The sequence below is a fragment of the Varroa destructor genome, unplaced genomic scaffold (genome assembly GCF_002443255.2).
Source record: "Varroa destructor unplaced genomic scaffold, Vdes_3.0 BEIS01000006.1, whole genome shotgun sequence".
NCBI classification, from domain to species: Eukaryota; Metazoa; Arthropoda; class Arachnida; order Mesostigmata; family Varroidae; genus Varroa; species Varroa destructor.
Genome location: NW_019211459.1, coordinates 21,072,759 through 21,216,937, shown reverse-complemented (window position 1 = coordinate 21,216,937; position 144,179 = coordinate 21,072,759). Strand labels below are relative to the sequence as shown.

At 39.8% G+C, this 144,179-nt stretch overlaps 4 protein-coding genes and 1 long non-coding RNA gene across 9 annotated transcripts; all 5 read right to left on the bottom strand.

Annotated features, from left to right (window-relative positions):
- Window positions 1–19,275: 19,275 nt before the first annotated feature.
- LOC147754983 (uncharacterized) lies at window positions 19,276–26,309 on the bottom strand. Its single transcript, XR_015330201.1, has 3 exons — window positions 25,213–26,309; window positions 20,050–20,172; window positions 19,276–19,526 (listed from the first exon to the last, which is right to left on the bottom strand). It is a non-coding gene; the product is annotated as an uncharacterized LOC147754983 (long non-coding RNA).
- Window positions 26,310–26,462: 153 nt separating this feature from the next.
- Window positions 26,463–30,584, bottom strand: LOC111252758 (RNA-binding protein 47-like). Of its 2 annotated transcripts, none has more exons than XM_022811140.2 (4): window positions 30,261–30,584; window positions 27,642–28,406; window positions 27,197–27,328; window positions 26,463–26,992 (listed from the first exon to the last, which is right to left on the bottom strand). In XM_022811140.2, exons 1-4 carry the CDS (start codon window positions 30,426–30,428, stop codon window positions 26,771–26,773), a joined length of 1,287 nt encoding a protein of 428 aa, XP_022666875.1. In that variant the 5' UTR covers window positions 30,429–30,584; the 3' UTR covers window positions 26,463–26,770. The 2 variants fall into 2 exon arrangements, with proteins under 2 accessions (XP_022666875.1, XP_086848980.1); XM_086992854.1 differs by lacking the exon at window positions 30,261–30,584 and adding an exon at window positions 29,530–29,668.
- An 18,404-nt stretch (window positions 30,585–48,988) lies between these two features.
- LOC111253398 (neuropeptide SIFamide receptor-like) lies at window positions 48,989–107,194 on the bottom strand. 2 transcript variants are annotated; one of them, XM_086992751.1, is made up of 8 exons: window positions 106,765–107,194; window positions 106,348–106,500; window positions 78,366–78,465; window positions 66,854–67,040; window positions 63,280–63,474; window positions 61,598–61,708; window positions 61,140–61,237; window positions 48,989–52,107 (listed from the first exon to the last, which is right to left on the bottom strand). In XM_086992751.1, exons 2-8 carry the CDS (start codon window positions 106,448–106,450, stop codon window positions 51,927–51,929), a joined length of 975 nt encoding a protein of 324 aa, XP_086848877.1. In that variant the 5' UTR covers window positions 106,451–106,500; window positions 106,765–107,194; the 3' UTR covers window positions 48,989–51,926. The 2 variants fall into 2 exon arrangements, with proteins under 2 accessions (XP_086848877.1, XP_022668461.1); XM_022812726.2 differs by having other exon boundaries at window positions 106,348–107,194.
- An 8,095-nt stretch (window positions 107,195–115,289) lies between these two features.
- LOC111253143 (carboxypeptidase B-like) lies at window positions 115,290–129,176 on the bottom strand. Its single transcript, XM_022812143.2, has 9 exons — window positions 128,343–129,176; window positions 126,320–126,556; window positions 124,079–124,178; window positions 123,096–123,197; window positions 122,238–122,450; window positions 121,991–122,087; window positions 120,842–120,987; window positions 119,728–119,869; window positions 115,290–115,827 (listed from the first exon to the last, which is right to left on the bottom strand). Exons 1-9 carry the CDS (start codon window positions 128,567–128,569, stop codon window positions 115,601–115,603), a joined length of 1,491 nt encoding a protein of 496 aa, XP_022667878.1. The 5' UTR covers window positions 128,570–129,176; the 3' UTR covers window positions 115,290–115,600.
- Window positions 129,177–130,438: 1,262 nt separating this feature from the next.
- LOC111252465 (uncharacterized) lies at window positions 130,439–137,792 on the bottom strand. Of its 3 annotated transcripts, none has more exons than XM_022810404.2 (5): window positions 137,367–137,792; window positions 135,679–135,844; window positions 134,782–134,875; window positions 130,947–131,105; window positions 130,439–130,763 (listed from the first exon to the last, which is right to left on the bottom strand). In XM_022810404.2, exons 1-5 carry the CDS (start codon window positions 137,597–137,599, stop codon window positions 130,720–130,722), a joined length of 696 nt encoding a protein of 231 aa, XP_022666139.1. In that variant the 5' UTR covers window positions 137,600–137,792; the 3' UTR covers window positions 130,439–130,719. The 3 variants fall into 3 exon arrangements, with proteins under 3 accessions (XP_022666139.1, XP_022666142.1, XP_022666140.1); XM_022810407.2 differs by lacking the exon at window positions 137,367–137,792 and adding an exon at window positions 137,226–137,269; XM_022810405.2 differs by lacking the exon at window positions 130,439–130,763 and adding an exon at window positions 133,130–133,253 and having other exon boundaries at window positions 130,968–131,105; window positions 137,367–137,790.
- Window positions 137,793–144,179: the final 6,387 nt, after the last annotated feature.

The window sequence follows — 144,179 nt, the reverse complement described above, 5'->3', positions numbered from 1 at the left end:
AACCACGACTTTGAAATTATTTGAGGGTGTTTCCAGTTCACATAGTTTATTTAATATTATTATTATAGATTTATTCGAGGCGTCCTTCGTTTTTGAATATTGCAATCAGTTAGCAAATTGCCCAGCCGCTTATGGTACTGCCTATGAAATCTACGAATTGCTGCATGTCTATTTTTGAAACCACTATTAAAATTCTACCTCCCCTTTTGTTTTCAACTTTTTCTGGCTTCTTCGACAGGCCACTGGATCACAATGGGTGCAAATCTTCGACGGAGCCTTCCCAGTTATGGAGAAGTAACTTTAAATGTTGCCTTCTTTAAGTTATGTGAGAGAAGGATTCATTCTTGCACCCGGGCGGTCCAGGCAGTTCTTGACGTCCTGGACAAAGTTCCGACGAAGTTTCCGGCCAGGATTGCTCCTTGACAGTTACCACTGAAGCCTTACAACCTTACTACAAATTGCCAGTGTAAATCGATTCTGTGTAAAACGTTTGACTAGCGTTTGTCAGTTAAATTTCATTTGGTATTAAGAAAGAACGCTTAGTTTTTCCTTAGTTACGCTTATCGATGAATCTATTACATTAGCTTTATTAGCACTAAAAGCTAAATATGTACTAATTACGATAGTAAACAATTCGCGCAGAACTTCCCTTTTCGACACAAACAACTAATTACATTGAAGATACATGCAATACGTTAGAGCCTAATTGTTCGGTTCAATCGTGCACCAGGTTGTGCACTAGGCATCGAAGCTAGTGGCTGAACCATGTTCCAAGGACACAAAACATAATAGCGCGATGATTTTCAGGATTTGTTCATTTTCCGAAGACGCTTGCCTCTGTGTTGCTGGTTATTTGAGTGTTTGGTGGAGATCTATGTGTGGACTGATGTCAATCCAGGTCAAGAAGTATAGCGTGTCCCCGAAGTGCCTCCCTTGATAACCCCTAGAAGAATGGTCTGAAGTTGCGCTCTATTATCACGTGGTAAAGCAAATGGAACGCTTCAAGCTAATTAACGAATCGAAATGATTCTTTTAGAATTCTTGCGTATCTATTCTATCTAAAGGAAATAAGCACACATAAGTAAGTTCCTATACTATCAGAAATTTAGGTCGATCAGTAGAAGGCGGACAATAATCCAATTTATTTGTTCATTTTTATTGATAGTAGTCCGAAGTATCATATACACAAATCAAAAACATAATAGCTTAATATCACAGAGAGTATACAGAGTAGTTTAAAGTATTTTACGTCATATGAATTATGCGGGTCTTGCTGAATTTGTAACATTTTAAAAAGATCCGCGAGATACCGTGAAGATAATACCAGACGACAACGTGTGGCATAATATTTCAGTCTCCTCTGCATTTAGATCATTTACATGTATGCACAGGCTCGTCGAAACCTGGTTTCCTGTAGAGTCTGTGGTAGAAACCATGTACGGCTACACAAGTGACAACGTACCTGCTTTGTCTGCTCATTCCTTTTAACTCGTTATTCATCACGACATTCCAAGCAGAAAAAACCCCGTCAACCTGCAAGAATTTTCCCTCCCAATTTTCAACGTTGACCTTTCCGTTGCTGGGAATTCAAAACGACTGTGTAGGTCCTCGAAAGGGAAACAGTAACGAGCCGGATCACAATGTGTAGTACTAGTACTCTTTTGAAAAGGAAACTTTAACGCAATTTGATTGTTCGAGCTTCTTCACTGTGAGATCTTCTCTCCTGATGCCTATCTCATACGTTGCGATCGGTACTTCCTTAAGATCGGTCGAGCGGTTGCGAAAAAAGCGATTAATCGTTCATGCAACTAACATTGCCTTCCCGCTTTTTTCGGTGACGTGCGCAGCGAAACAAACCTCTGCCCTTCGCGTAGAAGAGCAACTCCAAGTACGGAAACCGGTTTGCATAGGTAAGAAGCGACCTGGCAAGACACAAGATGCCGGTAGCTGCCCTACTTCTTTTTTTTAAAATTTATTTCCTTTGCCTGGGTCGAATCTACTTTCAACCCTAAATCTGTGACTGCCTTGAAGTCAAAGACCATCGCGAACAGCGCATTCCGCGAAACCGTTAGTGCTCTCGCAATATCAGCCATAGGGACCCAGAAGGTGCAGGATCATCGATGCTTGTTGCAGACCTTACGTAGACTGGCGGCTGTCTTCTTAGCGCAGGCTCTCAAGACCTTGCATTAGACCCTCCACTGTGAAGCTTGATAAAAGGGTATAGCGTTGTACTGAGATTCCCTTCCCCCACGTTGCGATGAAAAAGGATACCGCGCCTGGTATCGTATCCCTTGACGCGAGCATCTCCGAAACGTGATTTATGGGTGCCGAGAAGCTAATCGATCAAGCCTCTCGGCTGCTGTGGTGCGCTGGCCACTTGTATAGTTGGCGTTTTCTGTCGACGATCAAACGGGTCTCCAGCCGTTCGCACACGTTTTTCGAGAGATCGTCATACAAACGGGGGCTTAAACGTAGTATGCGGGCTGTATGCCATCCATAAATCTAAAGGTTATCTGAGCTGTCCGTGCAGGGCTGTAAGTATACTTAAACCACAGTCCATGCTCTTAAAAGAACAAAAAAATTGTACTATCGACTAAAGAATTTCAACCAGATGCACCACATAATTCCCTACATTCACTACATCAGGTACAAGAAGAGCTTCGAGTATGTGTTTCGGGAGTTTCTCTACATCAAGGGATCGCGAGGGAGCTACACGTTACCGGAGGTATTTCTAAACAATCTGTTGGCATCGTATGGCTTCTTCGCTAATGAAACAGAGGATTCATTTAGAAAGCACTTTTAGATGATCTTGATTAATTTTGGCGTCCGCAATGCTTTTTCTTTATAATAGATTTTCTGTTTTCTTCTTTTTCTTTTTCTTTTCTTGCCGGCTTTTCTTGCACTGGCATACTTGTTTGCGACGCGACACACTCTTAGCTCTAGCAGTTTATATTCTCGCTGACGCTTCGCTTAGCACATAAAGATGGCATAATGCTGACGGCAACGACGCACTTTTGTTAGCCAAGAGGAATTTGCTCTTGTCTAACACAAAAGTAGTGCATGACCGCATTCTACAAACTGCCAAAGTTTTCCTTAATTTAAGCGCGACGCTATATACCTAAGACCACACCAAAAGTAGATTTCAGACCTTGCAACAAAGGGAAAAATATCTATTTGACCGCAGTTTCTAGCAAGCAAACCGTCCGGTGACTGTATAATCTGTTTCTGGGCCTCTATGTCGTAACTGTTCACAGAATGTCTGTTCATTAACAATTAATTAAAGTAAAAACCCTTCTAAGAGCGTGCGAATACTTTGTTACTAGTTTAAAGTAGACCATTTGGCGCTTCTTTTGAAAACTGTAACAGACCGTAACTAAAACTGGCAGCACGTAGATGAATGTGATCAGTGTCTTGGAAGCAAAAGTTCTCACACTGACTCTAGCGAAACCGACGCTTGGCAGAGGTTTAACGAATTAAATCTGGCAATAATGGCCAAAGAGCGCACATTACCTTCACACATAAACAATTCGTTCGCAGTGTTGACGGGTTCAGCATACGCATATGATGTCGTGGCTGATGCAAAGCGCTTCTTTGATTATCCGAAGCAGATGGTTGACCTAAGGTTTTCTGCACGACGACCTAACGTATCCTGTACAGGAGAAAATTCCTGTTCATTTATTACGATGCCTGCCGAGTTGATACTTTTGCCTCTTTACGCTCATCGTTTTTGAGGCATCTGACAATTCACTCGCTACGCTGAAAAATCAGGATTCAAGTCGCTTAACAAATTGCAAAACTTACTTGGGACCTGGGGTAGAGCAAAGTCTAGCCATTTAAGACATAAAAAAGCGAATCTTTTTCGGCATGATAATCAACAATGAGATACTAGACACTTATTCTGCGATGTGTAAGATACTTATTCATTAAATTACAAGATACTTAAGTCGTAGAAGAGAAATTGTTAACTATATTCCGGCAGTGATAGAGAAGGTTTGAGAGAATCCTGTACAAGGCTATTTCTAGCTTCTCCCTCCTCCTCCTCCTCCTCCTAAAGGTTGCTTTCTATCTCTGAAGAAGAGGAAAAGAATATAGGTGACCTAAGTAACGCAGCTTTTCAAATAAATGCTGACTACATATGTTTATAGTTATATCTTGAGCTTTTTTTGGTCGAGAAATTTGTTATCATCGTGTGAAGGCGATTTGCCGGCATCCAAGATCGCTCTCGATCATTCACTAACGGCCTTTTTATGGTAGATACTGTGACCGTCTCACATGTTAAATATATTTCAATCGAAATGTATATGATTCTTCGACAAAATAATATTAGAAGGTCGAACTAGCATGCTAATTCAAATGCCTGAGTATGACCTGAGGCGAACTCTAAGGATAACTGTGCAGGATAGAAATGTGAAGATTGCGTGTTAGAAATAAGGTTAGCACAGAAGGTCAGCCATAAGAAAGAGCTCCTTGAACTTAAAGCTTTAACCATTTAACAGGATATTATCTAATAAGTGTATTGCCACCATTCAAGTAAATATTCAGCTGGAAAGAATGAATTAGATGTTATATACGAATAGAATATGTTTTGACCACAGTGACAATTGACCCTATTGTCGTCGTCTCCTGCTTTCCTTTTTGCTTTAAAATTAAAAATTCTTTCTGTAATAATAAAAGCTGACACATGTCTCCCGATGCATAACTAATCATAAAGAGAAAGTGGAATAAATTAGCGAAAAAGTAGGGAATCGAGTTCCATATTAATTAAAAACTGTATGTAACGCGGTTCTATTTATGGATTTACACAAAGTTGGACAGCGGATCTTTAGGTATTTATTGGCGCCTTTGTTTAAAAGACAGTTATTTTCTATGAACTTCCTGTAAGAGCTATCTACGTAAGGCGCATAACCTCGCACCAAATATCTATCCATTAATGTATTACTGTAAATATGAAAAAATAAGCTTTATGGTTTTATTACTCACGTTTTTTAAATGTGTGCCATTTTTATCAGACTGTGCTCCTACTTGAACAAGTATATGATGACGCCGTATTGCTAGAATTCTCGGTCACCGCTTATTCAGGTCGCTAAGTAAACGATGCCGAAGAATTAAGGATTCTGTCCAGGCAATCTTTTCCCTTAAATTTCGCGTTTGTTTCAATGACAAAAAGTAGTCCAATCGCAAATGTTATTACGGTACGGGGCCATTGTTCTGAATTCAGTCTGTCGATGTTATCAGCCCAATTTGGCTTTGGTAAACGAGTGAGCCACAAACTTGCTTGCAACCTGAATTATGTCAGTGTCCGACATCAAATTGTTAAGCTCGAAACATTTGCGGCAATGACGTTAGTGCAATTCCTGCAAGAAAATACCATTGGAAGCATTCATTTTTCGACTTGTAGAAAACTCATCTAAAGACGAAAACGTTACCAGCAACCTGGAAGTCCACGTACCCGCACTAATTCCAATACGTGCATACATAGTGCAGCCAAGCACATAATTTTCCGCTTTGAAAAAGTTTTCCACCAAACAAACAGCCAGGTCTGTCAATTCCCCCATCTCAAGGAAGCATAGATCTCGATGGCCGAAATAGGCCGACAGGTGCGTCCACAGGCTTTCGAGTATAACCTAAAATCTGTAACCCTTTCGTGTACCATGCCATTTAACACAGCAATCCAGTTCACACTACGTGTATGCACGACGACCTGCACGGAACAATTTTTGAACAATATGTGCGAAGCCGCAATAGTAATTCTGCTTAAAACGATACGTTTGTCGAGTCAGCATTACATATATATATACATACGTGATTGATTTTAGTGAGTCTTAGTCCATATTATATTCAGTCAACGTATGGAACTACCCGTGTGCGTGCGTCAAATAGCTCAATGTCTTACGCTAAACGCCAGATCGACTCAATCTCCGATAGCAAAATACTAACAAGCGAATAATGTGAGACGAGTAGAACTGAATATCCCTATGAACCGGGCGCATCTTGTTAAAAAACCGTGTCTATACAAATTACGCCAGACAAATAGCGATCGAATGAGACAGTGCAGGGCTGGATTAATTGTCAAGTATTTCCCCTAATGATTCACCGTCCGAGCTAAATAAGCCGGTTGTCAATCAAACTTACTGGTGTTGTCATTTCTTTCCTCGGTATGCACGAAAACTACATTTTCGTTATTTCTTTCTTTGCCTTTTTTTTATAGTATTGTAAATGTATATGTGAGACACGCTGAAGAACTTCAAGGCTTTTGAAAAAATTCATTTCTGTGCTTGGCATCGGAGACCTATGAGGCTCAAGATTTAGGTCAAATCGATTTCTTATTTTTATCGTCGCTCACTACATTGCACGAAACGTGAATTAAAGTGGTCGCAAAGGCGTTAAAAAGACGTTCCTTCGCTAAGTTTCTAGCAAAAAATTTAACGAATTTTTACTTTTTTTTTTTTTTTTTTTAAAAAAGACGTTCGCCAGTTTACGTTTAAAAACCATTGATATCCTCGTCTTGAGAAAGGGAATCTAGGTCAATCAGTCATCAGGCCGGCACATGTAGCCTAAACGTTCCGTTAACAAGCAACATGCGATGGTGACATTAGGCGGATAAGAAAAGCTCCGGTTTTATGGCCTATTTATTTCGTAATAGTATGTCTGTCAAAAGCATATGTGTTAATGAACTAAGCAGTGTCACTCCACAATACCTACCCGCTAGCCATAGTCTGCGCCTCGTATACGCTGATTATCTGATACAGTTTTCTACTTCTAGCTGTATGAGGCTATAGAAACATTGTCGTAATGGCCACCCCACGATGCCCATATGCTGTACGCTATCGTGTCAATGATAAGTAAAAATATACAACCCATCTGTTCAGTCTACAGGCTTAAGTTGTGAATGCCTTTACGTAGTACGTCTAGCCCCTACCTATATTGTATGGGAGTATCTTCTTGCTAAACCCGGGTATGATAGGACTAAAGTTTTATGCTCGTAGGCGTGCTCTGGTTTATTTTGTGCATCATTTTACGTTAAAAAGGTTCTTTTTCGGACGATAGGTGCCACAACAGGCGAGGTAAATTAGAGTTAATTACGAACTATATAGGCCCGTTAAGGCGATACGCTTCTATAACATAGAACATTTTATTGTTGTAATAAGCGCTACTTCGTAGATCTACTTTAAATATCAGCATTAATATCCGATTAGAGAGCGAACCAAGATATAGAATACATATGAGGTACCTTTTCGTCTGAGATATTTTTCGTGTTTTCATCCTAAGTCATCCCAAAATTCTGCGATGTATATCCATTTGCTTAGATAAGCGTCAAGGATCCATCAGGCTCCTGTGAAGACAGGGTACGATAACATAATGGACAACGTATCCGAACACGCGTCATTCTAGGCGGCCCTATTCGTGTGTAATGTGTTTCTCAAAGGCAAAAAGAAGCTGCCTGACGTAAAGCTGCATCAATAACAGTCCTCGATGCTTCACCTTCTATCCTTAAGCGCCTTTCCCTTTTCAAAAATGCATCGCGTAGGCTAGCCAAGTCCGAGAGCAATCGCGGATTTATCACCGGAGTCCAAGAAGGTCTGTATGTCGTTGCCTTCCCCACAGCGGGAACATATATATATGCATTCCGGTCGCTACCCAGTGATCTCACCAACGTTATAGTTGTGTCCGATAATGTTTATCTAATAGCATTAGATGAATACGGTGCTTCAGATGCGTCAGGTCCGCTACAGGTGACGGGGACGCGCATCGATCAGATCACTGTCAGAAGAATTCCTTATCCCGTTTGTCACCAGGCACGATCCTAGCTAAATGATGGCTGCGTATTTGTCACCTATAATGACAGTGTAAAAAGGGGAGTAATATTTACATCGGCATTACAGGTGGGGAGAAATCTGTTCGATTTACCAGGTGAGGTAAGGCCAATGTCCGTACAGCATTACGCAGTGTAGATGAAATTTGATTGGTCGATCAACAAGGCCATGATTCATCGCTGTGACTAACGTCCGTATCTTCAACTACAACTATAATATAGCATATATTTTATGCAAAAATGAATCTCGTTTTCGTAGACTATATTCGACGTGTATATGCGAGCGGATATTACATACAGGTGGCGCTGTGTCGAGATACACTCTCAGCAAATGTAATTAAAACATGACTAGTGCGAGGATAAACCGAGCAGGACTAACGAAGGTGCGGATCGTCCACTGATTAACCAAGGCACATGCGCAGCGAGTTCTACAACGTTGCATGCAAAAGGTTCTAATAAAATGATTTCGGACAATCCGACCATTTGACCGCGTACGGAGCGCCACCTCCGTGCTTTTACGTACAAACTACTTGTCAGGTCTTACAATAATGCACCTCGCTTCTAATACGCCGAAGAAAAAAAAAGCCACGCTTCGAGGACGTTTTTCCGTTAAAACACTCAGTTCATTATAACAGGGATGGCGACGCGCCAAGGAACAACATCAGACACTTTTTGACGCATAAATGGAGAGCTAACAAGTGCAAATCGTTCTACTCACAATCTAAATTATTGCTGTCGCTTTCTGATATTCGCTATATGTGAGTGAAGCGCATATATCAAGACTGCCATTGTATAGTAAGAAGCTTCGACAAAGTTCATAAACTCCCAGCCACCCCAATTACCGCCCTGCGCCCGCATCGGCAATCTCCTGTCTGTAGTGTATATGGTTGTAACGGACGCCTTTTCTGTTATTTCGTTTTCTTGCTATTTTCAGAAGTTCTACCTTGTTGACCGAAAGTGGTTCTTTTACAGCTTTCCATATGCGTAAACAAAAGAAACAGGTAAACTGCTACAACGAGTCAGGGTCAAGGACATTTGTTAATGATTTTCCGTAGTTTTTCGCGGCCTCCAAAGCTCATAACAATCATTTTGCGGCAAGAAGTGGCGTTGGGTAGTACTAATCTCTAATTAAGTGGCATTTAAGCACCGTGTTTTTGGTCCATATTGGCCGGAGATGTATGCGATAAACTTTGTGACGTACGGTGCCTCAATCGTCATTCTTTATTTGTCTATCTAACAAGCGTATTTCTGTTCAGCAATTTCTTTGAATAGGACCTAGTTTATTTTGCTTACTTGTAATGATAGTGATAACATTATATAAGAGACAAGATGTATTATCTAGGCATATATTTTGCTAACACACATCTTCAGGTAAAAGCTTGAAGGACTAAGTAGTAAGTGGTTGAGCAACGTTTTATTGTAACAAAAAACATTGTACGAAACAATTCTTCAGGTTAATTTGCCATTAGCAGTAAGAGTTTGGTAAACGTAATGCTACGATAAGGATATATCGACCCTCATCGGTAAACGAAAAATAACTCTATACTATTAAATTTTCAAAGCTGGCATCTTATTCATAGTACGCGAAACTGAGTACGGGCGTATACAGTTAATATATGAATCTAGTACTATGAGTTATTAGCTAACTTGTTTTATAGTTTCAGTTTGATTCACCTAGATTATGCCAAAGGATAACTTACAAGGATAAGGTTTTGGCATGGACTACATGGCCGGAAATGATTTACCTTGAGTACTTAAAATACTGCCTATGAGATCAAGGAGAGCACAGTTCTCCCGAGCCCATATGAAGATGCTTAAATATTATTTGCAACTTAAACTCGAGCTACTGCTTTGGGCCAAAACAAAAATTTGTTTCCATACTACGAAGGTATTTGTCCGAGATTTGCCATTGGATTTTTCGCAAGTGTGCATACAGTTTTCTGCTGCAGTGGCCGGCCAAATACAGGTTGTCTCCTATGAGTGCATTTTTTCGGATGGGTTGCCCCCACCGAGAAACAGTACGGCAGCCTCAATAAAGCGACCCATATTCATAAACGAGTACGATTTTTATGACAAAGCAGTTAACAGTGCAGTCTCCCAAGGTTTTTGTAGATTTCGTTAGTTATGTGTTAAAAACGAAAGTGAATTATCTCTTGAGTGTTTTGGAATAGCAGCTGCGAGAAGCTTAATACTATCAATTTCGTAGTTGTCAAGACGACTCATATTCGTCATTCGTCATATTCTTTCAGGGCACTGCTCAGCAGTGCCGTCCTCAGCACATTTACGGCGTTCTCTGCACACGATTATTCAAAGTCGAACTATGCATACTCAGACGATAGGCATTTAGATGCTTTGCACCCTTTGCTAGGTATTTTTTATGTTATGCTGTATAAGTGAAGATAGTGTATAATAATTTTGCCAGCACCTGCCACTCCCATTAGATGCTGGTTCGTATCATTCATTACATCGTCAGTCTAAGCAGTGGACGATTCGCTTTTGCAGGACTTGTGAGTTTTTTTTTTTACAGGGAATTCGAAGGGAAGGTATGGCTTGAGCTATGAATAGTTACTCTCAAGTATCTGATCGAACTTTTATCTTGTATGAGTGAGGACATTTACAAAGCGAAAGCCATCGTTCAGTTCCTTCTCTCTCGGCATTATGGCTTCAAGGAGGCTTGCTTAAAGGCCCGCATCCCAGTGCTATTTGCATTCGATCATAGCTCACAGACCTTCACTATAAGCTTCACTCGGATTATTCTAGAAGCCAGCGCAAAGCATACTACGTTAATAGATAGATAGCGCCTCTGTTGCACGACCCTCACATGCATCGTAAATCAATTCGGCAACTCGTGCTCTCTCGAAATGACCAAGGAACTAAAATAGTGGAGAAGAGTTTTGCAATTCCATGCAAGAAATGGAAAGCACAGAGAACCAATATCCTATAACTAAGCTGTAATTCAGTTGTACTATATTGAACAGTGGGCTAAGCTAGCTTTCAGGTACGTGTGGTTCAGAATGTTTCCAATTAAGTCTTATTAATGGGTTGGGTAGTTTTTAGGACATTTTTTTACTTTTTTTTTTTTTTTTCGAATAAGTGCTTTTATGCATTTTCTATTCCATAACTTTTGGATTAGTAGCTGACGTTCCGAATCCGCAGTATCGTGATGAGTGCGGGTAGCTGGAAATATTTTCCTGCACAACTACGTTCGTGCGATTAGTTCGTGCCTACCGTCCAGCGCTCCAGCCGTTAGGTATTTTGTCAGACGTCTGGCTACCAGTACGAAACGAAAAATGCTTATTGTTGGGTTCAAATCTAGACCACCCTTAAGATGAGCTAGGCAACAGCTTACCCAATACGCCATCCGCGGACATGGAAGTAATTAAAGACCAGGGTTAACTGATTGTGGATGTCGGTGGTAGACATCAGTCTGTAGTCTGACAGAAGAGATGCAGATGGCTTCTATTTCGGCGAAGCTCTTTCTGTAATGCATCGATATCAGTCACTTCATCCTCATTGGTTTAGATAACTCGATTTTTCTTGATTTTTTTAAATGTGAAGAAATTTGATATAGGTGTCCTCTGCACCCCATATGAGCTCGACAAGACATTGTATAAATTCTTTATACTCAGCAAGTATTAATTAACATACGGAATGAACATATGGAAACGGATCGTCTAGCTTTCTAGATGTTACGAATAATTCAATGGCTGTTTTATAATAGAAAATAACAACTATATATGGATTATAACTGACATTAGTATATCTTATAATGTACTAAATCTCGTTTCAAGCTAAATAAAAGGTCAGTTCTCTAAACAGTAACAACGAACTACGCCTTGACCCCATCAACGCTAGCTTTAAAAGAAGTTGCTACTCTTTGTTTGCACTTCCGATACCTGGTGTGCCAGGATTCGTTGTCCGAAGCCATTCCCTTCCTGAAATAACTCATTTTGGCTGGATGCGATTGGATAATATTTCATCATAAATGCATTATTTTTTTTATGATTTTCTCCAATAAGCTTTATGATTAAATCTGGACCTTTTCGGTTTGCGTTAGGCTTCACCCTTTCGAATAATAGAAATAAAAGGGCAGCAATTATCTTCGACCTCTGTTGTGGGTCGAGTTTATGGCAGGATGATAATTAATAAGCAGCATTTTACAAGTATTACTTTAAAAGTTAGAAGTTAAATGTATTGATGAGTCACCTTTAACATAGACGTTGTAGATCGCCTTAGGCTTTATTTGACCACACCTGCTCTGTATTATACGTGACTAGATAGACTCTTTTACATGCTTCCTTTCTAAAAATATCCACGGAACTGAAAGAAAATGAAACAAGGGTTTCATTTGTCCCTTAGTTCCGTGGATGAAGCCACTCATGTTTTTTAAAATAATTATTGCTGTTGGTTATCAAAAACTCAGAGAATTTTTTTCAATACTAAAAATTTTACCTTTAATACGTTTGTTTCCACAAGAAATCTTGAGCTGTTGCAAAAACCTCAGTTTAGAAGCATAACAATAAAAAATTTGCGACATAAACTCTGACAAAAATGTGTAACGCTCGAGTCTTTCGTCACAGAAGCCAATCGAAACTTAGAGGTAGAAGGTTGTGCAGTATGTAACTTACTGTGTTGAGATACGCTGTGGATTCATTTTTATATATATTTAGAGTTTTACTTCATAAAAAAAAAACAATTATTAAAATCAGTGTAGTTTGGTAGGATGCATCCGGCGACCGCAAGGCAAAACCTGTGGACAAACCTATCATGGTATAAAATGTAAAATATATACAAATAAAGTAATGACAAGGCCATAATTATAATACGGCGCCGTCTTCGTTAGCAGAAATAATTCAACAACAACGGGGAAAAAAGCGAATGTACATTGGAGACAATGATGCAAATACTAACAAGGCTTTAACATATTTTTATTCTATGCTAACATCCTTCTTAATCAAATACCTTGTCGTTGGTTGCGAGGTCTTTCAATTTGTACATCTAAAGTAAGCACTCTAAAGGCCTGGATTTGCGATGACCATCCGAACGCCTTGGACAGAAAAAATAAAAGTAATTTAGCCGCTTAAAAATAATACTGTTCTATTTATCATTTGTGCGCTCTGCCTTTTTTGTAATACACATAGCTGTTTCGCTCTAACTATCATTTCCGCTCTTACCTATCACGATACCCCATCTTCTTTTCTTTGCCTTTTAAATGCGTTCTCAACTGCCGTTTCTTCTCACCCAGTTTACTTACAAAATTCTACACTTGCTTTGTATATATATATATATACATATATATATATATATATATATGTACACACAGCAGCCCATGAAAGGTAAAGTATCCCTATAGATGCGATGTGCAAACTACGAAAACACTGCTACCTGTTGGGCCCACTAGCCCAAGTAAGAAACAAGATCCGAACGGTCTTCGCATTGTTAACAGGTAATGAATTATTTTTGCCATTACTATGTTATACTTCCAGCGCAGAACTACCCTCTGGTCGATCGGCAACCCCTATATGTTTTGGCTGCGAGCCTCCCTGCCAACCCTACAGCTGCATCAGATGACGGCTAGACACTCAGAGCCCGCCTGCTTCGTTTAGCTTTTTCCCTGTTGGTGATCAACGACAAAGGCCCTGCCTCGTAAGAGGTAATCTGATCCAGAATCTTTTCATCCCCGACCACTATCATTACAACTATCTAGATCCAATTCGTTCGAATGTTCGGTAGGGGACGCGGGAAAAGCCAGCGGCACGACGCCATTGCAAAAACTGCACGAGGCTTACGCCGTTGAAAGCACTGACGACGTATGTAAGTCAGACGCACTAAGGTCGCGAAAACAATCGCCCCGATCTAGGATTGTCCTCGTAGCAAAACAACAAAGATCAGACAAGCTAAGAGCATAACCATTCGAAACAGCGCGTTGCTAGAACAGCTGTGAAACGAATGAAGTTAGGACGAAGGGACAGCGTTCAAGTAAATGTTAGCTTGATATGTGCATTTTCTTAGCTGCTAGCAATAAGTCGTGATGTTGACGATAATAGCTAAGAGTTTAATGGAGTAGTTACTTCAATACCCTTTACTCAAACGTAGGACATATCGTGGAGAGACACTGTATTTACACAAAGAACTAATGAAAAACTATAGAGTATCATAAAAATTATAATATGTCGATTTTTCAGATGTGTCAGAGCAGATCCTAGCTATATAATGTGTCACGCCCCTGATATTGTTTGATCGGTTGTGTAGATTGATCTGTCCTTCAGAGGTGCTGTTGTTCTAAGCTAATAAAAGGTTACGCTCAGTGATCGATCAATAATAATTTATATTCATATATAGGATGGCTTGGTACAGTATAATAAAAAACCCAGCACAAACATTATGCATTTACAGCATAGTTATATAAACGTATCATTTAATTTTCATGATTAAATGATAGAAAAACTTTTTTTCTTTATATTGAAACGAACACTATACCGGACGCGAATTCTTAGGAAACATCGAGATTTTTTGCTACATAAACGTGCCAATCGAGATATTTTCAGAAATGTTTCTTACTTAAAAATATGCACATATATATATTTCTTAATCATCCATCATTGCTCTGTTGGATCTTTTAGTTCGCCATTACGAAACAGAATTGTCCGGCGCTAGGCCAGGATGTCGGGCTCAACTTAGACGCTGTCTAAGAACGTCTACTAGCCGCATGGTAGCGAAGGTCATGTGCGAAATATAATTGGAAAGTTGGCTTGAGGTGGTGGGAAGCTTCCAGTCCTTAAGCGTCAGCCGTATTTATATAGCCGCTGACGAAAACACTCTTAGCTAAACTCCGAAAACAATTTCGTGTTTCAGCATGCGAATTTGTACACGCTATCAACATCGTAGTAGGAGCTAAGCTTAAGCTAAACACATACTGGAATTGAAGTTGTAGGGCAAGATTTCTGAAGATCAACCATAGAAGATAAACTTCGTTTATACATATCTAGGGCAATCAAGACTATGCAGTTTCGTTCGGGAGGGGGCTAAATCAATTAAAAAATAGAAATATTGACGTAATGATTGAGGATGCGTGAACTGCTTAAATGTATTTTTAAAAAATAAGCCCCATATTATCTGTATAACCGCGCTATTAAGTAACGCCTGACAAACAACTGACGGGGCTGTTACGAAACGAACAACCAGATATTCACCCATCCTGAGAAATATAAGGAGCTTACGTGCAAGCGGTTTAACTTTGAGATCCGCAGGCAAAACATAGCAACGATATCGTCGACGTGGACAGCTTTGGTGACACATAAATGATAGTTTTCTGTTTACAATCTTGAAGAAAGGTAATTTTCCGCAACAAGGTTTTCCTTTACAAGCTTCATACATTTTCCTGCACACAGATAAAGGAAAACATTTTTTTTTCTGTCGGCAAACCTAATTTAATGGTGATCACAAAAGCTGAAAAAAAAATATCGTCCTGCTTGCACAGCTTTTACTTTTCAATTGTGTAACGTTTAATTAAGTCTAAATCGTAAATTCAAATGCCTCCATAGTTGACAGTCCTAGTAAAGCTTACGATGGCTATGTTTTAGACATGTTTTAAAGGACAGATGTAGAATAATTATCTATGATTTTTCAAAATTTATAAAATCATTCAGTTAAAGTTTAGTTGGATCAAACGCGTTCGACCTTTAAATATCTAGGTTTCAGGTAGATACAATTTGAGCGGCTAACCGAGACTTCTCAACACCAATATCCCGATGAAACAGCAACTCTATCTGGCAAACATGAATGCTCCGACCAATATAGTCTCTCACAGATTGACGGGGCTATAGTCTCCCACGTTATGGGTCTTTTGATGTAAAACTTACCATGGCAGAACACTGCAATATCTACGGATAGTTTGAAAATTAGCTATACGATGATAGCAGTTACGAAGATAATTGGGCAATAGATTAATTTTTTTTTAGAACATTTTAAATCTTCTAGAAATAATCATGTAATTAACGACTGTATCTTCTAGCTGAATAGGAAGAGTGTAAAAATAAGAAACTATCGAAAGCATGCAAGCAAATTATCTATTAATGACTGCAGAATAATGCGTAATAATCGTGGGGTGTCGATGTTGATTCTAAATACCGTTTGTGCTATTGAATCACAGCAGTCAGAACATACCGTAAGACATACACGACTTAAAAAGGATGAACGCAAACGGCCCCAAAATAAAAGTATGCAATGTTTTACTGCTATGAGAGTTGCTTGACTTCTGGTTCGCTCTACCCCCAATTATTTGTCCGGGGTTATGAGGAAGGACTACTAGAATTCCGGAATTGGCTATTGGTCATAAATCTTGTCTCTGCCTCCTCACAAACTATCGTCCTTTTATGTATTCTGGTTTGCTTTACGAATGAATGGCTCGCCGTCTACATGACAACGTACTGACAACAACAACATTCTGGCATTAAGCTAGCCTTACCGTGCTTTAATTGTATACAGTACCACGTGCATAGCTTGTTAGATACTGACAACTGTAGCGGGCGCGCCTTGGCTTATATAATAGACCTGCTACGACGTTACCATGGTAACACAGGACAGGGGTTCTTCTTTAAGGAGAAATGTCTACAGAACTGTAACGTCACCAGAATCGCCACGCACGATAGTAACTGCTTGACTTCCTTCTCTCTTACTTTCAAAAACCCTACGTAACCATATGTCTAAAAGGCGTGTATTATGGCCAGGCGATAATGCTTATGGAGTCTTTTTGGTTCTAGGCAATTTCAGAAACTGTACACGGTATACGTTATATATACTTTGCAGGAAAGTTCTTAACGAACGATAAGAAGCTGGTGTCGGCTGAAATAAGCTGAAACAGAACACAAACATGTTCAGAAGGTGAATGTGTAGTGTGTGTGGTAGGCGGCCATGTTTAAATTATTGTTTTCGTAAAAAAAAAAAATGCGTTTTTCTCTTTCAAACAGTCCATCGAGATCAATTTTGCACTACTTAAATTGACTTCGTACCTCATGCTTCCCGTTAAGATAATTCCGCGTTGAGAGGAAGTCGTATGATGTTAATAATTATTTCATAGGCTGTATAGATGCTCTGCTTTCCATGAGAGATTCAAGCCCGGAATATAAACGCGGTCCCAAAGTCCTTTGCGAAGCAGGTTTAATTTATTATGGTCATTCAGTTATCAATATAGTCCCTTTGCGGAGTCACGGTTCTATCAATGTAGATAGTTTCGATTGACGGGCCTGACCGGTTCATATATTTGCCTGCAGCACATCTGGACAGCCCTAACGTGTGACGAAACTACTAGAAAAAAATTATGAACAGCTTAATAATATTAACAGCTTTATAGTCCTGATGAAACATTATGCACGATAAAGCATTCTCATCTAAATAGAAGAGACTACAGGCAGAAACATGACAGAGGACTTGTATATCTGTAAACGGAAGTGCGCCTATACCTTGTGTCATATATGCCTATATTGGCCTGTTCTTGAGGAACATGTTAACATCGCATGGATATTGCAGGACCCGATGTCGATAATGCAATCCTGTTGCATTATCTAAAACGAGTAAAGTTTGCTTGTCTATGTATACATGTGCCGACCATCTTGAAAGCAGCTCGAACCACTCATAAGAGTGGTTTTTTTTAGTTCTTAATCCATAATGCACCTGGGAAAGAATAATTTCTTTTGGCTACGATACAGGCAAGGATCTAGATTTTGGCGAGCATCTAATCGTCAAAAGTGTTCGCTTTTTCAGCCTCTAAACAACGGGAGCGGTAGTACCTAATTGATTTGTTATCGTTTCGACACAACACCGAACATCAGGTCTCCTGGAAAGAAGAACGGTTTCGTCGATTGATAAAAAAAATTGATGATATCAACTCCAAGCGTTTACCTGTCTACCTTTCGGCGGTCTCAGATATGCATTGCAATATTGAATTTTGCAATATTGAAGGTCAGTTTTATTAATAGGAGTTTCTCATTTTTATTTTTAAAGTACGTCGCTACAAATTACTAGAAAAATAACTTACCTTGATAATGAACTTGCCATGACCTACCTACCTACCATGACCGACAAGTGAACAAAACATGTACCAATAAGTTCATCATCTTTTAAAGTGATTCTCACTTTTTCTCTCTCTCTAACGGCGATAGTTGTTTAGCTCATAGGCCTCAAAAAAGCATTCTTATTGTATGGTACCTCCTGTGTCCACTGCACGAGACACTGCATTTCTGTGCAGTCTTGCGAGCACACGCCACAGCCCTACCGTCAACTGTAAGAGCATAAGACTGCTTCGCATCGTCAGTAAATTGTAAAGTAGTAGAACTTCGGCTTTGTGGGCCATCACTTGTCATATGGGTCGGCCTGAGAAGCTTAAATCCTAGCCAGGTAGCCCATTTCGCTCCAGCTAACGAACCGCGCAACGTTAATTAACTGCTTCGTTAATCCTCGCCTCAACTAACATGGAACTGATTCTAGGTACTTATAAATGGACGAAGATGCGCGGTCCTTTATTGAATGAAGAAAAAAGGATGGTAATAGAAAAGGCATTTATTGTAACCGTTGCTCTGTTCTGAGCAACAGTTACGAGGATATTTAAAGTCAAAATTGTCCAAAGCTAGATGATACGGATGTACTATGATGTCCCGGTATCCTAAGTGAATTTCATTGTACTAAAAAATAAAACAGATAAAGCGGGATCTCGCTTTGCTTCTATGCTAATCACTTGGATTGTCTCTGTAAAACAATATCGGCTATATAGCCTCGTAAGGCCTGCTGATACATAACAACGAGTTAAAAATCAGCAAGCGACAGACATCAAGCGTGACGCTCACGAAAAGCTCTCATTTTGCACAGACATTGCTTTCTGTTTGTAGGCTCTTGGGCACGTTAAAGGTAATTCTCGAGTAAGTTGCATCTTGAACTGACTATAGTCAGCATTTACATACAACATCTGAGGCCTCGATAAGTGCTTTTTCGAACGTTCCAAGACGTTCTTCAATGTTACTTACCTTACATCATCTTCTATCTTAAGAGGAGCTGCTTCTAAGAATACTATCCACTTTGCCATCCTGGACCACCTTATGGTGAGAACGAAATTGTACGCACGTACTTTTCATTACTAAAGTATCTTTGACAGAGCATTCGCACTTGAAACAAATACACAGAGAGATCTAGGACACTTTGAAATGATACTGAATAGCAATATTAGTATAATTATTTAAAGCGAGGCTATATCCATTGACAGAAACGTTTGTTCAAATATTATATCACCTTGCCAAAGGGGCGATTTCAATATCATGCAATGTATATTCAGTGTAGTATACATGTATATGTGTATATATATATATATATAATATATATATATCTAGTCAAAATCATCCAGCTAGAACCAATGAGCTCGATTTACATTTTCATTAAATATAAATTGTTTTATTTAAATATTATACAGAGTGATATACACATGCCATTCGGGTGTGTACTATGACAACAGGCACCAACAATAGGTTGTATAAACTGTAGGCTTGTTTGGAATCAATGAACAGGCCCAGTAGTTTCCTGGCAAGTAACTACTCCTGAATCCCGAATGCCGGATATACACATGACATCTTCAACAATGTTAACATATATAGGACATAGTCCGATGATGATCCTTTGCGGTCAGATCAGTGACTAATTAGAAGCTGTTGTCGAACGGGTTCCTTACCTAAAGACGCATAGCGGTTCACTTAAGTGTATTATTCAGCAATAAGATTTAAGGCATGCTTAAATTCTGCTGAAAAATTTAGAATGATTATAGCTAGGATGATAAGTTTATTTATACATCTGTCATTTATAGAAACTTATATACTTCAACAGAGCTATCAAGAGCAGCAAAAACGATGATAATGCATAACGTTGTTACATACCATACATACACCTACCTAACTTGTCTATGCAACAGTCGCCTAACAATAGCGTGAAATCGTATTTTTTTCAGACCAAATATTTTACTGGAAATACTATTTCAGGGACTAAATATAAGCGAAAATAAATGATGGCTAAAATCATATGCGCGCTGGCCAGATGGAACTGCCGAATAAACAAGTAGTAGGGCCTTAATCGATTTCGCTATGTGTCCCCTGATCCTTTATTAAATTTCGATACTGAGGAAAAGGTTACCTAGGGAATGCCAGAAACCAGACCCTGGACCTCGTTTGAGGACTTCGTCACGCATCATAAGTACTCACTTTTCGTGGAACGCTTGGACTGAGATAAGGACATTGAGTGTTAACGCTTGGCTGTCCATGGCTGCAGCTTATACTAACAGGTTCTAACGGAGGCAACAGTGAATTATTACGGAGCCAAATAACCTAAAGGTAACAAAAAAAAAAAACTACATCGGACTAAACTAAGAAATCGCCATTTTCACATAAATTTACATTTTTGATGCATAACATTGCACTCTAGGACGATGCTAGGAAACCATATTAAGCTATTGATTGTTTGAAACGCGGGCTAATGGTTCGAACGACTATAGATCATCGTATTTACTGTATACCCCACCAGAGACCTGATAACAATTAATCAATCATTAGGTAGAACAAGGCGCAAATTACACACGAATGGCGTTTGCGGCCTGACATAAACAGTGCATCGCAGAAGCAGGATCACAACATTTTCCCTTTGATTGCTTGCGCACACAGACTTTGCAGCTAACAATATGCGCTGATATGTAGAGGGATGAGGTGGGTGGGAAGGAACCAGTTTTGAATTTATCATGAAAACGAAATGTAAATGACACTGTTAGATACGTTTAATTATACATAAGGGGATTCATTATTCCTTTTATGTGCCGCTGAATAAAGGGCGCATGTCCGGTTTATAATGAATTAAGTTATACCAATAGTAACCGTACATTTATTGGTTTCCCACGTCCAGAATAACAGTTGACCTCTGTTTGCTTCTTTCGCTAGGAAAAGCAAACACGTTACACAGATCCACCTACGTCGTTCTATTATCGGACTTTGTAATAGTAACGCCGATAGAAGGGCAATAAAAAAGGGGCTACAAGAAGATTGCACAAGATCTAATATGTAGTGAGGCTGAGTACTACTGCAAATTTAAGACCTACAGAGTAAACTTTACTCTACGTAACAACGACGCCAACAACAGTGGTAAATGATTCAAAAATTAGATAAACCAACAGATTTAAAAAAGGCTGCTAACTAACATTTTTGCATTCTCTGGGTGTTAGACGAACGGACATTCACTGGCATATTGGCGTCTTCCACTATCGGCGCATCCACAACCGGCCTGCTTATTTACCCAGTCGTGCACCTTGAACCAAAGAAGCTCTTACGCGTAGGGACTATGGCTATAAAAAAAAAACCGCGGTTACGCGCATCTCTCTACATAGCAGTCCTAAAATTGAACAGGTTTTGTAAGATACGAAGTAATATCATTGGAAAGCACTTCACTGAACTTCATATATATAGATATGAAGTTCAGCATATATATATATAGCAAGCCCAGATGGCTGCCCGTTTATTGGCATTAATTTATCTAGGGACCTTTTCCGTTTCTGAATAATAAGATTAGAATCTTATTTTAATAGTTTTTCAATCTTGTCCTATTTTCATTATTCTACGAAGATAGTGTAAAAAGGTCTACTAAACTAAGCAAAGAAAGCATACCGATACGGACGAAGTTGCTCTATTATTTACAGCGGAATAACATATTTGTAGATGGCTACAGCAGTCTGAATCTTCCTATCTCATCAGGCCATGTTTTTCTACTCATTTTCAGTAGATGTACGCTTTCAAGCACACTGCGCCTAGAGCGCCATTATCGTCTAGTGTGGCTTGGGACCAGCAGAAAAACCATATGAGAGCTGCTATAGCCACCGACGTCTCACTCGTTGAGATTGCAGGAAACGCTTTACCCACTCAGGCCCAACCGAACTTGCCGAAGGGATTGGCTAGAAAGAGTTACCTCTTCGTTTATGCTGAACTCGTTGATTTGGTAAACCATCGAGCGAACGAAACAGAAGCACATTAATAAAATGACTGGCAGGTTGAGGTGGACTATTTCCACCAGCTGACAGTAGCGGTTTAGAGCGATCACTACTGCCTTTTGTTTTTTTATTTTTCCTGAATGATCTCTCAATTAGCACAGTCATGCGCCAAGTTTGTGAGAGGAGATGCTTTGGTATACGGCAGCGTTCTCGCAATCCGCGGGACAAGTCGCTTCAACGGAGGTTCAACGGAGACTGACCTGCCTTTCATAGTGAGTAACGGAAGCCAGCTTAGAAAAAGATCAGGGCTATGAAGTTTCGACAGGGAAGGTAGCAAATGATTCTTTGGTTGTACCTAGACTATGTAAGTGTTTGTGTCAATCGGGCTTGTTTTTACTTCCTAACATTTGCTACACTAGCATGCAATAGATAAAACGCTAGAAATGAACAGTAAAACAAAAACAGAAAAGTAAAGGAAAAAAAACACTTTCTCTTCTTAAGTATGGCGACATGCCTCTATGTCATGCTTGCACAAATGGCCCCATGTGGCATTAACTCATCGGGGATTCTCAGCACATCTCAGTTGTGACGGCGCTATGGTAGGCGGAGCATAAAACAAAAACTGGAACGTGATGGTCCAATATATAATTTCACAATGTCTGTCCTAATGAATTCCATCATAATTCAAAAAGCTTGAATGAGCTGTCATAATTCGCAGGCAAGGCCGCTATAAGGCGTGCGCATGTCAACGAACTGGTTTTAAATACCGTAGCGCATAGACGAACACTACGGTTGTACCACTCGGTACTGTGACTTTATTTAATGAAGACTAAAATAATTCATTGTTTGTGTACAAGGAGTCCTACAAATTTGATATAAATTACAGAGTAAATTGTCCTTTTTACTGGAATATTTTAAGATAATGACGTTAGGATGTATTCGAGTACCGGATCTTTGCTTTTAGCTATTTCATTCTTAATGTTTCGTGGCTAAGAAGCACTGTACTATGGCTAGTCACTATGATTCCTGTTGAGAAGAAAGCCGCATAAAGCCTTACGCCATAAAGCTTATAAAGGCTGTCAGTGGTGCGAACGTCAGAAACGTATTATACAGGTCTGAGGAGAAAGGAATAACTGTCTCAATTGTTCTTCGTACGAAGCTAACAATTGTACGAGCTCAAAAATGCCGTCCTGAAGGGCTGAGGCATTGTTAGTGTGGACCCCCCAGCAAATTCGTAACGTCAATGGCGCTTCAAGGATAAGCGCTCTTTAATGACGCTGAAATAAACTGACCTCAAAGATCAGGACTTAGTACTGGCCTTTTCGACAAAGACAAGGAAATCAGCTTTGACGCCTTCCCGCTAGCTATGTAGGGGAAATATTTCTATACCTTATATCGTTTTATGCGAAAGAAGGTATATTATTTCCTTTCATAACTAATCCTTGTATTAGGACTGTAAACGAAGCAGCTTTTAACGTTGGGGTTATTTTTTCGCCTGTATGGCTACACATTAAGAACTAGTTCACATAAGATTTGCTCGAGACCCCTAAACTCCAAAGTAAACATTTCGGGGTCTCGAGCAAATCGGAAGTGACGTACGTGTAGGAAAATGAAAATGCTTCGAACCAATGTACCGTAAATAACCATAGTTGTCTCGTTACGGAGCTCAAACGGCTTTTCGGCTACGTCTCTTTGATCATACTTATTTATATGTCGATTATTACAATCGAGTCGTCCGATTAAACCTCAACCACTCCTCTTGACGGAATGGCCACGGAGGTCTGTAAAGCCAGCCGAGACTATCAACTCAGCGAAATTTATGTCTGTGAGCAGATTTGATTAAATAGGCTGGCACAAGTGGGCCTGGGCATACGGTCACAGCAGTCATCTCGCAAAAAAACTGTCTGCGACATTAGCGGGCCAGGTTCGACTTTCGTGGATCGATTTCTTTACAAAGAAGACACCGCGTCTTATGTTCGCTGACTTTTATGATTAGGTAGTGAAAGAAACAGGAGAGTCAAGGCGTTAGAAAGCATACGCTTTGGCGCTGAGGAATTCGGGTCGCGCGGGGAGAAGCGCATAAAAATCGACGAAAGTGAACATGTTCGTGACATCGTTGAAGGATAGCAAGGTCCAATGCACGTTTTGCTAAGTTCTGGACGAAGTTACCGTTATGGATAAAATCACTGCAAATATCACTGCGCCCGCCCCAGAAGACATACACAAAAAATGTACGTTTGAAAACCCATACGTGCAATCTCGGTGTTTTGCCAAATTATATTTGCTTACGATGGTGAATTTGCGTGAAATCAGCCAATTATTTTTTAGCAGCAGGATAGAATTTTCATATCGATACGCGGTCACCAAACATAACACACCGCATTGGTGCTACCCACCAATTTGACCTACGTGGTGTCCTTTCCCTGCCGTACGCTGGCTACTAGAAACGTATCTATGACAAACCATCACCGATCGTGCGCCGTAATTGCTCGGTTTCAACCATGAGTTTGCTCTTTTCTTCCGCTATACCTTGCACGCATTACGGTCTATCGAAGCAAATACAACGTTGTTTTCAACAGGTTGGTAGGGTTAGCCTAGGAGCTTGGGATCGCTCAGGATTTGTTCTTAGTGGTTGTAAATCGCATTTGGTCAGCCGTAATGGTAAGTCACGATAAAATGTTCGTAGAGGCTACCAAATTTCGGACAGCAGGGAATATTAAATATTTACAGCAGAGATCAGCCTTGTAAAATCATGCTGGTACATAACGCATCATTTAAGTGCGGTTTCTTAAGGGTCCTAAATGGAAGAGACTACAGTACAAGATGTACTTGTTTATAAGGGGTATATATTTATGGTAGAGCCTATTTAACTAAACTTGTTAAGAATTTGTTTTTTTTTTGACCATCGACACACCGGAAGATCCTGTCTGGTTTTTTTCGAAGCTTAATTTTTTATGGGATTTTCTTCAATATTCGAGCTATCACACAGCATAAATATTCAGCTTGTGCAATTAGGTCGTTATTTGATGACGAATCGCATATTAGGACTGTAATAAACATGCAAGCGTGATGCCTATCTATAGCCTTAAGCTGTAAGTTATCCTATTGTAGCTCTAGCATCGTGAAGGTAGACACAATAAGTACGAGAATGCTTCTGTGACAAGTACACAGATGTAATCTACTTATCTTTCTGTGAAATATACGCACCAATAGAAGGTCGTCTTTATTGTGTGCCTGAACTTTCTAAAAACGTTTCTATCTTGCTCCGACGAAAATGACCTTTCGTGTTAGCTGAGTTTCGTTAGCGTCTACTTGTTAAAATAACGGTATCTATAGTAAGATGCGAGTGTTTTCCGTAAACAAGTAAAGGGACAATGCAGGAACAAGTTTAACTTACGTTCATAGCCATGCCTCCCCTCTGGAAAGCCGGATGCATGTTGGATAGTTGATCCATATTTGTTGAACATGTATTATTCTTGTATCCTCGTTTCCAATGACGTTAGCTTGTGAAAGACAGAGCGTAGGAACTTGTTTCATATCCATATAGGTTTCAATATACCAATCTGAATTATACTCGTAACAAAAGATGATCATTTCAAGCTTGTGCCGTTTGATGCCACGTTGTTGCACTTTTCTTTGTCCGATATTCTTGATTTTACCGATCAATGAGTTCCCTTTACATGAACGTTTATGAGACATATATAAATGATTAAAATATGATTATTCTTTTCAAACAGGGTAGGAACGTCCGGAAAGGATTTGTGTAACTACAGACACAGCAAGATAGCTGAGTTGTCCACGGTCCTCATTAATACTTTGGTAACTTGCTAATTACTGTCAGAACATGAATGCAATTTTTAGTACAGTTTCTCGCTCATGCCAGGTAACAAGCAACATGCCGCACCATGTAGTTAAATAGTGTATATATATATATATATATATATATATATATATATATATACTATTCGGTATTTGGTACTCCGATACTCGTGTTTCCATTACTGCCGTGTATGGAGGATACGATATAAATTCCAGCTGCTAGCCCAAGAGCTAATATCTTCAAGCTATTTATAATACTAACTAATAATAACTATAAGCTTATCACTATATTGAATAATTTTTTTTAAAGTTACAGGAAGTGCTTTATATATATATATATATATACAAAACACATGAAATATAGCATTGTTCATATACATATGAACAATGCTAGGCTTACAGTTTTCTTGGAAATGCCTTGATAAGTTCTCGGGTTAGCAGCTGGCTTTTATAGCGATCCTTTTATATCCTGATAGTAATGGAGACATTTCTTCTATGACATGACCATCCGAGGAGCACTTCGAGTACAACACGAAGCACCGCATGCGCCGTTTGTCTAGGGCATAATGTCCGCTATATGTAGTATTTGTGTTCAAACTTCTAACACATTACTCCATCGACTCGTTTTAGACGTCTCCGTTACGAGCCAGCCTTTCTTTCCTAGCCATGTTTTATCTACTGACTAGACGACTTAAGAGCTCAAACTACCTCAAAATCAATCCGACACTACCTTATATGAAATCAATCAGAGTTCGATACTGTCGGATGTTCGTTTCCTAGGAACACTAGCTTCCGGCCGCCTAACAATTGACAGACTCCAATACAGTCTTCCAGCCGTTACACTATACAAAATTGTTTATTTCTAACGAAATGCGGGTGTTTTCGCCAGCCAAACAGAGCACCCTGGCGTCTTTTGTTGTGTCTTTTCAATTAAATCCTGAACCCTGAAATATATCCCTTTTTGTAGATATTGGCAGTTGAGCAAAGATGTTTCTCCTAGAAGAATCTACCCCAAAGTTTTGGCTGTTAAAGGATAAACGTTCCCCTCCCATTTATCGCAATGATTAACTGCCATATTTCTAAGACTGGTTACGCCTGTTGGCCATTGCGTCATTATTGGGCAGGGTCGTAGGTTTTCAGTAGTCGCCGCGTCCACGGTTACCACTGCATCCAGTGAAACGACAGGAAGGCGCATCTAATTGGTAGCCACTTGTATGCAGGTGTTCGGGAGCGAATAAGGGATTCTGACTGCAACAGCCGTCACCGCGGGCTGCTTGGAAACACCACATCCGTCGCTCGCGGTTTCGCAAAACTTCCTCGCGCATGTGTTTGTCTGGTGGCGGCTTTGCCCAACAAACCTAAACGAGTCAATGACCAAATTATTATTAAAAAAAGAAAATATTAAATTAACGCGAAGGCATTGATACAGCTTTATTTCAATATTTAATTGCAAAGGCAGGGCCATCTCTTTCGTACTATATATATATATATATCAGGTATACATGGAATATCAATCAAATCAATAAGCCTACAATATATTGAGGGTAATAGATTATACATACTTGTAGTCGTTGTCCATGAAGCACGAGATCTTTGCAGACCTCCAGAGCGGCTTCGGCACGTCCACGCGTTATAAAGTGTACGAATCCAAAATCGCGAATTACCTTTACGCGTTCGACCTGAACACCTCGCATCTAAGAACCAAGTCATAAAGTTAGTCCCAAATCAAGGCCACCATGTAAATTCTTATAGAATCTTTAATCATAGCGTTTGTTGAAATATTTGTATTACATTCGTGTTGTGATTTTTGTTGATATATACCCGCCAGATTCTACACGAACTCCAATGATTTCAGAAATGGTTCCTGTCCGCTTGGTAGCACACGTAACTTTTTAATTGGTTTTCAGTTTTAAACTGCCCTGAAGCACCCTGGATCTTCAGATTACATCATCGAGCACTTTCTATAAATGGTCGAGCACACCCCGGATTAAATTATTGATCACGTACCTCGATTGCTCTGCGTATATCGTTCTCGGTAGTGGTAGCCGCAATGTTCTTCAAATAAAGTACCTTCACGTTCTTCATTACTTCCTCATCCGGTTCATACTCAGGATCGGCCCAGTCAGCGACGACGTTACAGCCCCACGGTCTGGAGGCAACGATTGCCTCCTTAGCGATCATTGCGCACTTCACTGAGCTAAATTCAACGAAGCAAAAACCGCGACTCCGTTCTGATCCTGGATACGCGTAAAGAATGACGTCAGTGACGCCTAGGAAGCACCTCTGAAAGTACTCTAGAATTTCGGGCTGGGTCTTACTTTTGGGAATGTTGGCAACGTAGAGACGTCTACTCATTTCAGGGGGATGCGGAGTTTCTCTTTTGTCAATCTCGTCCTTTACACTCTTCGGGCAATAGACGCCCTCGAATACCTTCCGGTAACCTTCGAAGCTACGCACCGGCCAACTTCCAGTTCCGGGTCGATTTTCACCGGAGCCCCCTCTCGCCGATAACGATGATTGCCCGTGACTTACCCGACGAATCTTTAAAGCTTTCGCTCCGTCGTCTCGGAGTGTTAAACCGCTTAGCTCTAATTCGGCATTGATGGCGTCTGTCTTGCTTCCATACATTGCAATTGCTTCACCACTGGAGGAACCTTTTGAGTCCACTTGTAAAGTAAGACATAACAGTGACTCTGAGCTTTCGTCTGGTCCTAGGAACAAAAGCGCCAGCTGACCCAACGATGTACCGTTCGATATTCCAGAGATATGCAACTGTTTAAAAAGGATGTCACAAAACATCACGAAAACAACTATAAGTGGGCAGGTCAATAAGTGAAAGTTCTTTGCTTTTGTAATTGGACGTCTCGGACCGAGTTGATATAAGACCTCTAAATTAATGCTCCGTTTCAGGCTATTTGAAATGCCTGTATCGGCATTACACTCGATTGCATTGATTTATCATTCAATAATTCATCAACGTGTCAATTTGTTTATATACTCAAAAAGATTTTCTATATGAAATAGTTAGGTGTGATCATGCTCGTCTATCTACCCTGCACACTACCAGCAAATAACGGCGTTAACGATAGCTACATATTGTTGCCGTTACTAGTCATAGTGCATTGTATTTGAGGAACCGGAGAGCTGGAGCCTCAGAATAGGCTGCGATCTCAGCGATGATAGCTTGACTACAATCGTAGCACCTAAAATAATTTGAAAACCTTCCCGTAGCCATATATGTTTTAACATGTTAATGTAACGATGTGTCGATTACGTCTTCGGTTACTGTTTATTTACATGTACGTAATTTTTGGAGGACTAGGCAGTACTGCCGGACACAGGCCGATACACATCTTTATTCAAAGACTTTTCTAGTAATTACATTCAATTGCGGCTGGAAAATTGTTACTGATGATGTTTGACGTTGTTTGTGTTAGCGTCGTAAAAGAGCGTACTCCGACATGTTGTAGCCTGCTCAACATCGAGGCCAGTTAGTTCCAAATTTAACGTCATAAAATGGCTTCCCCACTCCATTTTAACTGTTACACACTTCAGGGCTATTTGAGATTTTACCGCCTTCAGCTACGGTTTTTGTCGAAACACGTCCACAGAAGAAACACGTCCACGGAGTCTACCGTCGTGGATCTTCCAAGAATGATCTGACGTTTCTCCTATACAATGGCGAGGTAATTATTTGCCGAAACGCAAACTTAATTTCTCCCTAAACGCTTTTCCTCATAAATAACATATTTTGAAAGCTTGGAATACTCCGAATGTCAACATTCGGTTTCCTTGACACACAAAATTTGTCAACATTCGGTTTCCTTCACACACAAAATTTGTATTTGATCGTTCATGCAGAGTAACCTTTATTCATTGGCCTTTGCATGCCTACCAGTAGTGGTGCTTCTAACATCCAATTAACGATCGATTATTTTTGCAGTTGGTCTCAGCCCTCGACTATCAACGCCATGGCGATATTGGCGCCAATATATTTCCAGCATCAGTAAAGCCAAATGACGGTTTCGATCATAACTGATAAACTAATCAGCTGGGTTTGTTTACATATTTCCTTTACAAAGTAGTCGAACAGTTGCTGTTGAGCAGAACGCCTATACAACCATTAGTCTTTAAAGTAATCTATGGATGAATAAATCTGCGTCTCACTACCCGCATAGATTTCCGACAAAAACATTATGTTACACGTGATGGCAAGTAAACATAAACCTGGTTTTTATTGGATATCCTGCAAATAACACTGGGTTTCGTTTAAAAACGTGCGTCTTGCCACAATGGAGATGGTATATCACGTGAAAGTAATTATATAACCCGTAACATTTGATGCACGTTTCTACAGGGGTGAGGCTTTCCACGCTTCCAAAGAAAACCCATACACACTGATCCATAGTGCCACAAACCGGTTCTCCTGGACCTATGCAACTACTCGCTGAACCCAAATGAGTTCACAGATGGAATACACTTAGTAATAGATTAGCTGAAAGATTAATAGTGACTACTGCCAGTTCTAATTTATCCAAAGCCTTTTGTAATAGATTAATTTTCATTGCCGTTCCTGAAGTTATCCTAGAGCCTAAACCGTTTTCTATATCTTCGTGCAGTACTGACCTCGCATGCGCCATCCAAATTGGCCTCAACAATGCCTCGAAGTCTGAAAGTTACCGCAGATACATCAAGGACAACCTCAAACTGCGGGAACTCCTTAAGGACAGCTCGTACCTCCTCAAATCCTTGCAGAGACCGCACCTCCGGTCGACTTGGATCGGTGGCTGCCATATCCGGCAACAGACTATCCAGCTTCGTTATGCCAATCGCACCGACAAACAGCGGCTTGTACCAATACTCCCTTGAATAGTAACTGCTGGCTGTATGGATGCGTTCGTGTTGTAACCGATCCTTGCTAAAATTCTGCTATCAACATATCGCAGGTGAGCGCGATTATATTTGCCTTAGCGCGTAGTTTTTAAAAGAAATAAGCATATCTGATTTTTCAGTTAGACATTTATTTTACTGTATCAAAATAGACATTAAATAGATGAGATGAAGTAAATTTCCAGCCGATCTTCTTGTACATTTCTCATTTTTTTCGAGCGTTTCCTTCTCTAAATCTTTCGATTAATAGCACAAAAAGTAAGAACACGATAAAAGCCTTTTAATAAAAATCACTTTGTTTTGTGTATTTTTGACAGTTACGTTACTACAGCGGCATTTCTTGCCTGACGTCCAAGAAGCACGAACAATTATTAAGCAGACGGTTCGGTCGTACTCTTTAAGCTTGTTTCAGTCACGTCAGGAATAAATTAACAGGGTAAAAAGTGCAGTTTAGTTAGATTCATTTACTAGCTTTTATTGACGCACCACAGACTTTTCTCGAAAGGTCCGTGTTCAGAAATTGAAGTATGAAGTCGAGAACAACTTAGATCATCTTCGCAGATTTTTGGACAGGGCTATTTTAGCATCTACCTCGACTGCACCTGCTTATTACCTCGCATGAGAAAGTCACCATTCGTCAATACACAGGTATTGAAAAGGCGGTTATTTACAGTCGTGTTTATATGTGTAGAGCGCAGCGCCACTCTATGCCAGTCAGCGCCATCTAATGGCCAGTATTGTCTTTTCTGCCGATCGTAGCGGCCTTACGCTCTATCTATCTAACTTTATTCTCTTTGTTGCGGCTATCGAGACTGTCACATACAAATTGGCTATTGAACCTTTGGTTTACTGGGTCAAAGGTTATGTTAGTGGAAAAGGAGCAGATCAAGATAAAGATAGTGGCGTTGGTAGTGAATGCGGTTCAGGGGACAGTAGTTGTGGAGGCTCTAATGATTCTTTGGATAGTGGTTTGGGTGGTGAATTTCATGAAAATCTGGATACTCTTGTGCATCAGGCAAATAGAGAAAACTATACTATATATGATGTTGCTCATATTGCAAGAGTTAAATATGGGTATTCAGAGGATTCTGCAGACGGTATATTTTTCTGTATTCTTGGCAACCTAGAAACTTTGAATGTCGACCAGGTGTACACTATAGCAACAGAAGCTATCTATATTCAATCCAAACAGTTTAATTATTATCGCTAGAAAAATCAGACAGTTATTTTTATAGCGTTGAGATTTCATTAAAATATAATACAAAAACGATATACTCGATGTAACATCGCACGTCAGATTTGAGCAAATATAAAATTATATACATTTTTCCAAGATACTGCTTACCTACTTATTGAGTCTATGCCGCTAGATATATATATATATATATATATATATATATATATATATATATATATTTAATGTATCAGTAAGCAGATCTAACTATACAGAAAAATCGGTACGTAGGCTTACAAAAATGGTGATGCCTTTGAAATTGTAGTTTTGTGAAGACCACGGTGGAAAGCATACCTTACAAAAAGCACTTTTTATTCTGCGTCGGGCAACCTGACGGTGGAATTGTTCCTAAGTTCTCGGTCCATATTCTCTATTAAGACGTCCTTGACCGTTATCCGAGTTTCTTTAGCTTATATCTTTTCGCATCAGTGAATATCTACTCTGGCGTTTTTCCAAGATTTTCTTCTTTTTTGTTTAAAGTCTTATGTCGCATGAGGCTTTAACTTGCCTGTAGGCAGCCTCATTTCCTGGGTTGAGAATTCACAGGATGAATTTGCGGCAAACCTAAACTATTGACAACTTTAAGTAGTTTATTTTTTGTTATCTTCAAGCAAAGCAGCGCACCGTTAAATCTGATCTATTAAGTAATTGGCATACTAAAACGATAATCTATCGGTATATGCTCACTGCACCAGAGTTGTGAGAATTTACGCCAGAAACGCTCACGGCTTCGTTGGCGACGGATTGAAGACATGGCAATTTAGCTGCGACTTACAGGAACGATGTTCGTTGAAAAAATTTAGGGAGACAATTCGTCGCAAACAGAGGCGCACGCTGAACATAAGAAGATCTGTTATCTGTAGTTGTGCATTTGACAACTGAATGAAAAATCCTTTAGCTGAATGCGGCTCGAGGATCGCACATAGATTGAGCAAACATAATAGATTCATGAGGCGGAACAGGCGTACCTTACCCGTCACAGCGTAGTCACTAACTGTACAAGAGGCACAAAAGAAGCGTAACCTTTGTCCTTCAAAAAAATTAAGTGGGCCAGATCTCTCCGGCCATTCATAACCGTCGATAAAGTAAGTGCAAACAAAAACGATATCAAAGAAACGTTGATCCTCGAGGTTGTCGGGAATGATGGTGCGAAAATTCATTTCTAGCATATTGCCTAACTGGACAATTGCATGAACTATCAGAAGTATTTCAAACAACGCTGTACATAATTAGCCTAGTAAAAAGATTTCGCCAATTCCAAATCTTATTTTATTATTATATTATATTTATATATATAATATAATTTTTTATAAATATTATAAATTAACTTATCTGAAGTTAATCAACGATTATCAAGCGATTGAAGATGTTCGTCACCGTGTCATCAAACGTAGCTGAGCAAATCATGTACGCTTAAGAAAAATACGTTTGAATATATGGGCTACACCTAGGCTTATTTCACGCTCGATACACCTCTCGTCAACTACAGAGGTGCTAGATCTTTGGTATCCTTTGATGTTTGCGCCAACGTTTCTAGGTTGCACAGTTAGTGGTTTTCTACGGCACAATTTACCCAAAATGATCCAGTTTGGGCTCGAAATTACCTGATCGATAGAAAAGACAAATCTAACTGAATATGAATTTGAATAAATGGCTTCCATTGAAAATATATGTAGATATATTTTTCAAAAAAGCAATTTAGTCCACAGAGAAAGCTGGATTTTTCCCCGAGTCTTTTTTCATAAATGATTAGGAGAGCGTCAAGAATATAACTAGTTGCCTGCTGTTTGTACTGCGCAAATTTGTCAGCAGTGTAATGAATATTTTTAACAAAAAATATTATGGCTCCGACCGAGCATGGCCAACCTCTGCACAACGGACAAAGAGCAGATAACTCATACTGTATCATCTGTAATTTCAAGGGCATTTGATGATATTTGCGAATATCATAATAATAAGCCATATCTGCGACACAAAAAATATGACATAGACTAAAAGTATACTTATTAAAAATAATATTTTCAACACTCTGCTTCGTAGTCAAGGTAATTTTGAGAACTGGTATCAATTGTAAAATCCCGTGACAAGGTTACTAGGTCAACTTTTGAATAACAACGCTTATAAGTGTAATTATAAACCTGCATAACGGTACGTTTAGCTGCAAAGACCGGTTTACACAAACTAAGAGTTTATGTCCTTCAGCCCACAAATGTTCCCTGGGAATCTAGCGAATATGTTGGTCTTATCTGTAGCTGTTCTAGCCATAGAAAAAGAACAGGACGGAAATGTCACCAGAATGTATAGTATAGACGAACAATAATGGCATTGGACGCTTTTTTCAGACTCAATGAGTTTTCAGTTCTCCGGGTTACCGCTTCTGATAAACTAAAATGAGATGGAGCAACAAGTTGGTACCTTTAAGTATAAAATGCCCAATCTCTGCATGTATGATGAGAGTGGAACAAACCGATGCCGGAACGAGGACGTCCTCGTACGACGATTGCAGATCAAAGTGATGGAATTCAGATTTTGAATCTGAGGAAGATAGCATACAATATAACGATTCCAGTTAGGTTTTTCAGTGGTACTACACACACAATTTCATTAATATAGCATGCACCCTTCGTTCGGAATCATTAATCGAACTCGTCCAGCCAAATTATTGTAGCTGCATATATTCAAGTTTGATAATATATAAAACAGTGAAATTTAACTACTGTGTAGCCGCAGTTATGCTCAGGGAGCGTATTTGTCTCATCAATCAACACTTGCCAAAATTTTGCTCAATGGCCTTCTGAAGAATACAGATAGTGGACAGGTTTCCATGGAAACACGGAAAAATTTCATGCCGGTTAAGGTAAGAAACACCGATCGAAGGCAATGTATTTCGTAATGGAGCCATAATGCGGAACACACAAACCTTTAAAAAGCATATCTAATTACTGTGTTTCTATAAGAAATTTCGTTTAAACCAAATTCCCTGCTTAACTCTGAGGGAAAATACATTGTTGAAGCTGTTTAGGTAGAACTAAGCAGTTACTAAGTTCAATTGAAGACGCTTGATCATCAAGTACATAAGAACTGTGTCGGCTTAGGAACGTGCGATCAGCGATCTTCTATGCAGGCGATGAGAAGTCGACGTTGAGCGAAAACGGCAGGAATGCATAACATGCATGCGCCCAGATATCATAAGCGTTTAGTAATTAAAGGGCGAACAAAAATCTTTGACAATCGCTCAACTTTTGGGCATTGTTTGAGTTCCATTCCCAGAGCACTTCGTAGCGGAACCTGACGTACCCTTCATCCTATATTGAGCTCCGACTCATGATAAGCAGTCTACTGTTACTAGTCGCTGTAAATTCCGGATCCTGAAGTCAAGGCATTATTAAGTTGAAAAGCTCAACCCTGCACAATTTAAAACTGGTGTCCACTGTACGCTACGGCCCAGTAACTTATGTCAATGACCGTAAATTTATGTCAGTATGTGTTGCGTCTAGCTTGTGGTTTTTGTGACTTGACTTTTGTCTGCCTGATCCATGCCATTGTGCGTGAATAAGTGTACAGCATATAGCATAGAACACGTACTTCCCATAGTACAGTGATTGTATCTATTTGATTGTCACTAGCTAGAAAATCACTTGTCCTTACAAGTTAAAAGAGCTATTTGGAACTATTAAGATATATAATGACGTATAATTTTAGCTAAACGCTTGACAGGCAAACCGACAATTAAACTCTCTTATAGAAGCTTTAAGGTCAATTGATGGTTTCTTCAATCACCAGGAACTAATAACCTAAAACTTGGACTAATACCAGTTTGGTCATTACCCAAGCTGGGTCATCCTCGATCGACATTGCAATATCACTCGTAATTCGAATCAATAGGACCAATTCATTTTCTACCCAACAGACCCAAATAAACGACTCTGTTCCAACGGATAACCCGCTGATCAAGTCTAAGCGCATAGACTGAAAACAGAGCCCATTGCAGAAAAAATAAATATTGGTGGTTAAAACGTGTATGTTAGATAGAATGACTCCCGTATACTTGAGCGCGTTTTCAATTGGCGGCATTTCCCCTTTCCTCTAATTTATTCAATTTCTGCTAAATTAGATCTAGGTGTCTCATATAGGCTCTACCCTTAAAGGCTTTCAGTATGTCTTTTTCTCTTCAGTGGCGCAACATCAAGCGAGCAACAAGAGCTGTACACAAAGGGCGGAGTCGCTCTTCCCGATAGCGTTGACAAAGCATTATGCCACTACCTTATTGATATGCTTGTCCTGTTGTTCCGCTCTGCTTATTCTTTTTGCCAAATCGGTCCTGCCATTGATCCGAACTTCCAGTCAGTTTTAGCTTGTCAACTGTTGTCGTCCTTGACCCGTATCGCAACTAATTACTGCTGTTTTATTGTGTCTGCTACGCTTCGTCACCGTATTTCCACTTATTTTCATCCTTCGCCGTCACTACTCACACATGTCTGCCACTGATAGTTATACCCATTGTTGTCTTTTTTTTTATCGCCTTTTAGCAGTGATTTGCTCATTAGGCTCAAGGGAAATCTTCGCAGCGTCTATGAAAATGCGTCTTACCCTTTCCGTCATCAATGCCATTATTCATTATTGCGGCAATCTAAAATCAGGTATTGCGAACGAAGTCTCGAAATCGGTCAAACGAAATAACAGAACTGCTGAGAGTTAACAAAACAACCTTTTACTGCTGTTTTGCTTTGTTTGTTTGTTTGTTTGTTTGTTATTAAATAAACCGACTGACCTCTCAGCAGATGTGGAGAGTGAGCCGGAATCGCCAGGTCCAACTGAACGTGCTTCTTTTAAATTGGCTAGGATTGATGACCGGCCTAAACGCTCCGTTGTTAATAGGAAGTAGTCAATCAGCCATATATTTCTTCTACATGTATATATAGCTGATGTTAAATTCCGCGTTGGCAAAATATTTCCAGTTAGGTTCACAGCCCAGTCTTGTTCGAACTGGAGAACAACAATATGGAGGTGTCAAAAATCGACGAAGGCCGATGCAGAAATGGTTTTCAGTGTTTGCCAAAAAACACTCGGCAAAAGCGACTTACCAAAAATTTTGTCGGAGTGAGCATTAGGCATCGGCTACAAGCCATTACGGGTGTATGCACCCTATACAAATGATTAAATGCAATCTCTTACTATTCTTATAAATTACAATGGGCTTTTGGAATTTTTTTTTGATGAAACAGTAGGTAAAAGGGCATTTCGTGTGTGGGCAACGATGCCGATTCGAAATTCGTGGACGACGGAGTATTTGTTAACATGATATACAATACGTTAATGTATTGCTAAATTACAGAGTGAGCTTGATATTCTACGAACACAAATGTCCAATACAAACTGTTACATGGCAATTGAATATGCACTATGAAAAAAAATTAAAAAAATTAAAAAAAAACATCCTTTCTCAGAAAGTGTCGAAATTGCTTGCGACAATTCAAATAAGCCTATGTTAGCGACAGTCGAAATACTATTACTATTATTTTTTTTTACTATATATGCAATTTCATACAGTATTATATAGATTTCCTAAATTTCCTTGATAAAATTAGCAACCTGAAAAAACATCCGGGGCAAATATGTTGCGCATACACTGCGATGGTTGACCATGAGAAAACGAATATCGGCAAAGATAAGAGGATGGATATAACATGCAAGTGTTTAGGCACCTGCTGTCAATAGTATTATACAAAGATTAGGGCGGGAGGGCCTGTACGCATATTCATAAGACCTTTCTACACTGAACCTTCTGACGCTTCTTATTTACCTATTCGTATCATTCCCGGTCAAAAACAAATCTTCAAAAACTTATGGTTTTTATAACTAAACATATGACGTTTTGATGGCGAGATAACGTAAATTTTAAGGAAATTTCGAAAATTTAAGGAAAAATTAAGGAAATTGATCGGTAGTTAAATTAATATAAATATATGCAATTTTTATACCCAAAATGTAATATATCGTGAATCGAGCTGATCTAAGCGACATTGTCTCTATTTTTGTTGGGTTGTACTCTGTGCTACAAGATGCTTTCTTTATTCAAATTTACGCAAATTGCAACATCGCATAGTTGCCATCTAGAGAGATAAGAGAGTCTATCTAAGTTACTTTTTGCATTTTATGCGCAAAATGCATTATTGCGTGCCTCTATTTTGAACATAGAACTTTAGGAAGAAAGTCTTCAAATATAAGTTAATTGGTTTTGAGGGCAGTTTTAGGTACAATAGCAATTTTTGTGATGTCGAAGACCTTTTTTTCATGGGGAACAGCCCCTGCCCGGAAACGAGTAAAAGGCCCCGAAATTTTAGCCCAGAAAAACGCACGTCATAGGCGATATTTTATGGTTACCGTTTGTAACGTTGTAGTATTATTATCATTAAGATACGTTTCATTTGGACTTTTATGTGTCACGGTAACGTATCGCCGACTGTTATCACTTCCGAACAGCATAGAAACCATTGTTTGTTTTTAAAGTATACTAGAGAACCTATCCGTTTGTAATGTGTTCGAGTGCGTCGCTAGCGGCTCTCGACTTTCTATAGGTGTAATTAAGGCCTGCCATCGTTATAAGCTTCCACAGCCCGTCACACATTCAAGTGTCTATTTTTCCAGACCTAAAAGGTGACCATTCAGGTCTTACAAAATCGATTATATTCATGAAATGACAATTCCCAACGTCATGCAGTTAATGAATGAATAAACCGGGCATACATAAAATTAACCGATCAAGGAAAAGTGAAAGATAGATGCATATAGCGAAGCGCTTCGAGAGCCTTAGGTCAGATATAACGGATATCTTAGCGTCAATTGCAGGCATGTTAGTAGAACCCGGAATTCCCGTATTCAAGTGAGAAAACGATTCCAAAACGGTTAAACAGTACTGTAATGGCCTATAAACAATTAAAATACCATATGAGAAATAAATGAGTTAGTACTAGGACCAGCGTAATCCCTTGTATGACGTCGAATACTTGCCCTACTTAAACTTAGCTTGGACTCAGTAACTGACACTGAATTAGGCAGAAAAAGAAAGGACACTGCTACTGCTGCTGCCACAGAAAATCAATTACGAAGTTAATACATAATAGGATTTCGGCGCCTTTTCTGTAACATGAAAATCGGTAGAGATTACAATGACAGTGAGATTAAAGTCCTATTACGGTAGGAATCCGTCTATTTGAACTTATGTGAACGAATATTGCAAACTAGCGCATCTATTCCTCTATTTACACACTTGAAATTCGATGGGTTCCTAAATAACAGATAATAACAACGCAATGCCGGTAATGGTGCATCTTTCAGTCTCTCCGCGATAGTGCAGTAGCATTGTGATTGCTTCCTAAATTTAAAAACATGTGAAGTATCCAAGGCTTAAGCCCGAGCGTAGCCATATTGTGTTTCGTAGTAGCAATGTATAACATTTAGCTCAATTGTTACGGCAGGCGACGCCCAACAAAAACAAACTGCGAATATGACTTAAATCGTTATTACTACTGGCCTAGTTTATTTTACTATACATTAATCGTACTTGTTATATATTTTAGGTTATATTTTTTTTCATTAGTTATTTTTATGCTTGGTGTTATTACAAAAATATTTTCCATTAGTAACAGGAGGAAAGCCAAGATCATAAACCCGAATCGGGAATGAGAAGATAACTTCACTTTCATTCGTTTTCGAAAGTATCCGTGGATCTGGTCCTTTTCTAGCTCATATTAGTACAAGATATACTTAACAAGCTATAAACTACTGCTCCACTGCACGACGATCCTTGGCACAACCTAACAAAAACTTCCCGAAGAGACGAACCAAAAATCACGAGTATCGTTGAATGCACAAAGAAGATATGTTATGACATAATTTAGCTGCTAGAAACTGGTTTTAATGCAATTTGGAGGGTTCTTTGCTATCTTTCGCTAATTCCAATATATCCTATCATATGGTAAGGAATGGGAATCAGTTAAATGTTGTTTTTGTATTATCACAGGTATAATCGCACATACGGCAAACGGCCCTTAGCGGAGGTAACTTGTCAATGCGAACAACTGTCCCATTGCGTTCGTTGATAAAGGCTAAAGTTTTTTTTTAGTTGTAGCGCAAAAGCATTTCGTTCCGGTCATTTTCTTGTTTTTGTTTCAGATATCGACAACATAGATTATTATAGAAACCGGTCGGCTATGATATGTAATAGTTATTTTAAATTTTACATTCTCCCTTTAGCCTTATCACTCAAGATACTACTTTGAAAATTTTCCAATTTATGGGTCACTGCCCGGTTTGTGAGCGCCATAATCAAAAAAAAAATGTATGTAAAAATCATTGCTGCGACCTCTGAGTTTACAATACGCAAATACTTCGCTGGATTCAACGAAAATCGATTGCGTACATAACAGGCCCTTGGATCCCTATTTACACGTTGAAAACTTAGTTTTCGATCGATGATTGAGCAATTTCGGATCATGATATTACTCACAATTACTGGCTGAGGACACCTTAAAGTTTTAGAGATACTGCTGATCGAATACTAAAGAAGCCACTCGTTATACCGATTGCACTTTCCATTGTTTCTGTGCTACTGCAAAAGGACAAAACCAATTGAAATCATTACAAACTTCTAAACTTAGAGACCATTAATTTGCGACTTCATCCCCATTTTCATCCGAGTAATGGCGCCTGCACCGAACACTCAGGTACAGTGGACCATTTTAATGCCGTCGAATGAAGGTTCATCTATGGATAGGTCGAATTAGCGGTCATTTGTTCAATAAATAGATACCGTTGAGGAATGTAGATGATTTTAGTCGGAACACCTACAACGAGTGAGGATACATTGACAATAGGTACTTAAACAGATCCTCTCAATGCAAGTTAAAGAAGTATTTCATTACGTAGTGCATTGACCTTTCCACACGTTCTATTATCACAGGCTACTGCAAAGCGCTTGCTTGGTGATACTTGAAGGAGCGATTTGTGACCCTTTTCGACCAAAAGCTTCTCCGCCCTAACAACGGCGCCGATTTTAATCTCCATATACAAATAAAGGCAAACCTTAGCTCCTATGACGATATCTGTAGCCTTTCAGCACCTACGGGCAAAACCCTCCAAATTAACTCAATTGATTACTTGAAGTTAACTTGGAGAACTTTGCCGATAAGTTATCTACAATTTTCAATACGTGTTTTACATGTCAGTGGAATTCTCATAAATCAAAAATGCATTGAATATAAAAAATGCGTTATAATTTTGCTTGCTGATATTCTGCACACGTATGATAGGCATGTTATGCCCAATACGAGTTCCACAACTAAGATGACCAACTCTGTGTAGAGTGTACTTATTTATAGGATATTCGGTGTACATCTTTCCTTCGTTAAAGCGCTCGGCACGGTCAAATTGCACTGCACGGGATAAATAGGATGGTACACATCGTACTTAACATTATTAGATATAATTTTGCAAGTGAATAGACAGCCATTGGTGGCATTGAAAAGACAGATTTTCAACATTCCGCTGCTCCTATAATACTGCATAGCTGGGTCATTTACTTCCCTGAGTCGAAAACTATTGGCTAGTTATTCTTTTAGTCGCATCATCTCTATCGGGGAGAATAGCTATGAAAGGTTCGGCATACAGACCTGAGGGCCAAAATTGGTTAGATAAACTTCAGCAACATTAAAATAGCAAAGGACAGTGGGTCACAGCAGTAAAACATGCGAATAGATAGAGAAACTCATGCCTAACCAGCTCAGGCTCAAGGGCTCAGCGCTGAAGTGTTTTAGATTTGCAGAAATTAATAACACAAGTAAAGAGAGATAACGTCTTGAAGTAACACATCCTCAAATAGACAAAAGGTACCTCGCAATATAATAAATTTGCCTGTGTTTCATGGTGTACTTAAGTCTCCAGCTTTTTGACAGGAAAGAGATCATCTCCAATAGGCATATAGCCATAAAATCTCAAATTTATCCTCATAGAGCCCAACTACCGCCAACTCAAAATCTATGCTGGAAACTAGGCCAAAGACATGCGCGATTGCACTCTAACTCTTGCTTCGTTATGAACTCACTAAGGGTTATTATATTTGTGTTTGTTCACAATTCGGCCGCGAGCCAAGAGCTGTTTGCACCACAATAATCCATTTTAAAAAGAAATCAGTGAGACATACGTGCGGAGCTTTAAAAGGTCAATCTCTCTCGACCTTCTTAAGGTCATGACCAGGAACGAGACTTTTTTTCTGACACGACCCCTGATTGCCACTATACGAAAATAGATTTGTAGGCCTTTATCTATTGTAAAGGTTTATTGCTGAGAGACAACAAACTAGTTCCGCATTTCGATACCGAAGGCTAACTTTACAGTGTGGTCTCTCAACCGATATACGTATATATATGAACTGAGAAGGCTGAACCAGGCGAAGTAAAAGTACGCTTACGGTTGACAAATCTGAACGTCTACAGAAGGGAAAGCATGTAGATTTTCAGGTCATATGGGTATTTCTTCAAGTGCGAGCCTATTTTTCCACACTATATATATATACACACCATTGTTACGTAGAACATGTGTATGCAATGTAACTTGCTACGGTCGTCAATGCGGCAGTCGTGTACTGTCTACACAATGTACTACCGTTTAGTCTTGAAAATGTAAATAGGACAGTCATATCGAATAAGACGTTGAGCTGTTCGTAATAATAATTAAAAGGATATTTTCTATAGAAGGTACCGACAAAATATCTCACATGGGATTTTCGCTGTGCCTTATCCTCGCAACGTGCATATATTTCCATATAACGCAGTTGTTCTAACCCTAGCCGCCCCATTAGCTATGGACGCTTTTGTGATTCTCTCATCTTACGACGGTGTTAGAAAATCTCGCATCCTGGCAGCTGTTACCAGATTCGACGTAATCTATACAGCAATATATATATATATATATATATCTGGACAAGAGTAATTCAGGCCGTAGCTATGCAGGAGAGGTCATGTACGTCCTTGCTGATCTTATTGTACGTCGTAATGGATGGTAACCGACTTCAATCTAGTAAGCTTCGGCCTTATAGTGTAGTTAGAGGCGCTCATTACGATCTACATATATCGTGAGGTAAGGTTTCTTCAGGTACAGTGATCACTGCAAAGCGATTCGGAGTCAACGGACAGGGAAATTTGGTGAAACAAGCTGGCTGTCCACTCTTCTTATGGTAATGGTATGTAGCCTAACTAACCAATAGTGGATGTTCTGTATATGGCTATACTATTATGCCTGACTTGTACATCCCCTATGGATGTTTTTGCGCGTCAGTCGTCTCTTGCTTGCGGCCTAAGATTGACAAGAGCAGACAGACGGACATTGTGTTTACATTGTTATAAGCTTTGTATTACTGTTTGCCTTGTTATGAATTAATTGCCAGCACGATATGTAGCTGGCTTTTAGCAATAGTTGCTGTGCCGGAAGATAAGGAGGAAGGAGACTCCGGTAAGGTCTTCACGCCCGCAGACGTTGGCTACTGTGACATGGACGTCAAAAACGCAACAGCAATTCAGCAAGCAAAATGGCTCTTTTGCTGATACTAGCATCACCGAGGTGTGCTATCACATGCGAACACTGTTATAACCCGCCCAAAGTATAAAACAAAAATACGGAATAATGATTGAGCTGGCTATAGACCTCTAGCGCAATTTAAAGATTTTCTTATGAAAATAATGCGTTAACTAAGGGCATACGGTACAATACGATCAGAAGTTCACATTACTAGACTGTTAATTAACTATTTATGAAACTCACTAGTCCGGCAGACCATTTTTTCAAGTAAACTTTTTCAGGATACTGTGCCTCCTAATAGGACGCTGTTTACAGGTGACATTAGATCAGTGTTCACTGCTATTAGCGTTCATCGATACTGGGGGACGTGCGAAGCTGATTAACAATTCAAAATGCTATCGGACTTCCTAGGCGGAGCTGCTAGTAAATGGGTACCGTCTTGCACTTCTCTCATTTACTGTATCATTGTTATGTTGTCCTCATGTGAAATAACGTTATTGGATATTTCTCGAAACTTTATTACCGAAATTAATTATTTTTCGCAGCACATAATGACCTCCCTAATGCTGTTCTTGCAGTTTTTACCCATGCGGCTAAAAATTGGACATATCAATGTTGCAAGCGTTTCAGCTCATTTTTTATTTTTAATTTAATTTGACTGCTGTTCAATATCCGTCTTTTTTGATGTCCATTGTTCATAACAAAGGCATACTGGGCCTTAGCATGGCACGGGAGAACTTTGTAATGTTCGTCTAACTTTACAATATAGGGTTCTAGTATCATTGCGTCTTGCATAGCCATGTAGATCAATAGCGATAAGTAGAACGAGAAGCACCCTATTGATAATTAGAATTGGAAACGAAAAGCCCTCAACAATCGATATTGGTATCTTTGGTAGCTCTTCAATGACTACCAGCTTTGAAAATGTCCATGCCAGGGTACCTGGTATTGTGTCTACCACCTGAGATGCTGATATTGACCACTCTTTAACTATCCATACCGTCTGGTTAGCTGTGAATGTCCTCAGAAGCCCGCCGAGTGGCGAACTTATTCACTAACTCTTAAAAATAAAATCGTCATTACATTAAGTTTGCCCAGATAACTTCATGTCCACTACCCGCTTGCCTAAGGCGCACATGTCATTCTCACTAAGCTTATGTGTATAACTGCAGTCGCCAGAAACCTCAGCTATAAATGAACGCCAATTTGATCATGTATTACTAGAAATACGCGACAGACAATGCTAAAACAGGCGTATCGTCAAACAAACTCTGCCCTGTCCTCATTACAATGTGAATCCATATACTCGGTTGATATTATCGCACTCTATACTAACACAATTACGCGTTTTTATAGAAACACACACATTCACGGATATATACGCTCACTCAGAATCGGTCACTGAAAATTTCGTCAGCTCACATAAGTTGAAACAAAGACAGAATTGAGAACCGACAGAAAATTCCAGAATATTTATGTGGCCCCAATCTATGGTGAGTGGCACTTCAATTAAAAACAATCAAAAGACAGAAACAAAATAATGGATAGCAATTCAGGGTGGCAATGATATTTTCTCGAAAATCTTGCCTTTAACTGAAAGAATTAATTGAGAAGTTAGGTGACGATTACTCCTTTCATTACTCAAACTCGTTTTGAATATTAGATCGTTTTATGAACAACAGTCTGTATTGTAAACTCGTGTTGCTAAAAGGGTTTTCAACGTGAGTATAGCATCGATTATTCCTTGAAGCCGACAAAGCTCATGTAAGGCATACCACATTAATGAATGCTTGCAAAAATTTGCTTTAGGTGAAATCATTAGACCTTGAGCAGCGAAAAAAAAAGAGGGGCAGTACTTAGAGAAATTCGCTTGTAATAATTTCGTATACCCATTTGATGTTTTACCGTATCTGCCCCTTCGTGCAATTCGAAGGAAATGTAAGTGTGCGGGACTCGCTATTATTGTCAACTAAATAACGGAAACATATACCTTGATATTTTGCAGAATCGCATTTTGATGTTTACCATGAAAGAACTCTATTAAATGAGTTATTTTCTATCACTAATATGTTACTGTTTAATGGCTTCCTATACATATTGAAATCGCGCTCAGAGCTGGCATTGATAGTTTCTGTTCAAGTCACCCAACCTTGGTGTGATAAAAGCGTACATACGTGTTCCTAGCGTCTTTTGAGTAGAAAAGGACAAAAGTAGCAGGACACAATACGATAATATTTCATATTAAAATCAGGGGTCCATTTAATATTTTGTTGGCCTTACTTTACGCATTATTCCCGTTCATAACCAGTGTTTTGTAACAGCTGTTATGGTCTGATCCAAATGGAGCCAATACAAACTTTCGCCAGTCATTTGCCGTTGCAGGCTGTGCAAGGAGCGCTTGTTGAAGATACAAAATCGATCTGTTAAAAACACTTAGAATTCTGACTAACATAGAGCATTCATGACAAAAACATTATCCAGGCTACGCTCGATCAATCCACCGTTTGTCTATGCTTTATAGCGAAAGCATATACCCAGGAGTTGACCCAGGGAACGGATTCTATAAGAGCAATTATTTTTTCGACATTTCCGGATAAAATTTTCCAGCAAGCACATTCAGCTTGAGCGTCGACTTACGACAATTCGTCAAACTATCTCGCATTCTGCTTTTCCTGCATGCATTTCCTTCCATGCAATTTGACCACGAATGGTTTCCTGAGATTTGTAGGAACTTCTGACAATACCTTGACAGTTGACTGGGAGTTTGCCTATGAAGAGAGCAACTCACAATATTGTTGGTTGGTCGGTCATTCGTTGTGGTTAATGAAAGTCAAAGAGAATGATCTTACCAGATAAGGACGTCCGGTTCATGTTGCATAGTAAAATCTCAAGTACGGTTTGCGAATGTGCCCATATTTACAGTTGACAACGGAAGTACCACGCAAGCGCAATTCGATTCTCTCTATCCAAGTTACAAAGGCTTTTGAGAATTTAAAATGCAAGATATGAACAGCTTATGATGAGCGTCTCATCCAACGATCCCATCAATCTTTTTCTAACGAAAAAAAATAACGGTTTTATTAACCATTTGTTTTAATGCGGATAGAAGTTACCTTAAATGTTTTATCACAGCCGGTATCATCAGTTAGTACGTCCTCTTCCCTTCGCATGCAATTCTTCAAGTAGACGTCGTTGTCTTTATAACTTGCCAGTTCCACTTTAGCTTGTGACTCCTTATTTGAACACGTAATTACTCAAGTTTGCGTTTCGGTCGCCAAATAAATTTTCTTTGTTAGGATGGCTTTAACGAATCTTATATCCCAAAACTTACTGACATAGCCGTATACAAAATGGCACTCTCACCTCAAAGTCCTGCTTTTGTAGTCGAAGTTATAGCAAGCGACGTTAATATTGCTGTCCGCTACTTCAAGAAGTTTGCAGGTCATGCGGTTCAACCGGCTGCTCTATACTTTCTAATTCTTCTTGACGCCCTTTGGTCCTATCTATTTAAGGAGTTCTAAGGAATATTTCTTATAGTCTCTTGCCAATTCATTTCATCATCAAGTAAAAATTATCCGCTATCTATGTATATATATATATATATATACGTACATACAGAACCTAAAACTCCGAAAAAAAATCGAACACGTACGGAATTTCAAAAAATGAAGCAAAGCTTTGAAAGCTTATGGGATTCTTTACGAAAAACCTTATAAAACAGACAGTGAGATAAAAAAAAAAACATGTCTTTTACCTAAAAGAGAACATGGCATAAATACTAATATTTAGAATTATTATTAATACTAATAATATTTCTAATTAAACATAAAAAGAGCTTTCTCGTGTAAGTGGAGCATCGGTTGTATAGTCAGTACAGTTGCAAGGTCAACTGTAAAGTTTAAGCAAAAAAATTACCCGAAATATGTCGAACATGTTGGCATAAGTATAAATAACGAAATAGTACCAAATAAAGGGTCCTATCACATGAATAAGGTATTTCCTAAATAAACTACAATCTAGCGTCAATTTTTTCAACACATTTCGTAGATTTTCAACACAAATCGATAAACGATTTCACGTATTGAATTTAATTGCATAATGAACGCCTAAGCTGATCATATTTTACGTATAATAAGATATTGCATATTTTTCATATTTAAGGCTTAATAAACATTGAATTGATAGTAAACCCATTCTAATATAATGCCTACGTTTTATTATTCACAAGTCAATTGGGTTCTCTGTGTGGTAACCGTAATAATTTCCTCCGCTGATATGTACGTAACGGATTCTAGATTTCGTTCTTTGTTTTTGACAACTGCGATGAGGCCTGCATCAAAGACATTGTATGTTCTAACGGGTATTAATAATGTAATATATATCTGTCCATAACATCCTTTGCTCTCCATGCCAAGCTGATGTCTCTAATTTTCCAAATCTGTCAAATAGTAAGTGTAAAGGATGCTTATAGTTTGAAACCAATGAAACTACACGGAAGCATTTCCGGCGTTAACCTTTGACATGTTTGAACCTTTGACACGGAGCACATCTTTGGCCTGAAGTAGTACGAAACAGACTTCGAGTTGATTCGTGACTATGAACTAAATAGCTAAATATCTCCCATTCAATAATCTTAGCAATATGCCATTCTTACTGACCTTTACCTTCTGCAATGAGTGTAAGAGTCATTCTTTGTTGATCTAAAATAGCGATCCTGCCAGTTTTTAAATCTTGCAGAATTGCATGAAAAGAAGGATAAAGCCCGGTTTTACAAGTGTCCGTCACCATAAAAGTAGATAGGGTTCTTTAAAAGTTTTTTTGTATGAAATCAAACATAAATATCAACAGTTTATTCATATCTTAGAAAATTATGTTTTTATGTCTGTTAGTCACTGCGAAGGAGATAAAGCCTAGAGCTTTTGAAGGACGGATTGGTCATTTTTTTTCTTTAGTCATTACGTAACTGATACACCCTCAACAACCCTGTATCGCCCGAAACTGCGAACGCATGCAGAATCACTCATACGCCAATCGTATGCTTAAGTCCTATTATCTCAATTTTTTTTTCTGTTTAATTTTTGTTTGGTTAGCCGAATCTAGTTAAATGAGATCATATTTAGGTTGAGGATGGATGCGTTGGAAACCAATGCAAACTTTCAGTTCAGCAGTCGTGGCACTTACCAGCAGGCGAAACGATACCGTAATCCATCTTATTAGTCGACATCTGCTACAATTTTGCAACAGATGAGGTGAAATACTACAGAATATCGGTCTCTTTTTCCTTTGTCGCTTGCTGGCAATTTCTTCAGTCGGGGCAAGGATCTTAAATCAATCTTTCCTGCATGTGCAACGTTTCTTACCTAGGCATCATCCCCCATGTAATTTCCACTATCAGGACCGTTGCGACGTAAAGTAAAGCAGGAAGTACGAAGTTCCCTAATTTTTAAAATTTGCTGAAAGATCTTTAAAGCAGTAGCCACGAAAAACAATCGCAACAAGCATGAAGCGACTCTTTGTTCTGGGATTTTCGCTCATGTGTATGGATAGAGACTACTATGATAACAATGCCAGACAAAGAAGCACCTAAGACTGCATTTGACACGAAACGTTTAAGCCTTTACGGGTATAGCTTATATTATGAATTACAAATAGACAGTGTCTTCAAAACAGGAAGGTTTATTGCTCCTTATAGTTTATACTGCTAAATATAATCTCAAGGACACTCGTAATCAACAGCACACCCTAAAACGCACCTTAAATACCACCATGAGCAATAGTCAATTAAAAAAAAAAGAGAATCTTCTTCAGGGATCTATACTCTATTTTAGAAATTGGATTTACAGGTCAGTCCCGCTTGTCTCACACAAAGAACGACGCAGCAGTGTTCAGCAGTGATTGACTTTTCTGTACGTCATTTAGGAACACTCATGTAGAACAATTCAAATCTACAGGATGCATCAGCTAAACGCAAAGCAGTCGACGCGCAAATAATTCACACAATCATATATTTCATTCTAAATGAGAAGTGCCTACAGTTTCGTTTATTATTCCAGCAGACCCATTCGATGCAGCCATAGCTAGCCTAATAATAGTATTGGTTCTTCACTGAAACCGCGCGTAAAAGCTTTGTTTATAATCGCTTTTTTAGATTAGCAAAAAAGACACATCTTGATTACGGCCATAAGCGGGTGGAGCACGTTGGCGTCTAGTTTGGGCACGTACCTCTTGTTTAATTTTGACCCCTGGATACTACATCCCTTGTCCTTAGAAAAATAATGTATATATATATATATATATATATATATATAAGTAATGAGAAAGTGAGATGTTAAGTGAATGGCTTTTTCGAACCATTTTTCTTGGAAAGCATGCGATTTTCCTGCGATACAGCGTTGGTCCACGATCTCGCAACTAGATTGAATTAAGCGGACGAATCAACAGCTGTTCATTTGACTGACTTCTGCATTAACTTCAGCGATTTTTTTCTCTGGAAGGCCGAACGTTTGACACTTACCAATGCTTAAAAAAACATAGTAACAAAGGGTCCTTTACCTCAAGATTATCAAAAGGCATCTGTTAAATTTAGATGATATTAGGCATGTGTCTGAGGTCGACATTAACTGAACAACATTCTAGTTTCTACGAATCGCGGAGGAATTGAACTCCAAATCTAAATATCAACATAACATAATCAGGTAAGCTCTTTTATGCCTTTTTCGCACATTTTTTTGGATCGTCTCTTAAATCGTCATTTTTGTTTAGTAGATTTTTCAGCTTGTGCATAACAAACCTCCTCGGATTCTAAACGGGTATGCGAGCAAGTGGCAGCCTCGTAGGTCGTGGATTTCGCACGACAGAAAGCTTTTATGATTTTACCTACGATGCTTCTTTCGCAAGGGTTTCCAATAAAACTATACTTTTAGCCCGTTAATCGAATAGGACTCTCCTACCAAGCTATAACAACTGTGTGGATTAATTCTAGAAAGGTTTGGCTCTCTCTAATATAGAGATTGCTATTTGGGCCATTATACATAGAGGAAATTCAGATTAAAAAAGTATCCAGATTTATCTGACGCTTTCCGCAGACGTTTGATGAAGTTAAAACTTACATGTATACAAGGAGTATTTGAGGAGTTTAATAACAGAAGTTATAATACATTCTTGTCATTTCTAGATGTCCATTAGTTAACTCATAGTTAAAGGCGCTACCGAACATAAAGCTCAAAATGCCCATTTAGTTAATTTATAAGCTGTGCACCACGAATTACGCCTAGTGGTGATGATTACAATCCTCTAACTAATTGTACATTAACTAGAAATTTCTTCAGTGCGCTTGCGCTTCATTTTTCAGAACCCTGTGTAATGTTTCCTTATTAATACTTCTAATATCCATTGTAGATGTATACCTTTTTTCTTACTTCTCATCACTCAGATAAACTTGTTATGAAAAATGAATGAGTTTACAAAGTTTTCACATGTCAGTTAACACTTACTTCCAATACCAAAGTACTTTACTAATAACCGATGCATGCACGAAGTGACACAGACAACTTTTGCAGATATGTGCACCCAACAATGGCAGAAGTTATAAGCTATAATCTTGAAAACGCATTATTGCCAGTTCTAACTTTAATGCATCATGATAATCATATACTAGCGACCTCTAAGTATCACGCCGTAGTTAAGTTTCGGTGGATTACCAGGTCCGATCATATTTACCTTTACCAACATTGGTTTACAAGTTCCTTTACGATGCAGTTCTAAACATTGTTTCTATCGAGAACATACGTATTATTTAACTAAGATGCCGGTCTCCAAAAATATGTAGGATGCACGAAATCTAGCGGACCCCCAAGGACCGCGCTACATTAACCGTTAGATAATAGAATCATTCTGTGAAGTTGCAACACGTCAAATTATGCTGTCTGCGGTGCTCCGATCCTTCAGGTCATTAGGTTAGTAAATCTTTCTGTGCCACTCAGAGATGAGTGAAATTTTGTCACGTTTGTTCAATAACGTCCGATTTGTATCGCCCCCTAAACAAATCAGAAAGTCGTACTTCCGCTTTACATTTACCATATATAACACTCTATGCAACTCAATGAACAATGAAAGACGCAATGCTCTGACAAAAAAGGAAGTATCATCGCGGCCAGCGCATATAATTCGCATTTCCCAAAAACATAATCGTTGCTTCTATGCTTACCTGACATACTACGCAACCGAGATCTATCGGCGGTGTGCTGTTATATAACAATAATATTATAGACTCATTAATAAACAGCAATTGGATTGGCTCATCAAGACATCATTAGATTATCGTTAGGTGAGCAGATGCTCAGCGTAAACTGCACCTGTTCCACTTAGTGCAGTATTACTCAAAATATCGTAGATCGCCGTTTGTTTCGCCAATTCGTTATTTCCGCATAGTCAACGTTGCCCATAGTTGGCTCCATGTCGCACCAAAGGTGTCTGTCGCGCCACGACCATCGTATGATTGTTGTGATGAGCAGATGACGAGTCGCCGCCACTATCGTCTGCTATAATCGTACCCCGCCTAGCCCAAGCGGGTTCCGTAAGCTTCTACCATTGTTTTAGAAGCTTGTCTCAATTCGTATCGCTACAAGGTCCGGATTAATCAACTCATCATCGTCGCCAGGTACGGCTGCATGCGAAGCGTTTGGCATTGTCCATTTATGCTGCCGGGTCCGCTGATCTCGAAAACCTTGGGAACGGTCTCTCCGTCCAAGGATAACGGCAAAACCATGTCGAAACCTGTAATCATGACGATAAAGAAATGCATACGTAAGATTTGTGTGTATGCACAGCTTTTCTATTTAACAGCCTTAATCACTCTAGCGTGCTCCTAACCGTTGCAGTCAAAAACATTTACTTTGAACGAAAACTAATACCACCTGCGTATCTTTAATAAAACTAAACTTTTCTTTCGATAACGCATAAAGTTTGGCATCATTAAAATTTACCTCATGTCAACACTATTACAAACGACGATAGATTATACGTCAGTATAAAAAGGTTAGTGCAAAGCCATGTCGACCTTACATAAACGTATTTTATACATAAACATTCAATTGGTTTAAATAGTAAATAATTGAACGGAATGCAATGATCAATTAAATGAAGTGAAGATTTAAATTCTGGGGGTAAAGGCTAAAATTATATTTGCTAAACAATTGGCTATCTTATTGGCTAATTAATTTGGAAAACTTTATCCCCGCCAGGGGCATCCGCTACAAAGATCTTTTCTAAAATATTTCACTTACAAATTTTAATTTTTCTGACACTTTTCATTGTCGATTGCTTCTATAAGTAAATGATATATTCACGGATTTGATTTACGGTTGTCGAAGGCTAGCTTATGTTGAAGCTCTTACCGCAGTTCCTATACTTTTTGTTGGAGTATCATCAAAATTAGGTACCGCATTCATTCTTAGGACTAACTAAAGGATAAATGAATAAAAATTAATGAGGATCAGCTAACGTACGTAAGTCAGTTCGCTAAGGTAAAACTACGTTGATATATTTTAAGCTAAAGCTTGACGATATAATACCATTACGTTCGAAATTAAAGGCAATGCGATATCTCTGCGTGACCTGATAACATCAGTAGCCACGCAGCGGCCCTGGAAGCTCGTAACATAGTATATTCTCAGAGATACGGACGAACTGGATTCCTTCCCTAACATGACAACAGCGAATATCACGGCAGAAACGAGCCAATCAAGACACTTCGATACATCTCCATCGGCTCGCTGTCACGTACCCGATACAAACGGCTTACTTCGTCGATGAATTACCAAGAAGCCATTACTGTCTCGTGGACATGTTACACTATAGAGCTTTCTGTATCTCTTACGAAAAATTGCTAGATATTTTCGTATAGAAATAGTTTATGCATAACAACCCATCCTAACGCATGTGCGAATTATGCGTATTACTCTACATCGAGCATGTTCCTTGATTCTTTCCTTCTCGTTCTTTGTAACTAAAGTACCTTGACAAACAAGTGCTTTTTCATACGTAAATACAAAACCTGTTTACTGATACAACGTCAAGGCCCTCGTCGTCGTCGTAAATGTCGGGGCTAGAAGGCCTCAACGTTAGCGAAATAGCCCCAGTTAGATATGAGATTTGGCAAGCTGCGCTGGCAAGAACAATGAGTACCCCGTAATCTTTTAAATCAAGCTGAATGTTAACGAACATATTTTCAAAGAAATGTTGCATTTTCTGCCTATCGAACTCAAAATACTTATTTTAGTTTCAGTAATTGCCATTGATTATAATCGTCGTACATATTTCTGGCCTAAACCTAAGACTGCGTTTCGAGTGTGTTAGAGGTCCATAGCATCGTCTATCTTCGACTTTCGATTTTTAAACTACGACCTATTTTCGCAAAGGTTTTAACAGTTCTTCGTTGACCCTGAATAGTTTTTTTACGGTAAAAAATAATGGTTGAATTCACTAGTCAGTTTGAGGGCAGGAACAGATCGGAATAGCTTTTCCACGATTGACGACTGCTGATCGTGCGACATATGTTAAAATCTCGCATCGCCAAACATCATAATGGCCAGCTTTTTAAGTTGCGAGAAAAAAAAAGAGCCGCCCAAGCCTCTAGCAACGCCATTGCCAAGCCCTATCCATTGAATTAGACAAACACATATAATCAAATCAAAGATCGGTCTAGTCTCTTCTCCTATAAGTATTTTTTACTCCCCCAATTTATTTATTCGTTATGGATGTCGATCTAAACTACGTGGTTATGAACTACTACTACTACTACTACAGACATTTTTATACGTTGATAAATTATATGAACATTAATTCAAACGCAACTCAATCATTTGCGTCGTGTTTACAATTATTTATCTCCATTCCCCTAGTTCTTCTCGATGTCACCCTTTCGAGGTTAGCGTTACAAAGGACATTTTTTCTGATCTCTTCAAAGGTAATTTTTTGTGCAGTTTTTCTTTGCTGATTGTTTTCCAGTCCGGTTTGGCCTGTGCGGCATCTTGGGCCATACTTGGTTGCTATCAGACTACGACCTTCTCTTACTACTACCCTCTCGAGCGCTACAAGCTTCATCCATGTTGTCCCGCACTACAGGTTCGAATATTTTAAGTTAAAACACAATGTTTTATTAAATCGCCCAAAGCCGAACCGAAGAGAACCTTTTCAAGGGCTTCGTAAATAACGCAGCCTTTTATGACACTTGCCCGCGAAATGATGAAAAAGAGCTCGACGACGCTTCAATTGTTGAGTTGTTTTGTTTTCGTATTGTTTGGTGAAGTGCCCTGGACAAGGCTTCTGCCCGACAGTGACATCCTTTGGCCCGGGTTGTTGAGTGAGTCTGGACAGAAACACCGGGCGATTATTGTAGGTCCTTAAGAATGTCGAGTACTTCACGCCCGTCGTCTGTCGCTGCAACGTTTCTCAAGGTGTTCACTCCCACCTTTACCACTGCTAGTTGTTGTTAACAGCTACTGTAAATACCAGCATCCCACTGGGTAAGCTGCACTACGTGCCGCACAATACAGACATTGTGCACAATGGCCGTTGCGCTGTCAAAGCGTTACGCCAATTACTCCACTGTGTTTCACTGTGTGTCAAGCAAAGTATGCGAAAGTAAAGTATTTGGACGCGGTCGGCTAGCGTCGCCGCTAGTAAGCGGTGAAAGTCGCCCGTCAACGACTTTCAAGGCCGGCAAGAACTAGTCCCGTTCGTGACCGACAGGTGCGATTTCATTTGTCTGATGAAAGCGGAAAGCGTTAGGCAAAACGGGAGCGAACGTGCGGGCCAACGAAACGAAAATGCTATTTTGTTCGTCCCGCTGTCGCGTTTAAGCGAGCCTTCGAAGAAATCAAGTTGGGGCAGTGAATCCATCTGGCCTGAGTGGAGGCAAGGCCTCAGCGAGCCTAGCGTTATCCCTCTGGTTTGGCTAATGCTGACCTATTTTCCTTGGGCCGCCTTAGCTCGTGCCCGTAGCAGCCATACTTCTACAAGTGGTAATGGTCTCTAGGTTGTGTTTAGGGCATGCAGACATTAGAGCGGGTGTTTTTTTTCCAGTCGGGATAGATTTGATTCATTCACCAACTAGAACTTGCTCGTCAAGGAGGCGTTAGGGCAAATTACTGTTATTCATCGTATCGAGGCGGCACATTTAAGCAAAAAACGCTAGCCAACAACCGATCAAAAGTAAGTTTTAGTAGGGAACTTTTATGCTATTGCTTGACCCGGATCGTGGTCCGCATAGGCAGCTCGTCGGCTGAACCAACGCCCTAAGGATTCCTCGACATTCGCATAGCGTGGTTACGCTGGTGTGTCTTCTGTTAAGCTTCTCTCATTAGACACACAAGCATGCTGTTCAAACGAAGTCGACGAATCAATCATGAAACGTTGAAAGTGGTTTATCGCTGTTGATTCTCTAATTGCCTTTATTATGATAGGGGCTTTTGTCGTTTCATTGTGTAACCACTAAAACGTTTGTACGCCTTTCTCAGCGTATCAGCAGTAAAATAGACCTCAGATGTTCAAGTGGACGAATCGATGAGGCGTAATCTAATTTTGAAGTGGTTACGAAAACGGTACGGCTTGCAAACGCAGTTTGGGAGGAGACACTTACAGAGCTTCATTGATTCTTCAGTAGTAGTAGAGTATTACGGATACATATAGAGAAAGCGTGTGCGATAGAATCTCAGACATGCTTCGTTCCCGTATTCAGTTTCAAAAGGCCAACATATGAATGGAATAATTTATATTTACGTCCTAATAAGTCGTATGTGATTGGTTTTTTGTCGTTCATATAATAAATTAGCTGTACAGCGGCGTATGTAAGACGTTCAGCGTTTCGTACCGCTGGATAAGCTGTTTTGTTTTTAAATATGTTCTCTAAACTCAAACGTCATCATATTCATTTTTATCTTCTTGCGTATCTTTCAATATCATATATGTAAAAGTTCTCTGCCAGCAACTGTCCATGTATCTTTACGAATATGCAGTACACTATGAATTTATAATCTAACTATAATAACTTATAAAATGATTCAGTCCACGTCTTGGTTTTCTTTCCATCAATGAAACTTTTACTGGAACTAAATCAAAAGCAAAAAATAAGACGATACATTCATTCACGTACACGCTAAATCTCATTAAGAAGCCCTGTGCAATTGATTTCTAAATGACTCGAAACGTTCTTAATTTCAGTGATTTTTTTACGTGAGACATATAGAAATGTTGTTACTCGTTAGGCGTTATTGTTGGGTGTGTGGTGATTTTTGAACTTGTTTATAAGAATTCCATTAAATGACCATTTTATTCTAATCGCCCAGTTGGCATTGTTATTAGGCTATCGTATGAAGGTGTGTATAATGTATCGAATTAGTTCATGAATGAGCAGATTTACACTTTATTGGCATTTACGAAAAAAGAAAAAAAATTATGAGCGAGCTAAGTTGTGAAAGAGCTAACTACGTTCACCCTTTTTTTATCCGGAACTGCAGGGCAAGGCCATTCCAATGTTTGCCAGTCATTAAATATTGATACAGTTATAAACCACTAACGTCTAGTTTATACACATTTCAGTGCTATTTTTCGAACTTTCTTAAATGCTTTATGAAAAAAAAATTAGAAACTTAGAAAAAAGTTTGAGAAAAAAAAAATAGAAATTAACATGATTACTATTATTACTGTAAAAAGCGTGATAATGTTGTAGTAACGTGTTAGCTCACATGGTGGTTTAGATTAAAACCTCGGCATACTTTTCATTTTGTGCCGACAGCCGGCCGTCTGACTCAACGCTTAACGACGAGCGCAAAACTCAAAAAATCGATTTTATCACGGCTAACAGCGTTGTGTTAGTAACGGGATACGTGTCTATAGGATCAAAGATCCATTTATGCCTTGAACGAATAACTCCATGCGCTGAATTTTACATTTAAAAAGGCATTCCATGTTTAATTTCGCTTTGAGCTTTGTTGTCAAGAACCAGAAGGTCTCATGTACTATATACTTGTGTGATAAGCTTGTTTGAAGCATCCCTTGGAAAACCTCTTCTTTTTACCTTTATGATGCTCTAAAAGCTTAGGGTAACCCGCTACTAGCCAAAGAATGAGGCGTGTGCCGTAATGGCTTCTAGAGTTTCCATCCTCGTCATTGATCACTTGAATTGTTTTGGTTATGTGTAGAGAACAGGACTACAAAAAGCGAACAACAGGCAATCATGGTCAGCTAACCTCCAGGAGTGGAATCTATACGATTTAGCGGTGCAGTACGTCTTGCCCCTGGGGCAAATTTCAAAGGCCGTTCGACCGAGCCTTAAATGAATCTTGGTGCACGTGCCCATTCTAACCAAGTACCAAAAGCCACATCAGATATTTCGCCAAACTGCGTGGATACACTAAGACTGTGTATTATCAACCCACTTTTAGGAACAGACCCTCTCGGTTCAGCTAGTAAGTTTGGATGTAGAGAGGGGCTAGTAGAAGGTAAGCTAATTCGGAACAAATCATGTTGTAACAGTCTTTTTCGAACAACGCCGGAGTGGGGTTAACCCAAGGGTGTTAATTAAGACTAACGTCCGTGCAGGAGCTGACAATTTTAGATACGCATTTCATTCATATTTCGATATGTGTAGTATGTGTATCATTATAATCTTACTGATGCCGAGTAACAACTGGAAAAGATCGGTTTCGAATCGTACACGCAATCGTTTCGTTTACTAGCCTTTATGCGGTGTAGAAATGGGCGTAAGTTCCTTGAAGGATCAAAGATGTAGTGTCAACGCAAAAGGTTTATTAGCTATTAAAAACTTTCAGTTAGTAAAGATGATAAATAACCATCGAACTTTTTGATGGGCAACAACTTAAACCGGCTTGTTGGTCCTGCCGAGCAGGTGCGACTGCAACTTAGGATGGGAATAGCCGGCTTAGGCCAAAACCGTACGACCCTATACCAGAGGAGGGCCAAAAACGAGCTTTTTCAGTCTGGGTCGATTTCGTTATTCACCTAGCGGCTCGAAGAAGTACGCCACCTTACTATGATTGCCTTTTCAACCGCTTCAAAAATTACGGGCGCACTTATACATGCGAAAGGTCCGAGCCCCCGCCCTCAGACTCTACGACGTTGACTGTGGAATCATTAAAACAAATAACGTTAATGTAAGTATATATGTACTTAGTCGAGGACGTTGCGTTTGAGATAAGAACGCATTGCGCTGTCTAACTATGGGAAAATCGGCCAATCGAAATTAGCTCAAAAAGCAGTAACAGTACGCCAGACGAAGGGATACAGCTTATTTAAGTATCATGAATCAGGCTGAAAATTTCGATATTTTGTGTAACGTCCTGCTCAGCGAAGCTATTAAAGTTGGATGATCCTTCAAGAATATCTCATGAAGATGAATTTCAAGAATATCTAATGATAAGGCTCAATAGGAAGTAGAATGTAGCAAGTGTATCGTCATAGAAAAATGCACCTTAGTGCCTTTCGGTGTAGAGGTCTTTTCAAGTATGGGAATGTAGGCGTGGTCTTTTTTTGCTGTTTCATTATAGAAGACTTTTTTCTTGAAACTTCTGTCCAAATGACAGGAAACTTTTGTCAAAGTTACGCCACTAGTACGAAAGTTATATCGATTCAGTGGAAAGATCTCGGGACAATTTCGTGATACCAAATTAGTTTCGGACAAAATGTACAAAAATGGTAACTCTGCTCTAATGGGGATGCAAATATTGAAGCTATAAGATGTTAGCTTCCTCTTAGCGGAAACCTTGTATAGCAGCCTGTGCGTGTTCCGAGCCTAGAAGATAACCCGATAGAACTTTAACAAATCTAAGTATGGACAATAGCTATGAACCTTACTATAAACTCAAATGCTATTTTCGTTCAATATGCCACCATCACGCAGAAGGTCATCGCAGATATACGTACATATTTTGAATACACACAAAAATCTACGGCTGCCGCCATGGTTGCAATCAAATAAGTAAACGTCGCGCCGGCTTTTCGTTGACAATGACAAATGCTGGTATATTTGGCATCACAAGCAGACAGATGACAAGCAGACGCCTCGATTCTATTGCCTTTCATGTCAAACATCGTACCAGTCCGCGTCTATCGATACCCGAAGGATACTGAAGGCAAACGCTTCGCTGGAAAACTAAAATTACTTTAAAGCAGCGTCGCGATTTTAGTTCTTAATAGTAGAAAACAGTTTTGATGATTTATCTTTCCGACATATTTTACATCGTCAAATGGTAATGCTATAAGTATTGCTGTAAGACTTAGAGAACGTTTTTCTAAAGAGTTACGAACGTGGGTATTTTTACAGATACCTAACATTTCGAAGCGGTTTTATATAATTGACTGTACGTGTCGCAATGTCGTAGAAGTCTTTCCCTTTACAATAAAAGGTTTGAATCGTGATTGTTCTTCAAACCCCACCATTATTCCAATGCAGCTATTTATTCCATATATGTGACGTATAATACTCGTTGATCAAATTCATTTTCTTCGTTTATAGATATTCTTGTATGTATCGTTGCATATATCTGCCTCCGTATGTACATTAACTGGGAACTTGAGTACAAACGCAGGTTTGCCTTTCGAATTTTTTGTGCGCCCACTACAATGCATGATGCACACCCGCCATTCGCGAGTGCAATAATAATATGCTCAGAGTTCGATCAGCTTATTAGCAACTTTGTACGGTCTCTCGACAATTTCCTTACATGTAAACTCCGGACCTGTTTCGATAATGCCACACACGATCCTTATTCAAGCACATACGTACCATAGAAGCCAGCCAGCGGAATTTCCGCCATGTAGGGGCAACGACACCGTCTTCCTGACCGTGCACACGTGGGTCTTATCATACTACACCCTACAAAATTGTTGCCCCATTCGCAGTAGCAATAATTTATTTTGAGAGAATAATCTGCTTGAGAAGACTCAGCCTCGGGCGATAGGCTTCTCTGTGGGGTTTGTTGGCCAAGCCCTTTTTTCGTAGCGGTCAGAGACTGCTCTATAATAATAATAATAATAATAAATATGGCAAAAGCATACGAATTGCCCCAACCGGAATCCACGGAAATTCGCCGTAGAAAAATATTTGAAGAGAAAAAGTTGAAGACGTAAAAACTGCAACAAGGACAGGTTGACAGATTGATTAAATAGGTTACGTTATCAAACGGATCTCGGAAACAGATAACATAAACAATAAAACTAGAGATACCAACTCAAGATTCGAAAGCCGTATGGGAGGGTTAGAAAAAAGGGTCGAATAAGTATTATGCAAAAAGCAATAGTGCTGTGATGATTAGGCAATAGGAATACGAGTTTAGTCAAGATTCTAGCATACAATAGAGTTATTATTAAGTAAAATTATCGAAGATACGCAGTGTAAAGCAAAGAAATAAAAAATTATAGTTTTACGCATTTCTTAAGCCCGTCAACTGGTGTCAACGTTCGAGTCGACTGATCTCTAAAATCCGCTTCGGCGCTCTGACACATTATGACCCGGCGATCCCGTTTTATCAAAACGACTTCATCCTCGGCTAAACGCAGCCAAGCTTCAGGCTGGTCTGATTCATCTTACCAGGGAATTTGCCTCAGGCGGGTGCAATACGTCGTTGGACTGACGTTTGTGTGGTGTAGGTATACGAATGATTGCATTAAGCCTACCTAGTTACAACTCCATTTCTCGTAGAATATCTACTGCGTCGGCAAGTCCTAGTCGATATTAATTGTAAACGATTTAAGTACCAACTGTTACCAAAATATTGATTCTACTATACCTTTGATTGAAATACGCGTAAAATATTGGGTTGATACAAGAGTTAGTCATCCCCAACCACTGTGAGATCGGAAGCACCAATTGTAGAAAGGCGGCCATCTGTAAATACAAGCGTAATGAAATACATATTTTGCAATATGTCTAAGATAACCTGCTTATGTAAACATTTTATGATGTATTTTTGTGAACTTCCTTCCTCAGGACACAGATTTGAACTAGTTCATAAGTAAATTTCTTTTAAATCTGTTATTAACACGATTCAGTCGGAAGGAGCTCTGATCCATGACATGGTGGTGTAAGGGGATGACTTTGAGGCAAATAGCCTGCATCTGTTTGTGCGTATCAATGATATTAGCCATGGATAATTTTCACTTTAAACTTAAATAGTCCGGATACCATAGACCGTGTCTAAGTATTACGCAACATATGTTTACGCTGTTGAATAGAATTCGAGTATACCTGTTCATTATTTTCAGGATAACCATAGAAAAGGATGTAGCCATGAACCAGGTAGAGCGGAGCCCAGGAAACAAAAAATGTCGACACAACACATACCATCATCTTGACCACCTATAATTGTATGTAACATGCGAAATAAAAAAACACTTATTTAATAGAAGAACTTAATAATGCCGCAGTTACTGCGCGCCCACCTCCCTTTCGAGTGAACACTGAACAGCGGTCCATAGCGTCTATTTTGTAGCCAGCCTGTCAATGGTTTGATGAAGCTATTGAGCACTGGCGTTAAACGACAGGTTCGGACCCACTTTTAAATCGAGTCTTTTTCGGACATCCGCACAGACCCATGCGTCGTCCGTTTGTTTATACTGTTTGCTAGCTACACAACGAATTGCGTACACTGTCTTATTTTTTAGGTTATAACAGTCCAAGGTACTTTGGACAACTAAAGGGTATTTTTTATGAAATACCGTTAAATAGCTTTTAAGAGTAGTTGGCTTTTAAATAGCACTGCCGGTTCAAAGATTCGAAACAGCGACCATTGTCGTTGGCTGTGTCCAAGCGACAAGGCGTCGCGTTGGGATTGACGACAATGTTCCTTACGTAAATATAGGCTGATTGATGGAGTCTACAGTAGCCGCGATTTTTAGTCGGTGGATTGAGTGCACTGTAAGACGCTTGCTTTAATGGTAATGATATATTAAGGCCACAATTAAGTTGTTTCGTTGCACTATGTTCTAAAAAGACAGTAAGCATTTACCTTGTACAATCCTCAAAGCAGCTATGGGGATAGCCTCTGGTTCTCATTACTATGCATAATGACTTTTACGTTGAAGCTGGGCAGATTATGATTTTCCAGTCGTGCAGAGCGACCTCTCGGATACCCTGCTTTTTAATATCTACTTATTTTTTATTAATCTCTTTCTTCTTTCATAGGTATTCGTTGAATATTTTTGCTGGCCTTGCAGGCCTGTTTCGATAATAACGAATGTCATACGGGCAACGATTTCTCTAACATCAATGTGTGTCATAATGTGATTCATCTTTTGTGAATGAAATATCAAGTATGATTGACTCTTTCCTCAGCCTTCACCAATATGAAGCATTTTCTATACGACCTTGATCCAAGATCCTAGCTGGAAATCTGCCCGGCGTGATTATAGTTGCTTCTTTTGAATACGCCTCTGAACCAACTGCTGTGTTGAACCCCGTATCGTTTGGGCGTTTGACGCCATTAGTCTAAGGTGAGCGTCCGTCGTTCACATTTAAACCCGCTAAGGTTGCCATTGTAGGGGATGACCTTCATAAAACAATTTAGATGTATACATACATGCGTATATGTCTGGTGGTAGACCAAACTAAATAGAATAACTTATAGAACGTAGCGAGCGTTACAACTATCATAATAATATGGGCGATTTTCATCATTATCTCTCACGTACGTACATGTAATGGTCTGGCTCCGATCACGGCTCGATTCTCCTTCTACTATTATATCCAGGCGCACAGAGCCACGGTACAACCTCTTATGAAATTTAGCTGGCCCGCCTGCAGTACATTGTGAATCTATATTAAACACTATGGCATAAACATACCTAGAGCTACGATAAATAACTAGGCTTGTCGTCCTTTGTCTCGCTAGTAATAAGGTACTTGTCTGTCTTTTCAGGCATCGTATAAACCTTGAGCTTCGAGCGCTGAGCCATCGTCCGGTTGCCACCGTACTGCGCTGTATATGTCTTGTTGAGGCACTCCCCAGGTATTGAGCGCTTCCACACAGTAACAAATATTAGGATGTATGTTCCTGTAATAACAACAAGTGGAACGACGTAACAACACGCAAATAACGCTACGGTGTTGAACACTACTCGAAATTTCTGCAAAAAACATCAAAAAGAAAAACCAAACAGGTAATCATTATAAACAAAAACTAATGATTCTTTCATATCACACATTTATAGGTTATATTGTCAGACTATATTATCATTGTCTTTCATTATTATCATTGTATTTATTATTATTATATTGCAATGCGCCGATTGTAGCTTTGTCTGTTTTCTCCGACTACGCCGTAAATGCTGGAAGACCATTTATTGTGATGAAGTATTTATATTGGTCCGTTTCACTCAACCAGTGCCATCGCTATCGGGCGGGATCCGCTCACCCCGCAATTGCAATCGTGGGATCTGGGCATAAGCCAGATAGATAAACAGACCGAGTATTTCGATAGATCCTATTCAAATGAATTATGTAGAAGCTACATATATAGCCGGCGATGCTTTTATTGGATAGTTTCTCGTGCTTCGATGCAAACCGACTGGGTACTCTATATTGTGGGAGCTTTTGCATACAGGATTCACATTCACCTTGTAGTGACTGATAGCTGATTCCAGAAGTATTCTAAGCGAAAGCATTCGTTCACGAGTTTGCCCTAAGCTCGACGCCAGACTGCCCCCTCCGTTTAATAATTCGCTTTCCATATGCGTTGTGGCGTTTAGAAGATCTTTGCCGGGGCTTAAATACACCAGCAATTCGACGTGCCGTACGAGTACCGGATGCAACCCTTACCCTCTAAAGTAACAAATACGTGCCCTTGATACTTTTGAATCGGTCACCTTCACAACCTTCCTTGATTACGCTTACTACCGGCGACCATTGAGAACTCGTAGCCGCCGCCGCAGTGGCTTACAAATGAAGATTCCCGGTTCACTAATAAGTCACACTAGAAGGTAGACTTCCTAGTCGGATGATGCCTACACCCCACCGGGCTGGGCTTCTTATCGAAGCTAACAACGACAATCGAAAGTCGTTTCCACTGCGTTCCAAGATGCCATTCTCGAAAGCCTCCGCACTTCCCAAAAGTTACACTTCGTTAGTATGGGGTCTTTTCAGCAAATAATCTCGGACTAAACAAACTAATTTTACGTACGAACTGATCTGGGCCGCTGTGACTGAGTCAGAGAAACAAATGGATTTTCCCGCCCACACAATTGGTCTTGAGGACATTGTTCTTCGGCTATAGGATTTCCTATCTCCATGATCTACGTTTTTTTTGCTTTGCTGGCATCAAAATCAAGGCTGTACGTCCCGTTTGTCCGCGCTTTACGGCCTCCAAGAAATCGCGTGTGATTTCGTCCACTCCACGACGCGGCCACCAAGTTGTAACGCGCTAATTATGGCTTCATCTAAATAATCGGCCCTAAATAAAATTTACGCATTAGTCCGTTTTATATATACATATAATGTTTCGATTACTTTTTTTTAAAGCTTTGGGCAATTCTTACTGTGCGAAGAGGTTCTCGGAATCACCTCTTTGGCGTAGTCTGTAGGGCTTTGCCTTTACTAGAGGGTCATGAAGATTGTTGGCCTAATTTGGGGTTTCTCCAATAAACCTAAGAAACGGCGTAGTGACAATTTTTTCTAGGCTGAGATTTGGCCACCAATGGCCGCTTGTTTATAGCAACGCACTCAAGAATGTATTTTGATACTGTTGTTACATTATTACTGTATATACGAAGCTTGCTATTATCCACGTTTGCGCTACTACATTGAGGGTGGTGTTCTTTCAGTGCATCTTACACCAGTCAATTTACCTGCTATCTTATTACGCACGCGTTTCTACCGACACGAATGCGGCCTCTTTTTCTTTCGTTCGTTCGTCCAATTCTCTCTCACTTCCTTCTCTTATCCTCACTGCGTTTACAGTTATGTTTTGTCCATCGGTGCTTAATAAGCACGACACGCATACAATAATAAAAATGCAATGAATCAATGCTGACACAAGTCATCACGATGCCTACGTCAGTGACGTAGGCAATAACAGTGATGATCAGCCAGCCGTACCTGAGAGGCAGAGATAGGCTGCCACTGTTGCTGCTGCCTCGTCTACGGGTCAGCGGGTCACCGATCCGCGATAAGCAAATGATGCTAATGGTAAGATACAAACGGCGAAGTTACACGTACGGAACGCTTATGCAGTGCCCGGCTAGTATGACGTATTGAAATACGGCAAGGGCGCTCTGTAGTGTCCACATGGGGTGTATTCCGAAACGACAACGGGAGAAAAAAGGAACCACGAAAGGTTGGCTGCGTTTGTTTTTCGGCGCAGATAATTTACTAGTTTAAAAGCTAACAAGCTCATACAGCCATGGGGATCGAAGTAGATCCTCTTTAGGAAGAGAAAATTATCCATTCGCGTGGATTACGCTACAGGAAGAATATTGCCAAAGATAGCGATAACAATAGCAACTGCCGAAGCCCTGCTTTAGCTATGGCACACAATGATGTGTACATAAGCAAACTAATTTGCCCCATTCTTCAAGCGATAATGGGTGGGTTTAGCTAAGCTAAAGATATAGCTGTACCAAAAAGGTAAACATCCGAATGCGTGAGGATAGCATATTGAATTTTCACTGTCTAAGTGTGAGGATGTGACACTGAACACTGATTAGAGAAGGTGTCGCTCGGAAAGCCCATATAACCTAATTAATGTACCAAGGCCACGTTACAAGCCGTGTTTATCCATATGACCAATGCATTGTCTAGCCTCTTTGGAAAAATCTGAAAGTTCAAACATCTACAGATCTTACATTTCAGTAATAAGAAACGAATTCAACTGTAAAATGTTGCAATAACGTAGTATCCAGTGAACATTAATTTTCTTTCTAAAGAGAAAAATTGTTACTTTTCCATGTACAGTTCTGTGATTGCAATTAAAATTGAAATGTGGATCCGAAGAACATTTCAGTCCTGATGTACTTCAACGGGGAAGTTTGTTGACCACCCCACGAATCCTAAAGATACTTACGGCTAGATCTACAGAGTGATTCATTTTACCTTTATTTCGGGTTTATTTGCTCATAATGAACAAATATAGGTAGGTTAAACTAGGTGCGATTCGTAATTTACGTAGAGAGCCTTGCAAGCTTTGCTGGCTCGAGCGGGGCCGTTGAGTTAATAGCGAAAATCTGTACTAGGATTCGTCATCAACTTCTAAGTCAAATTAAATTAATTAGCCAAATCAAAATGGCCGGCTCTTGTTTACACGCGCTTTATTCAATAGTTTTGGTCCTTCCGATTGTGTTCGGATAGTTCGACTGCATGTGATCGATCTGTGGTTCCCTCGTGGAAACGAAACAATAATACAAGACCGAGGCTCTTACCAAGCCCGACATGCGATCTGCGGGAAAACAAGACGATGAATCGGTCTATATATATATACAGTATATATGTACATCATGCCTAAATGGTGCTCGCCTGTGTTGGATAATTGTCCACGCAGTTGTGCCAGGGGACATCTGGGGTAGCTTGCACTAGATCCTGGTAAATGGCGATCGGACTCATAAGCAGTAATGAAAATGTCCATATGAGTGTGATCACGCTGCGAACTCGATATTGCGCAATGATCTGCTGTGACAACGACGTCGAGCAGATGGCAACACAGCTGGAAGACAAATCACAACGAAGATTCGATAAATGGGTTACATTAGAGACAAAACATAAATTATTCAATGTATATATTATCTCACAGCTTTGAAACGGGTCCTGTCGACAGTTCTCAATCGATGGCTATAGCTAATTTTAGATGCTGTTGAAGTAAACATTAAGTATTTAACCGCAAGTAAAATCTCTTGGGCCCCTACGACGACTGCTGTCTAATAAGATTTAAAAGCTTCTTGCCGTTTGAAAATGTGTACGCATTTGCGTGTCGAAGGCCTCTCTCTACGACACGTTACGAGATTTCCTTCGCTTAACTTTCCATATAGCCCATCGCTCATTTGGACACCCTAATTGACATCTGTTACTATTATGGCGGTGTATATGTCCTAACTAAGACATTCAACATGAACCACACGCAATAGGCAGTCATCATATGACTAGAATGGTGCAACGACTCGTTTAGACCATTAGATAAGCATGCCCAAGTCGACTAATTGCATAATGTTCGTTGTTACGTCTATCCAATAACTAGCCGCGCACATAAATGAAAGTCGTTAGCGGTCTTCACAACAACTTCCCCGACGAAAAGATGATCAGTCACTATGCTTCGCTTAACACCGCGCAGACATGACGCACCCCTAGATGGGCAACCTGTGAAAAGTGGAAACTTCTGTAAACCCTATTTTGCTGTCCTTTTCCGTTAGATTTTTGCTAATTTTTCCCTTTAGTCATTGTCGGATGGACTGCGCAACGATTGCCTGGTTTACTCTGATTCGGTTTAGGAGAATAAAACTATATTGTTTCCTGCGCCGTTTCCTAACAGCCTTTTACAGCGATCTTTTTCTTACTGTACAAATCAACTGCATAAAGCACTTTTTTTCGAGAAATTAGTGTGCCACCATTGCCCTGTCCCTGCTCCATTGTGTTGCTTTAATTTAGAAATGTTTATCGCAAAATACGATATTCTGCATAAGCGTATAGGAAGGGTAAGTTGAGCCAGTGCGGAAACCCGAGGCCCACATCGGTAGAAAGCAATTGATATCCCATAGGAATAAGCGAGCGGATAAAAACTTTAAGGCAGGCAGGCAAGAAGCCATGTGAGAAAATAAGAGAAAATGGAAGAAATTTTTCTCCTCCACTCGTATCAATTCTTTTTCCTGTCTTGAACCAAGGCAATCTATGTACATAGCTGGGGAAAGGATTGTTCAGGGTCTCCAAGGAGTGTCGAATGATACCAGAAAGCGATTCGGCAGCGGTCCCTCGCAAATAGAGTATATGCTAGGACAAATTTTGCGCTTACCATTTCCGCACCCGCATGGATTATCTGGCCTTGTGCAGATGTGATTGCACAAGCAGGAGGCGCTAGCGGCCACCGTCTTCGAGTCCAGTTAGGGCTTCTAATTTGTAGTCGTTCCAGATTCCGAGGAGACTTGCCCCCCCACCCCCCCCCACCCCACCCCACCCCCTTCAAGCTACGGCAATAAGCAATGTTCTAGATTTAGTGTATCTACAATTCCAAGTCATGTTATCATCTAGTTTATGCTAGCATAGCTAAATTCCTAAAAAAATCCCTAAAAAATAGCTAAATAAGATAAATAATTATTATCATGAAAAAGCGACTCTTAAGTCAACAGTGAAACAACGAACGCTGCTCCCGCAAGAAAGTGAGGCTGACGCCCACAAATGCTCGACCCTTCATCGGTTGATGCAAGCACGTTCCTTTCAGTATATACCATTCTACGATATATGTACAGACGAAATGCAGTAGCGCACGCCAAGGAAGCACCACGTTGGGCCATAGTCCGCGTCGTATGCTCTGACCGCTTTTCGGGCCGGAGCGGTGCCTTATGTTCAAATCTGTCTGGGAAATTAATTGAACGACTCCGCAGGCATCCGCTCACGAGACAGACTTTATGTCACTTGTATAACTCGACTGACCAATCTACCATGCCTTCCACGAAGTTGTCAACAGTTCGTATAGTATCTTGACTGACTGGAAAGCTATCTTTGGAAGGCTCATTGGTGTACCGTAAGGCATGCAGAAACAAAACCCTTGGTGATGTTCAGACGCATTACTATCCATACTATTACATACGTTTACTTGGTCGTAAGTTGAGCGAAGATCAGCTACTGTCCATCCCGTATGCGCTAGGCAGATTACCTTCGAGATTATGGGCTTCTTGGGTTAACTCAAATCCTCCCAAAGTGTCCTGCAGCACAAAGGAGTATAAGCCCCCGCAGAAAAAACCGATATAGGTCCCCGCGCAGGACAACGGAAACCCCACGATGAAGAAACAGTGAAAACTTTAAAGTTAATTTTTGCCATCAGAAGATAGGTTGGCTGCTCAAGGATACAAGCAAATTTTTCTGGGATGAGTGCACATGGCCACAAAAAGGCCAGGATTTAAACCTATTGGATCACTGTGTATGGAGCGTTATTGAAGGAGAACCCGCTTATTCCTGTCATCAAGAAGGCATTTGCAGGGAAGCATTTCGAAACAAGCCTGTAAGCGACTTAAGGCCCAACTTGGAGTTGCAATCGCGGTTTTATTAGATAACCATTACTGTAAGGATAAGCTAAGTTTTAAAAACAGAAGATGTCCTACCGAGTTTATCCACTGATCCGCCCTCTGGTCAGGGGAGGTCGGCATGATACTTAGTATCAAATAAACATAGCGCCATTAAAGCTAACAGCTCTTTTTAGTTGTCGTCAGCTTGTGGACTTCGTACACACATGTTTTATCGATAAAATCTATTTCTACCTATTTTCTAACTAAGAATAGGTCTATTTTAAGTTGTAATCTGCATTTTTCCTCTCTCATTAGTACAACTAAATAGGCAGATGTCTATATAACCGAGCTCCGCGTTTACCCTTCTCCGAGGCTACTTTATTTTGTTGTTGGCGTTTAACATTTGTGTGTATATAGTTGTGTTTATCTTTTCATATGTTTTTTGCCCTGGTCGATTTAATTGGGAATGCCGAGCCGGTTAAGCAAAGATCGGCGTAAACATGAAAAAACACCGCATGGACTCATGGCGTTTGGACATATACCAAGAGCCCCGCAGATCCCGGCAGTCCGCCAATCGACTGCCAACGAAATAGATCAAATAGCAAGTCTCACATGTCTGCCAATCGTGGACACTACCGTTACCTGATCGTTGACGCTAGATGGGGCAAATGTTGGAAACAAAGGAGACAATTGCTGCTACAGGCTTTTCTATTTCTGTTTTATGAGAATGAGGTGGCAAGTCACTCCTGTTTTTCTCATTACCGTTTAGCACCACGTCCCAATAGATGTGATAGCAACGAACTTGTGCGAACATTCTTGATTCTAAATGAGAAAAGGGTACGAACTTTTATGTAATTGTTTTATTGGAGGGTTAAGCCGGATACTGATAGCAGTTATAGCCTTGTTTAGTGTGGGCAACTATGAATATGAACGATGGAAAAGGGGTAACCTTCCGACGATTTACAGTGTCTACGTATTGCCGTGCATTATAGACGCGTACCCAGATAGCTAACGTAGGTTAACGTTCTCTGAAAAGTGGCTTTTAGAGTTACAGCAGAAAAGGCATAGATATATTAGTTGATGTGTCTGTGCAAATAATAAACGAATTGATTTACATCTAGGTAAAAAAGATCCTTAATGCAATGGCTTGTACCGCACTGTAGAAGTACGTGAACGCTTAGAATGTGTACTAGTTCAATAGCAAAAGAATATCTGGGAAAGGCCTAGGTATACTAATGACGAAAATTGAAAAAATATGAAATGGCGTTTTGTAGGCGAATTGTGTAGCAGTATGGCGTTGTGAAACCGATTCTATTCTTCACGAACTTCACACTTTATGAGGTCTAGCGCGAACTTTTTCTATCGGAACTACTTTGTGCTGATGCATATCGCATCGACGCTTTACTGATGCTGGTACTGGCACAGACATGATTTATTCACTTTATGCCTTATCCTTATATATAGCATAGTCACATAAATAGCTAGACCTTAATAAATTTGGTAGTCGCCTTAACATTCGACTCTGCGACCCAGGTACGTGTTCCATCATACAGTCTGGGTACATCCGCGGTCGGGACTAATTCTAGCTTCACTATATCAGACCTCTAAGCCTATAGTGATAATCCCCTGAAGAGCTTGCCAAGGTTTGTTGAAAGTATCTGATCACATACAGCTTTTCTGTATTATATTTGAAACTTTTTAGCGTCCTTTCGATATGCTTAAACCGAATCTTTTTTCCTCTGCTGATTTTACCGTCGTTCAGCTTTACGCATACGCGTTTGGGCAACCAATGTAACTGTGGATCTCGTCGATGTACGTGCGTTTGGCCCCCTACATTTTGAACTAAGGCTACACGCGGGACCAATGTGGAAGCATCTTAGCGGTTTTTTGAAGGCCTGCATGTTCACATATTTTCGCCGAATAGCGGAGCATAATTGCGGTTTCAGACTGGGCTTGCGCAATCTGCAGCAGCGCGATGCTCCCTTTGAGTCGGCACAGGGGCCCGTTGACGAGTACATACCCAGAAACATCTACGCTTGCGTCGAATCTAGCTGTAATCTTGTCCAGACGAGAATCTACCAGATGCATTTTTCTGACATCGGGCATCTTACGACCTCCCAATTCCATAGTGGGCACCATAAAGAATTCTGCGTTTGACACGGGTTTTTTGTTCCGTGATACGCGAAGGCACCGGACCTGGCTGTTGTTAACACTAGAAAGGTTAGTTTGGAAGCGACATGGAAGCCTGACCTAGCACGCGGGCTAGAGACGACTTGGCTTCAGCGATATGTCTATGCATTTGGTATGTTATATTCATATACCGGAAGCAGCTGGCTTGCTTGTCAGTTTTTCCTAAAATAATACTTAATACATGACCGCTTTGTGCATATGTAAATAAATGTTTCGAGTTTTACGTCCGGAATCGCGTTACCATTAAATCAGAATCGTGCGCATACGTAAACGAGATTCGCTCTGCGCGTCCCTACTAGGTTATGTACGCTCACTGACGTACGTGAACGACATACACCCATCCAGACGTTACCCGTTCACCCTTCTGAAAATTTTTCATTGCTAAGTGTGTCTTCAAACGCTTGCGTCGTCATCGTTGGGCATTTGTTCACAAAGATGACGACGCCACTGCGAATGATTCTTGATAGTATTGATGGTGAAAGTTGAAATTATCCGTGGAAACAAGACTATAAACGTAGCAGCGTTGTGTTATGGCGTTGAGGTTTTCCTCTTTCAGTTCTGTTATTTCGGAGCTCTATTTCTTTGGGACACGGTACAAACCATCGCATCAGAGGCGTAAGTTCCCAGTTACTCCTATTTCAATAATAATGATAGCCAATTAATGACAACTATAGCAAGTATTGATTACTCAACTAATACGTACTCGCGTAAGTCACTAATGGCTGTCGCATAAGTATATTTCGACGATATATATTTTTCGACATGGTTTACCTATGTTTTCATTTTCTCTAACGGATTACGTGTAGCTAAACTAGAAAACTAAAAACATATAGTAAAAGCGAGACTAGTACGTGAGACGACAGACAGGTACATGATATTTTGGAAGCACAGATCGACACAAACAGACAAACACGGCCCGGTATCTTCGTCTGGCTGTGTCGATCTGTGCTTCCAAAATATCAGCCGATCTAATCTAAGTGTAGGCAATTCTACTCGCTAGAAAGTTTTGTTTCTAGTTTAATTCAGAAGGCAAAGATGTATCGTAGCTAGATTAGATCCTGCATCAGTTACCGCACGATAAATTTTTTCTGGTGCGGCCGAAAATTATGCAACTGTTGCAACCAGTGAACGTTGTCACTGATAATAAAGTTTACATGTTAAAGGATTTAGCCTCTAGTTCCACTGCTTCTTCTACCTGTGTGAAATCTACTCTTCTAAAGTTGTGATACTTTTCTTGGTCAGCTCTAGGCCCCCTCCATTAAGTACGTGAAGTTACTCTCTTCTGTCCCGCCCGCCCGCCTGTACATTCTAACAGCACGCGAAAACGATGAAGAAAGAAGATGTGCATAGCTTAAAAACAATCTACCAACGAATTAAGGCAATGTATATGTAACATTAGCGTATTTTACTGTATTGTTATTTCAGTAATCTGCCTTTCCTACCTGCTGCACTGACCTATAGGGAGATGCCTAGAAAGATCCTCTAAATAAAGAATTAATATATTGTTTATGATTACACATTTAAGGTCAGCTGATGGCTCGTCGAATTGATATATATATATATATATACTTCCACTACCGACTGTATTTTTCGAACCTAGTCAGTTATTTAAATGTCACAGATGGACATAAGTTCGAAACAGCATAATCCGTCTGGCTTAACCAGACTTCTCGTAGTGTTGCCAGGAGACTCCTCTGGAAGGCTACATGGATCTAAAGGTCATATGTCCTATAAATGCGCTTTTGTCAAATATACTCCGTCCTCGTATTTATATTCGGTAGTTCAAAGCACGCTCGTTCGGGTAAGCGGAGCAACAGTTTTCGGAGCGTTATGACGATTGAAAATCGATACGGTTTGTTACACTTCATTTCGGCCCTCGATAACAACACAGAAGGGTGTGGCTCCAGCTTTTACTCGGCATCTTCCAGCTCGTTTTCGCTGGGCGTGGATGGAAGATAATTGCATGTCAGTGATGCGTTTTCCATGAGATCCAACTAATAAAATAATTAGGGCCAACATCACATTATCCTCACTGTCTTCATCATCACAAAGCACGGGCCTGGCAGCCATTGACGAAGTAGTACAGGGGCGGCTAACGGTAACTGTTGTACTTTTTTGTTAGTATCGTAGCCACCATTGACATGACTTGTATGTAAAACATGGTAAAGCACTCATCTACATATCTTGTAATGTTATCGTATTACTATGAGACATTCTGTGGTATAGTAATATTAGGACAGGGCGAAAAGGAAGGCACAATTCGTTCGTTTTAATTTCATTTAAGGAAGCGTGTGAAAAATGTTTACGTTATTTACCTAAAGCTTATTGTGGGTCCATTGGTCAACGTCCTCTGACAGCGTAGTGGGTAATGTATTTACCTGTCACTTAGCAAAGGACATTGGTCTAGGTTCGAATCCGGGCATAGAAACACACGTCGTTCAAGCAAGTCGACCGATAGAACGGCTTACGGCGATACCGGACGTAAAACTCGAAACATAACGAAACCTCGTCGAAACACCTACGTGCACCGTTATTGCTATCGTAAACACACCCTAATATGTATATTAGACCTTTCACTAATCGATCAAATTAACGGTTGATTTTTCTGTCCTGGATGTGGCTAATGTATCGTATGTAAAAATCATATCGCTCTGAAATCGCGATCAACTCCCGTAGTGAGCCCAGTTACCTGCAGAGGTACACATTCGATCTTGTTTTGTTGCCGGTAATAACTGTCGAGAGTTTATAAGCAGACCGTGCGTGTTAATAGAAAGAGCACCGCGAATACTCGTAGCGAACTAGTTAAGGACTAATTGCTGTTGGTGGGGTACAAGGATCCTTGCGCTCGTAACGACAACATCCTTAGTGTCGCTGGCATACCACGTGATACATACGGGAAACTTAGATCAATTACAGTAAGATAAAAACTGCTATATTTTGTGATTGCTACACAAAAAAATATCATTTTTCCTTATCCACCGTTAAAAAATGCCCACCAATAATACCACGGTTCTGGTTGCCATCAAGTCTATATCGGTCTAATGAGGTTTCGCCCATATTCGTAGGCAGCTAAGAAGTCGGCTTCCGCACCGTAAACCAATAAACGTATAATTAAAGTAGCATGAAATTACTTAAAGTGTCTCCAAGGGGACAACGTATTTAAACAAATCGATATGCGACTTTACTCGTATTAGGAGAGGCAAGTTTTCCCCTTGGTTCACCCGCTCGGTCCAGTGTTCTTCTATACACTGGAGGTGGCATGTCTAGTTAAAATAGCAGTACAATAGTAGTTTAATAAAAAAGACGGCTTAGAAAGAAACAAAAGAGCATCTGCAGCAAGATCTGAAATCCCCAAGAGGGGATTTCAGATCTTGCTGCAGTACTCGTACAGATTAAAAATTGGAAATGGATCATTCAATGCTATGTACCACGCATCGCATGGTTGTTGAAGGTCGACAGATTATCACCATTCGGGTGTATCTCGTACGAGTGCTACATCTTTCAAGGTAAATATGTAATTAGCGAATCATAATGTAGAAGTAGCATATCGTATTGGTAAACGTATTTGGCTCTGATAGTTTCCCTTATGAAAATTACGGCTTTGTAGTATACTTAATCTATTCCTCGCTATTGAAAACTGTCTTAAAATAGGTTTCGTTTTAATTTACTTACGATTTTGGTCAATTCTTAAGGGACTTTAGTAAACTTTTTTAACGACATAATAACGTTTTCCTTCTAAATAGGCTTAGCCGCTTGCGTCGAACTTCCAGCTGTTACGCGAGCTGTTATTGGTTAAAATAGACTTATTGAATTTGGTATGAGGTCATATTAAAGTTGAATATCCTCCTTTTACACGAGAAATGCGTGCGACAAAGGTCAGTTTAGGCCAATAAATAAATTGGAGGTCCCGTAAAATATACAAATCTTCTTACAAAATTGTTCTATCACCGTCTTTGACCATTCATCGAATTCGATATAGTCTGCCAGTGTTACGAAGCACCATTTGGTCACCCGATCAGTAAGAGGAGAGAAGTTTCTGAACCGAAGTCCATTTAACCTAATATATCTTGAAAGGCAAAGTAGAATACAGTGGAACGGTGCCAGCGTTAAAGCTTTTAAAGTTATGCTTCAACCATTTGAACCCTCACCAACTGATAGATCGCTGTCGACGCAGTATTCTTCGAAAGGGAGTAAGAAAGAGATCCGCTAAAAAGTACAGTCGGTTTCCCAACAGTAAATCGCAGACTCGTTCATTACACAAGTTTGAGGATATTCCGCGCAGAGTTGATGGAGACCCATGGCAAGTGCAGTTCACCCCCAAGATCAAAGTCCCTTTATTTTGTCGCTGATGGCAGGTACGGCCCGAAAGAAGCTACAGGAGTTGGCCCACATAGATACGATACGACACATGCGTTTATTGTCTGCCCTGCTCTTCTCAAGACCGAATCCCCCGAACACAGAGATAACAACATAACGTGCCGCTCGCAATAACACCCGTAGCACATGTAGCATAGCAATGCAATGGTATATCGAGTCGTTGCAACAAGTTCGTGAATAGTCCCTTCCTTTATACTGGACCCTTCTTCTTTGGACCTATTTTGTGTTGTCTCATAAAAGCAGATTGTAGTAAGAGCTAGACTACGGCTAGATGGCATCTAGCCTTGTCGACCTGTAGCAATAACTGTGATTATATGGCAAACGGAGACGAGCGAGTAGACGGTAACATTGTGTATTGAAGTGAACGCAAATGGGTCTGTTTTCCATGTATTTATTGCATTTTATTAGAATAGCCTGAGTGGCGGTGTATGTCTCATAGCTAAATGTTACGCCATTTTTTCTACATTTTTTACGACATTTTTCCGTCGGATGGCTTTAAGTTCTTCTGCACTTTCTGTTGGGAGGGTCTATCGTGTTGATAAATCGTTCAGTGCATATCGAACGCTCATAGGCCGTATCCAGGGGTGCCTAGTACTTGCTTGCACGGCGATTGCAGGTATTCTTAAAGGAATATGTCTCCTTCCTATTAGCAATGGGCCAGTTATGGTCACAAGTAATTGTGTGTTAGACGCTTAGCCATCATGGCGCTTCATTTGTTATTATCATTATACGGATGCATGCTTTTACGTTGTTTGTAGAGTTGTCGGCTACCCTAGCGTTGCGTCTGATACGGTTTTTCCTGAAAACTATGGAAGTCGTCCACGTAGGTGCCGTAAATAGATCGACAATTATTACTGATATGATGAGCGTATTTTTTAGAAATTCAATCTTTGTAAAAACTAAACACATTCAGAAAATGACCGGCGACATGCATATAGCATGTAAGCAATTTAATCAATAACCAATGGATAGCTTAGAAAAAAAAGTAAGCTATTTTGTTTTGTAAATTTAGGACTATCGTTAAACAACGGCATATTATTGATGTCCGTAATCGACCTTAGAATGCGAGCTGTAGCTTAACTGGCCATGTCCATATGGCCTAAGTTTCTCGTCGCTTATCATCTGCCATTTGACTTGTCTTCGTTTGCCATACACGCATCATTGGGTGTCTGCGTAGTTGGAGCCCCAGACGGACGGATGACGAGCCCCGTCAATCTTTGTCAATTTAATGCGGCAGCTCCCCCAAGTCGTTGGCGTTATTGATTCGTTTCTTCTCTTGAAAAGTTTCGCTAGTCAGTAGTTGCGTTATTGATTCCTTTCCTCGGGCTTAGCATGATCCATGTACCATGGATCCCTCTCTCAGCCCTTACCCTGTCTCTTGCTCTGTTGCGGGCTCCCGCCCATTGAAGTAGGCCCAAACTGGCGGCAACGTTATTGCTGGGACAACCTGCTCTCCAAGCCAATAAGCTAGCTGCATATTATCTTTTCATCGTTCGAAGGGGTTTCTTTGCCGTTGCACAATACTTGATGTTGAAGTCATACGACAATAAAAAAAAAAGGTTGGGATATACGGCAAGAAGGAGCAGACTCGATGCGTAATCGAGGCAGTATTTTGTTTTTTCGCCCCGTAAGACTTTTCATTGGTTCTGCGATATCCTTTGATGAAGGTCTTTTTGTTTTTTTTGTCCCTCTTATTGTCTCTTAGTTTCAGCACGACAGTCATGATCGCCAGCACCCTATCTATACCGATGTCCCTGCAGATGTGCTCTGTTCTGCTTAGCTACTCGAGTTTGACGCACTGAGATAGTAGTCATTTTGGGCGGTATCGTCGTCGTCGTCCCCCATTTTGTCAGTAGCAATTTGCCGGTCATTCCGGTCTTGCTTTCGAAACAGCAGCGGCTCGACAGCGTCGCTTCCCTCCTTTGTCCTTTAGTCTGATAGGTATACGGTAGTTGGCATGACATCTTAGAAATACCCGATCATTAATATCATGAGCACGCAAAGTACGTAGATTCGAGTTCTTATGGCTTATGGCTAAGGTAATATGGTGAGCTGGTAGAATAGTGTACCACACCGTAGAAATACGCAATTTTCTCTAAATCGCTTACTTCATATTTGTCCATTTGTTAGATTCCATATAGGTGCATGCCTCTATACATACGCACATGACCTGTAACGTCAGGAGCAGTTTTGTACGATGACTATAGTGCTAGCTCAATAGTTAACGATGATTAACGACACGCTCAACTTACCGATCAACAGATATAATGACAAGCGTCTGTATCGACGCTGAAACTGTGACAGCTTGCAAGAACGACGTCAACTTGCACATAGCGACACCAAGCACCCATGCTGTAACAAAAGAGAAAAACTTAACTATTAACGTTTATGTGACATTTCAACAGAGGACGCCGAACTAAAAGTTTAAGACCGGCGCCGTAGGTGCACCTTATTAGGAAAACTAAAGTGTAACTATCCCTCAAGTTTTCGGATAAGAAGCTACTTAAACTAGTCTTTAAGGGCCGTTCAGCGAAGTAAAAGTCCTAAACACCTTTAGAGGTTTTATTTGTGTCCTGAAAAATGTCACCTTTAATCCAATTTTGTCTACGATGACTCACCCATGGGTATATATCAGATTAGGAGTTTTGAAAGAGAAGAAATTTGATTAGACGGCCTTCAGCTCAAGATTTTTACAGTTTGCCCGCTGAATGGAACAATAGGACGTGCTTTCGATAAAAAATTAATGATACTAAGTGTACGCGGTTAACTCTTCGAAGGGCGAAAAGCTAATTGCAATAGGTATTTTGTAATTATTCTTTAGCCGTTTCGCTGCGCATGACACGTACAACCTGAATACGGGCTTCCGAGAGTAGAAAGTAGTGTCAGTATCATGTTCATGGAGGACCTGAAGGTTCATAAATGACGGGCGACAGTCGATTTTTTCGATAGTATCGCATTCGTTGGCAACTTTATAAGCTATCGCTAACACGAGGGCCTTCGCAAATTCATCAATGTCCTGTCATTCATTCGGCCGAAACTAGTAATTGTAATCCGTGTTTTTTGCGTCTTTACATTTTCTGATCTAGATCGTCGGCCTAAGCTATGACAGTCGATGCTACCTTGACAAAACCATGAGTAGGTTAAACGCCATATTATGCATTCTTAAGCAATTCCAAAAGCCGTTTGGTACAAGTTAAATAGTCACATTTATATTTTTATATGAATGAACATTTTTCTTTTTATTTTATATATTGTATGCGGGTGTATTTTATATACGTATAGCTCTATAAACAAATTTACGGATACAGTTTTATTCCGACCGACATAAAGCCAAGATTAACTGATATTCTCATATCATTACCTAGTTTACATAGTACATAGCTGAGCTCTATTGTAATTTGAAAAATGATTTCGTGATTCAGCAGGAGTATGCGCTTGTCGGCCCATTTTTATTGAGGAGCGGCTATATTTTTTTGTTGAGAATAGAATATCTGAGAACAAAATGGATTAATCATTGTATGCCACGTAAACGCACCTAGTCGGCCACCGTCACAGGTGGGCCATGGGCCTGCCATATCAATAACGTAACATCGTGATATTTCAATATCGAGTTGCCTGCCATTGTATTTCGTCCACTGGTTTGTTTATATGAAAACTTAATGGAGCGTACGACTTCCGCCGTATATATGTGCAACCGATATAGACGTCTCCACCAGCACGGCCTTGAAGGGAGATCGTTGCGATTCCTGCAAGGTCCTACGTCGTCTCGCATCACGAAATCTTAACCGTATGTTTCACAGCTTGAAAAGAGTAAACGGTTGGATATATTTATGCTTGTTCATTCGTATAAAAATATAAATGTGACTATCTAGCTTGTACCAAAAGAAACAGGACGACCGAGAGGGATAAAAAGCCAGGGGTTGGAAAGGGGGCAGAAAACGACATGTATACGAAACAGAAGAAAAATTTTGTATACTTCTTCTATATGTCATACGCGACGTAACAGGTTAAATTAGTCATTGTTGCAAACGTAAATCACAAATTGATTTGACTAGCGTAGTACGTAGTCCAATTGCGACCGTCATCAATGGCCTTAGTGTATCCCCTATTTGGTCGCTTTATTTATAATCTGTGACTTTAGCTATTGCATCCAAGCCAATTGTCTTACATAGCAATGTTTTACTAGCATGATTAAAGTTGTCCTAAATTGATGACCTGAACTAAACATCAAAGGGTAATTAGAGATTAATTTTAGCTTTTTTTTTTTGTTGAGCCACCGTTGGCTAGTCCATAGCCGCCAGATACTGCGCGAAAAACAGCACCTTGAAGGAGCTAAAACCACGCAGTCCAGTAATTGTATTCTGCGCCTTAAGCCGTGGTGGGATCTAATACAAAGCAGTATAGTTCAACCTAGGTAATGATTGGATAACTATAATTAAGGAGTTCTAAAACAACTTCGTCTGCGATACAATAAAGTTCCCGTATCAGCACACTCGATGAGCAATGACTCAAGGACCTTAGCTTAGATTCTAATTGAAAAACAATGTAACAAATGTAAACAAACATCTGCGTTCAATGGCGTATGGTAGCGAACTAGGTCGCACGCAAACTAAGTCACCATCGGCTTTACGTTTATAGGTGTTCAAAAAATGTCCTCGCTTGTCTTTCGTCTGGAAATATTCGGTCGAATCGGGCAAAAAGGCCATCTACGTTATCTTTTAATTCCTGTGCCTTACCAGTTAAATACCAGGAGCATTTTCAGTTTTTGAAAGCTTATTTGTTGAATCGAGCAAATCGAAGTTTTGTTACATGATTGATCATTCGAAACAAAAGGTTGTTTCTGCAACAAATCGGGCCCAGTTATTGTGTGCTTTATTTTCCAAAGCCCCCGACTGATGCAGCTCGCTTTGATGGCGTGTTCCTGAGAGAAATCCATCGATAAGAACTTTCGCTAGCTTTACAAAAGCTGCTTGCCCCATTGCTTATGTATATTACATACACGTTGGAAAATGTTTACCTTCACGAACGATGTTCACTACGTTCATGTAAACAGTGACCACACGTATGTCCGTCCCCAAACCTTAGGCCATGGCAATAAAACGACCTACAACCAAAAAATTGTGCGCAATACTTTTTAATGCAATTATAAAATTATAGCATTAGCTAAACATCTGTTTTTATCGTCCTCTGAATCCGAAAGGTAGACCCGAGCTAGCCGTTGAGCGCGTTTACGAAAATCCATCTCGTGCGTTCCTGCTATGGTATAAAATAGTTGTCGCATTGCTACGATGAAATCCTAGTAGTAATACCTCGAATATGAATGAAAACAGTAGGGGCATCCCAAACAAGATAACGCCCCGCCTCTAATTTTATATGGAGGGTGAAACGAAGCATGCAAAGCCACTGCTGTTGTCATTGTCGTTACGGCTGTTGCGTGAGGCTAAATATGAGTAGACGCATCACAAAAGAAGAAATTGGTTGGAAAAAAAAATCGTGTATGGCTTCGATGTAGCTGCATGCCAGCAGCAGCTACATCGAAGACATAAAAGGCCACCCAGTGGCCCGTTTCTACGTATGAGTATGTGTAAGTCTTACGTTCATCGATCAAGTCAATACCTAAGCGTTTTTGTATAAAGGTATCCTAAGGAGGTAAACTCATTAAAGCTATTGTAAGAGAGCAGAGAGGGAGGGATCTATTATAGCCAAGTTACCAGAGATATTGTTTGCCTTAAGAAAATGAAGGAACAAACACATACTGTGTCGGCCTAAATTGTGCCAACCCGCGCCAAAGGCAAAAAGCGTCATTGAAGCGGTAACTACTGAGCCTCCTTTTTCAGGGGGTCTCAGTCAAGAATCGGCGAAGTGATAGTCGCAGTTATCCTCAGCAGATTTTTGCGCTACGTAATGTTGACGATCAACCCCTTTGTAAGCATGGCTTGTCTCGCCTTCTTTCGATAGTGAAGTCGAATTTAGGAAATAACTGGGATATTCTTTGCCATAGCTCCCTGCCGAACACCAACAAAAATAGAAAAAGCAGCTCAGGCGTCATCATGAACTCGGGTAACAACTCAATAACGAGTACTGCTATTGACACTTGCATAAAGTAAAGGCTTCGATAAAAAAAAAAACGCAACAAAACACCTATTGCGTATTTTAATAGTTCCAATCAAAGTTTCGTGAAAAACAGAGAAACAAGTAAATCAGATCTCAATGTTATTTATGTTCTGGTCATTGGCGGTCCGACACATCACTTGCGGGTGCATAGAGTAGCAGTTTGCTAGCTTTGTTCCTTAACTCGGGAATTCATTTTTTTCCCCGCACATAGGTTTGTAGGCTAGATAACAACGTCTTGTGATATACTGAATACTAGTGGTGCATTCTCGAAAAAAAACAAAAGAGAAAACGTTTTTGCATGCAGTCAATAACAAAATTCAACGTAACTTTCGTTTTTTTCCAAAGCCGGTTTTTAATACCATTCACGCTTACAACTTTTCGCTAAGCGCAAATCTTCCTGAACAGTACTGCGGGCCGAAAAGAGAGTATCAATTGGCTCAATCAATCTGAGATCACCCTAGAGATTTCCCAGATCCCCTGAAGCGCTACGCGTCATCTGCGGCTCTATCATGCGCGCCAAATCTAGCTCGAGTTCGACATTTCTTAGCTCGTGGTACTGCGTGTGAAGTCCACAAATTGTTGTATGCCTTATCTCGGAACGACTGGAGAGATTCGGCCTCTCAAGTCGCAATGTCTGTGCAAAAGCAATCTTTTGTGCTTTTACCTTGCTTTACGCTGTGCTTCGGACTTTTCAAGTGCCGGACAAACCAGTAAAGTGTGGGCTAGGTCGTCGTTTGCCCCAGGTCATAATGAACATAAGTCTCTGATTTCGAAGAGATGACTTTGAAAATCGCGGCTTGAAGAAGTGGTTGATTAGTTCCATCCGAGAGGTTTAGCCACTTCTTGTTGTCCGAAACGATGTCCTTAACCAGTGATCTAGTATTTCCTTTAAAGATTCTCACTGCCATTTTTCCGTACTGTTATTTCGTTTTGCATGTACTGTTTCTGTCAGTCGATCGCCTCTATGTCACAGGCGCGATTTACGAGTGCTGTGTCAGATTCGCTAAAGCTCACAAGCTCGTCCATAAACCAATCGTCGGAATGTACTTAAGTATAGGCGAATTTAAAACACGCAGTGTTTTGCTGAGAAAAAAACTTAGTCGCACAGAATTGTCCAATATACATGTTTGGAATGGTCTCTATAATCGCTCATAATCGCTAAAGAGGTTGAAATCATGAAAAATTCATAAACAAATTCACAGGATTAGCATAAAAGCTTTCGATCCTGATCTGTGTGTGCATCGATTTATTTCCAGCGTTTCACTCAAGCTCTAGAAACTTGTCGGCTTCTAATCTCTACTACCTGTGCTGACACTTAGAGGAGCTTCCTATTTCTTGGTAAATCCCTCGGTAAGAGCTACAGTTCACGATAAATCCATGGGATCTAAATACTAAATGCTGCTATACATTCTCCAACATACGGACTGTACGTCCTACTGTGACTTCTCTATTATTATATTAGTATGAACTAGCACAATTCAGCGCGACTTCTAAGAACAGAGTAAAAAGCGTTACAGGCTCAATGATCATCGTCCTAAATCGGTATTTGTCTTTTGCGTACTTTTGTTTCTGTCTTTCTTGTACCGTTAAGGTAAAGTTCTCCGGAGTGTTGGCAAGTACTCTTTGATTACTATCTATTGATCGCAAGTAACCGCTAACACTCGCATCTTAAGTGTGCCCGAAGCAGAAAAATCGACTTTCAAAGCATCACTATTCTTTTTAAGATTTATTACATTTACTGCAAATGAGTATTTTGCTAAAACATCACTCGAGCAAAATATTTAATAGGATATTAATTGCTGCTCTGATTATAAGGCGCCAATGTAAATCCACTTTTATACGTCGAATCAATCGTTTTAAAAATGAGCAATAATGTCTGTTAATTTCACAGCAATTTTCATCGATGCTGGAAGTTTCTCTTGCGTTGTTAATTGTCAACGCGCGCAGTTCAGTATAGCCGTGGGGGTCCGGCTCGACCCGAGCTAATTTCGCAAGTCTATCGACCGGTCGTGGTTGTGCTAAGCTAGCCGGGGCAGCTATATATTTGATGACGAATGATTCTGCACGAGTTTGGCCGTTACTCGAAACATACGGGATGACTGATATTCATCGTATCCTGGATAATACGATAAACCTGATTGACACGCATTATTTCATAAGCTATCCCAGTCTTTTCCCTCATTTCAGTGGATCGCCAGTAACAGTTCTGATCCTCATGCGTCCGTTTTGATTGTAAGCTTTTCGCAATTTTCGCCCGTACGATGCAAAGTCCTTAGTCATCTTTGTATCACCAACAGTAACGCCAGCTGTCCTCTGTTTAATCGTGATTTGAACTCGTTTCATTTCTGAGCGAAATGGGGTTGGGGTGACTTGTTCTGCACGCAGCTCAGTTCGTTCCTATGAAAGCGAAACAGCAGGTCCTCCTTTTACGCTTCTTTTAGGCCACGTGGCCTAAGCAGATGCTTACGTCTTCTCTTACTACAGATACGCTACGTAGTCGACAACGTCTCTTTGAGTTCTTGGACCGTGGCGGAGAACGTCACTTTTCTTCGAACAATATGACATTGCCCAAACGTTCCGCCACCATCCGATCGGGTAGTAGCAAAGAGTATGCACAGAAAAAGAAGAACGTTACTTTGAAGCTATAAAAAAGGCTTGTCTCTAAGCAGTTATCAATAATGTTCATTTTGAATCAGCCAAATAGACTAAAAGTTGAGCATATGCCCATGTAATCGTCGTTGCGTTTGTAGTTACTAAACTTTGGTATGCCAAAAATATATAATGGCATCCGATGTTCTTTTCAAGTAAATTATAGGCTTCACAAGGGCACAGGTGTCCACCCTGAATTTATTGCCACGATCGCGTGGATAGGGCGGAGGGTTCGCAATTATGAGGTCCCGGGTTAACATACCAGTGGACGCCTAGCGGTTCTATTAAATTGTCTGGGTTATTGATACCGGCATATAAAACCACTACGTTTCATCAGCATGAACTGCGTGGCTCGCTATCGTGCTACGGGTAATAGGTTTTTAACAAGAATATTGCTAGTGGCGTTTCGTTCCATGCAAAAAACTTCTAGGTTAGTTGGAGTCAATAGTTACAGCAAGGAAGATTGCGACGAAAGAAGCTCGCGGTGCTCTTTATGGCTACAACACGGACGTCAGCACGATATACTGCGGTGGAGCGTCAGTTTTCGACGATCGGAGCGTTCGAGGCGAAAACGCTAAGCCAAACGAGCTCATGTGTTCCAAGGATTATACAGACTCACGCGATTGTTTGGCATCATATGCTCTATGTTAGAAACGAATTACTGTTGTCATATGATAAGCTATGGGTCTTTCATATCGACCGATTGAGGTCGGTGGTTTCGAACGCCATCAACACGGTGTTTGATTTCGCCGATAGAGAGCTCAGCCATTCTACATAAATCGCTTTTACGGAGGCGTTAATCGAATTATTTGAAATGAACCTTAAGCATTAACTGTCGCAGTAAATCAGCTACTCTGTTTAAGCTATCAGCTAGCTATATTGGAACCAATAACTAAAAAGCGAAACAAATCTAGAAGCTAACGCGATGACAGAGAACGGCTGGTGAAGATCGAGTTCGATGCGCGACTATAGGGTATCACTATGTAATGTTGTGTAATCCTCAAATAAGCTTTCGTAGTTTTCAAATGAATACATTTTTCGCGCCTATTTTAGATTAATTTTGTAAACCGTTTAACCGTAGGCACTTTCTAATAGCTAAAGCTTATGTGCAATTTCTGGAGCCGAAAGCTACTTGTCACGCCAAGTTAAGGGTCGGCCAAAGGCCGAAAACCTATGGCGCTGTTGTAAAATATTCAAGGTTTTTTACTTGAAGTTCGAATGAACGAATGTCAACAGATGTTGGTTCACACTAGCTAGCTTATACTAACATGATGATATTGCACATTGAAAAAGAAGGTGAGTTAATCTTAGAATTTTTAGTTAGACTTCCCGGCTCGTGCAACGAAGTTCATGTGAATGAAGGCATTTCGTATGAGAGACAAAATGCGTGGATAATAGACAAATAACGAGGTCCATATTAGAAATTGCTGCTTTTTTCGCGCGTCAAACTTCGCCTGTGTCGGTATTAAAAATTACATTAGAAAAAAAGACTGTTTTAGAGTTTTCCGTAACGAATAGGCGCGTTCTGTTTTGTAAAACTTTAAAAGTATAAGTTATAAAGTATAAGCACTAGACAGCCATAATTAGACGAAGGACAAATGTGCCTAAGAATATTTGAAGTGGTATAATTGAGTATGACGATTGTAGATTTACAAAGCTACAGTGACTCTTTAGATTTTAGCTATACCACAGTCAATATTACGTACATACCCCCGTTGATAGATTTAACAGAGCGGGTGGTCGGAGGTAAGATTCAGCTTTGAATTTGAACAGACTCTAATTTTAGCAAATTAGAGAGTTAACCGCATGCTGATTCTTTACCTGCCCTAACTGGTTGCCTAAATTAGCACTAAAAAGCACGACAACGGCTATCCATGACAGGTGTATTTATTTCTGTTGTCTCGGAAAAAATCTTTCAAAAACTTCAAGTCCGTCCACAAATGAAAGAAACGTACGAGGGAAATTATATAACTTTATCTATTGATTATGTGTCGGTAATTACTAACGGCATAATAATTGTGTCGAACCATTCGATTAAATCTACTCGTTAGTTAACTTGATTTCATATAGAAGGACCTTTCATTTTAGATATAAAAGATACTGTAGCGGCGCGCGAATTGAGGCTTGCCCGTAAAGCTAACATACTAATTCACTTACTTATAGCAGAAGCGTCTCTTTGGCGTCCGCTTTGGTTTAAGAGACGTTCGATTTTGACGTACCTCTGTATGGACAAACGTGCACAATAGTCCCTTTTGCATACGATGATATCTTGTCGAGTCGATATCGGTCGAGTTGGACCGATTATTTGATATCGCCTGTTTCGCCTTAAACGCGTAACATCCAAGCGCCGTACCCTTACGGTTCCATAGGGGCATGAGAAGGCAAAAGGGAAGCATGGGATTTTTATTCAAGTCAGAACGTCGGCAAGCACATGCGCGGGCAGTAGCTGGTAGATTTAAAAAAGTCACAAACGTAGATTTAGTAAAGAGGTTATTTTCGAGTTCCCGTCTAGCCTATTGCAGAAATAAGCAAAGCGAGAGGGCCATATGCTCGAAGGGAATCGCAGACGAAACCGCGTAGCTGAATGTCACCGAAAGCGCGCACGCTTCCTAGGTAATGGAGCCATATCATGCCGTAGCCTCAGCGGTATAGTCGTACGACCCACAAATTCTGAACCACAGACTTAGGTTAGTGTTATGATTCTTATTGGAGCTGTAATATGGTTGGAAAAAACGGAGGACCTCTGGAAAAGATTTGCGACGCCAGGTGAATATTACGCGAAGGGGGTTAGGGACGATGAACATAACACTGTTCTCGCAAAATAAACTTCTATACATATATAGTAACAATTACCACAAGGCCGTGTCCTCCAACCTTTACGTTTTCTAATCTTACGTTTGATACTGCCGTTGTGCATTGTTTCAGACGCCTGGTTACCAGCACGAAAGCCTATGTTGTTACGTCCGGCTCGAAACTTAGACCGGCAGGCATCCGAACATATTACAAGCTTTATTTAAAAACACGCCTGTAAAAAATCGCTTCTTATACGCCTTCATAGGTATGTTCTGTGGGTGAAATCGTCTTTGACTAGGCTCAGAGTCAAAAAAACGTATTATCGTAAACTCGTCTGGTTTAGAGTTTAGGTAATTTATCATCAGTCATATCATTGGTAACAGAATAAAGTTGCCGTTAACTCTACAATGTGGGAAAGTAAATCAATAAAAAAAAAAACTGCTACGTCAAGCTGGCCAATTAATAAGAAGATGCTTTTCACAAATATATAAAGTTACTGAGCGTTTTCAATTGGGTGCTACTTGAGATGACTCTTATATTCCGGTCAACTAATATAATATATAAAGTATATTATTGTAAAGCTGCCTATAGTTTTAAGGTTATCTGAGCCAATTTATTATTATGTATATATAATATCTGTTGGAAACAATAGATAATTATCCCCCTTTCAGTCTCACTGAAAGCATAAACGAATCTTTTTTTTTTTTTGGTCCTACATATGCTAGAACAAATAGATAACAGTCTCATTCTGTTCGCTATGTTTCTGATGAATGTCAGGTGGCAATCCTTTTCGGCCTTACGCATACCAAAAAATGATTTACTTTAGCCTTATATTAACCGGAAGAAGCAAACGACATATTATATTCACGAGGAATAAATTGGACAAGCTACATAAAAGTCCTTATCGGAGTTTGGAATTTTGTTAAGCTAGTTTTTCTATAATTAACATATCCTCTATACGACAAGCTTAATACAATTTAAAAACGTTTCTTTAATCACCGCTAGTTGTAGACACTAAAACATTTTTGGCTATCCAATCAAAGCAGTCGCGGGTATCTATAGATAAAAATATCGAATCGTGCTTATCCTATAGTATTCCTCCGCCAAGCGCATCTATAACTTGTAATACCATCAGAAAATGCACGCCATCTCGTGGCGGCATTTCGTCGTTGCATCATTACCCAAACGCCTCCCTTCCGACTACTCCGAGACCTGTCAAGCTACAGGCTTTTTCGCCCTTTGTTGATGATACACTTACAGTCTATCATGGCTTACGCCGTACCCAAACTGAGCTATCGTCTACAGATCGGCTCTGCGGAAGCATTCATTTTCCGTCATCTCTTTCTAATCGCGAAACAAATTATTTAGATGAAAAATGGCGGCATAAATTAACAAATTTTTCCGTATCGCAACCGTTGATTGTTCAACAGCTATTCAACCTTACTTTTAAGCAGTAGTTCTAATTGGCAAACGAGACACAACCCTTTGCTTTACAAATGTCCGTAGGTTTCTTAGGTTGGCCGTTAGTTATGTTCCTTTTAACAGGATTCGTTTACGGTTTTGTGAATCAGAAATTTCAGACGCTTCAGAAGGCAGTTCGAAACATCGCAATTTAGCTTAAGGTCATGCATCTTATAAAGGAAACAGAAACGTCTACTACCTATTCGTTGCTTCACTGTTCAGATCATTGAATTTACAAGTGTTTCTAGCCTGCAAAATCTTTTTTGTGGTAAACGATGATTTGTCAGACACTAAAGCAATGTAGGCTTTTCTCAAGACGCCCATTTTCTAGAGAGGTCCTGCTACATTTTTACAAAGCGGTAGAACTTTTTCATTAACAAACCCATCACGCTGAGGGCGTTCTCTCACCTAGATCGTTACACAAAGTAAAATAACGGCGATCTTTTCAAATCAATTCCAACATTAGAATAGTTTATCCAACGTCTTTTGGCCGACAAAAATGAGCAAAGACGATAGCTATAACAACTTTCCTTCCTGTAGGACTTCCTATTCTAACATTGGAAATTTTGTTTCTTTCCCTTATATATGTATTTAGAAATGGTCTTAAAGCACAGCTGCAATATCTTTACTCTTCGTAGGACAGCTCAAAAATCTTAGATCCTATATTTTTTTGTTTCATGAAAACTATAGTCGGAAAGGGCTTTACGTCCGGCACTGCTTCGGAGCGCTAGTCCAGACGATTGGCTCGTTAGAGCACAAAATGTGTTCCACTTAGAATCTAGACAGGTCACTTGTTCCTATATTTGGTTAGCACTCCGCCATCACCGGAGTGACCTTGTTAATGGATTTACCATCCCAAAGGTCACCGTAGATGTTTTTCTTTTGCTGCGATATAATGTGAGAAGCGTGATGTCTGACAGAATACCTTGCCTCGTTCGGTACACGCCTGAGTCGTTCAGAGCCAACCCGTGCTTATGCAGCTAGTAAGCAGACATTAACCCCTTCTGGAAAAATATTAACCGTATGTAGAAAATCTAGCTCTGCACTTTTGCTAATCCTTCTTGAACGCTCCACACAAACGTATGGTTTGACCTAGATCATTCCAACTGCTGGTCTTACTTGTTTCTGATTCACCACGTAGACTGTGTTCTCTCAAGATCGTAGCAATCTGCACCTAAGACACGTGGAAGCCTTAACTCAAATCATAGACGTCGGCTTTTTATTTCAGATAAGGAACTAAATCCTCGCGCCAGAAGGTACATCAGGATATACCATTTATATCTCGCGCTAAAAAAAATTTAAAAACGATGGGGAGAGTTCGACGTCAAAATAATCACAGGTTAAGGTAACTCTAATTGTTCTGGAATGATCCTGCTCGTGGTGTATACTGACTCGTCTCTGTAACTATTTAACATGCAATCCATATTTAGAGAAAAACCTCAAAAGAAAGCTTCGTTTGTATGTTCAAAAGCCTTTTCGCGTGCTATTTGTCCGGATCGCTTAGTATGTCATATCTCTCGACTGAGCCTCTAAACGACAAGACTAAGAAGATACGTCGGATTCGGTCTACTCCAAAATTTTATGCTCAGGTAGCATATTCAGATTGAAAATGGAAAACATTACGCATAAAAAATATCAGAACATTATTATACACAATAAACGTTTTCCGACAATCACCTCGTTCATGGGCCATCTTTTTCGTTGAAGGACTGGGATCGAACGAATAACACTATAGCTTTTCTATTCGATCGCCAGCCTGACCGTTCGTAGACAGCTCAAACATTGTCACTTTGGTAGATTAGAAACTGGCTTAGTTGTTTGATATGATATGCAGGTCTATATACATCACCAACTCTCGCATTTACGCAGCTTATGCTAGTTTAAATAAGCTGCTAGCTGAGGTCGCCATTTTCCTCCTTTTCCCTACTCAGAACAGTAACCAGCATTAAAGTCCTATTAGAAAGTTAAAAAAAACCTAGGGACGAGCGTATACTAAAATAATTTGCTATTATACTGTTTTTTGTCAAGTCGCGATCAAAATGAGCCGACTGCACAATAACCGTACTTCTTGAGTGGGCTTTCTTTCAAGAAGCGTGAAAATTAGAAAACCGGCGAAAGACCCGTCACCCCTTTGTGCTACTTCTGCCTCTATTCACCTTACGGGTGCGTCATTACAATAACTTAATCCCCTCTTTTTTTAGCCTTTTTTTAGGCCTTTTGGCTAGCTGCAATAATTTTTACTGGGCAAACAGCTATTTTAGTTAGCGATTGATTTCCGCCATTGTCACAGTGCCTCATGAAGAGGTTACAACACTACGCGCTCAAGTAGCCGTCGGACCGAGTGTATACAATGCCGTATTGCCCTCTGTTTTATTTTGCTCTGTTCTGTTTCTCGCTGACCGAACGTCATAAGAGAAGAATATGCAGATGTGCGCGATTTTCTATAGGAAATGACAGGGAAAATGCTTTCTTCGACAGAAAAGACAAAAGACACGTTGACTAGGTTGACAAGTCTGATGAGAAGGCCCAATTCATAATAACCTGGCGAATGGAAACAAGTGTGGTTGGTCTTTTCGCAACGTGCTCTCGCCTGCATCAGATCATTCGCATCCAGCCGTATCGTTCATTACTTGATCACCAAGGCAAGTTTGCCAAAGACTGAACAAAGGCAAAGAACGTCCTACTTTAGAATCCATCTTCATCATTGAAGGAGCTTAAATTCGCCAACTAATCGAAAATATTTTATCAACGCGGACATAACCATGCTCACCGACTGCCCGAAAAACTAAAACCCCACTATACATACACCGTTTTTACGTCATTGGCATGTTATACATGTCAGACATTGCGTATATTGTAGGGACCACGTTTAACTGTAATACTTTCAGTGTAGCTAAGTTGGACTCGTTCATTCACGATAATAGCGACAGAGTGATCAAAATAAGTTTCATAGATGCCCTACGCCTACGGATACTTTCGTTATGATGCTTTTCAGTTACGTTTAAACGCAGAACATTGGCCCGTGTACTAACTTTTTTTTCATACATGCCATGTCTATCTCTGGGTTAATTTGTGACACACGTACCGAAACAGTAGAGAAATATTAACACCTTAAGAAAGATTATTTCAGGGTAAGAGTTGTTTAGAAGTCTCCTTCCATACGGGATCTGAAAAAGTTGGCCAGATCTGAGTTCAGGATCATTAGCTCAGTAGGTAACAACCGGCCCAGACGATGATGTTTGCCTTTGGATCAGAATCACACCATAGGAAAAGCGTGGGCCTATTTGGTTATGTTATGTCTACGGACAGACACGCGAACGGAAAGGGTTGTTTGCACGGAAGTTATCGACACGCACGTACTACTTTAAAACTGCGACATATATCGACCATTCACCGCTGTACCAATAAGTACATTTCGGTTCAATTCCAAATGAAGCTTTTTACATTATTCTCTGACCGCCGTAGGAACTCGTACCACATTGGTTGAATCCAATGTGCTCCGCACTGGCAGGGCAAAGTGCAATTCTACTCGAGACTGCCTCGTAATACTTAAGCCAGAATTCGGTCATTTGTAGTTTCTCGAAACCAGAAGGAACAATCAGGTCTCCGCACTGCCTATTCGCAGCTTCCGGTAAGCAATATGCGGCTTATTGCAAAACGTATCAGGACAGAGCGCTGTTTGTGACAATGGAGTGCGTCGCTGTCCAGCAGTTTACACGATCATTTTATAGGTATTACGTATTGCTACACAGACATTTGAATAGGTGTCCGATGAAATGTCTTGATATAAACTTTACTCTACATTAATTCTGCCTCTTTGTATGTGTCCCGTAAACTCAGAATCGCGCAAGGTACTTACTCTAGGATCGAAACTGGCAGTTAAAGCGGAAACACGTTTCGTTTCGTGTTAAAGGCCAGCCCGTCAGACGCATCGCTTAAGGGCAGAACTGGACTCTGAGTGTTGGTTAAGCTTATGTGTATACTCCATATTGACCTTCTTCTAGGTTTGGCAATTTGGTTTTCAGATCTGGATGGTGAAACGTGAATCGAACGGCTTTATTGGACCGTCGTCATGGCCAGCCTTCCAACTTCTTGCGAGTTGCGCGCCGTATTATCTAACAAATGTAAACAAACAGTTTACCAATATTTTTAGTCAAGCTATTCCTGGCTAACTCAAAAAGCACGTTGATTCATAACTGATTAAGTACGTACAATTATTTCAATCGTTTGAAACGTTTACGGCGTTTCGGCTTTTAAACTGAGTATTTCTCATAAGTCGTATCAAACTATATGAATTTTTTATTATTCTTATACCCATAATGACAGTGTTTCAATCATGAAACTAAAGAACTATGTGCATTTTGCTATCGTTTTTCTTTGTTTTCGGTAGAGACGCTGCTCTCAGCACGCAGCTTCGACCCACCCAGTTCCGTACAGCCCAGCTCGTATAGAGCATAGAAGTTGCCCTTAGCTTTCAGAAAGAGAGGTACCAAAAGATAAACCATTTTACTAGGTGCGTAACCCGGCTTTTTTTTTGCATGCTGTAAAAACCAAAGGCCAGGGACGTAAACGTGTCTACGAACGATAGAAGTCCGCCTTCTACGGCCTTACCGCACGCACTTATAGGAGCTCACTTTGAAGTAGAGAAAGTAGAAAGGTAGTAGTTTGACCAATGAAAAAAACTCGACTCTCTAGCCCATATCCTTGTCTCCCTGATATGATCCGCCAGCATGTAGGCAAGGATTCGAAATACTTCGATATATAGTTGGAATTTAATAACGACTGGGGATTAATTGGGTCGTGCGCCGAGACATGCGTTTTTGATCGATTTGTTTCGATGATGATAATAAGTCATTTGCTGCTTTCCTACTTATGCCCTCGGGGCAAAAGGCCATCACGACTTTCACAAAATATACTCGTCGAGTTGGTGTCCGCTGATAATGATAATAGTGATAACGGCTTGATGATTATTTCGATCGAATTAACTGCTATGGAGAAAAGACACGATTGCCTCGTTTACTCGACCCGACTTCTTCGGTCAACTATCATAATTAGTGTACGATACGAAAATTCAAAGGGCAAATAAATTCACTTAGGGCAGACAGAGAAGGACAAAGTCCACTTTCAATACCGTTCAATAATCATCATTTCAATTTCGAAACAAACATTAGCTTTGTTTCAATAGCTTTAGCGCAGATGAAATTTGAAGACAAACCTCGAAGACCCATGAAGACTGCACATTTCTCTATTACAAATAAAACATAAGATCGAGCGATATCAAAGCATGATAATTTCAATCTCTTTTCAAAACGAAGTGTCATCCAATCCCCTCTCGATATGCTTTGTTTGGTACGATAATTGTGATAATGAACTTGCAGTAAAATGGAAACTTCGAATGATGGTGCATGACGTTGTTCTACGGGTAAGTTGAAATAAAAGCACTTCTAAACCATTCGAAAATCTATTGGAAATGATCTCGTTAAAAAAGAAATACAAAATATTCCATCTTCTCATTTGCTTTTCTCCAGATGGGTTAATTCACTGTCTTGTCTGTTTCTAACTTATTTTCCGTAGATTTGGCTAGGCTTTCACACGAAACGCCTATGTCATTGTGTTTGTCAAAGCGCTCCTCAGTTATGCGTCTTAGATCTCGTATGACATTATGTGGCAGGCTCAAGCAGAAAGCCTGTCATGCCATTAAGACACGTTGCAGAGAGGATCAATGGCCATCTTGCGACGGACGAACGATTGCGCCTTTTAGAAATTTAGATTATGTAAGCCCAGTGAAACTACCGACTCCTACAGCCTGAACAAAATTTCGGCTGCACTTTGCCAACAGTCTTGCCTATATAAAATGAATATTTCGTCAACTACTTCTCACCAATAATACCAGGACCTTGTTTCGGAAAATTTCCTGGATACGTCAGTAGCATCTGCAGGTTTTCAATCCGGCCACAGCTAAGTAGCTAACTAGGCTGATCCAACGCATCTGAAAGCTTCGTCCTTTTACGGTTCGTGCGCACACGGCCACGTACAGCCGTCAACGATCCACGTTGCAAGTGCATGAGACAGCTACGAAGCTTAGCGTTAATGGTCTTTGCGTTTTGAAATCTAGAACCGGATAAAAATGAAGCCGTTTCGTCTGGCCTTTTTGCCACCAACAAAAGGCTAAGCGAAGTCACTGTCGCTTGGCCGACCAAATAGTTCCTTCTCTCTGGCATACTGAATGGACGCACGCCGATGAACAATTCGGTAAGTTGTTTACATCGGACTTGGCTCCAATTTGGTAGAAGTCAATCAGGCAGCTGTGTGTCCTCCGAAATCTAGTTCGAATCTAGTTGGACCAATGCGGCTAGTATTGTGCGTGGATCATTTTGCCGACGGTTTTAGACGCCGCAAGAACTGACGTTTCAATATTCGGTCACGGTGTAATGCCACTGTGACTTTATTGCTTGTTGAAGCTTTCATAGGGCGTTTCGGTAGCCTAGAAATTCCGTTTATATAAAGAAAGCTGTTTTCGAATTCAATTGTATGACTACTTTCGATTGATTTGGCGGCCTCGGAAATTGGCAGAGCATACAGTTATTGTCAGTTAATTAATTTCGCCATGATTCATATAGATTAAGGTAACTATATCTTCATACATTATTCCATAATATAAGTTGATTTTAGTCGGATTTGCGGTTTTCGGAAACGTTCTCTTTTCTAATAAAGGCGGTTTCTTGATATAATGAATAATAATAACCGCTGCATTTAGTAGCAGCTAAACGACAACGTCGTCAGGCAATAGACGTTCTACAATACGTTCAACGGTCTCCCAGCATCCTAACATGGGATAACTTTATCCTTGCCTTGTCCTTAATAAGGTCCGACTGCATCCTGGTCAATGTGAGGGTGACGTTCTAAACGTCAACCAAAAAGGATCATATGCTTGATAAAATTTAAAGAACACAATAGTACTGATATATAAGTACATAGTTCAAGTGCCCCAGCGGTCGTCTCCAATTTGATGGGTCGAAACGTTCCCACACTCGCCTACTGAACTACGCTGTGAGACGGCTTCCATTTCTATCGATATTTGTTTTTCCATATTCGCTTTCGTGTACTTAGTTGGGTCGCTTATCGGGTACATCGTTCCCCTGACATCTGCTCAAGTCTGTGTTTTTGGGATAAGATCAATAAAATCACCGTGTAACGAGTTGCCTCTTGGCCTATTGGTAGGATGTTAAAAGATGCCACCACAGGGGACAGCGCAACCAGATGGGGCCTAGAAATGCTGACATAGAAACCGAACAATCTAAAGTACCGCTATTGAAAAATGGGTTATTTACTGGAGGAATTGTTTGCAATGTGTTGATTGTTAATGTAAATCTTAATCAGAACGTTACCGTGAATAATATTTATGGCGCGCCGAAAAAGAGAACTTATTTAGTTCCTCCTGTTTGAAAACGAAGTCGATTTGTTAGATTTACATCAAACATCACCATTAAAAAAAACGCATCCGTTGAAGCTTTTTCGGTAATAACCAGTGACCATCTCGTTTAACTAAACCCCATTTGGGTTTACGTTCGCGAATTTAAACTTTTCTGTTTTTTCCACAGATCGTCTTCCACTGCAAATACATCACAGAGTCATATTATTTCGGTATTTTTTAATGTCCTTCGTAAAAGGTTTGGCGTAGCTGATAAAGCAAATTTCCGTGACCCGAAATACCCATGCTTTCGATGTAATCGAGAACACTTTCTAAGCAACTTCATTTTCTCTAACAACGAGTCTAGGAATCTCAAGTTTGCCACTTCTAGGTACACTAGCGTTTCGTATACAACGTTAATCAGGCGTCGTTTCGTAGACGTATACGTCTCATCCAAAAATCACACAATTCCTCGGAATCTTTCATATAGCAGTCGCGGCAATGAATGCACCACTGTTCCTATTAGTAAGCGTTAATGTCCGGAAAGAAGACTGTTAAAGATCAAACATGAATGAAGCTTTGCCCTTCATTAATGCAAACAGTTGACATACGCGTTTAGCTCTATGTAATAACTTGCCCTTCTGGGCTACATACAGGGCGTTCGGGATAAATTAAAGCTCGACTGAAGCCACTTGTTTGTGAATAGCTATGGATACTTCCTGTCAAGGCCACATAGAAGGTGTCTGGGATACATTAAGACTGAAACGAAGTCGTTTATTTGTGAGCTGCACAAAAATACATGTAGTTATGTATTTACCTGTATTAGTACGAAGAAATGTGCAAACTAAATTTGTAAACCCGATTCCGTGAAGTTTTGTAACTGAACAATAAATTAGACTTCCATTAGGATTAGTGTTGTCCGGGCGAATTCACGTGCAAAAACAGCCTTCCATTTTGAAACAACTGAGATATACAAAACGTATACAATGATAATAGATGTACTGCAAAAAGGTCATTGGTTCAAGTGTACCAGCCTTCGATGGCGCGAAATAATGGCGGATTCAAAATAAACATTAACGAGAATTGCTGTGGCGACAAAGGCAAAGACTAATTCCCACTTTTTGAAATATCTTCTATTCAATCGCGAGACATCGAAAAATATTGTCTGAAAACAGCTTGAATAATGTTCTCAGACGGTTGATCAGGACTATAAGAAGTCGAGATTCTATTCTAGTGTACCTATCGGATTTGAATCCGATGGACCCGCTTCCACGAATACACAAAATGGGTTTAGGTTCTGGGAAAGTTTATAATAGATACAATTTTGCAGAGCTGCTACACGCGAAAAATACAACGAAAACTGTCAAACAATAAAAATTACATGTAAAGTAAACGGTGCGCGTGACGGACAAGTGCTGGATGGAAACGCTTGTATCACTCGATTTTCAGAAGTCATCGTTGTGTAAATCGTCTGCGGACAACGCACAAAAGCCTGTAACTACGTAGAAAAGCAACAAACAAATACAAACACACGAAAGACAACAATATTAACGTGGCAAACAAACAAACCAAATAGTAAAGGCGAAAACACACACACACACGTTGTACGATGCAAAAACCGCAAAAAAATAAATATGAGAACATTCCGTTAATTACTTGCCACTTTTCAAAGCATAATACTAACACATTCAGAGTGACATTCGTAGGTATTCCATTTTGTGGACTTTTGCACACACCGATGATCAGTGTCGTAAAGGGCACGAAAGCTTTATCTTCTCCGATCACTTTTTCCTGCCATATTTTTGCCGGCTATCTCTATAGACTTTTGAGACTCTCTGATTGCAGGTACAATCCATGAAAGATTGGTCACAGATCTCAAAATAAACTATCTGTCTATTATTATTATTATTATTGAAAATACGTGCAGACAAATACGAAAGCCATCATTCTATTTATTTGTCAGGTCATTTTTTCTGTAACAGTCCAGCACTGTGCGTCTATTTGTTGTTATTTCTGTTGAACCTGTTCCAAAAATAAGATGGCCACAACAAAAAGCTTTTCACAGGAAGCAGTAGTGAAATAGTATTTGTGTTATAGGATTCTTCATCAGGTTATCTATATACAATCTTAGTCCAGTACAAGTATCCGTATGTTGGGTAGGTAACAAAATACCTATTTGAATTCACGATGCGAACACGAACATGGGGCAATTACTGAAGTGACCACGACATATAGTACTCGATTCCCACTCTATGGCCCTATCGTATATAGAAAGCAGCTGCAATTATTGCAGTTGACAAATAAAACTAGAAAACGACGGACTGGGTGCAAAAAGGCCCTCAATAAGGCTCTTCAAACGAAGTTGGGCCCCACCCTCATGAGACCTTACGTCGTTACTAAGAGCTCGCAAAAAAGAGAGTAAGATAGCCAGTTTTAAGGGACGACCTAATTCACGAGCTGTTGTTGTTTTTAATAGCAAATTCATGCAAAGATTAAATAACAAATCAGCCTCACTTTTGTTATATATGTGCCGTTTCTATATAATTATATATATCACCATAGATATAGTATTCACACTATGTGTGAATTACAGTTACTCAAGTTACCGACAGTTACTCAAACATTAACTATTCCCATCGAAGTAATGGCCCTATACTCTTCAATCGAACTTTTCCACGCTTTTAATCGTAGTAAACATCACCTTTGCTTAATATCTATCGCATGAAACTTCAGTTTCAATCTTTAACTGCTTCTTGAGCTCTGGGGGGCAGCGAAAAGATAAAGGGCTAGATCTGGGGAATTCGGGAATTGACGCAATAAAGGCATCGAATTTTTGGTCAAAAACGCACTATAAGTAGTGCCCTGTGAGTCGGTGAGATAGAGCTGTGAAGGACCTATGACTTATTTTTCAGAGTTCAGACCTATTTTAGCAGACAGAATTATGTGATCATCTCAAAGATTACTGGTCACATATTCTAGGAAAATGAACTTATTCTCCCAATGTAGATGATGTGGTTAGGTTTGCGTTGACAAAAAATGCTCAGCCGTTAAATATTTATTACAATTACCTATATATTATCTTTGCTCGCATTACCAACGGCAAGGACTAGAAAGGATTAGGATCTGTTGGTAGCGATGCAAGTCCCCCGACATGTTCTGCAAAGATCATCCTACTTACAAGGAATCGAATTATAATAGTTTTAAGTTTCCGTTGGAGGACTTTATTTGCAAATAGTATTTTGTCGCCGCCGCGGTATAATAGTATAGCCGACAGTCTAACTTCGACTATCTATCTGGCTTTGCTCGTGGATGCAGTTCTGCTAACTAGCAACACATTGCCCATCATAGAAGAAAAGACCGACAATCGGCACCCAAAACTCATGTTTACATTTATATAGCCACTACAGCAAATGGATTTTGTGTGTGTGTGTTTTTTTAAATGTTTTTTTGACTGTCAAAATATGATATGTGATGGGTGAATTATGAACGCTGGCCTCACCCCTTGTTAAGCATTGCCTAGGGTACTACTCGTATCTGATAGTAGACAGGAAAAGAACTTCACCTGTTCAAATGTGCCCAGCGAAACTTATTACGTCTACAAGCCTTCCAATATAGCATTGGCCACTCGCTTTACCTAACCTTGGCTGGAATATATGGCCGCAAACAAAGTAATGCGTCATTATCGTGGGTAATAACGTTGATCTATATCTCGGCCGGATACTAACATTGTAAAGTACAAGCTTATCTCAATCTTATACCGCGATAGGAAACCAATCAGATATCTGCTATGCTCCCAGTTTACAAAAATAGTGCATCTCCGACCAGAAAACTAACAAAAAAAATCTTACCTCTGAACGTGACAGTTTTTTCGGGCCACTGTTTCAGTTAATGGCAGATCTTATGAATCTTTTCCTGTTTAGTAAAAGAAAGCTGCTTAGCCTGTAATTTTATAAAGATGGTGCTAAAAGCAGTGTACCCTTTAGTACGTATCTATGACTATCTTTAATTAGTTTGTTAAAATGGCTTCTGTCTGACCACCGAAACCGCACGGCCAGTTGCCCCAGTCGCGGTCTGGATGGCCTTATCTACTCTAGATCCAGTACAAATACTGTGAGCGGAACACTTTTTTTATCTGCGAGTTCGTTGAATATTTGCCCACCCTGTGACCCTCGCCTAGTTTTATACGGAATACAAAGTCCAATTGAAGAATATAAATAGCTTGGCGAACGATGCAATGCATAGAATTATGCAATCCGAAGGTTGACACGCTATAAACAGTTATGTCTTAAATGGTTCCCGGTAAATAACTGTGTTTTTTTAGCTGTTTGGAGAGTCTGTATTTCATTCGCTATTGATTCTTATAGTTTCTCCACATGAGAATATGGCAATAAAATTTTGAAAAAATTCTAGATGTGTGTCTACCGCAAAATTTCAGCGATTTTACGTTATCTTCAGATTAAGATATCTAACCTTATCTTCTGATACTCGTTGTTGTTGTTGCCCTTTGAATGATTTCTATAGCGGATACTGGACCCGAAGGCCGCTTGCACTTCTATACGTATATTGTACTTTACTAGTCATAGTTGTCGCTTTACTGTCGCTGTTGTTATTATTTGTAACAACAACTCGATATGGAACTACAACAAAGACGACTCCAGCCTTCCTATTTCGCTGTCTGTCATATAGAAAATGATTTCAACATATGCGATTTACTAGAGTTTTCCTTCTTTCTTATTCTCAGTGACGACTAAATCTTCAGAGCTAGCTGTCTTGTGTAATATCAGTCGTTGTTGATATGGTCCTAACACCTTTAAGCTAAGAGATTCAACACTCTCTCGACGGCAGTACCGTCAGAGGCTCTGAGGGAGTGAATTAGCGTAAAACACAAATTGCCAGTCACGTCTCAGTAAACAAATAAATAATCTTCTTTGCAATGCCCGCCGTCTGACGGCCACTAATAGCACGATGGTGATTACCGTTGCTTCTTCCCTCGGTAGAAAAGCAAGCTTCAATATGCATTTCTTGCAGGACATGTTTCGCTGCGTTTAACGTCTAGACGAGTGTCGAAATATACTTTGTGCCGATGCTTTGTAAAATATGTATGTATCATGCGAAATGTTTTATCAGACAGGGTCCGGGGCTAACTAGATGACTCTGAACGTTTTCGATTGCTTTTTAACCTTTCGACGTTCAGGTGTATATGAGATTTATGTTTACTGGGAAAGGCCTGACAAGAGCCGTCACGCGTACGAGTTCAGCAGTTGAAGTTTTTATGTGGCAAAAGACAATGAGAGTATCTCAATGAACCGGGCATCACTTCGTGTAACAACAACGCACAAAGTTTCATAGAAAAACGACATGAACCAGAGTTGTCAGCGGCTGAACTGCTTGTCACCTCTGTTGTTTGGGCCTAAACAGGGACTCTGCTTTCGGCTGATTCAATATGTAGACCCACTTCTCTCGTCTAACTACAGACTTCGATACAAACATCGATGATGAATAATATGTGTCCTGCTGTAATAATGGACTGTTGTCGGCAATGCGCTATGCGCATATACATCTCCCAGCGAATTTGTGTAACATATGCAAAATATAATACTCGTGGTGCTGCTGCTGCTGCAGCAGCAGCAGCAGCAGCAGCAGCACCACGAGTATTAGCGCCACCTGATGCTCAAGTTGACAAGGCCATTTCAGGCTAACATCGTTCAAGTCCCTATTGGAGTGTCGCGCTATACATCTATGGAAGTATTCTGAGGTAATGAGGAATACTTTCGCACAGCCTCTCCTTCAGATGAATGAACGGACGAGCGGCCAGCATATAATCTCCACCTGAATGAACAAATGAAGTATCATCTTCAGAGATCGCGACTGATGACTTCTTTGCATGGCATGGTGTTAATATATGGCATTAGCTTACCCTGCGCGCGCCCTTGACTAAGATCGGCCAACTGCGAGATGCGGATCTATCTTGGGTCCCGTTCAAAACTCTCGTAAGTTGGAGCTGTCTGTGTCGCTTGCATTTAATTAAAGAGCCTCTAACAAATCTTAGCAAACCGCCGCCGTCTCTGCTTAAACATCAAATATGTCACTGCTGCCGTGTAGCACAAAGGTCAATGATTAAGCAGGACCCAACATGATAGGTGTTTTGGTACATGTGGTATTTTTCTATGTCGAATTCTTCAATCAACGTCATGTTTTTTTTCTGGACGATTATCCTTTTCTAATCTGGATAAGTTTCAAATGCTCCATTTTACCTATTGTTTAAATTTAATAAAACCTGCACTATTCAAGAACGGGCGTTGTTTAGACTTAAACATTGTATTTATAGAGGGAATTCTATGAAACTGATTCAGCCAAACACCGATATTACCCAGTGGACTTAGTCTTAGCGACAGACGCTATTCCCATAAATCGTTGCAAGTACAAACAAGTTAAAGGAAAGAAAACGATGTGTTGCTTCGGAAAGCTCATACGCTCCAAAAAATCAATTACTTCTAGTTAGAAAGGCATAAATGGTCGACTTTGACAAATCGATACTTTCCCCATGTCATCTTTTCACCAGTGAAAAAAAGATCCGCTCCTGTGTTTCAAATCTCGAGCGAGAGTTTTGTGGTTGAGTTCTCGCAAGTAGAAGAAAATTAACGAATGTAATTAACGTACTGGGTTCTGAGCTCAGAAAACTCTAACAAATGAGCTATTACCGCAGCTGGCCAGCCGTCGCACGTATGTTCTGGGTCAGAGGTTCCAATCTCATAAGAATGGTTCTACAGACATTCTGCGTATGTCATAGATCTACCGGAGGGACTAATTATATGATGGTTCGTCGTCTACGAATAAATAACGTGCTCTGATATGCATCGTTTCTTCACCGGCGAACCGAGGTTTTACAATTTACCATGCCACCAGGTTTCTTTGTACAGCAGGGCATCTTTGGCTCAACTTAACCATCTTAAAGCAACGTGTGCCGTAATAAATTTGCTTTTATAGAAGAGTGAGCAGTCAAGCAAACTCTGTATTCTGTTAGCAATGGAAAATCTCTTATGACACGATGCCATTGGCTACAAGACTAAAAAAAAACTGGAGAACGTTAGCTTTTTATGTCCTGCCTAGATATGAACGGTCATAGTGGTCTGGAGAATATATCTGGAGAATATATATGGCATCTGTTGCTATAATTCTGAAAATAAAAAAATGTTAATACAGTAATCTAGTTTTGCCGAATTCGGCAAGACTTTTCAAAAATTGTGTAGCCTGAATCTGATAGATAGGACGAAAATCAGGGCAACAGGGTATATATGATGGTGTTGTGTTGTTGACGGGGTGTCCTCCACTCTTGGATGGTTGAGCCGCTCTTTCCTCGCATATTATATCCCTGACAACGTTGCATTGCCTTACAAGAAATCACGTTCTTTAGAGGCACAAACAAATTGGACACCACATTTCGGGCCGGACGCATACGTCGAAAAACGTCATGTTTTACATACACTATTTTTTTTTTACAGTTACAAACATATATGTTTGTAAATGCCTTATTTGGTCCCGTCCAAGTTAAACAGACTTCTAGCACTGATACGATTGGTATATTTAATCGTCCCTGATCTTTGTCTCGCGCTTTGATTGCTCATTACAGAGATAATCCCGCGGGCGTGGTTATCGCTCATAGATATTTATGCTATATTCTGTTTGCTACATAAACGTGGAGTAATTATTTATAGTGCGAATACTAACTTATTTTACACAAGTTTTGTGATACCTAAGTGTACCGATGGCCTAGATCGTATGAACAGAACTTGTCAACCATCTCAGGATATCCAACCCAGGTTGTCAAACGCCACACAGCAACGACATTATCCAGAATGGTTAGTTCTGAAGAATTAGATTATCAAATATAAATTACTGAATATCACTTTTGCTGCATTATAAGAAACGTATATATAGTTTGGACGACGACAACAACTTCAGTTGCTGTTTATATATAATTATAATTAAATTGGAAAAGAATCCGCATATAATTGACTACCTTTTCCTGTTACCGCAGTTGTTGAAAAAAATGATCGTTCTGCTATTTCACAATGTTTAATATCTCGTTTATATTTTTTCTACATCCTCCCTAAGGTAGATTTGGATTGTATAGCATTCTAATCCTTAACATAAGGATCTAGTAAATGTAGCCGTGCTAATTGTGCCACCTACGTTGAACGAAGATTTATCATTCCAAAAAAATTTTACCGTTTACGTATCCGCGTGGCATTCGCAGGGATATATTTTTTTTTTATTCGGACCATGCCTATTGGCAAGATGTACTTTTTTAGGGTATACATTTTCCATTGACAATGCGCTGGACGTCGAGTTCAGTAATTACCTTCTAGATTTTTAGAATGTTGCAAGTGAAGCTCTTTGATATTCTTAGCCTTCCGCAACAGTTCTATCCATTTAAAATTCATCTTTTATTACTCGTAGGTCGTATAGGTAGATGTGTTTTAAACTCCCCGTTTGTTATTTCCACTAGCATTTTCTTTGTTTAAGGATTGATTTTAGTTCACTTATTTCCAAGCAATTACATTATGAACGAAAAAAAGTTTTTTTTTTTTTTTTTTTTTATATAATTATGACTTCTTAATGCTACCTGATTGGAAGTATAAAAGTGACAATTAACATGGCATCCACTGCGCTCCATCGCGTCTTGTTTATTAAATAACTAGGTTGCTATTTCATATAATTTTTAGCATTTGCTAATAAGATGGCCTTAAAAGTTGTCGCGAAAATGGTTTCTCTGTTATTTTATTGAATGTACGAATCAGTGACAGCCTTCACAAAGGCGAAAATCCTCGTGGGATTAATATACCTCTGAATGAAAAAGGGTATTTTTCTGCAAATACCATTTCACTTTAGTAGTATGTGAACTCCTCAAAGCAATTGCTTACTTTTATTTTCAGCCAATTTATTTGGATAGAATGCTGTATCAGGTTTTAAGCATGATATTTCTAGCTTGACTATTGTGGAATACTTTTTCTAGTCAGTATAAACAAGCTGTAGGCCAACTAACAGTAAGGAACCTAAGTACAGTGTATAATAACATATACCCTATAGAGAAAACCACGCTCCTAGGGGGCGTAGGGCTGACTGGACCTGTGTTTGCCTTAGCGGGCCAATAATTGTTAATTCAAGAACACTCTCTTGCGATACGCAGTGCTGTCGTTAGTATGAAGGCAGTGTACGATTGGGTAGTAGTATTTTTCCGCAAGTTATTGTTATGGACTATGGTCGCATCATAATTCTAGAACGTTTGGTGCTTTGGGGCCATGATGTTCGACATGGTTTCAAGATCCCTTAAAAGCGCGTCGTTTTCCAAATTCAGTGCGTTTGCATTGATGCTACTGTTAGGGACGAATGTCTTTCGATTGTGAACAAATAAACCACAGTTAAGTAAATGTCTAATTTCATTGTAGAGGTATGGAGTCCATGGCATGACATAGTATCGTGCATTGTTCCGATGGAAAATTGCTGAAATGGGGAAATGTCAAAATCATTTGCAGTTCCTTTAAGTATATAGAATCTCCATGACGTGACGACTGTATGCGAATTATGTACGAAATCCCTCACTATTTTGTAAGAATGTGTTAGTGGTGGGGTTTCATAACCGCACCTCATTTGACCGGCATAGGCTTTAGGTGACTGTCAAGTAACGCGCATAGCAAGTCTGTATAGCCTCACTAGCTGGAAAAACAAAATCTCTTTCGGATTTCACGAAAAGCAATGATTTCGCTAATACCGTTGGTGCAGTAGATGTATTTGGATACACTTACGTTGTATGAGATTTGATAGAAGGTTTGACGGTACACAAACCAGTAAAACCACGATATCAATAAAGGCGAGATTGACGATTAAGTAATTAGTCACTGTTCGCATACGCGGAGTTCGAGCCACCACCCAAATCACGCAGGAATTGCCCACAAGACCTACAATGAACACCGATAAATAGCCAATGACCAACAGTACGCTGATATCCACATCATAGCGATAAATTAAATCTAGTCCAGGATCAGTTTTGGACACTGTCAAAGCCCGCGAGTCTTCCGAGCTCACGTTCGTCAGGTCCACCAATGTTAGCGTGCCGTTCATTCTACAACATCGACGAGCTCGCTCGGAGCTGATACTCCATCAACGTGCAACAGTAAACAAATATCTTATCAATGGAATAACAAGTTATCATAACTACTCACGCTTTCCCAGCCACTTAGAATGCAAGGATAGAAACAACGAGCAACGTATATAGTGAATTTTTCACACAGTCGAAATGAAATATTGTCTAGTAGTGGTGGTCTTTGGTTGGCGTTTCATCGTGCAGGTCACATCTTTCCTTTCAGCTTTGCCTCTCCAGCTAATGGTATGGCCGTCGACCTCCATCTTTTCACACTGCTGTTTCAGTATCCTTTTTTTTCACAGGAGTCACTGGTCTATATCGAGCATGTACAAAGGATTCACTTGTTTCAGATATATTTAACCACAAAACGTTTGCTTTTGGTCAGCGGAACAGCCAACCTATCAAAAATGTTGTGAAGTGATGGTTCTTTTAGATAGTACTTCGTTGATAGGCAACTTTGTTGCGTATGTCCGTGTCTTCAGGACACATCCCGTTATTCCAGCAACCGGTGATCATGTCCTTCGATTAACTGAGGAAAACTCCACATGGTGCCCACGGTTAGGAAAGGGTCGCACACTGGGAAAGGGCCTAGGGCGGAGCTATTGTAGATCGTTGTCGTAAAGGCGAATTTAACAGGCCTGGAGCGGAGACGAGCCTCATTCGCATGAGTGTCGTTTCGTACCTACTTATATATATATATATATATATATCTATATATATATATATATCGGCAATAAAAACGTGGTGTATTTTCATTCAAAAAGGATGCTTATTAGGACAGTTTCCCGATCTGGCAATAAAGTCAAACACCTCTTAGGCCAAAAGAAAACATTTTCAAGATAATACAAAGGTGTTAATAGTCCGGCTTTACTCGAACGTGTAGGATGTCCTTTAAACCGTTCCCATTCTAAGGTACTGTTCTGTATACAATTCAGTAACGGAGTAAAATTCGGAACGGGATAACATCTTGTAGGTGCTTTTTTCGGTTTATCTCTAACTCGTTCGTCCAAGCAAACACAAAGGACAATATACATAGTTGTTCAACCCAAATGTCTCGCTATCACTTGCCATAATACGACTTGAATTAAACTTAATTAATTAAATGAGAATTGAACGAGAGATCAATATCCTGGCAATTTTTTTAAAAGCCGTTTTGTTGACAAATTCATTGTGAGATGTATTGTACAATCCATGTAAAGGGAAAAAAAAAACCCATAATCTCAATTTGTCCCTTAACCCAGAAAGCTTATCTATCAGAGGCTTAGTTTTTAAACTCTCTTTAACATAGTACACATATACTCAACGATCCTTTGCTCGTTTTTAACAGGTACTATGTAGGTAAAATATTTATACATTATTTAACGGCTAAATTCATGTGACATCATACTCTTCTTTGGCCTCTTACTTAAGCAATCTTATACTTACCTAAGCAAAATAGAGACTTACACTAGATACTAATACCTACATCTTAAACAATTTCTTTTTCATTGCATCTTACCAAGGCGAAATATTTATTTTTAAATTATCATATGTATTTGATGGGTGGATTCAGCACACTTGCTTACAAGTTCGCTTCCTGTCAGTGGCATTCGACAAAGCTGGGGCTCCATCTACAAACTGGAAAAGGGTCGATATAGGATCGCCTTCTTTGCTTTACAGAACGTATAAAGCCCATCGGCTTTGCTCAAGGAAGTGTTCGTGTATCATTCCGATTATCCTCGACACCACCTGCACTTATGAGAAAATCGTGTATTGCAATCACATTCAGCCACGTAGCCCACTTTAGGTATTTACTTTGAACTATAAAGATCAGTTGCATTCGCCACAGATGGTGGCGTATCGAACTACGTCTAGTTCCAGGTTTCTAGCGTTCCAAAGGTAACTCATGAGCGTCCACACGTGAACACACAAACTTACATCCATCTCTATTTATTCTTGTAGCGTTTGTTCTTGTCTTGTATGTAAACGAAGTACATTATTATAAGTGCGACTGACCAATATTCAAAAGCACTTGTCCAATTGCGCCCGTAATTTTTCTAACGATGCTACGACTTTGTACGACATTTTTACCTATTTTTTGCATTGTTTATCAATCTCTCTAATCCAGGTGGCTAGGGCCTAAAAGGCTAGCGGTTGGAAAAGGTATTGATTACAGCAAACAAGTTCTCTGGTAACTGGAAGCTCCTGCCGCCTGCTAACGCAGTGAAATTTGAACAGAATTAACTAGCTCAATCGCGTAAACAGATTGACTTTTTGACAGCTGTTTAGGTACATAAGCATATACAAGAGCACAGGAATATACCATACGTTTTCTATTGACGCAATGTACAGGACTATCGTTACAGGTGTATGAGGGCTCGACAGGTTAAGAAAACATGGACACATCTACGCTGGGATTTATACGATAGGCTTGTAGTAAAAAAGCAAAGGTCTCTCGTTTGGGTGAAGTTTGAGGATTGAGTTTCGAGTCCATTATTACTTGCATCGATAATCTGATACTGAATGGGCAATCTTGTTTAAAGTGATTGGTCATGCCAAGTTGACAGACTAAAGAACTAATTATCTTTATTAACACATAGCTAGCTAGAAATCAGTTCAATTTTTTCAGTTTGTGCAATTACCTTAATTTGGCGATCTTTTTTGAGGTTGCACCCATTAAAGTCTAATGTGTGCAGCCTTAAAATAAGATTGCCCCACTGAGGCCCACCACAAACGATACTGATTTGGGTCTCTGTTAGGATAGACTTCCTATTTTAAGTTGGTTTCAGAGTATTACATTAGGCGACAGGTGTTAATGACCTATAATTCGTAGCCTGAGGATCTAGCGTCACTTGGCGATGACTCGATGCTGGAATGAAAGTAATATGTCGCTAATGGACTACCACCCGAACGCGATATAATTGGAACATTAGTATTTTTTGGCCGCCTATTGCACCAATAACTGTAGCCACTCTTAAGGACATGCTTTTGATACAGGTTTTTGCTGTCTGAGTTGTAAGCGGACCTGTTGTCATATCTTGATAATTTTTAACGGATGTTCCTTCCCGAACCTATGATTTTACGATTGTTCAGAGATTTTTTATGGGATTAAGGCCTGTCGAATTAGAAAGGTGCGGTAGTTCCTGCTGGCTATTGGCAACAAGTAGCCGAAACATACATTATGCTCTATTACCCCAGTGCCCTTGCAAGAAATTATAGATTACATCATGTTTTTTTATGGATGTTTGGTGGCACGACACACGAGTTTTTGACGGATCGTTCACAAATACGTCTGAAGGCATGATGGGCGTCGGTTTCCCGAACCCAGTCACTTCGAATCGGCGTCGTTTTCAGCATCAGGAGCCCACGGTTTTCTCACGGTAATCTGCTCTAAGGAAAATCGCGAAAGCGAACGAATCTTTTGAAGTTCGTAGAAAATAGCCACACGATTTGCCCGCTTTGTCGAATGCCGTTTTTGATACCTAATGCGGATTTTTCGTGACGACAACGAAAAGCTTTCCCTCCGTTTCTGCGTACGCGACTGCATGCTGGGAAAAATGAAACATTTAAGCAGTTTCGCGTTGTATACATCTTCTTCCCCACTTCAATATTTTATGAACGAAAAGTCACCAGAAAACACATAAAGCAGTCAAGCTCATTTGAAGACCATTACTTAGTTGTTCAGCTCTGAAAACGGTAGCGTTAGTCACTTAAATAAAACACGCCAACTGCATATTACGAGATTTTAGCACGAATTGTGGTTGCTGGATTTTCTCAAATCCATTTACACTAAAATCATACGCCTACAATACATCTATTTTATATATCAGCAGCTGGAACATATTTGCCGATATCTGTGTCGAGGTACAGAAACCAGTGCAAAAATTAAATACCTCGCTTTAATGCTGCGGAATCAACATTGAAGATCGGAGCTATTTTATTAAATTTATTTGAAGCTATTTGTTTTTGGAGCACCGACTGACTACATGAGTCCTTCAAATCGGGTTAGGGTTCGGTGGGTCTGACCAACTGCAAATGCAGTTTCTTGGCCAGACGACAACTTATCATTAGCGAGGTAACAGCTCAAGGTGACGTACTTTACTAAGCAGACGTAATTTGAGTATACAAGGGGGTAGTTATCGTAACGTACCATCATGCTAGCCGAAAATGAGTGGGCACTGCCTACATTTGAGCAACACATGAAATGAATGAACAAGCCCCTGAGCGTTTCATTTAAAGCCACTGGGTCGTTACCAGACGTATAAGTTCTGATTAAGCGACGGCTAATTTTGACTCGACATCTCGGTTGTAAAAAAACTGACCTAAGTTATATAATAAAGGAATACGCTTTAAAACCAGAGGTAATTACTAAACAGAAGTGGACGTTTTGGTGCTTTGTCTCTTTGACCTTGATATTGTTTATAGCTGTTATACTTCTCGAATGTATACACCTTTATGAATCAACTCGAGAAAGAACAAAGACTAATAAAAAGTAAACGTTTTTTTGGAATAGTTTAAAGTTAATCGTTAACCATATATTAATCATAGTAATAGAATTTTACCGAAAAAGTTTATAGTAAATCGAGCACATGGCTTTGTTCGTTAACTTCTAAAAAATCAGGAATACTGGAAAAATCAATTCTGAACTACACATTCTATAACATTGTCCTTATTCTGCGTCAGCGTATTCACTCAACGAGTGAGGTTTGCGCGCCTGTAGCTCCGACACTTGGGTGGCACTGAGACGTCAAAGGTCGTCCATGTGTGTGAGTCGGAAGAATATATATCGAATTATATTGTTTTGAACGAATAAAAAAAGCTTCGTTGTCGTCTCTCAGCGAAAAATAAAATTGCACTGCCTTCACCGTGCCATACGTCTTTGTCCGATTGCAAATTGCGCTCGAATAACAGCAGCAGGAGCATTTCCTATTCGACCTCTCTGTGCTGCTCAAGGCCCTATACGTCTATAAAAAAAGCTGTGCTACATTATATCATCTCGTTCTTTTTCCGCATGCAAATAGAAAAGTGAGCAAACTAGCTTGTGAGTGTGGATTTGGTCACGCTTTCAACCCAAAGATTCCATCGTTAAGTGGTTCTCATCTTGTCTCGATTTCCGCTCTAGTACGTGCCCGACACCTCGAAGAGGAAACGACCGGAATGAATCAGACCATCCGCGCGAGCTATTGATGTTAAATGACAAGTTCGGTTTTTTGTTTCCTCTGTAGGACCAACTGTCTAGGAATTAGTGGGGTAACGGCTTCTTGCAAATACCATTGCATTAATGGTGCATCAAAAAAATTGTCAACAAGTCACACCCCCAATAAATTGTCGCGGCACAACGTGTTGTAGATTGATAACTAGTAACTGGTTAATATTACTACGATGAAGATAAGCGTATCTATCTGCGCCATTTGTGTTCTTCAGTCAATAGTCAACATATTCAATTGAACTTTAGAACAAGTAGCCAAAAGAGAAAAGAACTTTAGATTAAAGTAACTCACGCATTACCCGGCATAGTTATTGCCAGCTCGGTACCGGCTATATACTACAGCGCGACAGTTCGCAACGGTAGAGAGCGCGATATTTCTATCCGATAAAACAGACACCCCTGGCTACAGACCTGTTAGCAGTAAGGCGTTGGATTAGTACAGCGTCCTTTTTACGAAACACCGTACTCAAGGAGGTATAAAAGAAAGATATTGACAGGGCGTACCTGGGGACTCGGTTTTACGATGATATTTCATATGGCGAAAACAAATGGAGAATAGGCCTAGACTCTGTGAGATTGATTGTTACGTCGATAAGTCATATTCACTTGTTAAGCTACCGAGTCTCCGAATTGTTTCCAAAATGTACATCGCTTTCGGCATCTTCTTGGAAAAGCTTGTACTGTCATATTTGTTTCGATGGTCGGCGCTTCCCAGTAACGTGTATCGTAGTGTCCGATAGGTAGAACATAATCGTACTCGTAGTAAAAGAGCTAGGGGCAGTCAGTGCTCAATGAGTAGTGAGAGTTCGTATGAGCTTTGTTTTTATTAAAAAGTATTTAGCACTTTATCACACAAATCGTTAGAAAAACTTAACACTGAAGCGCATCTATTAAAGCTACAAAATCCTATATCATAGCTGTAGTAACTTAAATAAAGGAACGTTTAAATAAACGCAGTAAATCACTTGGGCGTCAAATCGATTTCTATATAAACTAATCAATTTAGGAAGCCTAGTCTTTAATATTATTATAAGGAATCGAACAATATTGAATTAATATGTGCAGGAAAAACTCTGTCTTACAGTGCTTATAGGATTAATTATTTGAGGTAAGCCATATAAAGATTGGAAATCGTACCTTGTTGTCTACTTCCCGGCTTCTTGAACTTTCAAAAGCGTTCTTACTGTGGCCGCAAAGATGGTCTGGTGTTCCAGCTTTAGACTGCATGCAAATGATCACCCCTTTTGATGTCCTAAGTTTATTCGCGTGACCAGCTCTATAATTACATGAAGGAAGATCCTCGGAACACGTTGAAAAAAGGTGGAGTGAAAGAAAGATCTGCGAACGAAAACTAGCGCGGATGCGTAATCTATTGCAACAATGTATTGCTAGTCATCTAATCGGAGGAAGATGATTTGTTCGTTTTCAGATCACCCAAGCGAGGCCCGGATATGCTTAATAATCAAGGATCTCATTTGGTTTCTGGCGAGAAAGCCAACTCAGAAAGCATCAGATAGACAGGTCATTACTGGCGTCCGTTTCCTTTTCCATTTGCCTTCCAAGGATCATTTGCTTGGCATTGAACATACATTGCGCTCTCGGGTAAACGTTCAAGACAATATGATGAAGTGAGATATGAGCTTGTCCGATAGACAGATAACTGTACGAGATGGACGGGTTGAAACTGGCCTTTCTTTGACCGGCCTCATGTCTGCGGAAAGAAATCTCGGCGAAACAGGGTAGTGTTGAACGGATCAGTTTAACAGGACGACACTCGTAATCTCTCTGGGCAATAGCAATAGTTGCGCTCCTAGTGAAAAAGAAGTCAAGCCAAAAAATTCTATGTATATTTTTGGATCTACAGGCATATGTGGCTAGGAAATAATAAGGGGATTTGTAAATAATAATATAGATATATCCCGAAAGCCAGGCTAGCCTGCTTTTTAATTTTCAACGTTATGTTACACTTGGTTCAAAACAGAAGTTGATGGTAACAAGTACTGACATAAGTCAAAGACAGTTCTTCTGAAAACATGTAGTTAAAAGAAAAAGAAGGCCACTTTGACAGCCAAATAGTTACTCATAGATTACAATAAAAAATATCTCTTATGTAGAATTTGTTATATATAATGGGAATTTTCACTGTAAATTTTGACCTAATTGCCGAATTAAACCCTGGTTACATCTTATACATAGCTTTGCGGTCCAACTCGAATTTACGCATATTCCTTTATCAGGCTTACTAGCTAACCAAGGTGGCGTGCATTTACTGACGAACTCTGTCTATAATGCTTCCAGCACTATATTGATTGTTAGAGTGTCATCTGCTAAGAAGCAATACCAATATGTCACGCAGCTAAACAACTAACGGATAAGCTGACTGGAAACACCGCGCGAACATTCAAACAAGCAAGGAAACCATTTGCTTTTTCCGTCCGGCCGCAACTACTCATTAAAGGTCACTACTGAAACAAAATAACATTTATTTTGATGTTAGTGTTTCGTTATGTTTAAGGCGCTTAGTCCTTAAGCCAATACAAAATAGGTTTTTCGATACACAAAGCTATCAACTTTGCCTTTTTTTAGCTTTAAGCGTCTGCACCTTAACCGGTTGTATGAGGTGGTCGTAGCAAACGGCTTCGGTCAATTTTGTGTTTGTATTCAGTTAGATATACTATCTAAATGATCTCGATGCTTATGAAGGTTGAGAAATTTGAAACAGAAACACTTCAAAAATGGACTAAAAGCAAAGGTAACGTCGGGTCGAATTTGGGTAGAAAAACGATAAAATCCATTCTTAGTCGATTTTGTATTATATAATATATTTTTCCTGAATTCTTTTGGTTTTCTTGGTAATCTGACAACATATTGTAGAAAACACTCCAGAAGCTCGCTAGGAAGACGATAAACAGAGAGTCTCGTGCGAGAAGGTTCAAGTTCGTTCGACTACATGCTACCAGCAAAACAAAGACAAAAGAATTTGCTAGGTTTATTGTTTAAACATAATAGGTTTAATCAATTAAGAAAAAGCTTCTATAAGCGAATGAAAACAACGAATAATAGGAAATTTACACGGGATGCTACGAAAAAGAACAAACTCCTATTTTATGCCACTTGATTTAAAGTAGAACGTATTTGACGACCCAAAAATAACTAATCTCAGACATGATCAGTCAGGTAAAGTGACAACAAAAAAAAACATGTTATTTCTAGAAAGCGACTGTTAACGGACCGCAGCGGAATGAAGAAGTTGCGCAACACTAAGTGAGGTAGGAGTGAAGATGCAGCATAATATTATGCCGTCATAAAGAGGCCTGCTGTTAAAAAAGAAACAGCTTACAGTGATAAACAAGTATTTCCAGAACTCAGAAGTCGAGTCTACAATGTAGGTTTCATAAAATCACTACAAGATGCAGTAACCAACGAGCACAGATACGGTATATTAATGATTTTTTCACGCACGTACATGCTATGTGCTATATACAAACCAGGTCGTATGATGTACATTATGCCCATTCTCTATATAAAGATCCTGTTAAAAGTAGGTTTACAAAGCGGATAACTAACCACTGCAAGCCATAAATTCAATTTTTAAAGTCAATTTTCAAAATTTGCCCATTTCGTCGTCATACGCGTCTATTCCACACCGTCCGATCACTGGGTCTGACGGGATTCTCTAGTGTTCCGTTGTTGCCCGGTCCTAAATCGTCAGCTGCCTTATTCATCGCTACCAAGCCGCCGTATCGGTGACGTGTTTGACAGCTACCTCGCCCCGTCTTTCGAGGTGGTCAATAAGATGGCGGAAGCCCTGCACCAGTTCCATGCCAGATGGGATGATGAATTCGTTAGGCAAAATGAAACCAAATTGGCCTTTGTCCCTAAGCTCTATAACCATTGCATACTTGACCTTAGCTGAGTCGTGTACCCAGTCGATGGCAGCACCAGACGTGTGATCTGTAAACCGACAAAAAGCACAATAACTAATCGAAATCGTAATCGATAACAACATGTGGTAAACATAAAAGTGTGCTCATTCACACGTAAAATCGCCTATGCAATGACTATGAACGATTTAAGCTACATAGAACTAATATAGTCAATGCCATTGTTTCAAGTTGAACCTACTGTAAAAGAACATCGCCAGACTAAACCAACTTCTCCCACATGAACATAGAGTATACTTAATCTTCGTAGCGATTTTTTTTCTATTCCAAAACAAGATCAAAATCCTGTATATTAACTACTATATAAAAGAAAATATTACATGTATATGGCGTATGTAATGATCAAGGCGTAAATATACTTTTTGAGTGAACAGTGATTGGAACTTTTACCGGCCGAAACGCAAAGGCTTGAAAGTTATCCGCAGCTTGTCTGAATGCCAATGCCCAATTGTTTCTTTTCGAATTCGGATCTCAATTAGTGAAGTTGCCGTTTGAAACGTCTGAGTGAAAAGTAAGGTATAGGCAGTGAATGGCGGTATAGAATTTACCCATAAACTCTATACATTTTTAATGGAGATATGCATCCGAATGACAGTTCGGTAAGTGTATTACGGAAGAAGTAAGCCATGGACATCACAAGAACTGTCGAGCAGACGCTCCCCAGGGATAATTCAGTGGCGGCACCTGGTGAGAATTGCGTACGAATGCAGGGGAAACGCAATTGGCTCAAATAAGCGTGAGGTAGTCTAGTTTCGTGACGTAGCATTGTCATACTTTTTGCTGTTTTGGTACTTAGCCGTGTAAACCAATACTTAAGTAATGCCTTACTACATGTAGAGATGTTCTTTAGGCCACAAAAATTACTGAGAGGCTATCTTCGCGCATGAAAAGTATCCGAAATTGATCAAAAAGGCCATACTTGTAACCGGTTTCAGTAAGAGAATAAAGAAGTACCGCAAGTAGACATAGTGGATCGGAAGTTGGACGATGCCTATAGTCTTCCGTGAAGAAATTTGGCATCAAGATGATTCTTAACTTAGCCCTGGGGTATGTTTACTGTTGAGCATCCTTCTCGCTCATTTCTGTCACCCGAGACGCTTTATTATCATGGACCAAGTAACTACTGCTCTTATTTAAGCCATCTAGCATGGTCACTGTTGAATTTTAGATAGCAAAATCGAATTTCGTAATCATGCCTACGTCGCCGCAGCTGCGAACGCATGGAAGATCTTTTTACGGCCTGTTGGCTTTTGCTGGGAATATCTGTTTTAGTTGGTTGATTGTAAGAGGTACATACCAAGCAGATCTGATATAAAAATAGGCAGGACGGTAAGGTTATGGAGAGGAGGTTCAGTTATTCCTATGAATAGCAATATACGGATGCTTCCGACAGACCCTTTAGATAGTTTACGAAATGAGAATTTCTTAAGTGGTGCTATAAAAGAACTTTTTTAAAGTGCTTCATAAAGCTTTTGAGTGAGTCAAAGCGTTCGCGAAAGCTGCTTGCGGCCTTGTGCTATGGCAATTATCATAATTCTTTCGTACCAGGATTCAAGGCTTAAATCGCTAGAGGATCTGTGAAAAATAGGAAGGCATATTTCCCGTTTATAATATAATAAAATAATGATCCCTAGATAGGGATGTTCGATCAGGAAGTTAGATGCGTTTAGGTCTTTTATCTGTTCATATCTGCAAGCTGGTTTACTTATATGTTTCTCCGGTGACGAGTTCTAGAAATAGCAATAAATGCAACAATTATACTACAGAACCAAGAGCTTATTCAATCAGCGTACTATGCTGCCTTAAACTACGATATAGTTTAACGAATCAAGCCGTGCACATACTAAAACATACAAAACTAGAGGATCCTATGTACTAAGCCCCTTCGATCAAATACAGGCCGTTGGGGTTGTTCGATCAATAATTGTGGTCATGTTAACAACCATATTTTATTAAGATTACCATCATGGCCGACCAAATCGAGTTCAAGGAAATAACCTTATATTGAGCGATGTTTCTTTTTCTGTGTAACGAAACTTGGAATAAACGATATCGTACGCTCAATCACTCACTTAATGCCAACACATAACAAGTAAACGATTGATTGGAAAGTGGACAAAAATGAAATACGCGCCGCGCAATTTTTGTGGCGTGACCCACTGATGGACATTATCGAATACTAAAACAAATCGCACGTAAGATCGCAAAAACATCTAAACTCCGAGCAACAGAAAATACAGTGTAACTTCGGCCAAATAGAAAACAAGTGTCCATCTCTGTTTCAGATCATACATATGCACATCTATCCATTAAGCACACTGTTTTTCTTACGTGCATCGAACGTGCAGATACGACATCAATAATGATAATAATGGAAATTATTTATCATGTAGAGAAACTTGTTTTTCGGTCAACGCTAAACGAATTCGAAGTTCTACAAGAGTATCGGGCCGGTCCGACGTCACTGACGGCATCAAGTACGCGATCATTCATGTTCTAAAGGTTTCTCATATTTAAAATTTCCCTTCACAGCTAAATAGGCACATTTTTGCAAATAGCTATTTCTGAATCATATATGGCCGGCCGCAGTCGCGGTAGTAGTCGATTTTTCTCTACCATGCCACTAGTGGCCATACGATAGCTGTTATTTCGCAACGAATTTCCAATTGCGTAAGTAAATCATATTGGCCTTTATTTTACATATATAAAATACTTTTACGTTATAAAATTAACAAGAACATTTATGAAGGCTTGCTTAAAGGATTCCAACAACAGTCAGATAGTCAAAAATCAATAATCGGAACCTTTATATAATAACATTTATAGAATGTGTTTAAGCTCGTATAGTCAAAAATACATACGCATAGATAGGATCATGTGCGAAGAAATCGTTTGAGACTGAAGCTTAATGTTGACACATACTAGCTTGTTCAGAACTATTTCGTGAATTGGATAATATTTATGTAAGTATAAGCAGACCAGATGTGACGAACTCGACATTAAATCCTCCGGTATTTATGACTTTAAGCTGATTGAGCATGATCCGGGAATAATGAGATTAGACGAGAAGTATATATATATATATATACATGAGAGAGAGCGAGAGAGAGTAAGGACAAAGCTCAACAGCGGCTTATATAACTTCAGTAATCTTCGAGAAACGCCAGCGTTATATACCCTTCACGAGGTGGCGTAACGAAGGACAGAAGGGTCATATGATAATGCATTTTTCGACTAAACTTGGAACCGATCTGGTCTGAGTGTGAAGCTGCGTGTAAATGTAGGGCACTTCGTGAAGCAATGATTTGGTGTAAAGAAACGAAAAGAAAAATTATTTCAATACCCAGACGCTGACATATTTTCTTAGTTGAACATCACAAAATAGCAAAACTATTGCCAGTTGGTTATATTCTGCTTTATTGTCTGTAAAATATATTGCTCCACCCAAATTCATAGCACGCTTCCATATAATAAAAGTAGTTAATATAGGTTAATATTTCGACATTTATTATGTAAAAACAATTTGGCTTTTTCTAAAAAACATATTTTCAGCATTACATACGACAGGAAAAATCAACTAAGTATTTCATAGGTTTTTGGTTCCACTGACGTAAAGAAATACTTAACTATTCTATACAATTCTGTACATTGAAATTGGGTCCAAAAAAAAATGATGTGCTTCTAATTACAGCTCCTTTCAGTCGCACATGAATCTAAGAGATGCATCAGCATAACACGCAAGGCATTATTGTCAGAGCTCACTCTATGTAGCCTCGTCTTGTTCTACAATATTGAAATAAACTTCAATTGCTCCAATCTTTTAGCCGATAAATGTGTTTCCGTTAAACCTAAAGGTATAACATAGGTACTGAGATGTAAATGAGCTAACTTCATCAATGTACACACTTACACATCGTGTTGGCTGCGGTTCCGTAACGGAAAGTGGCATTAAACTGTGTTTTAAGTCCGTCAACAAATGCCATCATCGCAGCTGCCTGTTCGTCGAAGGATTCTGGCTTTACTTTTGTGTACCCGTACGGTGACATGACAACCTGAGAAAATAGAAAAAAGTCAATATTTTTTTTGATAACGATGCATAAGCACAGCACCAGCTTTACACATTTATCGGCACCACGGAATAAAAACAAATCCCTTTCATAGTAGGATTTCAGTCCGTACGAAAGGCTGACGAACAGGGTCCCACCACAGTTCCTCACGATAATATCAAAACGTAGATTTTCTTCAAAACGTTGATCAGAACGCAAAACATGCGACTGAGTCTCGGTGAGGGCGTTCCGAGAAGGACTAGACGCCTTATAGCGGTTATTTCCTATATTCCTTTCGAGATTATGGGAATTTCTGGTACAAGCACAGAAGTTGTCGTCAACGGAGATAGCAATTAGGTTCATGTTTCACTAAACGAGACAATGTATATGCATGCGTAGTTAAATATGGCCTTGTCTCTATCTGCATCGAAATGTCACGAACGAAAACAATACTTTGTGGCCTACTATAATGTTTTTAACCTTTAAATTTAACCGCACTTTTGGTTGGGCTCGATTTTTAGAAGTACAAAAAAGGCATATACCGTATTAAAAGGAGATTATGAATGATGCCAATTAAGTTGTACTATTAAGTTTATCTTCCCTGCTTTTACTATGACGTTAACTTTGTGATTATTCCTGGCCAATATTATCTCAAGTAGGTTTCAGAGGCAAGACGCCTCTCGGTCTTGAAAGAGATAAGTTGCTCAGGAATACCTTCTCCAAACAGATACAATTTCAGCCCAGCGGACTTTCTTGCGGACACTATAAGTGTTTAATTTATTCATATTACTATAAACGATCACGACCTAAATCATTTGCGTAAGGCAATCTTGTATAAGTTGAGATTCGGCAAACGTTTGTTTCGCGTTTCTTCGTGTCCAATTGACTAAGACATATTTTCCAACTGTGCTGTGATATATTTTCTGCGACGATAAGAAAAATACGTGAACACCATTACGAGTTGTATCGATGTACCACCTGGGAATACGAGTGAACGTTCAAGTAAACGATCAGACGGTCTCTGAGACGTGTCACACCATTTCTCACAGCCTGTGACTCCTTCTCAGAGAAGGCTGATGTACCACCGTAATTCTCTGCGCACGGATTAGCACTTGAGCCTCGTTCTGTAAATAGCCACACAACAACACAGGCTTATCTAAAATTCGGCAGAAGCAACCGCGCCAGATACGTATATGTGCATTATGTTTGCAAAATGTTCCTACTTTAATAGGATAACCAATCGTTACAGGGATCTGAAATAAATCTGGACTCTGTCTTCATTTTAAGCTTTAAACTAACGGCTAAAAAAATATGGTTCTACTATAGGTGTTTATAAGTCTTTTCACCTTTGCACAGTGACTCAGTAGTGAATATATCCAAAAAACAAATAAGCATTGACTTGAAAGTTAGCTTTACACGTTTGTTGGCCGATAGATAATAACCGGCCTTAACAATTTAGCCGGCGAGCTCCGATGAGGCACTCGGCGTGTCAGCTTTTTCATTTTAGACGAATCAAATTTTTAATGTACGTAAAAGTATTATAAACATGCCATAACTTATGGGGCTTTATTTTCTCTTTTATATGCAGTCTTTGATTAGTATTCCAATAAATGTTTAACCCTTGAAACTGGATGTAATCTCTGAGCTTTGAACTCTTTGGCCAGCAAGCTCACAACACGTTACTCAACGTGCAACACACTGACCAGATAAATCAAATTAACTGCTGAACTGTCCATCACCCCCCAACCCTAGAGGTTTTTAAGGAACATCTAGGCTCCTTGCTGTGACTAGCCTGGTTGGCATAGTACCACATCGTTATACATAATCATAGCAATAGGAACATAACGTCAAAATTCGACGTTTTCGTGGCACATTCGATGTTCTCATTGGATCAATTGTGATACTTAAAGGGCACCAGAAGCTATAGCTGAACGACTCGGAAGATGATTTCGACAGTTGTATAAAAGTATATGAGAAAAAAACTCCTGCAAAAGTAGTTCACTTGAATAAAGAAAAAGTTTCTGCTCATTATTTTTCACGGTTGCAAGCTTTAAGCAGGAGTTCTTTCATGCCACAAGTAATAACTGGAACTTGGAGCATCTGCGATGCTCTTGAGTCTGTACTTACTGCCAAATTGAACTCCGAAGTTTCGATTGGGGTCAACACCTCGACAGAAGCGAGTGAAGCGCATTGTTTTCCTTCTGTTTTTCCTCCATAGTCGATTCTAAAGAAAGAAGTGACACACATCGTATTGACCTAACTCTGTATTGTCATATAACTGCTTGGTTGAAAAGTGATTGATTATGGGCTATGAACTCGAAATGATTCCACTCTAGGGAGTGCAAATGACTCTGTCGAAGTTTCTACTTCTTACCGAATTCCAAGAATATTCATATCCATCAGGGTTGATCACAGGAAAGATGTACCAGTCGATCTTGTCGGTCATTCCTTCGGTGCTTGGCTTATCCGCTTGATCTTCGAGAAGTCGATGCGTCAGATACATAATGGTTGCGGGAGAGATCCATTCTCTGGCATGCATACCGCCATCGACGAAAATCGCTGGACGATCAGCCGAACCCGTTCCGATCTGTTTGGCCATTGAGGTCACGGTATTTCATTTGAGTGTCGCAGCGAGATCAAACAGGTAACGGTCGACGTATGACAACTACTATCGATTCATTTTAACGTTAGCTATTCTGACATTCAGCTTTGTGTGTACTGGAAATCATCATCATCGATCTCTGGGTGGCCGATTCGGTAAACGGAGCAAGGTTAGGATGTGATTGAATACAGTTATGCCAAACCATTGTCTAATTAATATTTGATATGATCAAGCAGATCGGATTAGTTGCGGTATTAACTTAGTTTTTCGTTGTTTACTAAGCTTAAAACTGCAACTTTTTTTTACCTTCTTTGAAATGTTGACAACAATACAGCAAGCAGATATAAGAACATACCTGAATTCTACCAGTGTTGCACATCTTCATTGCTAGAGTTTTTCCAGTAGAAAAACACGAGCTAGTAAATCGTCGAGATCGATATTTGATAGACCACAAACTCGTTTTAACAACAGAGAGAAACAGGGACAGCATACTGAATAGTGGGGTTAAAAATCTAATGCCCATAGAAACACGGCATTTTTTGCTACTCATAGGCCGACTAATATCTGTATAGAGATCCGCACGAAATCATCCTACGGATGCAGCTGATAACAGTCCGAGTCGCGACTTACCCGAATGCCTGTGATCAAACGCCCCTCTGATGTATCTCCCAAGACAAGCAATTTTGTATTATTAGAATGTTTCTGATGAAGCATTACAAGGGATTCATTGATCTGAAATATACAACCACAGGATCGCTTATAACCATAGTGCATCAAAGTTACACTTCGAAGTGTAGGACGTTGATTTCATCAATACGTGAAGATCTTCTGACTATTTGCCGATTTTCGACTAATTCCAATGTTTTAATGTACCATTTATCAGAAAAATAGACAATCTAACCAATTTCTGCTTGGCAGTATTTAAAGCAGAGTATCAGCTGCAATCGCCATTGTGCAAGTATGAATGATATTGTTAGAAGCCGGAACCAGCGTAGGCACAATGATTAAATCGTTCGAATTTAATATTGACGTATTGCTACCACAGACGGTGGTAATCAACAGAATGCCTGCACGGACCCCGGTAAATTTGCATTCAGGAAAACTGGCTACAGTTCCAAGTGCTACTCGCAGGACGAGTCGAAACTTCTTCAGAGTCCTTTTACGACTTATGCACTCCTGAGAAATCCGTAGAGTTCTATCAAACCGCGCACAATTTATCGAAATTTTAAACCATTACTTGTTCAACTCTCACACAGAGATTCATTTCTCTTCAACGGCGGACTACACGTTTGACAATAGCGACTCTTAAGAAAAAAACAAACTGTGTTAAAGTGATCACATTTGATATCGTTACCATTAGTCGAATGAGCCATTAGATAACGATCTCATCTCGTTTTTTGGATTGAAATGCTTCGTATGGCAAACTTCATACAAATAATTGAATTATTATTAAAACAATCGTGCTTCGATGAGACTCTCTGCCGGACAAGAGAAAACTAGGTGACTATCATTTTTATTATTTTTTCCGCTATATTCCAGCATTTGTAACCATCCAGACCAATACGCGGTCCATACTCGGCGCAATCTGCTCTATGCTTGAGCTGAAAACGTACCTCCTTTAGAGTGTGGTACATGCCGAGCTGAAAGGTCCCATCGCGAGCTCCCAATCCATCCTCATCTGCGATATTCTCCCTGGCTTCTTTATCGATCCATCTGAAAGTAGATTCAGCGTGCATGACGCATTTTGATGGGTTGAACGTTCCCTAATATCGAGGGGGCCGATATAAGAACATTGTTATATAAGGATATGAGGACACTTTCTGCTACTAACAAATGAACCCGCGAAATTTCAAAAAAATACATTTTTTGTGTGAACTAAATTGAGCGCGTTGAAAATATGTCGAATACGCCTGAGTTAGAAACATTTGATGTCCAAACATTTGTCAATTTGGAATCTTGTATCGTGAATGATAGTGTATTTTGAAATGATACTATGTTACAGTTTATTGCTTGTTAGCTTACTAAAAATATAACTGGTTACCAATCATCGCGATTTCATAAGTTTTTACGGTAACTAATGGAAGCATGTTTTTTTTCTTGTATCTTCATATTGATCGATCATTCCTGCTCCCTGAATCCCTGATGTTGCTCCACTTGTAATTAATGAAAATTTATATTTACATTCTTTTTTGCGTGGTAAACTTACAAATTGAGATAGAGAAATGCTGTTATCAAAATAGATGTTTATACCTTTGATAGTATCCTTACTAAGACGGCTGCCTTACAACAACAGCAATTTTCGATCAACTAATCAGATTCGATTCAGCTCAAAGTGTCAGATCTGACCGGCCCATTGGGCTGCTCTCTAGGAGCGGAGACTATGGTCTGAAGGTTTATCGAAATGAATAGGTAGATACTTAAGCTAGTTAGGACATTGTCATGACGGCTGTTTACGATTAACAGCTCTTTCTGGGGTAAAGTGGATGGTACAATGACGGGGGTGCAGACGTTTCATTTTAACAATTCTTGTTGGATTAAATGCTAATTTTGTAACGCTTTTATAGCTGCTCTCCACAGAAAATAATGCTTGCTTTTAATTTCCTTATATCCGACAACATACGTGTATAGACTAGCTCCAGTATGATGACTGCAGTCAAACCCCGCAGAAAAAGCTGAGTGGCGAGTTTCACAACGATATATACACACCACAGTGAAATATAAACCGGTATAGTGTGCACCAATATAAGCCACCTGCGTTCTGGCAGCAAGAGGAACGAAGTAGCAGTAGCAGCGTCAATTGCATTGCGTGTCATTGCCAAGCAATAATCATGAGTCGTGCAAAAATCCTCAACCTCATAAAGATCTCGTCAGGGTCAGTTTGTATGTTCCGCCACGGAGACAACTGGCAACTTTAACGAGTACAACTTAAGATGGACTGAGGTCCTTATGGCAAGCGTTTTGCATTCGCAACCATATAGTACTCTTGACCTTCATTACGATACTAAAAGGGAATAGGTGTCTGTACGGCAGCGCACGACTAAGCTAGAGTATGAACAACGGGGTTGTTTAACATATCTTTCTTCAGAAAACGCTGACGGAACTCGAATAAGGACTTCTAGATGCCGTATAGGAAGCATACCCCCCCCCCCCCCCGTGAAAAGTGTGAAACGCATTCAAAATTGTGGGGTGTCATTCCAGATTTGGGTAAGACGACAAAGTTAGTCTGGACGTCCAACAGCCTTCGACTGAATATCTGTCAAACTCATTCACTTCGGGAAACTTTCCTAAAATAGAGATTTATAGAGCAGAGAACAATCGATCAATGAGAGTTTAGATCAATAATACATGAATGTGAATTTCCTATAGTTAATCTATTATTACTTCTTGATTTACAATCAAGGTTATGAAGCATTTCTTACAAACAAAATTAAAGTTTATTCTGCATATTATACTTACTTGATGCGTTTATCGTCACACTGATTGATGATTATCATACTTTTTTTTTTCTACTATGCTGTACAATGCTTGAGCAGTTTTAATGAATTTCATAATAACACGTAGTAACTTTGCAGTTTTAAAGGTCTTTATCCAACAACTTGTAACAAAAAGCATTTGTACCCTTAGGTTTTGATGAAAGCTGCAACTGCACACACGAATCTATGCGGGCATCGTATTTATGACCTCGTTCCTGTCTACCTCTATACTAGTCTAGTTGGAACGTTTAATGGCAAGCAAAATGGTAGTCCCCACGTTTTCTTCTTGTTACGAATTTGTTATATCAAAGATATGTCGTTGGTTTTTTTCAATGTTGGTTACCGTTTCAATCAACTTGTCATGGATACTGTGTGACCTACGTTTGTAAGTCGTTGGTTAGTGTTGAGAAGGTGATATTCGCAGAGCGTAACGTTTTAGTGATTGTCTTCAACGTGGCCGGTGCAATACGTATAGTGATCTCTTGTCCAGTCAGACGCGGTTCATCCCAGAAATCGACAGATCTCGATCCATCAGCCCGTTCCGACCACATCTGCCAGAGTGCGAGTAACTTCTGTAGCTGCTGTTCGGAACCGATCTTCATCCGAAGTAATCGATGGCTATAAATTGTGCCGCCACACACAGGTAGAAAACACATTCACTTTTACATTCGGTTTAATGGACTATGTTTGAGTCGTTAGGTGACTCTACATGATAACTTGACCGGCTTCTATTGTACTGACAACGAGCTGGGTGTAAAATCAGATTCCGTTAAATTTGTTATAATTGTCCTTTTTTTTTTCATATGAGACATCTGCTCTCACGCAGAGGAAATTTTCTAAAATTCTAGGACGCATTTAACAAAGCATAGAACTTGTAGGAAAATAAGAATTAATTTAAATGCAACAGGGAACGAAGTCTCTATAATATACATTTTGATCAGTAACAGAAGCGGTTGCAGGTCCGGGCAGAGAATGGACCTGTGCCTTGCTTCACGCTATCGAAGCACCTGATCGAAAACATGAACACAGGCATTAGCAGAAGCCAGATAAACATTATATGAGCCTTTTTTTGATAACTGTAATCATATTGCTTATTATATAAGGGCTAATAGTCTGAATGTTACTACGGAAGCGGGGCACAGATTTAGACTTACGTGTAGTATGTCAAAATTGCGGTATAAATCTTTTTGGTTAGAACCGGTAAAGCCTTACAAGTCCTAAGGAAAGCATGAGCGATAAGAGACCATGCAGTGATCTCTGTAAAAATGACCCTAATCCAAGACTATATTTCCTGCTTGAAACACGAAAAGATACAGACCGAAACATCGAGCGCCATACTCAAACAACGGTACGCTTAGGTTCTATAGAGTAGTTCTTAGATATCCAGCGTATATTGGAAGGCTGTATTCATATCCAGCAACGAAGATATTCTTTCGCATCGCCGCTTCTGGTCACTGAATCTTAATGCAGTATTTCTGACAAACTTCATCAACAATATTCGGCAAAGGACCCCAACGTGGCGAAAGAAAGCTACAAAGCTAAAGAAACTATATAAATGATAACAAATACGGGTTCAGTCATCGAAGAATGGATAGCCATGTCCAAGTTAACACTATTTGGGCATCGAACGTGGCCAGAAGCCATCTATTCGACATGGGAAGAAATGAGTTTCGCTAGGTATAACAACAACAGAGATTTTACGATGACGGCCAATTCATCTACGGCAACGGCACAGGAGGCTCAGTATTGGCACTGATTTATGCAGAAATACTACGCACGAGATATACATGATATATAAATGCGCTGTGTCAAGTTTGCGATGAAGATATGCATCATAGTACTGAGATCTAACGCAGGACGCCAGCGTGAACAAACACCGTTAGCGCAACGGGGCCTGTCACATAGGACAAAGGTAATTGCCATCGGGATGGTACAACGGATTTCCTATCTAAATCATCCATTGATTTAAGGGCGCCGCTTGCTTGGGTGATGTGAAGCAAGGCTGCCTATATACAAAAAAGATATTTCTTATTATATTACACCAATACGAATTGGTACTTGGTTCTTTCAACGGAACAGTATTTAGGTAGGTATATAACGACGAAAAAATGAAAGACAATTTTCGAACTAATTGTTGGTTTAATTTCAAAATGAGATCAGCTCCGATATCGTTCTTCCCCTGCAAGTTCAGCGACTGAAGTCATTCTATTACGACATCTGTCTGACTCATTAACGGTGCTCCAGACGGAACGTTTATATAGTCTTATTTTTCGAATTCAATAGGTTCATCCGAATATTGTATTCCGAAGATGTACATACAGCTATGATATTAACTACGGAACTTCATAGCTGTACGGAAATCAACATGTCCTCGACATTCAACCGCCCTTCCTTAATTACTTACCCACGGTATCGAACAACTTCGTTGCAAGGATCCTGCTTGCTTTGCAATACTACTTGCTCTGTTTCTACTATGCACTCTCTATCTTGATCACTCACAGCACATCGAGACCCCAAAGACTCGTGGTAGTCGTCGACCGCCAGGGCACCGAAACACAGTATCGTCAGCCCGAACGATGCCGCAGACACTGCCCGCATCTTGGCCAGATCCCAGTGCAATCCGACGAACATCAACTGTAAAATTCAGTCACTCTATAGGCGTCGCCGTATAGTATAAAGTCGAGTAGAAATTATGTTTGGAGCCAGTTATTACTAATTTCTAACGCATCATCGATCGACAGAGCGAAAAGGGGATTCCTAGCAAGCTTTGAGCTTCGTTTGTATTTCTTGCTGTTTGTCATCTTCCAACGGGATTTTCTGCTTCTTGTTCGGCCTTTCCCTCGCTATGGCAAACGCACCGTGGCTGATAGCCCTAACAGGAAAGACCGCTTTCAGTTTTCGTTCGACGGCTCCAATCTTCCTCATATTACATCAATTTACTACTGCTACTTCTGCACAGTCTCGCTACGGGCTTAACAACACGTTCGGCCAACTTGCTCATCGGCCAAAGAGCGCACAAGCGGTCGTGCAAGCTCGCTGTGTCGCGACCCATGGTTTCTCACTGGCAAAACGTTCCCACTTGTCACGTGTCTTCCTCGCCCAGGTCCACCCTGGGTAAGCATCATGATCCTCTCTTCCTGCTGCTGCTGCTGCTTTCGCCGTTGCTGTTATCTCGTCCGTTACGTTATGATGTCGCGCCATAGATACTTGTTTCTTCAAGACTGGCAGAACTGTCTTCACGATAGCACGTGAATCCAACGTCGCTACGACTGATGCTAATGCCAGCGGCTTCTTCTATGTCCCTTCTGCATCTAAAGATTGGATCAGCGCTGTCGCCTCTGCTACAAAAGTCGTCTCACTGTTTTCTACGCGTTTTCATCTTATTCGTATAAGTTCGTAATAGCTTTCAATGAAGTCGACTACCAGCATCCATTAGATACAACAACAGTAGCAGCGTACAGTCAAACGTAGGCGACGCTAACATGGGAAGTTGGAAAAAAATGTGTTAATACGCAAATGAAATCGAACAAAAAAAACATAAAATCTCGTAACGGAGTTTAAAAAAAGAAACAAATTTGTGTCTTTAAACAACGCTTTTTTAGTAGTTTGGGTTATTTCGAAATTTTAGCGCGGTTAATTATGACAAAGCAGAAGAAGGATGGGGAAAGCTAGGTGGACAGAAAAATGGACGACACATTAAGGCTTATAAAAGCAGTGCACTTCCTGGAAGATAGCGAAATTTGAGTTTTCCTATTGTGACAACACCTAAATGCTTCGAGCTTTCACCTTCGGTTTTAGGTGAGTATTGCTAAACACAACTGGCCCCTTCCGGTACAAAACGAAGTGTCTATGTTTAATTGAAGACATCTAACGAATGTATAGATGATTCAGGGGGGCAAAACATGCCAACATTAGCATCTGATGAAGGATACACAGCTTACTAATTAAATAAAAGACAAATTATCTCGCATGTTTTCAGATTTCTTTGCTCCTAGCTAGTACGATAGCCTTAAATATTGTACGTTCGGTTCGTCTGTTTAATTATCTACGCAACCTTGTGGCTTAGATCTCATAGTTTTCTGTGATAAAAGCTAAGATGACATCTCCCAAACGTATACAGAGTTTTTCATTTTTGGATCTTCAATTCTAGTAGTACCGGTGTTACGATCAGTTCATTTTATCCGATGTAGCCTGAATGGTTTTAAAAAATAAAAAAAAAAACAATGAAAACACACGAATATCTATCTAAATCCGATTTAGCATTTATTTGACCATAGGTCCATGTTTTTTGCGGCTATTAGCTGTTCCTATGGCAGCCATTCTGCTTGTTCACGATCATCATGTGTAAACAATATACTTGTTAAGTTTCGTTGAAACAAAAGTATAAGGCGTGCCTACCAGGTATAATTTTTATTTAGAGAACAATGGTTTTATAAATGACTGACTGGTTCTATCATATATAAGTACGTGTTAAAGAAAACTCCAGGCCGGCGGGCGGAATTCAAAGTAACCATAATCTTAGCAATTTATTTCGCTTTTAATAGCCCATACATAAGTAGCTCATAGGAATGGCAAATAACATGTTTCTATTTCCTACATAGTATTCGTTCATTATTTAGACGGATAACTTGCTCTTATCGAGTAATCAATAACGCCTTGGGCAGGCAGGCAGGCAGCTGTGTAACACCGCGGTGATCGCTTGGTCGAACTTCAGGCGCTCTCAGATCAGTCGTGACGAGTCAAGGATTGATCTTTTTCATTAAAACGGCTCCGTAATAGCTTTACGCTGTTACTTTTCGATTGTAAATGTTGAAAAATACAGTTCCTGAAAATGCCGAAGAACATTCAATAATCATCCATAACCGACTAATGGAAGAATAACGGAAGAGTATGAGAAGGTTATTTGGACAAAGCTCGCTTGCAGCCAGCTATAGTCGCCCTAATGACAACGTTCTATGCATGAAGGAGACGATATTGTTTATTATCAGACAAATCCTATTGAGATTACCGGCAATCGCAAGCAGAGGGATAAGCCAAAATGAATTGACGTTTCCGAACATTTCAACGGAGTCCAGCTGATCGTCTGGCGATTCCTCTCGTTCATAGAGTCGGCTCAAAATAATCGACAGGAGAGATTCAAGGGAAAATACGCTGTCACACAGTTGCTCTGAAATACGTAAGTTAACAAAAGTCATTTGGTTTAAAAGGTGATGTAGTGAGTTCGAAGTTTCCGGGACCTGTTTTTTTCGGCTTAGTTCATTTGTTATTGACTATATAGACTACAGAAAGCATGCAATCGTAACCTCTGCATTTTCACTACCGAAATTCTTGCAGTACACCTCTATTTACTGATCCTAGCTGCCTAGTCTTTTTTTCCAATCTTACAGTTGTTGGTAGTACGATATATATATATATATATATATATATATATATGTAGAGCTGTATAGATGCCACAGGACTCGCAAAGTTATAGAAAGCACTAACACCTACCTTGGAGCGCCGAACAGACAGTTATAAGCATCGGCGACTATACATTTGCTTTAGGGCGTTGTTCTGCCGATTCAATTGCATTCACACACTGATATAATTCCAAAAAAAAATCAATTTTTAATTATAAGTCACAATTCGGGATAAGAATGAATCACTGAAAGCCTAAAGAAATCAAAGTAAGCGTCTCTATTTTTATCTTCCCTCGAATCACGCAGTAGCCATTTGTCTACTTCTTTACCTCATTCATTTCGTTGAGGTGAACACTTGTACTATTTACAGAAATACTAAGTATTAGCATAGGGGTACCTCGAGATTGGCCGCCTTTTACTACAGTTTTCAACTCTTTGTTAAGCATGTGCACAAGAAGTCTTCTAGGGAATCTGTATAGGAGTTCGAAATTTCTTCCCCCGGTTCTTCAATCCAATAGGTTGCAGTGTTTCTCGTAGCAGAACCCTTACCAAGTACAAAGGATGTATAGCAAGGCGTCTACGCCGCTGTAGTTTCAAGACTAAACTCAAATTTGTAAATCATTTCTAAATCTTTTTTTCTAGCCAATCTAAAAATTTTTTCCCTAACTCACTACTGTTTGTCTGCGCAAAACCCGAATGCTAATATGAGAGTGAACGGTCTCAGACCTGAAATTGTGTAAATAATGCATTTTACGTACAAAAAAATGTCGCGAGATGTTGCACCGTTTTAAAAATGGCATCATTTCTTGCTGATCAACCACTATAGATGACATTTGCTGAGAGAAACAGCCCTTCAACATTTTGGAATCACTGAGTCTTACAAGCAGTTAATTGAGGTATTTACTGGCAAATGGAAAAGCTACACTGGTTCATTATTGCTTCATGCGACATTTGAGTTCCGTAAAGCTCTGCTCACGCCGACCCTGGTCTGATTTCCGCACAGATCAGAGAGAGTAGATGCCGACACTTATCATTTAACGCTATGCCATGTATAACGAAAGGTGTTACGGCATACGGTCAGTTAAATGCACACTTGGGTGCCAGTCCAGTATAGTCGATTTTATTTCGTTGTAAAGGCAAACGTTTTACATAAAAATCGTGTCAGACGTGATGAAAACAATGGCTGAACTCAGGGGATTTGTCCTGTTCCATGTCTTCTATGAAAAAAAAATGATACGAAATCTGGATTCCACTGAACTTCTATTAATGACATTTAGTTGTTGTATTCTAAAGTGGCTAGTGAAAATAAACAGCTGTTCTCTCCCCTACATCATGCGCAATGGGACATAGTTACTAAAGAAGTGTCAATATTTTTATGCCATAATATTGTACTAAAGACTATCCATGAGGTGTTCTCACGGAGGGAACAATGCGGACAGAAGGTGATTATTTACGTTCATTCTTGATTTTTCTATATAGCTAAAATAAACTTGCTTGACCCACATACAACACTGATGGTAACGTGTGATCCACGTTTCAGCCTGGAACAGATCGATGGGTCATATAGACAAGAATAAAAGTGGCATGCAAGAAGATGAATCGCAAAAAAAAATTATTAAGTTCGATTCAAGAACGCCACAGGAAGCTTAAGATCAATCCATTATATATCTATTATATGTATCCGCTAAACCGGAACTATTGGTGTTGCACCTGTCGAAAAGCACAAATTGCTCCAGAATACTGTAGGTAGGCTGGGAAAGATGTCTCCAGACGGAACGGGGACCACACATACCTGTTATTAGCCTGGCTGTCCTAGTACCAGGACGTGGGTATCTTGTCGACCGGAGTCGCCTTTCCGTTGGCTAACGTCTTAGAGAGTGTCCTCTCGATTTCGGCAGAGCCTTCGCAGTCGGCGTCTACAATGGAACGGTAAAGCGAACATTCATTCCAGTCCACATTAGTGGTGTGATACCGGTGAAATGTTGAGAAATCGACAAATGTTATGGATGATATCTTTGATGTTGTTGCCATAGTGGTGTTTGCTATTTAAATTCAAGTAAGCACCTCACCTATGACAAGCATATAAAAATTTAGATTGTTATGAGACTAACTGAACGATGCCTAAAAGGTAATTTTTAGCATCACAAAAATGACTGTAATCGTCTGACATAGCGGTGAAAAATGTCAAGTAACATGCTTAAAATTGTTTGTCAGATAGTGCTCAGAGCTAACGCAATATGTTTAAGGCAAAACTATAAGAGAAAAGCTCAAAAACGATTACATTATAACGGCTATTGCTTCATTATCGATGCAAGGTTCTCGCATGGGCGAAGCGTTTTACTCGAAATTTTCGATCCTAACTTCAGAGTAACGCACCTTCTACGAAGCGACTTGTACGACTACGACCACCGGAAACAGCTCATTTCATATACTTGAATTCAGTCTGAAGAACCTATGGTAGGCTCTTGAGCCTAGAACTTCTGACCAGAAGTGACCGCATAAAAGTTTGGGAAAAAGTTGGAGAACACACTTGTGTGGCTATAGTATACATATAACGATATGCAAGACGCATAACGACCCTCAGAAACAAGCCCACTCGTTCTAATGTCAAATCGAACGCCAATGCCTCAATGTATCCAGCCGATTACGCCTAAATCCAGTTCTTATATTGCAAAAAAAGCAACGGTTCAATCGCAAGTAATGGTTGTGTCCTATTATTTTTAGTTAGATCCCGCACGCAATATTTTTCAGGGTACTAATGTTGTATAATTAATTAAATCGAGTACATGCCTATAGTCAACGTTGGGGCGATTGACACGGACTGGCCAGACGAACGGGAACATATGTTTGCTTTTAACCCTCGAGCTCTAGAAACGAGAATTATGCCTCTCGTCCAATTGGGTTTCCATATATATATATTATAAAAATTCAATCTGCTAAGCATCTACATTCACTTTGCAAAGATGTATATGACCCTGCGAGAGTCTGTTTGGAATATTTACATTACGCAAACAGGGTAAGTATAAAAAACAAAAAGCAATTGTAGGGCAAGCTGCTGGTTAGGTGTTTACTGAATTTGACTAAAGACACTGATTTCCATTTAGCAATCGTACTTGGCATTCTGTGCTTATGATCCTGGTGTCCGGCTCACTCCATCGTTGGTGAAGTGTCTCGCACTCTCCTTATTGTGTGGTATTGAGGAAAATATTGAATAACCCTACAATGACTTAATTTTCCGCATGAGTTGTTCCTATGCGTCTATAGATCCTGCTGCCAGAATAGACTGCGAGTTGGGCGGGCTTCGTTTGCTTAATTTGTTTTTATTGGTAGGAACAAGTGAACGGTGGCGGTTTTTGTAACTAGAATGTTCATATATTCATTCTTTTTGTGTCTAATGGCCCATGTTAATTTTAAATTAATACAAGAAGGAGAATTCTAGCGTACCTGTTACGAGCTCCTTGATTCTGTTCACGTCTTTGGCTGACAGGTACAACTCAAGCTTAACATTGCTACGGGGCGCATGTTTCGGAATTTTAGCCTGCTCAGAAAGAAAAGCGCCAAGTTAAATTTATATGGGCGTATCTCCTTTAGGAAACACAATGCGAAACATAAAATGAAAACTGCTGAAACCCACCCATCTCAACAACCTAACACGTTCATAGCGAAAAAATATAGCTTAGATTTTATTTTTTTACGACTTTCTTCTATAATGGGTTAGGCTGGCTTAGAAGGCTGTAGCATCAATTTCTCAGTGTTCATTTGTAATGGGTGGAACAATATCTAAGTGGTGCTACTCAGCCGCGTAGATATAACAGCATACGAAGCTTTTGGCTGTCACCATTCTGCCTGTAGTCAGTGCGTTCTAAGGGTACTAAAACACTGTCAGAAAGGTTCTGTTTTTTTTTTGGCACAAACCCGATCTTTTGCCAAGCCCGTCATTTGCCTTATAGTGACTCCCCATCGAGACAAACTCACCCATCAGAGATTACCAAAATCGTTCATACCGCTTTCGAGATCATCGACATTAGATAGTATACTATATATATATATATATATATATATAAACTATGTTTTAGTTCAGCAGCTTTCTGAGATAAGAGAGCAAGACAAAATTATTATTATTATATGTAAAATGAGCTTTTAACTTTGATCATACAAGCCTTGATCAAATAATGTTGCTTTTTTACTGTAAAATGTGCATCGATTGAGCCGACCCTCAATAGGCCTATGAAGTATCAAGACGGAAATCTTCACTGGTAGGGAGTTTCAGCTAGCTATAACATAAATCGAATATATGCACAATAAACAGAGCTGCTGCGTAATGGTAAGTCTATTCTTTACTTTATTGACAAGCGTTAGAGCAAGTCTTCGTAGATAGATGAACTCGCGGTCAGTGCAGGGTTCGTCGTAGCTGGTGTTAATAAGTTGGCGCAGCAGCTGCAGGTCCTTTAGCTTTTTCTGACAGGTGATAAGTTCCTTGCGCTGTTCTCGGCATTCGTTGCGCTCTCTGTAAAAATCACAATGCGAGAACTCGTAATAATTACTTACGCCATGTACTCAATAGATGGACAACCTACATATATCGGATCAGAATGTAATAGCTTGGAACTAAAATTCACCTTAATGTTAACACGGGATCTAATTAAAATAGCTGGCTTTTTGACTGTAACGTTATGTGTTGAAAGCAGTTGGATTTATCGTGGACTATTAGAACAACAATAGCGTTTAAACCGATATGGTATTTTTTTTTATCGTTGGCAAAAAATTGGCGAGAATGAAGATGTTAGAAGCACACGGGTACGAGTGAACCGGTATGCAACACGTCCTAGCGACACTTCAAGCACGTCATATGAACTGAAAAAATATAAGGCATGTCTGATAACAGTCGGATACTCGTCTCTGCCTATGGAACCATCTTTATAAATAAGCCCATTAAACTTTTTGCTTTTCTTTCGAAAATTTCCATGTTTCGTTAAATGTTCTTGATGTACTATACTACACCCTAGCAAATAGGCTAGGACTCTGACTCTACAACTTTAGCCAACCTTAAAATGAAAATGGTTCTCGAAATTAGGCACACTTACTGCCTTGGACGCAAGTCTGAACGGCAGTGAATATCTAAGAAAGGGCGTGCAATATAACTCGGCGATCTTGCCATGCAGTTTCCTTAATAGAAAGCCAAAATTCATGGAAGAGTACCCTTCCTACAATTGAAGTCCGCTTATTATCAAGTCTTTAATTTTAAGAGTAACTAGTGTCAATGAAAGGTTTCGGCAGTATGGCATAAATGTAATAAATAAAATGATATAGTTGAAGAAAATCTTTAACAGACAAAATGCATTATGAGTTAGAAAAAATCATACCATATAGGATAATATATCGAACACTAAAGGCTCTTAACCACTCAGTCAGTGACTTTTAACGTCGTTAGTGCTTCATCCATACCAGACAAGTGACGTGGGTCTCAGTGCGACCTTGTTAAGACCCATGTCACCTAGCGCCTGGTCCATTATATTGCTTCTGTAACCTCTCTGGCTTGCTGTATTTAGCCAAGCATTGTTTAACTGGTCAGCGGCCCGTAACTCATTGGCGCTTGCGAAGAAGACGCCGAGGTGTATACAAACCGAACCGATAGTTACAGAAGTAGTAAGAAAAAACTTACCACATGCGTCGAGTAATTTTACAAACTTTATACCAAACAGGTTGCGATTTTCTGAATGCACTAAATATATTGAAATAGCAACTATTTCGGCCACTGGTCTGTCGGCTTTAGACACCCATGATATGGCATAACATTCTGTATACATGCAGATACATTTTTCTATATACTGCGACCTTGGAAAGGATCTATTTATAGAACGGTAAAAGAAGGTCTTTGTTTTACCTACTGGCAATCCTTTTTCACTAAAAGTGACATCTCCTTTAATCAGCACTCACTGTTTCTCCCATAGCCACTTCTACACTAATTTATTGAGATACCAATGTTAACGCTTAAATTTCTTCAACGATAAGCTCTTAACGACACAAACCGGGTGCTTAGTGGACGCACAACAACCGCATCATCGTCGCTGCCATCACCTCTGCTACCATGCTCGTCGCCATATACCTTAAGGCTGTGTCCTGCCTTCGATATAAACATATTTGAGGGATCCAGCCAATTCTCATCTCGAACAATTTCATCTTTGAATGAAAGATCTTCCGCGTTTGCACTCAGCGCCACGAGAGTCACGCTCAGGAGATACAGTTTCAGCACTAGAGCCATTGTAAGGTAGAATATCCAGTAAGCACCAAGCGTAGTCTCAACACGTTACTGTCTTCCTTACTCTTTATCTAGACAAAAATTAGGCTTGAGAGTAAGCAACCCTTCCGAGGCCGGAGTTCTGCACTGCGGCCTTATGTCGACTATCTCGATCGCCCGGTGCTAGGATCTCCAGCCCGCTAACAGCTTTGGCACTAGTGGTCTCGCACGGGAGATTTCGGTCCAGGGGAGGGTAGTCATCGACCGTGTGTGCGTGAGCAGCTATTAGTGAGTGAAGAGCGGTTAAAGTTGCTAAAGAACAACCTAGCGTTAGGCATATAAACCGTTATGGCAAGTACATAGAGCTTAACTTCCAGAAACTCGGAATTGCAATAACAGGGTGGGGCGAGGTATGCCGCGAAATTATCGATAGTATATTGAAGAGTTCAGTGCAATACAATGTTTTGAAAGTATAATTGCGGTTTTGGACTACTCTAAAAGCTGGACCAGCTCGCAAAGGCTGGCTATATTTCAGCTAAGCTTAATTAAAGCAATAGGGACTGTAATAGAGAAGATTGTCTTATATAACGCCGTCGGATATCGGGTTAGAGGCGATTCCAACACAACTCCACGCATTACGGGGCCCGAAGACTTGCAAATACTTTTTTATTAACGCTTATTGACACGCTTTTATAATAACGTGTAGTGTAAATGATACTGTGTTGGGTGTACACATTATACATATATTAACGTTTAAGCTACAAATTGTACAGAATAATTACTGTTTATTATGCGTTTCGAGTAAATTTTCTATCACAATCGTAGCTAAATTTCATCGTAAATTTAGCCAGGCAAATTTGTCCCTAAGCAACTTTAGTAGGGTTCAATACAACAGCGAGCTTAAGCTGCGATACGAACTCAATGCATCAAAACGCGCAATATTTCAAAAATTCCAAAGGTGAAATGCTATTACTACCTTCTAGATTATGTGCACTTCGGTCAACAGAGTACCAATAGGCTTAACGGTAAAACCTCGTTTTATAATATTTACACAAATTTTGGTATTTTATTATATTCAAATAGAGTACGCGTTGTTACTATATATGCGAAGCTTACAAAAAAAGACAAGAGTTGATTAAATTATCACAAACTTCGTTCATCATTGTAATAACAGAAGTACGCGAAAAATCAATCTGTGGTAGTATCCGTCCGACACAATTTTTCGTTTGTTTTTCAAATGTAGCTACTAATACAGTCAATTTGGGCATAAATGGTAACTTCGACTGTTCGCACATATTTTATCATGTACAATCTGTATCTTGTAATATTTAGCAATTTCTGGGGGAATGATAATTCTTGCTTTCCTCGACTAAAGAATGGTAAAATGCTAACTAGGAAGATTAATCTCAACAGGCTTGCACGGGGCCTTTACATCCGAATCGTATTCCATGGTCATCCACGACCGACCTTCATTACGAGTTCAGAATTCAGTCTTAATGGAGTGCTCCTCAAGTTGGCGTTTTGTTACATGTGTGTTGATTGCCCCTTTAAATCTTACGGACGATCGTCCCTTTACAGACACCGGTAAGAGTTATTCAGGTTTCTCAAATTTCAATCTACCACCAAACAACGGGGCCGGATTATAGAAGTAGTGATTATCTAAATGCCCCATATTGAATGTACTACATTGCATCCGGCCCTTGTCGACTGATTCCCAATCGACAGCTCCTGCTTCTAAGGCATCGGCGTTAAATTTTTTGTACGGCAATTGAAGAAACTCTTCTTCACTGCGTAAATCAGCTACAGGCGGTTCGACCGACTGCGTTTTAAGTGTTAGCTGATTGGCATTTTGTCGTCGGGCGTGCTTCATTTTTCGATGTCTTGTAAACGCTGGCCTTGATTTACCATGCCGAAAAATGCCTGAACCATAACCACGTTCATAGGGCAGGCGTGGTTGCTCCGTGTGTTGATGACGCCAACCTTCGGCGATAACAATAAAAATCATTAGGATGACCCATACAGAAATATGCATTTTTGAGCTAAAGGCACGGACCTAGCGAGTACTGCTAACTCTACGTCGTTATCACCAAAAATAGGTACATCGTAGTCAACGTAAAACAGTGCCCGGCGAATCACAACAGAGAAAATAGCAAAAATTAGCATTATTAATCGGTTCAAGCGTACACACATTATAGCTATGATGTTCTATTCAAAGGTTTTGTACTCTCGAGTCAGATTCTAATATAGTATCTAGAGCTTCATGCCGACACCTTACGTACATATATATATATATATATATATGTGAATTTACTTATAGTCCTAATTGATTTAAAGTAAAGTTCGGTATTGCTCAGTGGTGAAGTTTCGCATGCACCATTTAGGTAGTCGGAAACAATTAGACGTCACATGAAGTTCAGTAGATAAAGTCCGCTATGACAGGCGTCAGTACGTTGTGTACTCATTTTGCTTCAATGGTAAGTGATGCGTTATCGCAAAATGTTTAGGCGGACATTCACGGAGAAAAGCATATTACAGATGAAGTTCACTGACGCAAACTTTAAGTCTTCGATGAAGATTAATCAATAGAGATGTAATAATAATAGAGATAGTAATTACACGAATCCTTGGAGCGAAGTACATATCACTCCTGTTTTTATTACCAACGAGTGCACATTAATATTATCTAGACGAAAGGTATCTCTTCATATTGAGTTTTGAAAGTACTTCCCTTTTCTTTGAAACCCCACCGCCGTTACCTTTCGGTCACAAAAAAGTGCTACTTAGGTTTAGAATGGACTGTTTTGACAAGATTTTAACCTTCTAATCAACGAAGAGCTTTATAGGAAAAGGAAGAGGAGGAGGAGGGGGAACAGGAAGAGGAAGTGTTATAACATAACTTATTAAAAACATCTTTGAGAACTTCAGGTATCGTGAATTGGCGTAGTTTAGGGACAGCCTACTTTGAGGACCTCATAGAACTCGGATGTTAATGTCGGACATAAAATTAACATCTATATCCGACAAATATTATATTTCTTTGTGGTACAAAATGAGCTGGACATGGGTGTAATAACTGGCTGTAATGCGAGAAACTTGACCCGCTCTATTGCCACTATGATTTATTCCAATATACCGGGGCAATACGGCAATTTTGGGGCAAACCGATATAACAGACCGGTATAACACATACATAATGAAAGGGACAGTTCAAAAATAGTAGTTGGTTCCAATTAGGCAAGAAAACAGTTGAAAATACGAGTATTACATGTAGTTCTACGTACTTTATCGTTAAGTTGGTCTCGCGGCCCCCCGAAGAATAAAATGCCCCAACCAAGTATATTTAGGTGTATCATCAAAAATGTGATTAAGATTGAAAACAAAGAAAAAAAAATAAAAAAACAGAAGTACAGAAGTTGATATGCAACTCTCTCGTTTAGGCCGGGGGACGGGGGGGACCGGAGGGGTACTAATAAAGAAATCTAGCATATTTAAAAGTGTGCCTTATGCATGAATAACCATGAAAGACAGCTTTAATGCGTCAGTTTCATATGAAACTTCCTTGTACTTTCTCAACGTTGAAGTGAGCTCGTCTCAAACTATGATCACTCTTGCTGGTATAGCAGAATAGACAACAGGGCAAGAACTTCTTCGATGGCTTTACGTAAACGGATAAACGGATAAAAGTTGATGGATGAAGCTCAGACCGAGACTAAACTAAAATTACAAATATAAGTAACAACCGTTTTAATGTTTACGTGTAATACCGCCATTAAATACTCCAGAGAGGAGTGTAGATAAGTTGCAAGCCACGAGATTCTAAAAATGACTAATTTAGCTTACCCCTGATTGTAGCGCCATAAATAGTACACGAGTGAAATTTCAATATTTGTTTCCTTTTGTGGCATGCTTATATGGCTACACTACCTGGTCAAGAAAGTGCTTGCAAAAACGGGTTTTGGTCTATTAAAGGTCGATTCATAATCAAACCTATGGCACCGTAGCTTGTCTGCCGGTCAAATTTTAGAGTACGCCAACATGTTCTACGGTTATTGCGTATTGCTGTTCGCTAAAGTAGAGCTGAGCTCATAGATCGCAACTCGGGGCTTATGCACCACGGGAATAGAATGCTGCCAGTCAGCTAAGTGCTTTCGCTTGTGTAGCGCTCGCGATGACTTTTCTTTGCAAAACTCGAAAAACACCTAGAAGAAAAGAGCTTCGAGACTATTGACAAAACCCAAAAGAAACGAATGTGACCCCGTATTCCAGGGTTTGGATTCTGAAACTATTTCGACAACTCGAAAACAAGTCTAGCGATGCGTCGAATCAAGAGGGGACCTGTTCGAAGTTGAGGTTGGGGTTTAGACAACAAACCCACATGCAATTAATACAGGACTACGTTCTGAACACCTGCCGCGACGCATAAAAAGTGTCTACCTAAAAAATAGCTCCGCTTTATCTGCTCTAAATATAATGGTATAATCCTGTTTTTTTTTTTCTTAATATTATGTGGTTGTATGCTGTATTAGACGTTCAAAGAAAGAAACGTTTGTTTTTAACGCATTCAAAAAACGTAAGCTTGTAACTTGCGTTTCTATTAGAACGACTTACATGGTATGTTTATGACTACTTCTTAACGCTCCGTACATGCAAGGACGTCTTCCTATATTTATATGTAATTTGAATTCTCATAGAATTACACGGTTAAAAATGTTTTGTGGATTGATAACGTATACTATAAAAGTTAGTCAGATAGAGTTCAGCTAAATTACAGGAGAATGAATAAGATTTATGAAGAGGATTACTTACCAAAATCATTAACATTTTTAGAAGAGAAAACTACACGCAAGCGAGACTCATCAAATTAAACAAGCTTTTAAAGCATAACAATAATAACACAAATCTTGTAATACCCTTTTAAAATATTGTCAGCATTGTTGCTTTCGGCTTCGACAGAAGTGATTTCTGAAGTAAACTGGCTCTTTATTCTTAAAGATAGGTTTAACCCTACGATGAGTCACACCATCAACCAACAGAACAACTTCACCCCTTACTCGCCGGGTGACAACGTGGCGCAATCTGTAGCCCGCGTGTTCATATAGGCGATATTAATTTTGATCTACCTTGAGGATCTACCTTGCAGCTTGCTGGTTCAATCAGCGGCAACTTATAACCCCAGTTAACAAAAACTTAGGGTCAAATCCAATAAACTTGAAAGCCAACTTAAAAAGGAGTAAAGCCCTATCATTTGGTTTTCAATTTTGTTCGACATTGTGCTTATCCTTTAAAGTTGAATTAATTGTTAGTTATTATTAATATTAAATGAACTAATAGTTAGCTGAAAGTCAAATTTAATGAATAGATCCACCACGCTTTTTTTAGCGACTCGAGTCGACATTTTCTATAAAACACTTTTTAGCTGCGCCGTCATAAAAAATATTGTTTGTCTTAAAGGAGATACTTTGCTGGATAAATCGACCATGCATGATATATAGAATAAAGGACGATAAACGGGCAATAATATTCACCTGAGAACTGATTATATTCATCTCACGTAGCCTCGCTATAACTATTACGTGTAAGGGTAATACTGCACTAATGGAAATGTACAACGCAGATTACGGTTAGATTATTGTAAAATAAAAAGGATAATTGATTATTTGAAAAGTTGCTTATACATATATAAGTATCAGGCGACAATCTCAAAAACAAATCATTTTTTTCGATGAGATAGTACCATTGTCTAGAAGGCCATGATACCTTAAAATCGGACCAAAGCCATGTCCGCATAACAGTGCAGTGGTAAAACATTTGGTCGTTAATGGAACTCGTAATCAAAACATTCTAATTTAAAACAGTTTAATGAGATAATCCAACAAAGATTATGTTGCTAAAGCCTCATCAATCAACTTGAGTTGTTATTATTCAAGTTAATCTAGCTTCATTTATTTATTACAACATACAAAAAACACGACGAAATGGTATCCGCGACCTTAAACCACACACTTTCTGGCCCTAATCTTGCGAACCACATGCGAGTCGGCACCACACTGATCTGCTTCAGGTTTTGTTGATAAAATATTTTTCATTATTAATATTGCTGTTACAAAACGAAAATCAGTAATAGAAAGACAGATTATACAGACGCCATGGAAGTTCAGATTGATTTACAGGAGCTTGAAACGAACTTCTTGGCTTGTGGGGCAGGCCGTAGATTCTGTATGCTGTTCCAATTGATCAGATTCTAAAATACAAGAACTTGTTTAATGCCTTAGCTAGTCGTCTATTATAAGCAAGACAGCAGCGTCTCTATGGCGTCCGCCCCCAGTCCCTGGTTTGGATAAACAATTCCTGCCAACAGGTGAAGTCTTGACGCTACTAACAGAATTTATCTTCAGGCCGTAGCACGATAAACTCCGTATGTTATTTATACTGTGTTTAAAAGTAGGGCAGTTCTTAGCGAACTATTCTTGGTGTAGTACGAGTCGACGAACGTTGTATCGGCCTTCGGAAGCCAACAATGTTAATAAATATGTTCATCAGAGTATAGAGGATATTTTAACTGTTGCTACAGCACAGATGTATTCGGCCGGCTTTTTGCAATTTT

What these genes read in the sequence shown, in the direction of transcription:
- LOC111252758 (XM_022811140.2), bottom strand. Translation starts at nt 30,428, where the DNA reads ATGGCAGCCACCGATCCAAGTCGACCGGAGGTGCGGTCTCTGCAAGGA. An exon ending in ATTTGGATGGCGCATGCGAG is followed by an intron (nt 28,407 to 30,260) that starts GTCAGTACTGCA and finishes CTTTTTAAACAG; the next exon opens with TTGCATATCTCTGGAATATC. An exon ending in TTCATGGACAACGACTACAA is followed by an intron (nt 26,993 to 27,196) that starts GTATGTATAATC and finishes TGACTCGTTTAG; the next exon opens with GTTTGTTGGGCAAAGCCGCC.
- LOC111253398 (XM_022812726.2), bottom strand. Translation starts at nt 106,663, where the DNA reads ATGAACGGCACGCTAACATTGGTGGACCTGACGAACGTGAGCTCGGAA. An exon ending in GTCATTATATCTGTTGATCG is followed by an intron (nt 67,041 to 78,365) that starts GTAAGTTGAGCG and finishes TTTGTCTTCCAG; the next exon opens with CTGTGTTGCCATCTGCTCGA. An exon ending in TACGCGTATTTCAATCAAAG is followed by an intron (nt 52,108 to 61,139) that starts GTATAGTAGAAT and finishes TCATGATTACAG; the next exon opens with GTTTCGACATGGTTTTGCCG.
- LOC111253143 (XM_022812143.2), bottom strand. Translation starts at nt 128,569, where the DNA reads ATGTTCGTCGGATTGCACTGGGATCTGGCCAAGATGCGGGCAGTGTCT. An exon ending in CTAACCAACGACTTACAAAC is followed by an intron (nt 124,179 to 126,319) that starts GTAGGTCACACA and finishes ATCTACTTTCAG; the next exon opens with ATGGATCGATAAAGAAGCCA. An exon ending in ACGTTCACTCGTATTCCCAG is followed by an intron (nt 119,870 to 120,841) that starts GTGGTACATCGA and finishes CTATTTTCTCAG; the next exon opens with GTTGTCATGTCACCGTACGG.
- LOC111252465 (XM_022810404.2), bottom strand. Translation starts at nt 137,599, where the DNA reads ATGGCTCTAGTGCTGAAACTGTATCTCCTGAGCGTGACTCTCGTGGCG. An exon ending in CTCTAACGCTTGTCAATAAA is followed by an intron (nt 134,876 to 135,678) that starts GTAAAGAATAGA and finishes CTTTCTGAGCAG; the next exon opens with GCTAAAATTCCGAAACATGC. An exon ending in AATCAAGGAGCTCGTAACAG is followed by an intron (nt 131,106 to 134,781) that starts GTACGCTAGAAT and finishes TACGTATTTCAG; the next exon opens with AGCAACTGTGTGACAGCGTA.